The sequence below is a fragment of the Sander vitreus genome, chromosome 3 (assembly GCF_031162955.1).
Source record: "Sander vitreus isolate 19-12246 chromosome 3, sanVit1, whole genome shotgun sequence".
NCBI classification, from domain to species: domain Eukaryota; kingdom Metazoa; phylum Chordata; class Actinopteri; order Perciformes; family Percidae; genus Sander; species Sander vitreus.
Genome location: NC_135857.1, coordinates 9,556,604 through 9,672,099, shown reverse-complemented (window position 1 = coordinate 9,672,099; position 115,496 = coordinate 9,556,604). Strand labels below are relative to the sequence as shown.

General features: G+C 41.0%; 1 protein-coding gene across 2 annotated transcripts; it reads left to right on the top strand.

Moving 5' to 3' along the window:
- The first annotated feature begins 18,866 nt into the window (after positions 1 to 18,866).
- Positions 18,867 to 111,638, top strand: LOC144515244 (uncharacterized). 2 transcript variants are annotated; one of them, XM_078245913.1, is made up of 5 exons: positions 18,867 to 19,094; positions 57,477 to 57,624; positions 67,978 to 68,071; positions 76,239 to 76,340; positions 108,887 to 111,638. In XM_078245913.1, the coding sequence occupies exons 1-5, from the start codon at positions 19,088 to 19,090 to the stop codon at positions 109,124 to 109,126; spliced, it is 591 nt and encodes a 196-aa protein (XP_078102039.1). In that variant the 5' UTR covers positions 18,867 to 19,087; the 3' UTR covers positions 109,127 to 111,638. The 2 variants fall into 2 exon arrangements, with proteins under 2 accessions (XP_078102039.1, XP_078102040.1); XM_078245914.1 differs by lacking the exon at positions 108,887 to 111,638 and adding an exon at positions 87,650 to 88,482.
- The last annotated feature ends 3,858 nt before the right edge of the window (positions 111,639 to 115,496 follow it).

Below are 115,496 nucleotides of genomic sequence, written 5' to 3'. Positions count from 1 at the left end.
ACACAAAAAAGTATATAAATATATATATATATATATATATAAATACAGATTAAAAAAAAAACAACATCTCTCAGAGAACGGCCTTCTCTGTCGGCTGGAGATGTGAATGTTTTACAGCCCATGCTTGTCTGTATGTTTTTAGATGAGCATGTTAATCATGAGCCTCAATTTATATATTGTATTTTCAACACAATTTAAAATTACAAAGTGCGAAATATCATGTTCTGATTAAAAGTATGTTGATTTCCGTTTGGTTAGATTTTCGGTTGGTTTCAGTTTACTTCAGTTTTATCCTCTACGGCCTCATTTCTGTTGTTCAGTGTATCCACTTCAGTTTGACAACATACACGAGGATTTGCAACAGACAGTTTCAGAGCGGGAAACCAATAATGACAGTCACTGGGTTGTTTTAAAGTTCAAAAGCAAAAATCACAATTGAATTGCCTTTACTTTATAGTTCACCTGCAGGTGAGCTGTGCTGTGACTTCTTAATTCCACATAGTTTGCGTGTCACAGCATAAAAGAGACATGTTTTTATATTTTCTTCTTGCATTCAGTGCCTATTAAGGACAGGAGACATGAGCTAGTCTGAACAGTTGCTGCTCCATCGTTTGAGTTATTTATGCCGCAGGATAACAATTGAGTAATATTGAAGTATGGCATGGACTGCAAACCTCTTTGAATCAGACGAGTGTTGGTTCTTTACTTGCAGTGACTTGTAGTTAATACAGTAGGTATGCTATTCTACATTATCCCAGCCCCTGCTAAATACTTACAATGTGTCTGTACTTGACATTTAAATCAATTGGTCTTCGAAAAGCTGCATTCATTACCATTTTAAAGTTTAGTGCTGACACAGCACTCCCCCCCCCAGTCAGTACTGGATAGTTTAAGTCCTTAAAGAGATCACACTTTTGCAACTTGCTAGTCACACATGGCTGACTTTTCTAAGCACAACAATTGAAACGCTAATCTAGTGACAAGCGATTTCAATTTCAAAAAAATGCAACTTTGGCCCAAAGCAAAGATCAACTCTACCCCCTTTTTAAAGCACAAGTTTAAGGTTTCCATTTCAGCTTTTGGTCTGCATTCGTTGTGAAACCACTGCCACACTTGCTTCTCAGACATGTTGGAGAAAGGAAGCGAAACCTTTCGGATTGGAGTCAGCATTCTGTATACTGGTAGATGTGAACATTGTCTTCATGTTGTCGGGTGTTATGAGTTCCTATTTTTGTAATACTGACTGTAACTTCATTCCATCCTAATCTACTTTTTGTATTCAGTGTGTTTCAACATTCCACTGTAAATACTGTACATACGGTTGAGATTATAGTTGGGATTTATTTAGGGACTGCATAGGGACCCTGTTCATGTAAAATATACCTATTTTGACTGCAAACATAGAGACTCGATGATGGCTAGATGAAGTCGATGCATAGCTTATTTCCAAAGTCCCACCTAGAAATCCTCCTCCGGTACGTTTTTGATATGCCACTAGAGGCGTCGCTGTTATACAAAAGGGGTGACGCATACAGTTTGTCAAATTTAATGTTATTGAAAGAAAAAAGAGAGAAGCTGTCTGTATGCAGCCATGTGAATGTATATTTCTGAGGGTGTTACAAATATGGAAAAAAATCTCTTGTTCAATTGTGATGACCCAGTGAAGTAACTTGTATTTGTTTTACGCATTAAATGAGTTCAATAGTCAACCATGCTCTGTCCCCGTTCACTGATTGGATAGTTATCTGATGGAATGTGGTTCACGTCTGCAACACATTTTATTATATCGCTGTGTAAGATTGTATTTTTTGCTAATTGCTCTTTCCCAATAGCTTTGATCGGTAATGTATCCCTGTCGCATGCAGGTGCTTATTTGGATTTATTTTGAAGCTTCATCACTTCCTGTGAGCCTTAAGTGTAAGACATAAAAGGTTTGTATTACAAATAAACTGTCATTCCAGTTTAACACTTACAGAGCTTGTTAAGACATTCATTAAACCAAGATGTAATATAAAGATGTTGCTCTGCTCCCAGCCAGCCATTAGACAGAGCCACATGTTTAGACAGAGCCATAGTGCAGTATTCAGCTCTTTATTGCCGTTCCAGTTTTTAGATCTAAAACAAAAATTTACTGTACATTTACTGCAGTGCTAATGCAGCATAAATATCTTTTCAAATGCATCCGTGCCTCCCTCCAGTCTTCATGCCTGAGCATGAGACGAATCAGATGATAGAAATGAAGGCAATGCAGTCAGACATGGTTAGGAAATGTCCAATAATTCCCACACGGTATATCTTCCAGGTGTGGAAGGTATTTTAACACCTTTACAACATGCTGTGTTGCCATCACTGAGAAAGAAGTCTTTTAAAGAAGCTGAAAGGGTCACAGTGTAGTCTAGAGCTCAACAGTGTGGTTCCAGAAGTGAGTCCCATTAATTTTCTCCATAAGGATTTTATAATTAGTCATAATGTCTAAACCATAATGTCTAGACTGACCACAAGCTACGAGAGTGCGAAACAAAAGTTTTTGCTCCTGTAGAAGCAACTTGCCTGTATGACATCAACCTGGTTTTAAGAAAAACATGTTATATTCACAATGTCATGGAGAAGTACTACACAACCCATACTCCTAAGCGTAACAGTGACGTCTCTGATTGGTGGAACACGCTGTTACCATGGAACTGTTCACTGCACCCGTGAACGGCTAGCAAGCTGCTACCACTGAAGTCTATGATCGTTTCTATACACAGTCTTGTACCTTTAGCTTTTTGCAATTTTCTAAATGTTTTTTTTTTTGCGCCCGAATCAAATGTTTTATGGTCACTGTTCATCTCGTAGCTGCTTGGCTTGGTTCCAGGCCTAAGACCTCTTTATTTAAGCATTTTCTGAAACGTCAATGGAGATATTGAATGGGAAAAATCACTTCCGGAACCAGAGTCGTTCAAAAAGTGGCCGGTCACTGTTGAGCTCTACACTGATAATCATCATATGTGAGGATCACACAAGATATATAAGGGGAAGCATACAGTATACAAGCAGGGTTTACAATAGCTATTACTGTACATTTAAGTGTTTGTTCTCCTTAATTTGGAGAGCAAAACTGTCAGGCAGATGTTGTTTTTGAGTTCAGTGCTTAATGAAGCTCCAGTGATATGATGAGAGCGGCCCAGTGTAGAGCCAGACAGATCTGTCTCAGACTGTGGGACTCAAGTGCAGACATCTGCACTGTGCACATTAAGAACAGCCCAGAGTTTGCAGCTGTTGCCATCCATTTGCTAAAAGAGCCCTTTGTAGCCCAAGGGCCTTTGATGGCACATTGGCTTTTAACATGCATGGCCATCCGTTTTTTTCTCCTCAGAGCTGCGAGTGGAATTCTACATTTCCTCTATCAATGTACTCTTAGGATGAAATATGGCTGGATTTTTGTTTTATAATATGTTCCTCATGGGCCGTAAATTAAAAAACGAGTTTGTTAAAGTGCCCTGTATGTGATGCCACGCCATTCAACACAGCGTAAAATCAGAGAATACAAATTACATCTACGCAGTATTAAAGACCATAATTGCTGTGGAGAAAAATGATCTGACTGTGCCTGCCATGATTTTTTAAATGGCTTTTGGCTTATAATTCTCAAATGTTATAGTGTTAAGAAATTTGCATTGTATCTGAAGTTGGACAAGTCTCAAATAATCACAATGCAGCCCCATGAGTTGATGGGTTTCTTAACACTTTCTTGTGAATCACAATGCTATTCAAACAGGAGTTTGTTTTAGCAGTCAATTTGATTTTATAGACCACAATTGCTCACTTAAAACTGGATTGGTAGCTTGCGTTGAAAGAAACCTCTTTGCTTCTGTGAATTGTTAAGCTGTCGATACGCTAAGAATTGGAAAAATATATCAATCCGAAAATGGTTAATGGACATACTGTATAGCAGGGGTCGGCAACGTTTTTAATACGAAGTGCCATTTCTAAATGTTCCCGTTAATCTGTGTGCCATATCAGCATTAAGCCTGCCATCATCTACCTAGCCCGCTCAGGCAGTGTTATTTTTTTCTCCGCCGTATTATGTGAAGAAGGCAACGAGTACTAGGCAATCAAAGACAGAGTAGGGTGGTTCTTCACGCAATGCGGATGGGGAAAAAGTTGATCAAACTACCGTAAATAACAGCCAATGTTCTCCTGCCAATGGCTGTGAAAGAGGCCATTTGCATTTGGCATGCAGATTTAAACATTTCTGAAAAACTCTCTTTCACACTTAGTGCTAGTGTGCCATTGGTTGAGCTACCGCGATATAATGGTGGCACGCATGCCTGAGGTTGCTGACCCCTGCTTTATATGCATAAACAATTGATTGGGCTGGATACAGGAGGAGGGGTTTACTCAGTGATCTGTGAGGTGGCTTTTAGCTGCACTACTTCAAAACATTTGATTTCCTCAAATGACTGGTGTTCCAAATTAAGATCTATATTCAATGGACTCTCCTGTGTAAGTTTCATCATGACGTGTTTTTTCAGTAAGTATTGTTGTTGTCAAAAGACACCCAGCGACCTAACCTGTGTCACAGCCTGCAGAAATAACAAAGTGCATTTTTGTCACCATGGTAATGTATGTTTATGCAGTTCTTTCTAATATAGCCTTCTTTTTTTCCGATAAACAGATTGTTCATGGCTTCTGAAATATGTTTTTTTGCTTTTGTTTTCTGTTTTCAATGTGTACAGTTTGAGGTCACATGAGTTTGTCCATAATAAAAGATGTGTTACTGTAAATGACGCTCTTACTCTTGTGTCAAACATTCTCAAAGGGTTAATGGTAAGGATTAAGCAGCACCTTTCTACCCAACAATTCCTTGAAAACATACGACGATATAGGACTATTATTTCTACCCTCTAATCCGACACACAGGAGCGTTTTCTGTCCTCATATCTGAACCAGAGAACGTAATGGTCACGGTTTTAAACGTGTTGTTAACGTTGTGAAACAGTCACAGTTTGGTTAGGTTTAGGCACAAAAACTACTTAGTTATGTTTAGAAAAAGGATGTGGTTTGGGTTTAAATCAGACGTTACTTAACTTCCGGTTATGTACATAACACAGAAAGTTTCGTAGCTCCTTTTGTTTCGTAAGTTAATAAAAAAACTTGCTGTTGACTTTTTTTTAAGGTGGACACAAACCCCAGTATCCTGGGTGAAGGTCCTGTGTTTGTTTGACCCATCCACCAGCCCAACCGACCTTATGGGGGAATTTGGCGCTCCTATACTTCGTCGCGTTACTTCTTGCTTTGCTCCCGTCATAACTATACGGCCACTAGAGGGCGCCACCACTATAAACGTAAACATAAGTTGTAATGGCTGCTTGAACAAACAACCTATGTGGGCATTTTTGGGGGGAGGACAGTCTCCTCATACCTTAATGTCAGGTGACAGGGTGACTTTCAATGTCTCACAAAACGACATTAGCGTTCTACAGTGGCCATTTTGAAATTGTGACCGTAACACCTGAACGCGATGGCCATTTTTTTTTTATCACAAGACAGGTAACGGTTGCACTTTTAAACACGTAGTTAACACTGTGAAACGGAACTGGTTAAGTTTAGGCAATAAAAATACTTAGTTTGTAGTTTTAAGTGAGTCACATACAACTACTAAAATGAGGAGTGATATATTGTGGTGTAATGTGACGTAACGTTAAAAACTTGTTTCATTTTAAAAAGTGACAATTGGCCTTTTGGTTTCACATGGGACATGAACCCCAGATCCATCCATCACGCCGGCCCACTTTTTACGCAGAATTCGGTGCTCTTACACTTTGTCACCTCACTTCCTCATTTGCTCTCGCGATTTGGCCGCAAGTGTTCGACGCCTTACAGACAAACATAAATATGAGTTGTGTTGAGCTGCTTGCACAATGGACCTGTACGGTGGTCTTCTGGGTGAGGACGGGCTGGGATTTAAATGGTAGACTACAGTAATACAGTCATTCCCACAGCTTTCAGCCCGGCAAAGTCAGAAGGATGCATTTTATCAGCTCAGGTTAATCAACTACCCCATCAGGAAAATGGTTTCTAATTGCATTTGTTACAAGTGGTCTCAAAAGTTAATGCAGTGTAGATATGTTAAAAGATAAAATGTGTTTTTTAGGAATAATGTAAAAGATAATGTGCCCCAAAGTGTTTCGTTATATAACAAGATTAAGTAGCAGCTCTGTGAGGCTGTATGGAAGCACAACTGTATGCACAGAAACTTTTTTTTTGTGGTAGTTTTGCTGGATTGACCACACACCTATTATATACTAGCCGAGTTGTGAGACATATATTTTGTTTGTTTTTTAAAGACTAATTTTGGGGCATTTTAGGCCTTTATTCATAGGACAGCTGAAGACATGAAACGGGGAGAGAGAGAGAGAGAGAGAGGAGGAATGACATGCAGCAAAGGGCCACAGGTTGGATTCGAAGCAGCGGCTGCTGTGTCGAGGAGTAAACCTCTGTATATGGGCGCGCGCTCTACCAGGTGAGCTAGCCAGACGCCGAGCTATTACTTTTAAATATAGTTTTATTGTCAGGTTTTCAGCCACTGCTGGAACACAATTGTGTGTTTGTGGCCTACCTGTCACTAAGGTGATGACATGCCACTTCATTTCGCAGGAGAGTGCAACTGTGAGTCTGAAACATGCAGAGTTTCGCCATTTCATTGTTAATGCAAAACACATTATCACCCTTGACTTAGAAAATGTAATGTGAGCCATTCCGTACTGCTCTTTTGTCCTGTGTCTTGATGTTACTCCAAATCAAACTGCGGCTCTGTGATAATGATCAGGAAAAAGGCTGCTTACTTCAGCTGCACATATTTCCCCCCTCACTTGTGGTATTTTCATTGGTCGTCTGATCAAAGATGTCCTGAAACTCAATTTTCTGCATTTTGACAGTTTTTTATTCATGTCTTCTCAGATTTTGTCTCTCAGGCAACAATTAGCGCGACTAAAGTTGACACACGTTTCACTTGGTGCGCCATCCGAAATGCAAGGCACATCATTTGGAGGAATATTCCTGCCATGACCAAACCAGGGAAATGAACTCAGAAAGAAGGCACATTCACAACTCAGGCTGAGGTCTGTGCTTTTCACCTCCCTCGTACTGCTCTCAACAGCTGTTTTTGCTCCGAAATGCTGCAGCTGACTGAATGTTCACAATCAAACAAACACTATTGTGAATGAATAGATCACAAGTGTTGTGTGAACACTTACGCTGACACCTGGCCGAGTGTTGTTGCCAGGTTTTAGAGCTGATTAGGTATTTGTCATTAGTGCTGAACAGTTTCGAAAACAATATCTAATTGCAGTTATTTTGACTGATATTGCAATTTTCACGAAACAAACATTAAAATGAAAATGATTATGGGGTGATTTTTACGAGGACCTGTAACAAAAATCCTATTATATATTTTAATTCCTATGTCTGCAGCATGGCAATATTTACTTTCAAATTCTGTTTTGACACATATTGCGACCTACTGCAGTAGGCCATATTTTGAGTGTGCTAAAATTTCGATTGATTGTTCAGCTCTATTTACCATCAATTTAGACCTTTTTCAGTACCTTTCTGTGTGCTTTCCATACAGCTTGTGAAACAGCTGTGTACACCTGAGCCTATAGACTGCTTAGAAGATAATAAATGAAATTTTAATAAATATATATTTAGCTTTTCTAACAGACTTCTGCTTCACGTGTCCTTGCTGACCCTGTGTTGGCCTTGTGGAGGACCCAAACTAAAACGTGTCTCTAATGCTCCGTTGCTCTATAGGAAGTCTCCATAGCTGCTTACAAAGTGTTTTCAGAGGACAACATGATGCATAAGTTCAGACTGTCTAAACTGACCTAGCAGCAGGCTTGTCCTGCTCCCCCCCTCCTCCTCCGAAACTAAAGACACTTCTGCTGGGACTGGAGTGGCGTGTTTTACCTCTATGGTCTCCACTGTGATGCGCCATCCCTGGGAGCTTAAAATAACAGTGCACACAGATTTTAAAACCTCTCCAGACTTGGAATAAAAACTGGATTGAAGGCTGTTAAAAAAAGGGATCTTCAGTGTTTGGATGATAATCCAGTGGGTGTTAACCTTTACCATACATCACTGTCTCTTTCACTCTCTTTGGGTTATGCCAACACCATCATCATAATGACCAACCTGAAACAAAAGACTGATTTCAGAACAACACACTGCTCTACGTGTCAGCAAAAAACACATGTATTGTTGTATGTAAACCAAACATTATTATTTATTGAAGATAACTACAACAGTAGGCCTATGAAAATACTTCACAAATCACCTTTTAGAACATTCTAGCCAAACAGCATCCATGGCCAGTACATATTCTTTGTATTTCAAAAACTTTTTGCAATTATAGAATAAAAGCGTAGTAACATAAACATAACTCAATAAACTGCTTTTCTCTTTTGTGAATCTGTCAGAACTGAGCACATCCTCATTTCTTTGATATTTGGTCCATAATAGTGAAAACAGTCATGAGACACACATCTAAAACTCAGCAGAGTGCTCATCTACAAACTGTAAGAAGCTTGTTTATGAAAACAACCTAAAGATGATTTGTTCCCAGATAAAGCTTTTATGGTGTATGTCGACTCATCCTGACACGCTGTTATTTATACCATTCAAATTATTTCTGAGGCCTCTCTCAGCATTTAAATGTGACACAATCATGCAGTGAAGTAGTCACACGTTTTCCAATTTGTTTTCCATTGTGAGGAATATTTCCAGACATTGTTTGCTCAGTTTTTTTTTTACTTTGTTTGATAAAACATGTTTGGATCGATTGGGCATGCAGTTTACACCCAACTGATAGACAGAACAAGCCAATTCTATTTCTAGAAAAATGTGAAATTATAATGAATTGCCAATTATTTGGATTAACCCAGGATCAATCTGCTGAAATTATTATTGCCTATTATTTTGTAAATGAGACGGCTCATAAACAAACTGCTCGGATCCCATGAATAAATTTGTTGGAATCTTGAGGGCTTCCTGCAGTAGCTGCTGTAGAAGACACACACACACACACACACACACACACACACACACACACACACACACACACACACACACACACACACTCCAGTCCTGCATTCACGCCCTCCCATTTTCAGAGCCAGTCATGGCATGAGCAGCACTACTATCCAGCTGCGCATTAGCGTTCTCCAATTAAACTCAGCCATCCCAGAGCAGAACGAAAGGCCTAAACCCTCTGGTGAGAAAAGTGCTGACAACCCTCATCTACAAAGTCCTGCTGGGAATACTCTGTCCCTGTGACCATTTACCCAGCGTCAAAGAAGTTGTGTGTGTTTGTGTGTGTGTGTGTGTGTGTGTGTGTGTGTGGTTTAAGATGGGCAGTGAGGGAGTTAGTGTACAGTACATACCCTTCATTCCTTTCTTGACCGATGTTACAAGCTAAAATTAAAAAGTCTTTGAATATTAATTCCTGAAGGAGTGGGATGATAAAACAGATTGTGACTGACATTCTCCCCGAGATCCTCAATTAAACAGAAACCGGGCGTGGCTGCAGGAAGAAAAAGATAGATTTCAAGGACATGAATCAACCTTCTAAATTATGGTAATGCTATATATATATATATATTTACACACCCTGTAATAATGACACAGACGGTTCCTTTTTCTATTACCTTTTACCATTTTTTGATCATTTGTTTTACATTTACATGTATTCATTTAATTAACTTTTACTTTTACTACTGCTATAATTGGGGTAAAAATGGAGTTACATCTACTGATTACCTATTGGTTGTATTATTAGTCAAACACAGACATACAGTATGGGTTCCAGTGAGATGCAGATTGGAAAGATGATGTTGAGGAATAACATATCGACATGCTCCTCATCACCAGAACACAATTTTACAAACATCTCATTTATGTCTTCAACAGAAGGACCAATTAGGTCTGTATTGGCATGTTTCTATGAAGACAAACTGTCCCATTTCTTAGTCAGTGTCCTTGGCGATCAGCATGCATGAATCCGCTGCTCTCACTGGGAGAGAAAATGCATCACAGGGTTAGTCAAATCTCACTCAGCATCATTATGTCAAATGAAATTAAAATGTCCCTGGCCCCCAGATATTAAGCTTGCCATGAAATGAACCTTCACCTGTAAAGAATCACTGAACCCACTGACTGCAAGGAGAGCTCTCCGTCCGCATTCACAATGTGAGTTCCAGCGCCTGACAAATGGAACAAATAAAATTAAGAAACCACTGTCTCCCACCCCCACACTCTCTTCCCCCGACTATTGACTCTCACAGCTTTATCAGTGTACATTAGTGTCAGTGCCAGTCTACATTTAGACTAACAGTGCCAGAGGAGGCAGCCCATCAGCACATACAGGCCCGCCTGTCGTCATGCAGAACCAATGACCCTTTGTCATAAACGATCCTCATCAGCCGAGCCGCCAGGCCCAGGCTGTACTGGCTGTACTCGTTACAGCAGCGAGACTGTCCTTAACTCAAAACAAATAATGCTACAGGGTAGTATATAATTTAAAGGTCCCATGTCATGCTCATTTTTAGGTTCATACTTGTATTTTTGGTTTCTACTAGAACATGTTTACATGCTTTAAAACCTCTGCACTGCCACACAGTTGATTTCAGTTATTCCGGCTGATTAGACCTCTGCTCAGGTTGAAGGTGGGCCGGAGCTTAGATGGGAATTTATTGGGTCACAAATCTTTTCTACCAATAAGAATGATAAAGGTGTCATTTGTCCTGCCCTAACAGGTGCAACAGAGCTAACAGGAGACTCAGGAAGATGTCAATCACTCAGTTTATACACACCCACACAGTCCTGGGAAGAGGCCCAAACAGCCAGATTAGCTGAAAACACCCGTGTGGGTGTTAAGGGCCTTTAATGTTCGAAAGATACATTATTTTTATCATACTGTCTGCGTGAATAAACCTGGATTCACCCTCTGTCTCTTTAAGTCCCCACTCCCGTGAAAGCCCATTCTGCTCTGATTGGTTAGTGTATCCTGGTCTTATGCGTCTACGCTCTCGGAGTCTCTGCATCGTCAATGCAGCCGGTGAATGACTATACCGTCACTGTAGCGGCACTTTCTACCTACATACAGTATAGTTGTGACATCGCAACCGTACGGAAGTCCTGCCAGCTCGTTTAAAGTCACAGTTCCTGAATACAGGCTGTGTGCATTTGCCTGTGGATTGATATTAATTATTTATTTTTGATTATAACTTTATCATCAAAAAAAGACATGGAAATCTTACTTTTTACAATATGGGACCTTTAAAACTGCACTAGGCAGGATTTTCAAGTCTAAACACATCTGTGTTATCGGTCCAATTCATGTAAAAGTGTCCTGTCCCCTGAATTGAGATGCCAAAGAATTTACCTTAACGTCCAAATGAAACTGGACATTGGGGAGAAATATTATATATACATAATAACGAGAGAGCGAGATGAGTCAAAACTAAAGGGTCTAAAGTAAATGGTCGACTTTAACGGCTGAGATACAGTAAAAAGAACTGAACCTATCAGTCTAAGATGTCTTGCCTCACTTGTACTTCTGTTATTCTTTGTTATAATGGACCGCAGAATGCTGTGTGCACTTCACAAGATCTCTCACTTTTGATGTTTGCAAAATGAATGTAGTCACCTCTGGCTGTCAGTGTTTCACACTTCAGCCCCTCCTTGCACCCCCCAAAAAAGTGAACTGTGCCAATTTAAATTTAAATTTGATTAGTTTTTAAGAAAAGAGCAGCAGTTTTTAGAATAGACAGACAGAGATGTGGAGGCAGTGGAGAAAAAAACAGCAGTGGGATCTGATAAAATGCCAGGAGGGACACACAGGTAGTTGCAGCGGCCGCTGACTTAACCACTCAATTATCTCTGGGCACCAGAGGTCATCAGAGAATACTTAATTGAGTCCAAAGTTCTACATCTTACACCGCTTCAAGTCTCAGGGAATATGTAGCTGCGGACTCCTGGGCTTTGACCCCCAAACACTAGTCTTTGAAAGTCCGGCATTACTGCTAACAAAAATAAATCTCCTAATTGGATACAAATGCATATGCAGAGGCAGCCATTGATTACATTACAGTGCTGCTATCTTTAAAAAACGGATCCATGCAAAAGTGCAAATAACCAACTGATCCTCACAACACAGCCAGTCGGGACTAATTCGCCTTAAGTCTCATGGCCGGTTGCCATGACAAATCGCAACCAATTAGTTGCCTCGGGAGGATTGGTTTTCTCCAGCAGCAGGTTTTCAATACCCAAACCTGCAGGTCAGTCAGCGAGCCCACATCAGCAGAGCTGCTTTGTTCTATGAGTGTGTCAGTGGTATTTAATCCTCCATTTGAGAAAGTAGGCCTATGGACTGGATCTATTTTAGACGTCTGATCGATGCATTTCTGCATAAAACATCCAAATAATAAACCAAGTGATAAGACAACCTCATTTTATTTTAAATGATCTGGTTTGCTAAGATAAATAGGCTATATACAGTATTAAATAGAGAGAGAGAAAGTTGTTGCACAGTGCACTGACGCTCACTCTTGGTGAAACAAGTCCTCATACATAATTGACAAAAGAGCTATCTTGTCTTTATCTTCCAAAACAACCCATATGCCTTTATAGAATTAACTCATATTCATATTTTCTAATGTGCCAGCTCATGGTTAACAAGTCAAGTGAAAGTCCTGCATTGAAAATGTTACTTACGTAACAGTCTGTATCATATATAAAGTATCATCAGGAAAATGTACTTAAAGTATTAAAAATAAAAGTACTCAATGCTGAATTCTCCTCCCATTTTAGAAAGTGTAAAGGATCCAAACAGTTGTGTGTTTAATGGTCTAATCATTTCAGCTGGACTTGTAGGCCCTTATATTGTTGGCTAGTTTCATTTATAATAAAACATCAGATTTTATAAACTACATGCATTTTGTGTGCAAAATCTTAATGTGTAAAGTAACTAGTAACTAAAGCTGTCAGATGAATGTGTGGAGTAAAAAGTACAATATTTCTTTCTGAAATGTAGCGGAGTAGAAGTAGAAAGTGGCATGAAAAGAAAAGACTCAAGTAAAGTACAAGTACCTCAAATTTGTACAGTACTTGAGTAAATGTACTTAGTTATGTTCCACCACTGCAACAAAAATTACTCAGTTAATCTTAGAAAAGCATCACTGTCGTGGTAAAGATAACCAATGTTAGCATGAACTGTGTGTGTTTTGTTAAAAAGTGTCAGTTAAAAGTGAAATCCTACATTGTTATTGAACGGCTTTACCAGCTTCTGAGACGCAACTTTGTACCACCAAGCCGGACAGCTGACAGTTGTGGAATGTTGGAAGAGGTTGACATTGTTGAAAGGCCGAGACAGTTGGTACAAAACCAGAACTTGTCCAAAGGTCAATATTGTCAGTGATGGGAATATCGGCGTTATAAATAACAGCGTTACTAACGGCGTTACTTTTTTCAGTAACGAGTAATCTAATTGATTACTCTTCCCATCCTAATAACGCCGTTACCATTACTGCCAAAAAATGCGGTGCGTTACTATAATTGAAGCTGTTTTTTTCATCAGACCAACTAGATCTCTGAGCTGAGAGGAACAAAGACTTGTTTTACTGTTCTTCCTTGGTTAGTGGACAGTGGACGAGACAAGCGCAGAAATGCTGACGATTGGCTGAGGTTGAGTAAAATTAGAGGTAGTGTTAGAAAGAACGCATAGTCAGACACACAACGAACAACACAAGCGAGTCAGTCAACGAGAGACAGGTATGGCGAGCCCAAATAATCCAAAAGTAGCCTTCTCTAAATGGAAGCACGCATAGTCGAACACACAACGAACAACACAAGCGACACAGTCAACGAGAGACAAATACGGCGAGCCCAAATAATCCAAAAGTAGCCTTCTCTAAATGGAAGTATAGCCATTACTTTTCCCTCCAAAAACTTAAAGGATTGCAGATTAATCGTGAAATGCACATAATGCCCTGGGCAAAAGTGCCTATCCACGTCGGTGTCAAGTAATTCAAACTTACTCAAACTTTAAATAACTATCTGTAACATGTGTTTTCTCAAATGTGTGCAAATGTTCTCATACATTATGTCCCACTGGCTGCAGGCCCAGATGAACTACTATTTTGTAATGAGCTGGCAAAATGCCTCCAGAAAGAACCGATCCGTTTGCACTACAAAGAGTGTATACATTTGTTATTTATTTTTGGCATAGTGCTTAACAAGCATAATTTAATTGAAATTTAAATTTCATTTTGCCCAGTTGTGGCCTGTTGAGGGGCAATAAATATCAAAAGTTCCAAAACATATATTGTGTTATTTGTATCGATCCACTATATAAACATAATATCTACATACATGGCATTTGATTGGAGGCTAGTCTCACTTTGTCCCACAGCAACATTAAAATAGTTTAGATTTGTGTACATTGTTTCTGTTAATAATGTATTGTATTAAGTGTCCATTTCATTATAATTGTCACACCGGCACTGGGCTCTCCCTCAGCCACGCCCACTACACAGTCTCCTCTCAATCAGTATCATCGTTCACTATCCCCAGCCTATTAGCACTCCTCACCTGTTGCCTGTTTGAACTCATTATCTCATCTACAAGAACCCTCTCCATGGCTCAGTTGTTGTCTGGTCTCATCACTATAGGACTCCACATGTCATTTGGGTGCTCCCAGTTTGGCTGCGGTGCCAGATCTTCTTGTGTTTTTTTCCTGAGAAGTTAAGTTTATCTCCTGGCCTGTGTGCTTTTAAGTTTATTAGAACTATTTTGACTTGAAGTCTCCAGAGTTTTCTGTGTTTTTTTTTTTTTATTTAAGTTTCCGGAGTTAGAGCCTGTGTTTTTGACTAGAAGTTTCCTGAGTTTTTCTGTAATTTTGAGTTGAAGTTCCCCTGAGTTTTTTCCCTGTATTTTTGGGTGGAAGTTTCCAGAGTTTTTCTGCCATTGTTACTTTTTGTACCCTGTCCAAAACCTCCATTAAAGATATTCGGATGGTATTCGGTGTCCTGAGTCTGAGTCCGTGACAATAATATTCAGATTTATCATATTGAACATGCACATGTATTTTAAGTTCCGTTAAAGAGTGGTGGAGGTGGGGTCACATTTGAGCATTTAAAAATTTACTTGAAAGTAACCCTTCCTTTCTGAAGTAACTAGTTAATTTTATAATTTGCAACTGAGTAACTAATTTTGTTACTTTTTGGAAGAAGTAACTAATTACTTTTTATAAGTAACTTGCCCAACACTGAATATTGTATATAAAATACAAGTTAGCTTCAAGCTAACCAGCTTTTGAGCAACTGGTTTTCAGCCTGAATGCTGTTGGGTCTTTAATAGTAATGCTGTATGAAGAGGAATCCGCTGACACTGATCTCGATTATGAAAAGATTTATTACAATCAAAGATTCAACATCAATTTTACAAACTCCTGCAGGAATGCGGAGAGGCCACCAACCCAATCTTCAAATATTGTCGCTCTGCCTTTTCTTTGTGTGAACACAGTATATACTCGTGCATTGTATTAACATAAGGTGTGATATATGTAAGTATATGATTGGAGTAGGGAACTGACCAATCGATGGCTTTTATCTGGCATAACTCCAAAAAACGACTCTTCTGTTATGTTAACAGTTTCCAGATGTTTTCAATAAAAGTGGGGTAAAGTTCATGCATCTCCTTATACCAAATCTTAAATCAAAGTTTATAGAAAGTTATAGAATGTTCATATACTACAATGCAAGACAGTGGGCTCTATTTTAATGATCTAAGTGCACGGCGTGAAGCGCCTGTCGCAGGTGCGTTTAGGGCGTGTCCAAATCCACTTTTGCTAGTTTAACGGCGGAAAAAGGGTCTTGCTAAGCAGGAAGAGATTTTCAGGAGAAGAAACTGATATGCTTGTGCGTGAAGTGAAAGCGCGCAAGCAGATCATATAATACTATTTCACATTGTAATATTTTTATTTCTAATCTTTTGCATGTTTGTGTGCTGCTGCGCGTCCCTGTGTGTGTAACAAGCATAGTGTGCGCACGCTGTGCCCAAGCCTAAGGGCATTTTAGTAATGCGCTGTTAAAATAACAATGAAATGCTGCGTTATTGACTTTAAACCAGGTTTTTTTTGGTCAATGGTGCGATCACTTTCCGCTGCCTCAAGATATCAATACACCAAGAATGCACCTGAACACACCTCCCTGTAAGACCAGCACGCCTATGGGCGCACAGATGGGCGCAGGTGCTTTTGCTATTTTAAACAACGTGGGCGCTGGATGGGAAATTGACAACTGCGTCGGTCCTAAACTAGCAAAAACACTTGCGTCGGGCTTTGCACTGTTCCGGGTGCTAGATAGGGACCTGTGTCTTCTCACCTGGTATGGCGTATGGGATCTGTAATGTGTGCCAGGCTAGTTTACATCACCACTTTGATCTAGAAAGCAGGTCACAGGTGTCTTTTCCTTGACATTGGAGACTGAAGCCCTCGGTGCAAGTTGCCATCAGCAGTTCCCAACGCCATGTCTGTATCAGAACTGAAAAACCAGCAGAGTCTGTGGGAATATTGGATTTCTTTTTTTGTGTGCCCTAGGCAACATCCCTTATCATTATAAGCAGATGGTAGAATCTGTGAGATAATGGAAGCACCTTTGCAGGATACCAGGTACAAATAATAAATGAATAAATACAATTTTTTTTTTTTTTCCTGTTGTATTTGGGATTGTGACCAAATCACAGATTAGCATACGGTCCTATCACAGACCAAGCTTACTTTATGAATTTCTGCCTTTGCTTTTGAAAAAAATGTATTATTTGTTTTACCCTGCCACCAGCTTTTGCCAAACTTCATCATCTATGTTGCAGGAGTTGTGCTACTATATCAGTAACCAAACTGGGTTAAGGAGGAATGAATTTTAGGAAACATTAATCATAACCAGGCACATAGTGTACTTAAGTAAATTTATGTTTTCTGATTGATGTGGCATAAGATTTTAATATATTTTTTAGCTTTAATTTGCTAATCAAAGTTGGAAATGTATTAGCATAATGTAATGCTTGCTATGACTGATGACATGTTTATTTATGTCTGTCTCTCCCTGACAATGATGAAGGCATAAAAGCTCATAATCACTCGGGCCTGTTTTTCTAAAGAGCTTTGTCATCTTGTTCTGCTGAGATGTTGGCAGAAGCTGTGGCCTTTGGAGGCTTTTTCTGATTGCTTTTACTACTTGTTGATCTGTATTCATTATTTGGAATGCGCACATTGCGGCATTTGCTTTGCATTAGCCACCCTCTGTGTACTCAATCATCACTCTTATTGCTGTTGTACGTTTGCCATGACAACATTTTTAGACAACCAGGATGCTTAGGGTGATATAGGTTGTTTATTCCTATTTAGTCTATATACACAACCTTCCACTTCTGGGATTGCTCCGTTGCTGCCGGAAATTCCGCCAGGTGTCCCTCATTTAGGCCGGATGTCCATTACCTTGGTCTTTCTTTGGGTTGGCATTCTAAACTCCGGTGGATTTATGAAGACTATGGTTAACTGCTCCTCTAAGTTAACTCGTTTAAATCTGCGAGTAGTTTATTCAACACTTTCTGCAAGACTTCTTTTCCACCAGTTTGATTTTAACATCAGTGACATGACATAGATAATACCCAACAGCTAGTATAATTACAGTAGTACATACATACATCATAGAGCTCAACAGTGTGGTTCCGGAAGTAAAAAAAATCCTATTCATTATCTCCATTAGGATTTTGATAATTATCTATAATTTCTAAACCAGGGATCTTCGACATGGGGTCCGGGGCATTTAGGGGGTCCTCAGAGTCAATGCAGGGGGCCTTAACATGAATCCAACATATTAGCAAATATAAATCACCACTGGTGACAGACTTACTGGCCTACAGGTAAGGTAGTCACTAAGGTAGCCATCCACATAGACAGTTCATCCTAAGGATTCACTCAGCCACATGTATGTGTAACATTAAACATGATTTATAAAATCATGCCAATAATTATTGGGCTATTTTAATAGCTTAGTATTCTACACACTGAAAGGTATGTATAAAGCCTTTAGGCCGCCCCACATGTTATTGTAGGCCCAACTCAATTTTCTAAAATATGTAGTAGGGGAGTCCCTGCTCCGTCTCTCTTTCAGTTAAGGGGTCCTTGGCTTAAAAAACGTTGAAGACCCCTGTTCTAAACACTAAACTTCCTGCAGGAGCTAGAAGTCTGTGTGATATCAACCTCATTTTAAGAAAACACGTTTGATAAGTGATGTCACAAAGAAGTACTACACTACACACATTACTAAGCGTAACAGCGACATCTCTGATTGGTGGAGCTTGCTGTTAACATGGAAATGTTTACCCAGCCCGCCACTGAAGTCTATGACCTTTTCTGTACAGTCTTGTACCTTTTGCCTTTTTACATTTTCAAAATGTTTTTTTGTTGTTGCGCCGAATCAAATGTTTTATGGTCACAGTTCATCTCGTAGCAGGTTGGCTTGGTCCCAGGCTTAAAACTCTTTTTATATGCATTTTCTGAAACGTCAATGGAGATATTGAATGGGGAAAATCACTTCCGGAACCAGAGCCGTTCAAAATGTGGGCGGTCACTGTTGAGCTCTATTTCTCAGTAGAATCATTTTTGGAAATGTTTGGAAAAACATTTCATGTGTTCACTTATACATTGCGAGGAATGACTCACACATTACATGCGCAGGTATCAACAGTGGGACTTCCTGCGATGACGCATCTTGTCAAAAGGAAACTTGATACACCGGTGTTGATTTATCCCGTGTCCTTTCTTCTAATGAATAGCCTTGTGGGGTAAAAGCTTCCTGTTTGAAGAGAAAGTATTCAGCCCGGGCAAGTGGATGCCTGGCTTATCGCTTCATGAGTAACTTGGCATAATGTGGCTCTTGACAAAAAATACACAAGAACATCAAGCTCCACTTTAAACCTCAAGTTAAACAACAAAGCATAGCACACAGTCAGGGGATCCGGTTGCTTCACACCACTGCCAACTATGTCAAGTAATTTATTTGTCCTGTATTTTTTTGTTCTGGCTCTAATAATAAAGATATTCTTCAGCAGAAAGTAAATGTAGTCAGCTCATACCCTCACTGTAAATATTTGTATGTGAATTTGTGAGTATGTGCGACCTTCAGTTATTCACAAAGAGGTTTTGGTGTACACAGTGCATAGCTGTGTGTGCTGTCTCTAGCATTGCAATGGAGAAGAGTTGAAGGATGTTTTCTTGGGAGCAACCCTGGGGCTTCAAACTGCAGCACTACATGTACTCATGCCACGGGAAAAAAAATCTAAAGTACAGCCCCAAAAAAAAACATCTATCAACTGGCTGCAGTGCATTAGAAGTACTTTGAAACACTATTCACGTGGCCTCGATTTTTCTTTTTTTTGATGTCCGAATCACAGTTGACTGATGAGCAGGCCAAGCGCTCTCAGAGTGCTGTCCTCATAGGACATCTCTCTAAACACAGTGTTTTACCTGGAGGGACCGAGTAGCTGGCAGAATATTGCACAGTGTACCATCACAGGGTTTGGATAAAACATAAGCAAAGGAAATGGAAGTAAAACTACAGTTTAGTTAAAATGATTGCTCCCATCTATAAGGTTTACTGATCATTTATTAAATCTTCAAATACAAGAAGAATGATCATTTTTACAGAAAAACAAGAATTTTTACCTAAAGAAATAACAGCCCGTGCTGTGTAATATTACTTAGCCTATATCGACGATGTTCCACCTCATTTCGGCCGGATGTCCGTCTCCTTCTTCTTTCTTTGTGTTGGCGTTCTAAACTGCGGTGGATTTATGAGGACTATGGTTAACTATGGTTAGACTATCTGTCCAATCTGAGTTTTCTGTTGCACGATTAAAACAACTTTTGAACGTACACATGTTCCACCAAAACAAGTTCCTTCCCTAGGCTATTTTGCAGAGGCACCGTGGCGCCGTCCGGCGCTTAGCGCCGGCCAAGACGATTGTGATTGATTTAACCCTCGTGTGTTGTTATTTTGTTACACAGCCAATGTTCCCGGGTCTGGTGGACCCACCACATTATTAGGCTTTTAAATCAATACAGCCACAACAATTTATGTAAAAATAATAGATGTTAACTTTAGCTCAATTACCAATGATATATACATTGTTTATGGTTCATATTTGCAATTTCCCCCTCTGAGATCACATTTATGATCATATGATCATTTTAGATTTTTTGTGAGAAAATAAGGAAAAGGTAAAAAAAATAGAAACAAGATTTTTGATCATTATTGGTGCTTATTTCTTAGAACGTAATCAGAACAGGTGAAAGTGCTTGAAATGTAATAATTGTGTAACTTATTGTGGGAATAGCAGGTGCAGAAAGACAACATAGTTTCATAGCACCTACAATTAAATACACTCGGGTCCAGTAGACCTGAACACCATACAAGGGTTAAAGAAATGCCATTAAACCAGTGCATGTTTTTCTCCCATCCCACAATGCTGTGTGGACTAGCCAGATTCTCCTCCGCAGCGCTGTGGAGGAAGGTCATAGTTCAGCATTTTGGGTAAATATGCAATATGCCATTTGCTTTCTAGACGATAGTCAGATGAGAAGATTGATACCACTCTTTCGGCAAGAAGACAAATAAGTGTATTTCCCCAAAAAACTATTCCTTCAAAGCTACTTTTTATTTATTCCATCGCTGTGACTACCCATTATGTTCAAGGTATGAGATCCACTGACTAGATAGGACAAGAAAAACAGGGTGAAGTGGTCTAGATTGTAACTTCCAGTGAATAGGGTAAAAACAGTTGAGTCCAATAAACTTTATTCATCCCCACAGGCACAAAAACAACAAACATGTGCTACAGTATACAACGCTGCATCAGCTGTACACACCATGCACCACATACTGATACATAAAAACAATACCCTCCTGGGCAGCAATAAATATGGTGTTGTGGGATGTTGAGGAAAAGAGTTCAGTTACATCTATTGCTGTTAAATGATGTTTCAGCACTTGGGAGCGATGTTATATTACAATACATGAGGCAAAGTTTTTTTTTTTTGTGTTTGTTGAATTGCAAAGTCTGATTAAATGTTGCTGTGTTAAATGTTGTAGTGCAGAAAAACAGGGGTATTGGTTTTCTACCTTTATATTGAACGACACATTTTGGTTTTAGTACTGGAGTTAGTGAAAGTGTGTGTGTGTGTGTGTGTGTGTGTGTGTGTGTGTGTGTGTGTGTGTGTGTGTGCTCTGAAGAAAAGGCAAGGTCTAATAATAAGTTGTTAAATTAAAATGTTTTTAAAATAATTCTCAAAGGGATTGGTGTTGGCATCATTGAGCAGTGGTGGAAGAGGTATTCAGATCCTTTACTTAAAGGTCAAATGTGTAGGAATTTCTCCCATCTGGCATTGAGATCATATATCACAATCAACTCTCTCGCACCACACAGTTCAAAGTACGTATCACAGCTACGGTAGCCTTCACGCTTCAAAAAGCCGGTCTCTTTCTCTATTCAATATCCTTTTTCTGGGCGAAGAAGAAGGCTCCTGTTCCTGAAATTTGGATTTTGAATATGTATGGTCCTCCATGTTTCCTTCTTCAAACTTGCCGGAGCCGGGAAGCTACGATACCCATTAGCAGCATTAGCAGCACCTGTGAGTTTATCATGTGGCAGCGAAAACGCGAAAGGAGGAGCAGTATATCCTGTATGTCCCTTACCGGCTAACGTATTTTAAGATGGCGCATGAATATGGAGCGTCTACCCCAGTTCATGCAAATGCAAATGTAACATTTCAAGCCAAAAGGAATACTTGGAATTGATGGTGGAGGTAAATATTCATGAAAAAGGACAAGTTTGTGAACGGGCCACACAGATTTTGATAATGAACAACTAAAGACGTTACGCACTGGACCTTTAAGTAAAAGTACTAATACCACACTTTAAAAATACTCTGTTACAAGTGAAAGTCCTGCATTGAAAATGTTCCTTAAGTAAAAGTATGTAAGTATCATCAAGAAAATGTACTTAAAGTATTAATAGTAAAAGTACTCAAGGCAGAAAAATCCTCCCATTTTAGAAAGTGTAAAGGATCCAAACAGTTGTGTGTTTAATGGTCTAATCATTTTAGCTGGACTTGTAGGCCCTTATATTGTTGGCTAGTTTCATTTATAGTAACACATTTTATTATTACATTAAATTGCATTATTAATACATGTGTAAAGTAACTAAACCTGTCAGATGAAAATAGTGGAGTAAAAAGTACAATATTTCTCTCTGAAATGTAGCGGAGTGGAAGTAGAAAGTGGCATGAAAAGAAATGACAAAGTACAAGCACCTCAAAATTGTACTTAAGTACAGTACTTGAGTGAATGTACTTAGTTACATTCCACCACTGTTATTGAGACAGCAAATAACATGTTAAATGCTGTCCAGATGACCACAGACAGGCCTGTAACCTGCTGTTTGGACACATCATCACCATCCCTCAGCTGTCATGATTGACACAAGTCAAACCCATCCTTAGACCTGCGTACTTAGCCTTGTTTCTCCAAACACTTCACAAGCTTTTAACTAGCTCAAAGGTCAAGCAATTCAACCAAGTACCTTCACTATAGAGTGTCTTGCCCGTGAGCCAGCAGGTCAACTAACAAAAGTAAAGAGCTGCCAATATCAGCATTACCAGGGTGAGCAACATGACAGCACATATAATATTCCAGTTTTTGCCCTTATTCCGAAAAAGACGATGTTCCGACTAAGCTGTTGACATCGCTTATGAAAGTGAATATTCCACTAATATTCCCGTTTAGATGCAGCTGTGCAAAATAGGATTTTTATTAAAAAGGAGTGTGCGAACACAGCCTCCCTCTTTGATTCCACCATCTTGAAAAGGTTGCCATTGCGATGTTTGCGCATATCCAAAAACCTGTTGATACCCAAGTCTTTCATAATGTAGGTAGTGTGTTTCGCCTTCTTTTCTTTTGGCCATGCATCTCTAATACACAGCCCTGCAAACTGTTGGCTGGTTTGTGTCCAACAACCATAGCGACGCACAGAGCTGACCGTAATAACATTTTTGTACTAGGAAGCAAAGCATTCAATTAAGGCCTTAGCTTGTCTCTCCACTTTCATTAAATACATCAACAGGCAAGAGGCCTTAAAGTGCCCATATTATGAAAAAAATCACTTTTTCTGGGATTTGGGGTGTTATTTTGTGTCTCTGGTGCTTCCACACGCATACAAACTTTGAAAAAAAACATCCATGCTGTTTTGAATGAGATACAGGTTTCTGAATGTTCCTGCCTTCAGTCTCTGGGTGAGCTGGTCAAAATCTGCACGGCTTTCTACGTCACTAGCCGAGACGAGGGGCCTAGGGGGCTAACCATTAGCATGCTAGCTCGTTCTCAATGGCAAAACACTGCTACAACACACACAAATTGACCCTAATCTACAAAATAAATTGTATAGAACTACTTACATGTCCCTGTTCTGCAGGTATTCCACACAAAGTTGGAAGTGCGCCCTAGTTTAGAAGAAGTCTCCCGGCTAATCCTGCCTTGTACAGGCTGAAGTTGGAGAAACGGCTAGCTAGCTCATGTAATCCTTACCTAGCTACTATCACTAGCGCATGTGCGACTGACAACAAAGATGTTACAGAAGTTGAGAGGTCTCACTCTGTAGCTAAGTGTCAGAGACCTGACTCAGGATGAAAAGAGGAGCTGCAGCAATGTGCAGTACAACAAAAATATGGTGTTTTTTGAAGATTAAACCATGTAAACCTATTCTGATACAACCTCAAATTACAATTATGAACCTGAAAATGAGCATAATATGGCCACTTTAAACTGTCACAAACTGCGGTAAAAACCCTGATTGAGACGCATATTCCAAATGCGCTGTATACATGCCCAAAGAATGCCTCAAAAACCCAAATAATACCCAAATGTTTTATTTTCCTAAAATAAAACATCCCGCATCTAAATCGGAAAATGCTAAATTCGGAAAAAAGGACTTATTCGGAATATCCAAACAGAATATGCTTTTTACATGACCTGTATCAAATTCGAAAATATTGTCATAATTCGGAATAATAGTGGAATATTAGTGTGCAAGTAAACATACTCAATAGTGTCAAAAATAATAAAATTTGAGACAACCAGAGTTATGTATCTTTACTTATATTGTGCGTGTTGTAATATTAGGCTGATTGCCTGGCTCTTCCAAAATGTGCTTCTGGCTACCTGACCACAACTGACCGCAACTAATTTAGTCCTCAACACTTGAAACGTATACCCTAAAGCCTGGGCGACATGTTTTAATTAAACTAAAAATCATGCCGCTTTATTCAAGTTAATAAAACAATGACAAGACAGGCTACCGTGACAGCTCATGAACAGAGCTACAGGGCAGGCTGAAAATACCTACAGGGCTCACAAAGACAAGCTCCACACCAGATGAACAAAAACCAACAGAAAGACAGGAAGAAAGAAACAGTACTCACACATAGATGTCTTAGATGTATGATTTCAGAGGCATATTTCCTATTCAACCTGGGAGACAATTCTGTTTTTCCAATTTTGGAAAATGATTTTGAAATGATTTCTGGTCTTGGCGTTTTCTTAGGAAAGTGACATCAGTCTCAGAAGAGGCAAGTGGCTCTTGTGTCCGAGCTGTGATTGTGATTATTGGGAGTGAACAGATCATCAGAAATGGTGAAAAAGGGGGGATCTCAAACTGGCAGATGCATTTCACAATGAAACCCTGCAGAGTATCTTCGTATAACGAATGATATCTTACGAAAGGTTATTGGCAAATCTTTTTGCATGAGCAACATGCGCAATCAGTATTTGGTTAGGTTTAGGCAAAAAAACTACTTTGGATGAGGAAAAGATCGTGGTTTGGGTTAAACATTTGTTATGTAACTTACATTAGGGTTAGGTTTGGGTTAAAACGTGGGTCAGGGTTAGTATGTATGTTACACAACAAACGTATGTCAAAATAAGTAAATGTTGACTTTTGTTTCACACGGGACACAAACAGCAGTCTCCTGGTTGTCCTGCGTCTGTTTGACCCATCTATCTACCCACTCCGACCTCCTCCCTGTGCAGACTTTTGTCACTCAGCCAATGGGGGGGGGGTCGATGGACTTGGGGACCGGGGGGGTGTGACCGGTGTAAGTCCCACACGGACCAAAGTACGGAGTCCGGACTATTAGCTGCCCTTGAGCAAGGCACCAAACTCCCAACAGCTTGGAGCGCTGACTATGTGGCAGCCCCTACACTCTGACAACTCATACACCTCTCCATTAATGCATGCCTATTGGTCTTGTTTGTGCATGTGTGCGTATCTAGTCCCTATGTGTCTATTGGAACAACAATAGAGTGACGGAATTGAATTTCCCCCATTGAGGGATAAATAAAGTGCTTCTTTTATATCTTTCTTTATATTAAGGCTTTATACTGTAGTGCTTTACTTTGTAAAGTACGAACAGTGAATGAGAAGAGCCTGAACCCTGCCAGGGTTCCCTGCATCTAATGACAACTGACAGCAGCAGAGAGGAAAGTTTGACAGCAACAATATGATTGGTTTAGGGAGATCGTGGCAAATATCTGGTTGGATAAACTTAAAACTTACTTAAGCGAAGGTGAGATCAAGAACTGAATGCATCTGGATCAACACCTCTCACGCACCTGTCTCAACAAAATGTGTAAGCTTCATAAACTGTAGGTAATTTGTTACGGTCTCATTGTATTAGATTGTGTCATTTTGTACGTTTGCTCATGTTAACGTGTCCATCCTCTGTAATCATATGCTGTTATTTATCTGAAAGACAAAGATTTAAAGCAGAGCAGATGTGCCTATTCGAATGACGACAGCTCTCAGAATGTTTTTGAGCAACTTCATTGTAGAGCAGCTTGATATGATTTTGCGTACCTCATAATTAAGAGCCTGTTCATCCTTCATCTGATATCTTTTATGTTTGCAGGGCTGAGCTGCAGTTCGTGTTGTAGCAGTCCTTCCCTGTCATCTATTTCCAGGCCAGAATGAATCAGCTTCTCCTCTCTTTTTTGTTCATTTTGACACCCGACAAAACTCATCGCCTCTAAGGGAATTGGAGAAGAGGGTCTTGTTTTGTTCTGGCAGTTCTTTCAGGAATGGCCATCAATCAGGTGATCTATTGTGTTAGTAAGGGACCTTTCTCTATTGAATTCATCACTTGCTGCAGAAAGCAGATGCTACAAAGGTATTGAAAGTTTTCAGGGTACATTATAATCTGACGCGAGGGCCACAGTGAAAGACGAAGGGCAGTGCTTCATAATGATATCATGGCTAGTTTATATGTCAGGACGATGTGACCCCATTGGACCGCGCCTTGGCTTTGACAGAATTTGTATTCCATTGATATTCTCTCATGATTATCTTCCACAGACCATGTTCTGGTACAGTGATTCCCACAAAACCAAAGGGGCAGCTCGGATTATTTTGGCATTTTCTAGTAGTTGAAAATAAAGCCAAAATTGTGATGAAGCACCGCAATAAAAAAACAAAAAAAACTGACTTGAATTCCTTCTATAATTGGCTTTTTTTCATTGAAAACAGCACGGTAATCTTTTTGATTGCAGCTGTTTAATCAGCATGACATTGAGGTTTTTTGAATATGTTTGCTTCGGGACAGATTGTTGAAAAAATGAGCAATCTTTTTCCATGCAGCAACCGAGTGTTTTGCATGGTAGATTTAGTAGAATGTCAGCCGGCTGGAACAAAGAGAGAAAACAGAGGACAGGAGTTGGCTTGGATTTGTCCATTTCGTCTGACACTCACGGCTGATCGATGAGATGGTCCGTGGTGAGCTATCGTGAACACATTTACTTCTTGTTTAAAAGAGTGCCGAGTAACTGGGGAACGAGTACTTTGTAAGTCTTAATTTATTGGAATTGTCAGTCAATGCCTGTGTTCTTCAGGCTGGAACTGCCCAGACGGAGGATAAACAAAATGTAGGCTCTGTTTAGAGAGCCATGGATGGAGGGGAACCAGAAACAAAACAGGGATCCTGGTGAAATTCTGATTGTGTGCAGCATTTTTGTGGGTGAGGGTGAGGGAACAGTGCATGTTTGTCTTAGGTTAAGAAATAAATATGACATTATTCTAACAAGCCTCTACCATTTCTTGGAGTAGCACACTGATGCCAGAGCTTGTGCCGCAGCATTTCTCAGCATTTGCAACAGCACTCCAGGACCCAGCAGAGCTGCAGTCATGCTGCCTCTTCAGACACTCATATTGAATAGTTTATCTCTGAAACTTGCAAATGCCCACAGCAACAGAAACTACTTTTGTTATGTATTATGGATCCAATCACAGAGAATGAACTTTGTGAATTACCTTCCACTTATCTCAACAATGTACCTATTCAGTTGTCTTTGAACAGCTGTTTTTGTTGCAACTTAATGCACAATCTTATCTTGAGAGTGGCTCCGTACAAAACGTCTTCAGTTGCAAGTATGCCTTTAAAAGAGATGTTTCAGTATGATGTGGCTCTTGGGATGCCGGTGAAAAACACCCTGAGTAGCACTTTACAGAATATATTGTAAACAGCTTTTATGCTCTGTGAATGAATCACCTTTCTTACATGAAGTTATTGATTCTTCCCTCTGCATTTTCTTTAAGACGTTTTTGATCAACCACATGCTTATCTCTTTCTCAGGTCTATTTTAAAAATTTGAATTTGAGTTTTAAATTTAAGTTCTCTGTCTAATGGTTTTCACCGTAATAACCCCCGGCCCTCATAATGATGACAGCCTGTGTCTCCAGCGCCGGAGTGGTAGTTGTTACATTTGTGAAATTTAAATATGGTTCAGACTCTCAGATACTTTGGCATAACTTTCAATTGTTGCTGTGTGAAAGTTAAAAAAATAAATAAAAAAATGATGTGGTGTTCCTACCCTCTGCCAGCCCGGACCAACATGGCTCCCACACAGTGTCTGTTCTGAGCTCTGCTGTGGAACAGTTTTGTCAGCTGTGTGGTGTAGGAGTGGGTAATGACATGCCTACTACAGATGTCTCTAATGAGTCATGACAGGCAAACACTGAAACCCAGCAATGGTTATTAATGTCACTGGATAAGGCTTGATTTGAATAGTTGTACCCTGGATCACATTAAATAATAATAATAGAAGAAAATGGGCCTGGTATCTGCTGAGTGTTCAGCATAACACATGTTCAACACATAAGAACCAGACTGATCTCATGAAGTGGCGTATGTATGACATGCCAATTCGTATGCCATTACTGGCGTGTTATCTTGACGCATACTCGCTTTTTAGCGCGTTTATAACCGCCGTTTGGCCTCCATTGACTTACATTACCTTGCGATTGCGTGTGAATTGACGCTGTAGTGAGTAGTATGAAAGGGCAAAAATCCACGTAGGGAGGTTGGCTTGGATGGAGGATGGGTAAAACACAGGACTTTCACCCAGGAGAGTGGGAATCGTGTCCCGCGTGTCACTTTCGTTCGTGTGACGTTTCCTTTCCACGTTTGCTGTTTTCCAAAACCCAACCCTGTTCTTCTTTTCCTAATCCCAACCGGTTGTTCTTTTCCTAAACCCAAGCCGCGTGTCACGTTTCCTAAACCCAACCATAGCTTTCTTCTTTTCCTAAACCCAACTGGTTCTTCTTTTCCTAAACCCAACCCGTGTGTGACGTTTCCTAAACCCAACTGTAGCCTCGCGATAACATGTAGCCTCGCGATAACACATAGCCTCGCGATAACACGCCACGTGGCTTTAGAAAGTGGCGTGTATGTTTACGCTGTGACGTTGCAGACTGCCGTCCACTGTATACTGCGGAGACATACACGCGGATAGCTCAAAATGCGTACAGATAACACGCCACTTGGCTTTAGTGGCGTGAAAGTGGCGTGTATGTTTATGCAAAGTCATGGTGTCATGTTGTAAGAACAGACAACACAAACCTTCCATTTGACTTTACAATCAGACAGCATTTGACAAAATAAGCAGTTATTTGCAAATATGTGTTTGGGATTTATCTACAGCACACTGTTTTACTGTATATCCTTTTGGAAGCTGTCACAGAGCCGTAACCGTGCCAATCTGACGGCCAACTTTTTGTCTTTCAGAGGCTGTAGCAGGCTCAGATTGGAGATAGATCTACTAGATCATATAAAACTAGATCTAAGGAATCCAATGGTACCAACCATGTCATGACTAGGTTGTCAGGAAGGTGGCTAAATAATGCTCCAATGTTAGGCTAGACTTTGCTAAAGCTCATACTCTTGTGGATTAAATGAGATCAATTTTATTCCTGTGTGATGATGTAAGTGGCCATAGTAGCCTTTTAGTTTTAATGAGTGTGAACTGTATAAAAGGACATGTTGTGACCTCTAGGATAATCACAGCCTCATGAAATTTTACAACCACAAACAAGAGACATGGGGCATTCAGAGGATGTATGACTTCTGAAAATCTCCAAATGTCAAACGTTTTTTTATACCAAGTCACAGCATAGATTTTTCTATGCTGTTCCTTCGTGTTCCTTGGTATTTTGGAGGGATTTTTGACCATTTTTATTAATTTTCGAGTGGTAAAAAATGTGTGCACCAAATCTGTGTAACATATGGTTCCAACCCAAAAACTTATTAGACAAAATTTATGAGACATAGGTGAACATTGGAATTGACATCATAAACTCATATCATGTACTAAGCCTGTATACACTGTCACAATTTATTTTGATAAATTAATCAATTCTTTTATTTTTATTTCTGATCAATTACTAAATTAGCACATTACTGAGCAGCATGTCACATTAATCCTCAGGTTCCCAGCTTTAAGATGCGTTATACTTACATCTATGTGGAATCTACTGTTGACCTGATACCACCCCCTAAACATCCCCTGTCCCTCACCCCTATTCCTGCAGAAAAACGGGGCAGAAAGCTCAAACTTTGTGAAATAAAGCACATTACTGAAACATGATTTGACTTCTCTGGTTGCTCTTGAAATCTTGCACCATTTACCATAAATCTAAACAGAAAATATCATGAATGTTCTTACAATCTCGAAAATGCTGCAAAATAGTAACTTTTAGTATCAGTCAAAACAACAGAATGTCCAATGTTCAATGGTAATGTTCTGCAACATTTAAAGTAAATATGGTTATTGTCTTTCTGCCGGAGAAAATATTGTCTTTCTGCCGGAGAAAATTGACACCTCTCTCATATCAGATGATTACATATATACGGCTACATGCAGCAACTGGTTAGCTTAGCAGTCAGGTGGTAAGATAATCTGTCTACCAGCACCTCTACAGCTCACTATTTAACACATTCATATCTTGTTCATTTAATGTGTAAAAAAAAAAAGGTTTACACAATTTGTAATTTTAGAGGGAGTTATGTGACTATATCTTAGCCCTGAGCTGTTGCCAGGCAACTAACCTGGTCCCAGCCGAGAAAGAATGCTGGACTGAAACCAACTGTCAAAAGGTGAAGTGGAAGTGCCCTAGTTCACCAATACTGATTCAAATGGATGCAACTTATTTCTCTAAACTTCAAGGTGAATCAATGTTTGCCACAAGAAGTTAGGACATGATGTGTGCCTTGTGGTGAATTAAGGTGATATTAAGGCTTGAAGAGAAATATGCTTAGGGGCATGATTGACAGGTTTCTCAGCCAATCACAACCAGCTGCTTGTTTGTCTCAGCTCAATTTGTGCTTCCCTTACCATTGACTAAATTTGGATTTTTCAATGGATTCAGTGACTGCCAAGATGTCAATGAAGGGTAAAATTCAACCTTCAAATCATTTCCTCATCAATATGTGGTTGACGTCAGAGACACTACTTCCATGCTTTTCGACAGTTGGGGAGAAATACTTGATGGGCTAAAAAGACGAAGATTGGTTGCCACCATTATAATGCCCTTCTCTTTGAATCCAGAGTGAGATTAAGGGAAAGGTTCTCCTTTGAGACTTGCGAGATAAAGAGTTTGTCCCTCCCAATGGCCTCGAGAGACTCTGCAGAAATGATTAGGTTCATGTGCCACTCAATTATCTGTTCCCTTGAAGCATTCTCTTGGAGGATGCAATTATACAGGATAGATGTGAATGAGAATGTTGGACACTGTGATGTGGGGCTGGCCACTGGTGGAGCTTTAAATTTGGTTGGCTTAATAGCTCACACATGTCTTGGCAATGTTTGTATTTTCATTCACTAGACAAGAGTCATATTCTTTACAGAGAAAAAATGGGGGGACAAGGGGACAGAATGTAGAGCAAATGACGTTTTCCTTTTCCATCTGTTCAATTAATTTGCCATGAAAGTGCTCCCGATGCTTCTCTAAACTTTCCCTGTTTTTCTGCCATTTTCTTCTGATTCGATTCCACTGACCAAAAACAAGTCGGACAATGTTGTTTTTCTTCTGTTCGAACTATCATGATGGTGTTGTTATGGCCTGGCTCCTGGGTCTTCATGGAGAGGTTAAACTGTACGCTGCCTACCTCGCCGGATCAGGTTTCTACTGTTCCCCCACTGAATCTCCCTCAGGCCCAGCTGCCTGGCAAAGCATTCATGATTAAATGTGAGACACGAGCCATCCTGCCAAGAGAAAGCTGGAGGAGGGGCTGCTGGCTTAGAACGACCACAGTTTGGAATTTCTTTGCTGTTTGTCATACACACAGAGAAAAATGAAAGCAGATGTAGAAGCAGAGGGAGAGGGGAGAGGAAGGGAGAGAGGCAGTCATCAAAGACGAGAGGTCTCTCAGGCAATAGACACTGTAGGGATAAATCTAAAGCAATATTTGTTAAGCAATATATGCTTTATAAAGAACAACCAGCCAAGTGAGGGTTTAATTATATCAACATTTCTCACAAAATATCTCATTGGCTGGGCTAAACCACAGTGGGCGGAGCCAAATGACCACAGTTTTTTTCTGGCTAACATGCTAAGATACATTAAAGCTCCATTAATATTATAATTATATGGGAAGAAGAAGAACCAATCTTTTTTTATATCAGCAATGAATGACTGTGGGTAGTGAGAGAAGGATTGCTTGCATTACGATCCCACAGAGAATTTTCTCTCAATGTTGCAGCTCTATGGAACTTTTTTTACCCTCTTTTAGCTCATTGCTTTTGTCTCACCCATAGAAATAGAATGAGAGTAGAACGGACATTGAACTGTTCGCAATGGTCATTTGACCAGTTCAAGAGAAAATGGTGATTGCTGTTAGTTGTTATGGTGACAACTAGGGGCGTAGGTTTTGTTTCAACATTGGGAGGAACACATTATAACCAGGGGGGGTCTGAGGATCATCCCCCAGAATTGTTTTAACACTCAATCAAACACTTCATTTCCTGCATTCTGGTGACTTGTTATTGTTCCAAACTTCCTGCATATTCAAAACATCACGTGGTTCGGTATGTTTTTTTTTTTTTTAGGAATCATGTACATACTGTTAACCGTGTTGAAGCCATGAGCTCCAAAGTTTAAAAGTCTTTAACCCCCCAATGTTGCAAAGTAGACGTTATTTGTCACAGTTACTGATGACAAGATCGGATGTTATCGGATAGATCTGGAGGTTTCCGAGCGCACTTGAAGGCAGCATATTTTTTGAGGGGGACAAATCGACATCTTCTAAATATTAGGGGGTGTTGGGGATATATCGCCTGCATCCCCCTGAAATTTACGCCTATGGTGACAACACACGTCAGTGGTGTAAAGTGTGTCACACTCACTAGTTTGAGAACTATGTTTTGCCACCTCCACCAAGCCTGCATTTTCCTTTTGTCTGGGTCTTGTTTAAGCAATCAAATCAATCCTCAATTCTTTTCGAGCAGCAAGGCAATGGAAATTGTGCAGAAAAGACGCCTCTTCATGCTTTGTACTACTCCACTGCTCGCTTGTCACAAAACATCAGCTCAGTGACTCCGTGACGTAGCCTACCTTAAGTCGGTTTATGAGGAAGTTAGCTTGCTACAACGGTCACAGTTCAACACTACACATAAAAATGCTCTGACCATAATTCTATGTTGATTTGAATGGGAATGTCCATTCTACGCTCATTCTATTTTATGGTCACACAAACCCTGTTTCCAGCACCAGGTAGCCTACACCACCTTCCCGGGCAAAGTTAACACTGTATGCTAGCTGGTGAAGAAAGTTGAACATGGGGCACCCTGGTAGCTCACCTGGTGGGCTTGCGCCCAATGTGCAGGGGATCGGTCCTTGCCGCAGCGGCCCGTGTTCGATTCCGACCCGCGGCCCTTTGCTGCATGTCGTCCCCCATTTCTCTCCCTCCTTTTGCTGTCTACAGCTGTCCTATCAATTAAAGGCAAAAAGCCCACAATAAAAAAAAAGAATCTTGAAAATCGCAGCAAATTATTTATGCAGACGTATTCATTGATTTTGGCTGCCCGTCTAGCAGCCAAAATAAATCAATTAAGCATCATTAAACTGTACTTCAGCAGAAAACATTCCAGAGCTAAGAGAAGATACTATTATGCTCTTGCTAGTTGCTACTTACTGAAACAAAACACAGCTCAGATAAGCTAACGAAAGCTGCAGAAGCCTGGAGGGTGGAGTTGAGGGCCGTTAGGGGATATTGATCTCACCTGGTCGGACTACCCACTACACTGCAGTGTCAGTCAGCCACTCTCTGTCTGTCTACCGTGGCTTTCACTGTTTGTTTGGTGACATTTGGTTACCTTTTCTGAACTAGAAATGCAGCGAGCATATATAATTCTCTTCACACTATTTTCTTTACTTTTGAGGTAACTATCACACAAACGTACGGATGGAAAAGTTCACTCGAGCTTCTTGTGTTGGCTCATTCCAGCCCAATCTCATGGCAGTTCGTGAAATGGTTACGTTATTGAATCTATTGATTCGTGAACAGGACAATATTATGTCGTTTTTTTCGTGTGGTGATCACACATTTTAATTGAATGTATTTAAATGGGAAGCATATTTCGTGATCACAGCACGACTTCGGTAGGGAGTAGTATGAAAAGCAGAAAATCCGCGTAGGGAGCTTAGTCGGGGTGGTGGATGGGTCAAATAACACAGAACTTTCACCCCGGAGACAAGGGATCGCTTCCCGCGTGTTGCAGTTCCTTTCCGCGTTATTCTCTTCCTAACCACAACCGTCCCGTTGTTGCGGCCCGGCATGTGGCGTTTCATGTCCCCGTTGTTGCGTGCCACAGAGACTGCGGATCGTGTCCCTACGCCCAGGGATCGCATCCCGCGTGTGGTGGTCCATCCCGGCGTATGGCGTTTAATTTCCACGTTGTGGCCCTGTGTGGCGGTCAGTCCTGTTGTTGTCGCCGGTATGTGGCGTTTAATTTCCCCGTTGTGGAATTTAATTTCCCCGTTGCTGCGTCCCCCAGAGCAGCCCAGTGTCATGGCAGTTTGTGAAATGGTAACGTTCGAAAATCGTGACCTGTACACGAAATAAACGAGAAAATCGTGACGTGTACACAAATCAAAATAACGTGACCATTTCACGAACTGGCGTGAGACCGGGTTGCTCATTCACTGTATGTAAACATGCAGAGATAAAAAAACCAACAACAGTTAATTTGATAAGCTGTATGAAGTCAAATGTGAAGGCACTGCCAGGTTGGTCGCTTTGGTCCAAAATATAAATACATAAATGGGAGCACGGGAGGTGTGAATGTTAAGGTGGGAGAAGTTGTGGAGAGGCAAAACTCATCCATCTTTAATCTGCTGCTGTATGAAAGGACTATGCGAGACTCCATCATACTGTCGAGGTTTTAGAGGATTGCTTACCTTTAATGCAACGGAAGATTATATTTGGCCTCTAGAACACAAACATAAATCTCATGGCTCACAGTAAGCGCTTGGATTGGTCACACATTATTCTTTTTAACCAAGATGTATGTGCATGAACATCTGTAAAAAGGAACTGCAGACCTACTGATTGCAGTGAACTTGAGGTTTGCTGTTCGGATTTTGGAAATAAAGAGCTTACTTTTCAATTCTTTGCTGACTTTAGTGTGGAGTTTTTTTGTTGTTGTCCCTTTTAACTCTTACTGTAACTCGTGATGGTTTTGAGAACATAATTACATGTTTGTTTCCATAAATGCATGAGAACAATGAAAATCTGTTTTGGCTAAATTTGTCGTGGCATCTACAGTCTACAGTTTTTACACTGAACATTTCTGTTTGTGTGACCTGGAGTATTGGTCAGAAATGTGATGTCACTGTTGTCAAGAGTTGGTGGAGGAGAAAGACTGAGGATTGCGAGAGAGACAAAGAGAGAGGAAGAGAGAACAAGCCGTGGTGTCTGATTGAGGTGTTTGATCCAGGTCATGCTGCGGTCTAATCATTGGAGCTGTGGATAGCCACTGTCGGCGGCTTGTTTTATAAAGGAGAGATGGTTTTGCAGGCCTCCTCTCCAGGACCTAATTCAATTGAAGAATAAATGAGTTCTGTTGGTAATTTGGAGATAACCTGCGCAGTGGCCGAGCTTAGAGCAAGATAAGAAACGACACAGAAATGAAGGCAAGAAAACGAGAACATTTTTCACCCTGCCTTTGCTAAATTAAACTTTTCCCATTCCCCCCTCAAACTTTAATTAAAACACACACACTTGCATGCACATTGCGCACACGGGTTCACACAGTCGCACTCATGCGGTCGCACGTCCACCAGATAATCCAACAGGAGCAATCAAGTAGTTTGAAAAGAGATCAGTAGACAGTGAGCGCTGAGCCTAACTGGAACATACTGAAGCTTCTCTATCCGCCCCCAATGTTGTTAAGATTAATCAGCGAGGTACACTCTGAAAGTCAATGGTCCTTTGAGTCGTAAAACACAGAGGTGTAGTGGGGATTATATAAAGGGTCAGTTCACCCGAAAACACACAATAGCATCTCACTTACTCCAACTGGTATCTTTCCAAGAGGATAGTGTGGGGTATTTGTGTAGGTTTTGATGTTTTTGTGATTGCTGATGCTAACCCAATACAGTGGAAGTGAACAGACCCAATCACATTCTTATCCAATAACTTTGGGTAGAAAACAGTTAGATTTGGTTTATCAAAGACGTTAGCAAAGCAACACAGGACAGAAAATAAGCACAGCAGAGACGACAGATAGGTCAGACCTCCGTGTTTAACTATATATCTTTAAATGTTACAGTTATGGCTGACAATGACAACAGAAATAAACAAGTTTGCTGATTTCACATATCTCCAAAATCAAATCAACTGCCATTTGTCTACCCAGAAGTGATTTTTGTGTTTTTAGTGCGATGTCACAGTGATTCAGTCCAAAGAAGCTTTGAATGTTTGTAAAACAAAACGTGTAGAGTATACAGATAATTATTTAGAGAAATACCTTCTTGACTTTTTTGAAATGTAATTTTTCTTTTTTTGGGGGTGGCAGCAGAGGTTTAGTATGTGTAACTGCAGGGCTCTTTTTAGATACCTCCAGGGGTAAGTGACGGGGTGAAGTAGAAGGTGTGTTCAGGCTTTACGTTCAGCAAATTTTAGAGACAGTAGAATTGCATATAAAGCAAATGAAAAACACAAGGCCTTTCTAACATCCTTATCTTATCCTAATGTTGTTTGACTGCACCCCATTAACAAAGTGAGATAAGAGGAAATAGAGGAGAGGCTTTACGCAAATAACAATAAAAAAGAGATCAGTCTGAGCACAGTGCAAGCTAACTACAACAACCACATAGTTGGTACGTTGGCTGTTTTAGGGGAGGGTGGGGGTTACTGTAAAGGTAAAATTGGCACAAATGATGACAATTTGCAATCAGACCTCACTTTGAAAAAAATATCTTTTCTGTGCTTTGGTTGAGTTGAACCTTCAAAGAGAAGTGATTTCAGACGTCTCTAACATGGACTTGTTGAAGACGCTCTCAGATGTGGCTGTGTGGCACAACAGATCAACTATCCACAATACAGGATCATCAATCCAAACAAACTACTGCCAATACACACTCACACATAGTAGAAGTTAATGTAACAGCAGCCAGTCGGCCATGAGTAATGCCTCTTCCCAGTTTGTGTGTCCATACGTGATTTTGATTGGTTTTAAATTGTTGGTGATTAGTGCAGCAAAATCGAGAGGCATTGTTGAGTTTGAGTTCATTGAGTTCATGCTCATAATTGAATAAAAAGCCGAATTGACGTCAGGTTAGAAAAATAGAAGGTTTAGCCCTATAAAAATAGATATACATAATTACATATGTGCACCCATACATTTATACCCACACACCATCCACTTAAAGTGTTCATATTGTGACGTTATTTAATCTATTGATTCGTGTACAGCGACACGTTTATCTTGTTTTTTTTCGTGGTGGTGAGGACGAATCTGAAACTAATGTATTTCAATGGTGATAACAGCACGATTATGGTAGCGAGCAGTATGGAAAAGCCGAAAATCCGCATAATAAGGTTGGTTGGGGTGGTGGATGGGTCAAACAATGCAGGACTTGCTCCCCGGAGACCGGGGATCGCGTCCCGCGTGTGGCAGTTCCTTTCCCTGTTCTTTTTCTAACCAGAACCGTCCCGTTGTTGTCGCTGTCTCCTGTGTGTGACGGTTCCTTTCCCTTGACCACCACGAAATAAACGAGAAAATCATGTCTCTGTACACGAATCAATAGATCAAAATAACATGACCATGGATATTTTGGTCTGTTAAAGCTGGTGAAAAGGTGGTGATGGAAGCCACACTAAAATTGAGAAAAACCTCAACTTCACAAAAGCAAATATTAATCTAGACTGAATGGATCATCTGTGCATCTGGGGTCTGAAATAAGTTGCCCACCGGGGTCCTCGCTTCCAGTCAGAATTACACTGTTGCTGCTCCAGTGAAACTGAACAATGAAACATGTGGTTGTAAATGATGCTGCGAGCCTCCACATGGTAGCACTTTGTGAATGGGACCATTTAGCGACTTGTCTTCGGAGCAGTTCCCCTGATTCCCACACGGTTACTTAGTTTATCATCTACTCTCACAGTTTATAGTGTGATGGTTGGCGGCGATACTCTGATCTGCAATTAATACAAGCCATGAGACGTGTAAGAGCCCAGACTTTACAAACCAGCACACAAAACAGGGTTTTTCTCTCAGTCAGCTTTGAGTTCAGCCTTTGTCTTCAGTCTCTGAGGTGTTTCAATGCATATAATTCAATAATAGAATGTCGTTTTTTCAAATAAGACTAACCATTGTTTTCAGCCGTCTTGCACTCTGACGATGTTATGATTTGAAATGCGACATGAATTTCAAATCCAGACTCCAGCATACAGCATCATCAAATCTTGCTTATCCAAGTGGCACATTTGTCAATCTGAGCAAGCAGTAGGGATAAAATGACTCTTTTTCCTTAAAATGAAATATAAAGATGTGAGGTGACAGCTAAATCTTCATCCAGTCTTGATGGACTTAACTGTACTGGATCTCTGCTGTCAAGGTAGGGTTAAGGTTAGCTGTGTTTGCTTTGGACTCTGGGAGGAACTGTGTGTGTTTCCTGGGCTCTTGGAGAATAATAAAGTATGTTTTTACTGGGTCATATTGACATTTCTTTCTTTTCTTCTCTTTATTTTTCTTCTGCCACAACCGAGCGGTTTCCAAAAGTAACAAATTGAGCCCAAAGATGTCAAGTGTGTAAATGATTAAACCTGGTAGCTTTACAGTGTCATGTACAATGGGAGAGATTTTACCCAGCTCTGTGTGCATGTTAAGGCACATTTTTCTATTTGTGTCAAAACAAGGACAAATCCATCCTCTATAATGCACAAAAATGTATCCTCGTCTAGAAGTAACAATGCCGTTCAAAGAAAATTGCATTTTCTTGGTCTGCACTGATTTTGTTTCCAAGGACTTGCACAACTTACATTTATGTGGAGGGTCTTTTTTATCTCCTTCTTCTCCCACGTGCTCTTTCCCCACAGATTTCCCACCACAGATAATTGTCAGTGACCGCAGCAGAGTCTTGAGATTCCCCGGCAGTATTTAGCGGTAGAAGTAAGTAGCTTCAGCAGCTCTGTGAAATGCCTTTGAAACTCTGGTGTCTGTCTAAGCAGTGTGTGCTTGGAGCTGGGGTGAGGGGGTGATGGTATGCGTGCAGAATCACAATAGTCACCCCTGTTACGTAGTGTGAAGCCGTTCTGAGTTCAGGCAGCTTCTCGGAGTGAGAAGAGAGATTTTTCTCTTGTCTGTCGTAAAGAGGACATACCTCCTCTTTTTTTAACTGAAAACCCTGAGCCAGACTTCAGAGGGCAGGTCAGGTTTATATTTGCCCACCGCTGTCTGTCAGTGGAAAATATGCATAGCATACCAATGCATAAAATAAAACATATTCCAAAACATTCAAACTTGTGGACTCATCTTTCTTTTAAATACCATCTCAATTCCAAATCTGAACACACAGAGACTTGAATCCACTGGTGAGATTGCTCACACATTTCTTTGGCTGACCTTCATGGCAGAAATCTCAAATAGCTTTCCTCCTCATTGACTGTAATAGGCTTCAAATTGCGGTTTGAGGTGATGGGTCATATTTGTGTATTAATGTATTAGTGGTCCTTCTTTGCTGTGTCAGCACCATGGATGTATAATAACACCTGGATACTGCGTTTATTCCTATGAGAGTTGCTCAGTGGCACATAAAGCCAGAAAAAGTTCTAAACTTCCGCGTGTAAAATTACATATCATGTAATTCCACTCCATGTATTTGTACTGTTTGGCCGCTATGTCAAATTACAGTTACGTACGCATTACTTTAATGTATTCACGTCTAAAGACATTCATTATTTAAATATTTGCCAACTTCCAAACCAAACTTGGAGGAGTGTCAGCAGACAGGAGAATATGTTTGTTTACTGTCTCTGCTCTAAACTGATGAAGACAGACAAGATGGTTATCTCTGAGATGGCCATCTTTTGGCCATCTCAGAGATAACCATCTTGTATAACCATCTTGTACCCTAGTACCCTAACTTAGGTGTTTTTTATCTTGAAGCAGTCACGTTACATTACCTATGCATATACTGTACAGTGATGCAGATGGAGCAGCTTTAAGACGAGAAATTGAAAGTCTTATCGACAGACTAGTCTATATCCACGACGTTCAACTTCCAGGATTGCTCCGTTGCCACCGGAAATTCCGTCGGATGTCACTCTTCATTGCCGGATGTCTGTTACCTTCCTCTTTCTTTGTGTTGTAATTTTAAACTCTGGTGGATTTATGAGGACTATGGTTAACTGCTCCTCAGATCTCTGCAGGATAAATCCAGACAGCTAGCTAGACTATCTGTCCGATCTCAGTTTTCTGTTGCACGACTAAAATAACCTTTGAACATACACGTTCCACCAAAACAAGTTCCTTCCCGATGCTATTTTTCAGAGGCACTGTGGCTCCGTCTGGCGTTTAGCGCCGTCCAAGACGATTGTGATTGGTTTAAAGAAATACAGGGGTTGTGACGCACGAAAAAAATTATCCACACTGATTCATAGATGTCTTGTTCTCCATCTAAGTCTTTGGGAAAAACTCTTTTTGGGCCCCATGGCATCACTTGTAGGACATGGAAGTTGTAAGCCCACTGTTTGACCGGTAATTTAAAACTGGCACACTTCCTGGAGGCCTAGTTTTAAATGACTGTATCTGACTCTGCACGAGTATTATAACCTATTAGATACACTTGTGTTCCTTTTCTCAGATTAGACACAGATTTCTGCTTCATGTGGGGATTTGATGTTTGAGACATTAACAGATTGGCGACACTAATATATTTTCTTTGCAGTGGAGGTGGGGATTGTTGAGATCCAGAGAATCCCCTGTGTGAATTTGAAGGGTTTTTACTTCCATCTGTACAATTCAGTATGCACCCATACTGTGTTATTCTCTTTACTTTCCTCTTCTGTGGGAACAAGGGATCCAGGATGAAAGCATTTCACCCATCCATCGATTGCTCCCTCCACCATGAGTACCGCATCAAGTTATCACTGGAGTGTTTGCCTGAAATCTCAAGCACTGTGGAAACAGCCAATTGTGGAGTTCGTATAGCAACCTGGCTTTCCATAAACCACAATGAAGTGCACATTAGTGCCAGTCTGTGGAATCTGCATTCCAGTAAAGCAGTAGGGAGGCTGTCAGTGTAATGCTTCTGGCTCACTTACAGACATTAAAGTCACATGTTGATTGTTTTTCCATGTACAGATCTATATTTATATAAATAGGAGGTTTCAGCTTCTTGAAAAAAAAAATTACCAGATGAGAAGTCACCTCCCACCCCTACATTAATTTGGATCAATGCACAGTGTGTGATCATGAACACGTCTCCGCTACCGACCGTAAACTGGAAACTCCAACATGTGATGTCATCTAACAGCCTGCTGGGATTCATCCACTGTGCAAAACATATTGATTTAATTGGCGGAGAAATTATTTTTAGATAGATATTTGATATTTGTCTGTAACTCACACAGAATTGAGTTATATTTATTACTTATGATCTATATGGTGTTTCTTTTATACCTAGACCATCATCCAGAGTGTTGTTCTTGTAATCCACTTTTATTTTGGAAACACAACATTACTTAACAATCAGAGATGTAACATCATTCAACTTGTATCAGGCAAACACAGACCTAAACTCTTTTTTGCAAATCATAATGGATAATTTGAATCAAGTAGGCTATTCATTGTGAAATCCCTGGAGTTATTGCTAAAGCATAATAATTTTAAGTAGTTATCTCCCAACAAATAGAGGCTTAGATATGTAAGCTGTTGTGGTATTAGTCTTGATCTACTCAGTTTATCTATTGTGTTTCCACTAAGCAGTTTGTAGATCTGTTTCCACATTTAGACTAATATGACACAGTTACTGTTGACTCCAAAGCAGTACGACTCTGGGTCTAAGGCTAACTAACCAGCAGTAAAACCACCAATCTACATGTAATTACTAAAGCTACTACAAATGTTAACGTCTACTAGATATGCTAGCTGTGCAACTGAAACCAGTAATGGTTACTTTACATGTTAGTTAGCTTAGCTGATAAATGGATCTCTGAACATATTGTCCTGTTTCTGAGAGTGCAGTATGTCTTTTCTTCTTTAAATTGAAATAAGCTGAACAGATAATGTGAAATTATAAAAAAAAAAACTATAAATGGGGTGAAGTAAGGGTTCTTTGGGTAGCTTGAGTAGCGTTGAGTGACTTGGGGAAAACATGATTTCAGAAAACATGAAGGGTTCACAGTTACATACTCATTACTTTTATGTATTTATTTCATTATTTAAAGTTTCCACAACTTCCAAACTAAACTTGGAGGAGTGTCAGCAGACAGGTCTATGCCACGTTGGAGGATATGTTTGTTTACTGTCTCTGCTCTAAACTGATGAGGACAGACAAGATGGTTATCTCTGAGATGGCCATCTCTTGAGTCTTTTTCCAAGGAGCTTTGCCTGGTTTGTCATATTTTCCAAAAAAGTAGGAAGAGGCCATTACCTCAGGACATGTTTTGTTGACAGGTTGCAGGTTGTTAATTATGGATGTCATTTAGTGACATTTTACTTTGGAGACATTTTGAGGGTTGGATCATCTCTTCGCCAACTTAGGTAGCTTTCCGTTAAAGCAGTTACATTACATTACCTATGGCATATACTATACAGTGATGCAGATGGAATAGCACTGAAAATAGCAACATTAACAGCTTTAAGATGAGAGTTAAAGTCTTACTATTTTGAATTAAATATACTCTAATGAGAATTAATTTCACCATTGCAACCTTACCTATCTGCCCTTAGCATATGTATATCTAAAAATACTAAACACGGGAGAGATGTACTCACACTTCTCACTTCTGTTATATATGGAATATGATGGAATTTCAGCATCAGAGTTATCCATAGCAACAAGGTGGATTCATTGAGATGACTGTTTTTCTCCAACTTTCGAACATATTGTGAGATGAATTTGTTTGTGATCAACGCAACATTTCAACGCATTCTCATGAACTGGTCCATAAGAAATCGTACGAAAATGTTTGCACACCATAACGTATGATATCCTACGAAATTAGGAGGCTGGTCGTGTTACGCCGGGTGGTCAAATAAAATAAAAGTTTCCTTCATATTCTCCGATCTGTACCAATGTATCCCGGTGGTACACATGTGCGGTAGTTAGAATGCACATAATTGTTGTAAAAGTTTTCTGCTGAGAAGCCTGTTTAGCGAAGCTTCAAGATGGCTGACGCTCGTTTTGCTTCGGCAACCTTCGGGTAAAGACGACAGTCCGACCCCCTATGGGCGGGTTGAAAACATGCGAAAGTAGCTCCTACTACTGGCTGTAGTCTATTGCCTCTGGGCAAAAAAATCATCCGATGACGCAAAAATCGTCATTTTCCGTCATCTGAAGATTTTTTCCAGACCCACAATACAGAGATCTCCCCTCTCAGGGTGACATGAGGGAGGGACGCACGGTCATTCGAAAATACTACCGTGATTCTACTGATACAAAGCTTAATGCTAAATCGGTGAAGTATCCCTTTAAGTTTTCCCCGGAAAGTGAACTCCGCTCTCTGGCTTGAAACTCCTGTATGTTAACGCACACCCATCCACCCCAAACTCCTCCCTTCTCAGCCAGCTGCGTTCTTATACAGCGGCCGTCAATGTAGTGAATACGGCAAAAAAAACAAAACGTGGAATGCTTATGAATTACAGTGCTTAACTTTTCATGGCTTTTTGAATGAATGGTTAATGAGAACAGACTGAACATTTAGGTGCTTTCTAATTAAAACTTGGATGATAATTTTGAGTGATGAACTTGATGACTTTATGTGTCTGTGTAGAGGAGAATACCCGTGTTCATCTAACAGTGTTATAAAGAGTGTCAGAGGAATGTCAGCTGTATGACAAAGTATTCTTAATCACCAGATGTTGTTAGGATATAATCTCCATCAAGCGATTCAGAATCATTATTAGACATCCGGATAGAATACACTGAACACCACGCCTCATATTTGTGTAACAATCTCTTTCAGGAAATGTTTTTTAATTGTAGCTTATTTTAACAAATTTCCAGATTCTCATAATTCTTTGTGTCATCTCAGGGGGCCAACACATAGCTACAGTGACCATATGTATACAAATCATACATTTTATTCAATTCACCTTTTGCCATACCCAGCGAGATAGAGCGAGGCCTCATATGTGGAATCTCACAGAGCAAAGTTTAGACTGAACCTGGAAATGTTGTAGATGTCATTACATTATTATAGGACAGCTGATACATTCTTCATAAAGCTGTGGTTTACAGGTCATCTCAGTTATTGTTGGTGTAGGCTAAATCAACAACGTTTCATTTCCAGGATTGTTCAGGTGCCGCAGGAATGGATTTGTAATCCCCAAAATAGAGCTCTCAAAAATGATAGAAAGATACCCTGAGACAAAAACTCAGTGGAGGGGAAATCTGAATCTGAAAGTCAGACAGGAGAGAGGTGCTTTACAAATGAATATTGAATAGTGAATTCATATTATTGTGCTTAAATCCAGCGGTCTGCCAGTGTGTATAAAGGAATTAATGGTGATTTTCCAGAGAGAACATAAACAATCTATTCCAGGGATATAAATATATTGTATTTCAGATCCAATACTCAACCCAACAGAGGTTATTTAAAAAGGCTACATTTGAGTGTGTATGCTGCTTGAGATGATGACACACTTGCTTAGCAGCGGGGGCAGTAGAAGGAGCTGGCCTTTGGGATGGGATCTGCAGACTCACCAGCCCAAGTGTTGCTAAATTGAAAACCTGCTCTTGAACATATCCAGACGGACTGGGTCTGTTACTCTGTCAGCTTTTAACGGGGCAAAGGAAATTACAGCCGTGACCTGGTGGCGCCTGCCAGGGAGAGACACTGAGAAGTAATTTTGCTTACACGCAGGAGAAGGTAGTAGAGGGAGGACAAGATGGAGGCGAAGGTACAGATCTGTATAAGCCCTGCCGTTCCTCCAGTTTAGAGCAGAGAGCAGCCATTAAATTAACATTCAACACATAGAGGAGTTCAACTCTGGCATTAAAGGGCCCGAGAGCGAGACAGTGCCTGCTTAAGCAGACTGGGAGCCCTATCACCAACACTGCATGGCCAGCTCTTTTTAAGAAGCCAAAGCAGACTGTCCTTGTCGTGTAACTGTTCACATGCTGGCTCTAGTTAACGGCATAGGGTTACTCGGATAGTAATGAGGCTGCCACAAGGGGGCGTGATACACATTGCTTAAGGCAGTTGGAAAAATGTCCTAGGATGTAATGCTGTATGCTACGGCCCATACTGTTCACATGTCAGGAAACAAATAAACGAGAAGGCTCTCAAGTTGTATGAACGTGTCACGGAGCAGTCATTCCGCAAGTAGAAACTTGTACAGTCCTCACCCAGAAAATCACCAGAGGGGTCGATGATACAAGCAGCTCATTACCACCCACAATTAGGTTTCTTGTTTGGCGCCGACCACTCAAAGCTGTGGTAATTATCGCAAGAGCAAATGAGGAAGTGAGGTGACAAAGTATAAGAGCGCCAAATTCCTTGTAAAGAGGCATGTTGGGGTGGTGGGTCAGACAAACATGCACAGGACTTCAAGTCAGGAGAGTGGGGTTAATTTCCTGTGTGAAACCAGAAGGCAACTGTCATTTTGAATTTCGTTAGCACTGGAGAATAGTCTGGATACACCACCTATCTATTCTGGGATAGGGGAAGAAAATGATCTGGCTTGTTTGTGTTTCTTTAAACCAATCACAGCCATCCTGGGCGGCACTAAGCCCCGAATACAGAGATAGCGAGAGGGAGGAACATTGTGCCGGATGTCAGGCTTTATCCCAGCATTGTATATCCGTTGAGCCAGACGTTTGAACAGCAGAAGTTTGACGGTCTGTGATGCAATGACTTCTGTGACGTCACATTACGTCCTTATTTTAGTAGTTTTACAGGACTCATTTTAAGCCCAACATTGATGTTTTACTAACACTAAGTAGTTCCGTTTCACAACCGTTACTACGTGTTTAAAACTGCGGCCATTAGGGTAGATAGAAAGGCTACATGATTACGGTTACATGATTAAACCGCCACAGTGCGACAGTAAAGAGAACAGTCATATGTGTCGTTTTAGGACTCTTTGGAAATCGACCTATAATGTGGTTTGGTGTGAGGATGTGTTAGGCCAAATCTAGTTTTCAGATTAGTGTTGACGAATGGCAGAGGAAACTGCAGTAGAGTTACTGTTCACTTCAAATCTCCCCATCTTAAAACAGGAAAAAAGCAGCCCATTGGACAAGTATATGATACTATATGTACATACAGTATTTTCTAATTAAAGTGCTCCAGTGAACAGGCAAGTGGGCAGAATGGAAGGAAAGTTATGTAGCTTTTAAAGTAAGCTATTGCATCTTGACAGCAGCTACCGGCTTCCTGAAGTTAATAAATGAGTGCAATTCACTTCCTGGAGCGATGTTGCGGTTTATTCCCCCATTAGGAGGCAGTGGTCCACCCATTCCAATCATTCTTTAATTAGAACGGTTGTTATTTAGGCTGTCACAGGAGGTAATACCTCACGACAGCATCAGCATCAATTTGGCAGCCTGCAATCTCATATTGATTGACAGGGGCTTTGGTGGCGCTTGTCGTTGCTTCATCTACCCCGCCGGACGCAGGGGTGCACCAGCCACTTCTGGCTGATGTCAGCCTGCTCACATGGAGATCTCCAGCTTTCCTTGCTGACGCTGAGAGTCGTCTGTGTTAAGCGTGGAAACATGCTATGTGTTTTTTATATTATTGAAGGCTCGTGATTACATCCCCAGATTGCCTCAACGTACCATTGAGTCACAAAAAGAAGATGGAGAAGCTATGAAGTCAAACATAATGGCTCAGCAGGCATTTATTAAACCATGCAGCGACATCCATCTATTAGTCTAGATTTGATCCTAAAGTGGCTGTCTGAGAAAATAAAACATAAATGAGATATATGATAAAACAAAAGCAAAAAATACTATTATAATATGATGTTACACTCTGGCCTCAGGTGTTTCTCATGGTGGCCCAGCAGGTCCACGGCAGTTATGTTCATAATGGGCTTGGTTTCATCCTAGTAAACACATCCCATGTGGTAACAATTTGTTTTTAATGAAGTGCTGCCCTCTGTGGAGTGATTAAGAACAGCAATCACAAATCATAACAAGCCCCCTGCCCCAATCGCTTTGGGCCCCTATCTCAGTTTGGACACATGGGCTCTGAGAGGTGGTGCAGAGACAGACCATCAGTGTGAATCTAGGTGCAGGCCTCTACTGTGGAAAAGAGGATGACATCAGGAACCCCAAACTCCCAGAGGAGACAGCTCTGGAAACATTGCACTTTAACAAGATTACCAACTCGGTGAGGGGTGGGAGAAGGAGACAAAACAGCATGTGCCACTTGGTGTTGGCAGCCAGAAACACAGATTTATGAACTCCATTAAACCACATTTCTTTCTCTTTATTGGGGCCTGCAGCATTTACCCAATGTGGAAAAAGGCTAGACAAAAAAATAAATAAAAAAAATCTCCTCCAGATAAATGACTAACAGCCTGGGCATTTACTTCCACATAAGGTAGCTGTACAACTCATGAATAGAGCGATAAAAGCAACTAGACACCTTGAATGTTTCACTCGGCTAGGCGACTGGCTGCTTGTTCAAGCCCAGCTAGAAAACCAGTCACTGTGGTCTTTGGAACAGGTGGCCATCTCAGACTGGCATCGGTGGTGTGGAGCTGGCGTGGGTTAGTAGCCAGACTCTCAATCTGTCCACTTGAAAACTCCCCAGTACTGCTGGAAAATAGCATGGCCCCTGTGGAGGCGATAGCAATTACAATTTCTGATGGGAGAGAGGGAGAGCGCCAGGAGCCACATCCAGTCTTGGAATGTGATCAGACTTATGACTGGAACATTTTTACAATGCGCCCCTATACAAATGTCTTCTTAATACCATCAGTGAGATGTCTTATACTTTCAGGCTTTTCTATACCTCTGTCTACTGTCAGATTACCAGTGGCGGCGATTGTACATTGAAAGACATCATTAAGCTGGGAATTGTCTTTCCTGTGCCAGTGTCTGATGAACCACACCAGGCCTCAGCAGGTACATGGCAGCGGTCTGCTTACAAAAAAAACCTGCTTCCATTTAAATTGCCGCATTCTGTGACAGATTGGATTTGGTGGGCACAGCCCGCTCCAGCTGGAGAATGCTCACCCTTTGGCCTCTCACCTGAACTCTTCCTGTCCTGGTATGTGTGACTAACATGTTCTATGAGAGTCTGGTAACACTAGAGCCCACATGTTCTGGCTCTTGAGTACAGCTGGCGCTTGAGATTACACTGTTTTGGATGGTCCAGACGCTGAATTTCTGTGTCACTCTGCATGTAGGTCGCATTTACTCAAATAAGTGCCACAAGCAGCAGATTGAAAGTAATCAATTTTCAGGCCACGGCTTCAGCTGATCAGTTGCTTTTTGCTCCATAAAAATGTTGCCAGATCTTTCCCTAAGAAGTAACCACCCCCCTGTTGGGAGCATGCATATAAATCTGTAGGCTCTGCCTGAGGAATGAATACGTAATAATCACACGCAAAGCACTTATTCACTGTGTCCCCCGGATCCTGTGAGACCTCTGGATGACTGCACTTCTGATCTCTGAAGCAAGCAGAAGAACCTGCTGGGTAGAAGTTGCACTCAGTCAATGATGCCGTCTTGATGGATTGTCAGGGAAATGTGATTCTCCGTGGGCTACCAACTGACACAAACGTAATACCACAAAGCCTACGAAAGCTGACGGAGGACTGTGTGCAGGCCTGTGACTGTACTCTGTGTTTGGATGTACTGTGCAGCAGAGAAAAACAACAACAGCTCATACATCTGGCGCAGCTCAATGAACTCTGGGGAGTAGATGTGACAAGACTGAAGATTGCCACCACCACGGAGCGAGCTGCAGCCACAAAACGCCAAGGTCAAGTCTGTTGGCTCAAATGTGCCACAGTGGTGGACTGACAACACAGAGAGAGCTTCCGCATGGATGGCTGCACAACATTTATTGAAAATCAATAGCAATATTTCAGTGGCAGCTACGTCAATAGAGTTTGGTCAGGTTTTATGCAGGTTTTCTACTAGTGAAAAATCAGAGTGGGTCAAAGGGTTTTATACTTTACAGATATTCTGTTCTTTCTTTCTTTGATTTTGGTGACACCTTTGTAATAAGAGGTCATGTTTCACCTAAAATGTTAGACAATGCTCTTTGTGGCTTTTTACTTTTGTTTTCTTATCAGTGGTGGCAGAAGTTCTTTCTAAGGAATTTCAGGGCTGTTTGTCTTCAGGTAGTTTTTATGTTTCTGTGCCCACTAGTGGTCAAAAGCGATAAATGTAGCTTTCAGAAGCAATATCACAATGTATAAATACTCTATTACAGCTGAGGCCAGCATCTAAATGTTTACTTTTGTAAAACACACAAGTAGGCTTTTAACAGCACAATGTAGGCCTGCTAAAAATCTAAATGAAAAGTACAACTTTTTTCATTATTCTGTTTTGAAATGTAGTGTTGCAGAAGTCACAGTGATTAGCCTAGCAGTACACTGAAATACTACAGCAAAGTACAAGCACAGCTAAATTCTGCTTAAGTTCAGTACACTGCCTCTTAGATATTTACAATACAGTACAGTACATCACATATTGGAAACAAACTGCAGGATACGGTGAATAAGCTAAAGTCCCAATAAGGCGGTGTGTTTCTTTGTAAAATGACTACATACAGTATAGATCTGGTATTTTATTAAAAGTTGTGGTTTATTGTTTTTAGAGGTAACGGCAAAGCCCCACCTGCTGACAACATAAAAAAGTGTGGTTTTAGTAGTACTGAGTAAATTACAATTCTGGATTAAAGCTGCAGTAGGTAGAAAGAAAAAAAATGCCAGAATTTCAAGTAGAGTGAGACCTACTCCTGCAGCACTCCCTCTGTCTGCAAGCGCAGAACAGCCAATAGGAACGCTCTCTCTCTCTCTCTCTCTGAAGTGACCTGTGATTGGCCAAAGTCTCCCGTGACAGGCTAGATTTTCTAAAACCTGAAAACAGAGCCAAGAGGAGATTGAGAAGCTAGTTTTCTCTCAGACCACTTGAATTAGAATATTCTGAAAGGTTACTATGGAAATGATTAATATGAAATGTAATCTACAATATAATGTCAGTTGCTGATATCAGTGGCGCCGGCAGGATTCTATTTCGTAGTACGCACAAGGACTGCCCGCCCACCTGTCGGTAGGTTCCCACACGCACACGTGAATAGTCTATTACTCACCGAGCAAGCAAGAGAGTGCACTTAGAAAAGTCCTTATAAATAGAGTCTAATATATTGTGTTAATATGACTTTTCTGTAATGATTTTTCACAGGTGTTTTTCCGTATATTGTTTTTTTTGGATTAACAGAAATGTCTGTTAAAGGTGCAGAGGATATACTTTTAAGCCACTGCCAAATGAGTTGCTACAAAGCTAATTGAGACTATCAGCTCCACACAACTCTCTCTGTTTTTCTCAGTATGGCTATGTTCAGAAGATTGTGTCGTCTGATGACTTTCCCGCGCAGAAGCTCAAGTGAAGATAATGACCTCTTCTGAAGTGTTTTTTGAATCCTCCGTGTCCTCCTTGGCTACTAGCAACTGCGTGGAAGAGGGGTGGAGGACGATCACAGAAGGCTTGTATCATGGGGGTGACAGAAACTACGCACTATAGCTTTAACAGAAGTGTCTGTAAACTTAATGTAAAAGGTACTGGTAATTTTCTGCCAGGACTTTATCCGTTTTTCTACGAATGTTTGTATTACAGTGTGTTTTTTTACCGAAACAACACAACCATTAAATCTCTGCAGCTGACTGCACACATTTCAAATACCAGCCAACAGGCCGGCTTTACACAATCCTCATCGCAGCTCTCATACAGTAGCTCATATTTGCAAAAGAGTCATGCAGAAGGTCAAATAGACCGATAATAGCTTATGTGTGTGTGTATTACGTACGTTGTTATTTAGATTCACCTGTAATACAGTATTCATACATTGTTTAAATTGTATTTATTTATTTGTAGTGGGGAAGACTTCCCTTAGTGCAGGTAAATGTGTAGTGGACCTGAATGCCTTGGCCTGACTACTGGCCAACCCCCTAATCAGGGCTAGGCTACATAAGTCACTTGTGCTCCTTTGTCCTGTCTCTGCTTCCTGATCTGTCCCTGCTGTGGCTGAAGGCTAGTGTTTGTTGCCCTCAGGTATGTGAAAGACACATTTCTTGTATTTCCAAGTTAAACAGTTGGTAGTTAATCACCTTTTTGTTTAAAGCCCTACCAGGAGACTCTTGTTGTCCCTCTTGCCCTGGGAGATGATTTTGATCCCTTTAATGTCCCATCTCTGTGGTGGTGAGTAAGTCAATGGAATTTTAATATAGACATTGAACCTGGTTAATTGTATTTTCCCCTCCTTTCCAGTCTCCTCTTGCCCTTATATTACTACTGTTTTGCCATAATTGTGTATTTGTTTGGTCTAAGTTTGCCCATTTCTTAGGGGCATCCACACGGAGACGCTTTTTGATGCAAACGCACGTTTAGCATCGTTTGGGCAGATCGTCCAAACGAGTCCTGTAAACGCACTGCCTGAAAACACACTTTTTTGAAACCTGGTCCCAGGGTGAAAAAATTCAAAAACGGCTCCCTTTTGGCTTTGTTTGTACGGTAAAGCCGCATACGTGCGTATCTATGATGTCATCGCCACACCCCTCGACCTCTAACGTTATGTAGCTAACGTTAAACATCACTAAAGTAACTGGCGCTCCAGCAGGGATGTAACGTTATGGTTAGCTGTTTATAAAGTGGACGTAGACAACTTATCAACTAGCTAGCTAATGTGTCTGCTTATCAACTCCTTGAACGGATTATAGTAACTTTTAGCATGGCTTATTGTAGAAAGGCTACCGCAAGAAAAATGTGTAGATTATCAAAAAGACATTGCAGAATTACAAAATAAAAAGCAATCCAACAGCACATTATACAATGTAAACAAAGACACGTTTTCTTGCGGAGGCCTTTATAAAATGAGCAGTGGTGAAAGTTACTATAATCTATAATGTTATGATCAGGAGTGACTGAAGACTATGCTCTCCTTCTCCGTTTTTGGTGAATTTCTGTAGCAGAAACAGCACCACCTATAGGCCTGGAATATGACTTAGCGTGTTGAGTCATATACAAATGGATCCGTTTGGACACATTCTTTTTTGACACGGTTCCAGGGAAGACGGGGAAAAAAAAAGATTGTTTTGGTATGTGTGGACGTGGTCTTAGTTTCAACATTTGGTTTAGTTCTGTTTTGACTTTATCTAGTTTTGCCCATTGGTTCTTATTTTTTTTTTGTCTTTAGCTTGTGTTCATTTAGTTTAGGTTTGGCTTTCATTAATTGTACTGCCCCTTTATTGTTGGCTTTTTGTGTGTTTTCTTTATATATTTAACTAACTAGGTATATTTGTTTAATGATTTTAGTTTATTTCTCTAAGAGCAGGTTGCCATCTTGTTTGGAGGCTAGGCACCCGTGGTGAGGTTCCTTCACTGTTTTAGCATGTGAATAATTGCACAGGGATACAATATAGACTGTACAAGTTTACTGTGAGGATTGCTCAGATTTGCTGTGTTGCACTTAGGTGAGTAGCGGTGGCACACCGGCACACTCCTCAGTAGTCTGCCTCTCCAGAAGTGGCATCTGCTTGGTTTGGTTATAGGTTATTTTGGATTTAGTTTTTAAGACTTATTTTAACATTTGTGTAATAAAGAATAATTTACCTCACCAATTTAGGAACTTTGTTTATTAACCCTTTTTTTTAAGCCCCTGCCTATTTTGATTCATCTTATTAGAAATAAAAACATTTGATATACTTTGAAACGCGCCTCTGCCTCATCAGTAACGGACCTGTGTGCCTTTCTCTCCAGTTTCTTCAATTAATCAATGTTCACATAGTATTTCCTAGGGTGCAATTCCCTAGGTGGCGTTGTCTGTCCTTTCATTCAAATTCTCCCCCTTATTAGTGACGCTTGCCACATATTTATACATTTATGACATAGCATATGTCAAATTGTAATGTGTTTTCTTTTTTTTTTTGTTCTTGATTTGCTTGTGTGCAAAGTAACTGTTGCCCCACCATTTTTCCAACTAAAAATGCCACTGGAAAAGTCTCTCGTAACATTAAACTGCCCATATTATGCTCATTTTCAGGTTCATATCTTATATCAGAATAGGTCTACATGGTTTAATTTTCAAAAAACACCATATTTGTTGTACTGCACATTGCTGCAGCTCCTCTTTTCACTCTGTGTGTTGAGCTCTCTGTTTTAGCTACAGAGTGAGGCATCACACTTCTGTTCCATTTTTGTTGGGAGTCACACATGCGCAGTACCTAGGTAAGGACTACTACCCAGTCAGAAGCAGAGTATGAGGGAGTGCCACGCTAGCAGCTAGGCGAGCATTATAACGTGTTACAAAGTGTAACGTTCGTCACAGAAGTAAAGGCTGGACTACAATTGAGCTGTTTCCAAACAGCTTCTTGCTAACAGCGCAGTGTTAATTTCTTTCTTCTGTTTGACAGCGCTGGAGGTGTAGATAAAAATGGTGCTGGTGTTGGTCCTGGCACTGTTGGTGGTTGTGCAAGTAGGAAGCCGAGACATGCTGCATACAGTAACTCAGTCCCCATGCCTATTACTGTTGGCAATCGACTGTTTGTTTTACAAAGACAAAGCCTTCATGTAGTACTGCCTGTTTACAGCTTGGGGGGATTTCCAAAGCATTACTTTCACAGGACTAAGTCACGTGCATCAGGGAATACTAACACAACGGTAATTTGAGTCTCTGCTAAAGATTACAACCACAGCACAGAGGCTGAGCACAATCCAAGGTTAGGCATAAATATTTAACAGTGACTCATTTGACACATTTGAATGTCGTGCTCGCCAGATCGCTTCATTTTCTTAACTCTTGTGACATCTGGACAGCTGAACTCCAAATTCCATGCTTGTCTTCCCATTATTCATCCCATCCTTGGGTGGATTCGACAGGAACTTGGGTTCACTCCACTGCTTAAAAAAAAAAAGAATAAAAGAAATCTGTTAAACGCTGGATTTATATATGCCATCAAAAGTCCATGTGCTGTCGGTTGTCATGATGTTAAAAAACTGGAACTTTTATTTAATAGAAGTGACCTTTGTAGTCCAAGGGTTTTTGCAATTTCTCGACTCGTCCTTGAAAATACATTCCCTGCAGTAATTGAATCATCAGGCACCAGTTATCTGCTACAGATGTGCTATCTTACAAAACTCAATTTGAAGGTGTGCTGTTGGCTGCACATAGCCAGACTATAGAAGGGCTTGGCTTCTGTAGAGGATTGCTCTTCCTTTGGTGATAAAAGGATCCCAGCTCGGATCATCGTGCACAGGGTTGCAGTAATCGTGCATTTTGCTTCACCGTCTACACTCAACACATTCTCACTCCCAGTGCGTCAGAAAGCGACGCTTGGTCAGGTACCTTTGGCGTTTGTTACTGACGCAAAAAAGTCTCCTTCAGCATCTCAGTCAGACGCAGTGCGGCTTTCAACTCATTTGCGATTGGTCGGGACTCTTGGCGTCACTTTTTGGTGCTCTGGGTCCGGAGCGATTTGGCGTCATTCAAAGAAAATGTCCATTTAACGGACATGCAAGGACATGAACCACTCCTGTGTTTGGCCCATCCACCACCCCAACCTGCCTCCTTATGAAAATCTACGGTCTTTTATACTAGTACTGTTGTTGCCCTAAATACTATGTCATCTTACAGTGCTGCAGTCGAGCTACACAATGAACAGAACTTTACTCTTAATTCGTCACATGCACACAGTACAATACAGTGATCAATAGATTTAATTACTGCATATGAGCAGCCAATCTTGTGGTTGAGGGGCGACCACTCTACCTCCGAGCCACAAGCCACCCTACAGTATGCCCGGTGCGTTCCATACAGACGCTAAAGGGAGTTCTCTGCGTCACTATTTGATGCTGAGAGACACTACCATTTTGTTAAATCACTTCGCCAAAACAATGCATACGTACATGTGAAGATTGGTGATGATTAAGATTCTTTGATGCAAAACTTGCGTATTAAAAACCAAAAGCTTTCGTTTTAGACGATTCTCCAGCTACATAAAAAGCAGACAAAGCACTCCGACTGCTCGCCAGATGGCCCACCCTACCTTTATGTGTATGGAAGTGACCGTCTAAAATCCTGTGTGCAGAGTGCCTAAGGCTCCACAACAGGGAAATTGCATTCTGATCAGTCCACTCCTCTGTGTGTTAGTGTTATACAACAGACTATTGTGTCTGGCATTTGCATTAGGGCCATGAAATTCAGCCACTGGCTTTCACTATGCAGCGCAATGAGACAACAGTAGGAGTTCTAGCTTATCTGTTGCCATGCTACAGCAAGATCACATTCACGCCCGCTCTTCAAAGCTGCTGCACAGCCCTTTTTTATTGAAATGCAAAAAGAAAAGAAGTGTGGTTACAATAAAAAAACATACTTCCTTTTGGTGTGTAGATTTGACATGAGGTGACTTTTAAGTACCAGAAGACAAAAAGAAAGCAGCGGCAACAACTGCAGAGTGACATGACAACCTAATGGACACGATATCTAAACACTGACTTTGAGGCAGCAGGTGTTGGGTACAAGGTGGAGTAACGTGCCTGCTATTGTGTGTGGCTGTATGTGAAGTCCTCTGTGTATCCATCATTATGGGCAGTGAATCAAGCAAGCAGGTGGGGGCTGTTGAGAAGAGGCCCACTGGGAGCCAGGCCTTGTCGGCCAGATAATAATGCGGACATCATGAGGGCAGGAGATAGGCTTTCCCCTTTTATAAGTGGAAGATGGGGGAGAATTTGCAGTGTCCCAACACAACAGGCTCACAGCCATTGATTGGTCCCTGGCCTGTCTTAAAAAGGAAAGCTTTAATGGCTTTTGTCGAAGAAAACAGACGACAGGGCTGTTTTTTTCCCGCAGAAAAGAAGCTCCATTATGCTTCAGAAAAAAGATGACGGTCCTATTTTAGTAATACCTGACATCCGTTGGGATACAGTAGAAGAGGTTCACATGGGACCTGCAGTAATTTAGCTTTTTTTCATCTACGCGACAACGGATGAATTCCTTTTTGATGTATTCTGATCTCATACAGCATGATTCATTGTTGATATCACATATGAAAGCGTAAAATCAGCAGGCCCTTAAGCAATGATTTCAAAGCACGTCCCATTTTTTTCAATGTATCGAGCTAAAACAATTATGCACTGGCATCAAAAATGTATTTATTTTCCAATATTTCCTCTTGCTTCAGATGTTTTCTGGCACTGGATACAGTCACTTCAAAAACTGAGACACTTCCAGAGATTGTCTCTCAGACATTTGCAAAAATTAAGTTTAGCAGATCATAGCCAGAAAAATAGGTTACATCAATCTCTTGAATTTGTAGCTTTCCACTGCTATAACTGTGCCTTTTTTATAAGTTAATTGCCTTGGCTGTCTCAACAGAGTGGTGACTGGAGTGTTGAACACAGAGCAGAGAGGGTAACATCAACAATCTGAAATGTTTACTGGGTTAGATCGTCATGTCATTTGAGCTTACAGTTGTAGACTAACTTTTCCATGTTTTACTCTCAGCGGAATTAGATAAATTGTTGTACTTTGGAAACCCACCGCACACATTCCCTCTCTGCAAGGCTGGAAATATGTTTTGCATTCATTACCCCCTGCTGGCAAGGACTTTAAAATATAATAGCTTTGTCGTGCTCTTAAGAGTGCATTTGGGTTCGTTGTCAAATCCAAGCCAATTTAGGCTCCTTTTGAACAGCTAGTACACATTAGAAATGCAGCAGCAGCTGCCGGGTGACCACGACTCTGTGGTATCCACGCCGTGCCAGGCTTTGCCGGACAATGGTCTCATCCTGAAATATGTCTCTGAAAATAGTGTTTTATGACCGAAAGCCTCAAGCCTGACAAACGCTGTGTAAAATGGCTTGTAAAGATTTTTCCTTTTACAGTCGTCTAATGTTAGTTGTTTTTTTTTTCTTCTGCTTTCATTTTTGAAATATTTTGACCAATTGTTGAAGTTATGTCCAGAAATGTGATTCATTTTGAAATCCTTTTTTGCTGCCATAGACATGAAAAATGTTGTGTCGTGGAGTTGTAACATTGGTGATTCTTTGTCCTCACTGCTGTTAGATTTTCTCCAAGTTCAACCCAGCAGCATCAATGACTCAAAGGGCGCCGATCCTCACACTGTTATTTCTCCTCTTGTCTGCAGCGAAGCCGCAGCCGCAGGGTCCCCTGGGAGGCGTTATCGGGATCCTCGGAGGTGTCGTTGCCATTGGACTCATCGCCGGCGTGGCTGTTACTGTTTTCATGGTCCATCGGCGGCAGCAGAAGACCCGCACTGAGACAGATAATGACCTGTGAGTACCAAGCCTCTGCCAGAGAATATTGCAGTGGGGGTTGGACAGGTGGTAAGATTAGGTGTGCATTCTTGTCAGCCCATGGGAGAGAAACCCTTTGAAAAAGGAAAAAACACTTTTTTTGGGGGAGAGTTAGTGGTCGGAGACAGAAGAACACACTGTAAACATGTCGCTGCTTCCTTGTCATTCATTCCGATAGCTCAGAGGTGCCCAAATTCTTTCATATGAAGTGCCAAAATGTATCTGGATGGAAGGCCAGGGGCCAAAAATAAATGTTGATGTTGAAGAATAACGCAATTCTTGTAATTCTTCGTAGATACAACTTACTTATTTAATTAGCCTAGTGACGTTAACCAGCACCATGCTTTACATTGCCGTAAAACTCAGATTAGAGCTCCATAAAATGTATGAGGAGTATGTAACTATGTTCCGTAGTCATTACGGTTAGGATTTTACAGCACTTTAAAAATAAGAGGAGAATAAGCATGAGCATGTCAAATGCCATGGCAGGCCAAAACCAAAGGGAGCACGGGCCAAACTTGGACCGCGTCCCCAAATTTGGCGGCCTTGCAAATACCTGATCTCCTTTCCTATAGGTCACTTCATGAAAAATAATCTTATAGCACCGAGGCTTAAAAAAAGTTTACTATCGCTGATACAATCAATGATTATCATTGAAGCGGCACTTATTAAGTCTGCCTGATTGTAATGTGGGCTGTAGTGAACCCATTTCCCATAAATATGATTGTTTTTAATCAGGACTGATTGCAGGAGCTTGTGCTGCAGTCTCTTCTTGGGAAAGCTTCAACTCTGTTGGATTGTTACGACATCATCAGGAAGTGAAGGAGATTTTTTATTTTTTGGGAGATTTTTGAGTATGCAGCAGGCCCAGAGGTTGGGCTGTCTCGAAATGTTATTTGGAGAAAAATTGTGGAATTATGCAAATTAATTTGATTTGAAACAGCAGATCAACAATTGGATGATTGGGCTAAACCTAAAACCCAATGCAGTTCAGCATGGAAGAATGATGCAAACATGATTCTGATATTGATCTGCTTCTATCAAATCTGACGCTGAGGTGGTAGTTAAAGTCTGAACCTTGCAAAAGCAATATTTGTAGGCCATTTAAATTGAACTCAGACTGTGTTTTAGAATGAATGCGTCGTTGAATCACTTAAGCCAGTCAAAGTTAAAAAGCTAGATTTAAGGACCTTGTACCTCTGCCACTCTCTCTACTCTTGCCGCCCTTCCTCCAGCCAACCAGGTAATTATGTTCTGCCTACAAACCAGGGGCCATGGCAATTTTAAACAATTGCCAGCTGCTGCCCGTACACAGAGGGGAAAACAGAAGTTGCAGAGGATGCAGCTGAGGAAAACAAGAAGCAACAGAGCTTTGTGAATCTAAACTATCTTCACGTGTTATTCCAAAGGTGATAAAAGTCTCTGCCATCTGCTTCGGAAGAAATCTGTTTTCTACAAAGAAGGAAGCAAGCATTCAAGTTGAATATTGCTTAATGGCTTTGTTTAAAACACCTGGTTGCCAGGGTTTCCATGATGCCCTTGGCTATGCTACCTATACAAGATGCAAACACATCTCCATGGAAATGGTGCTGTTGTGTCTGCAGGGGTTGGCTATCTTCCTCCCTGGGAATATTACCAACAGATCTGAGGTTGGGGGTGTGCAGAATCTGGCTGAGGGTGCACATGAGCCTTTAATCAACTCACATGATGAGATTACATGATGATGCTTATTTTAGAGGTCCCCCCCCATTCCAGAATCTCATAATTGATTCGATATTCAAAGCAGAGATGCTAACATCAAGCAGCGGCGAGACGCTCTGCCAGGTTCCTGGCCTCGGCGACTCCTCATGCCGCTCGCAGGTGCTCAGCACTTGCAAAAAAAAAAAACTATTCCAGTGCTGGTTCCATGGTATCAGCATTTTGGATAATCGTCATGGAAACATTTATTGGCCATGTGACAAGTGCTGGAAGATTGGCAGAACAGGCAGCCAAGTGACAGTACTCTGATCCAATGTGAATCACAATTGTCAGATTGACAGCGCTCTAGCCCAATAGATTGGGAGGGGAGGCACCGGAGGGGCAATCATAATTCAGGGGGGCTGGTGGCACCCCATGCTCCCCCTTCTAGCTCTGTCTCTGCAGCAGAAGCCAGGTAGCACACTGCTTCTACCTCTCAGAAATGTTTTTCAAGACAAGTGAAGCACACCGACTCTTACCTCTCCCATTGCTTTCTGTCTCTTTCTCCCTCCCTGCTAATCTATCTTTCTTTCTCACTCTGATGTCAAAGTAACTGCTCTCTGTTTCCCACTCCCCTCCCTCAGCATTGCTGTTGCTGCTGTGGCTGATAGTTGTGTGACACAGGCTCCAGAGAAGCCAGAGTCCCCCACAAGGAAAGTAGAGGCACCTGACCCCAGTCTATCCCCCGCTGAACCCTGTCCTCCTGGATCCTCTATTCTATTACCTGCATGTAATGGTGGCTTGCAAGTCACATACTTGAGCACACCATTGTGAGCGCCGAAAGCGGAAAGCGTTCACCGACATGATTACTTACTACACATTCACACCGGACTTGACATCTGAAAATCTTGATTTTTGAGGAATTTCTGTTTTTCTTTTGATAACGCTCAACAAAGTGAGACGTTTGAAGTGAGTTTCAAACATCTCTATGTGGTGCGTGACAACAACAACAAAACACTTTCAGCTCGAACAACTAAAATGAAACTCATTGAAAACCGTGCCAAGATAAATAATGATTTAATAAACTTTATTAAAAGTCTTAAAATGAAACATCCAGCTCCATTTGGGGTTTATCTACGGAAGAGGATTAGGGCCAAATGAGAAATGTATTTGACTTCTGAGTTTAAAGTCAGAAAAAAAAATGTTTTTTTCCATAATATTGAGTTTAAAGTCAGAATTCTGAGTTTAAAGTCAGAATGAGGACTTTAAACTCATTATTCTGAGTAAACTGACATAACTCTGCGGAGAAAAAAACTAAGAATTCTGACTTTAAACTCAGAACTCAAATACATTTTCTTTTCACATGTGGCCCTAATCCTCTTCCGTATTTATCAGATCGGGGAGCTTGAACGGAAATTTTCGACGAGATTAAAAGATTGAACGTACGTCAAATTGTCAATCCGAGGGGAATCTGTAAACTTACAGAGGCTTTGTTTTACATGAGCTACAACGCACTGATAATGTCTTTGTTAACAGACAACACTGTGCAACCTCCACCCCTCTGCCTCTTGCTCTCTCTCCCATGCTTTGTGTGCATGATTGTCGTCAAATATGCATGACAAGAGTCATAGTCGTGTCAGTGCTGTTTAACTGTTGTTGTTGTTGTTGTTGTTGTTGTTGTTGTTGTTTCCTACCTGTAGCTCGGCATGTAATGCTCAACGTAGTGAGATGTGACTCATAGCCTAAACTGTCCAGATGAATATCTGTGTCCATTTTCCTGTGGCATGTCATCAAACATGTTCAGTGTCTTATGAAGAAACTGTTTACTTATTTTATTTTTTTTAAATGTCTAATCATGTGAATGATTGTGTGTGTGTGTGTGTGTGTGTGTGTGTGTGTGTGTGTGTGTGTGTGTGTGTGTGTGTGTGTGTGTGGGGAGGGGGGGGGGGTTGTTTTAATGCAGAGAACCACTGCGAGAAATTCATAGTTTTATATGACGACAGGGTTAAAAGGGGAAGCATTTTGCCAGTTTAATTCTGCATGTTGATGAGCCGTTAATCAAGCCTGGCCATTTGATAACACGGCTGACTGCACCGCCAGTCACGTCTCTTGTTTGCCCTCACCAAGCAGCACATGATGTGACTTGAAATTGGTCAATCCTAATAAATCACTGGCCCTTCAGAGGCTGCACTGGCACAACAGTCAACTGATTATCAAAATAGATGGGCATTGTCAAAAAAGCGATGTTTCTCAGAATAATGTGTTCATCGCTCTGTCTTTTGCCCCGAGCGTGATGCATGACCTCCAAAAACGGCGGAAAGCGCTGCCAATCGCGGCGCCATTCCCCGGGCAAAATAAATCCACTCGCTAGTGTTCCTGACGTGCAGCTGCTGTCGTTGACACAGTTGCAAACACTCGCCGGAATAAATCACTCTGGTGCCAACTGCCTGGTCCCTATTTACAACAATATCTGAAAAGAATCACATGCAGAACGTTAAAAAAGGATGATGGATCGTGAGCGGAATGTCATCGTCAGCAAACAACATCAACGGTGTTTTCTCAACGTAGGTACAAACCCTTTCACCGTAGCGGTTAGAAATGATTTTCCAGGACTGAAATGTAGCCCCATTGTGACTTTGGAGGACACTTGAAATTACTGATAGACTCTACAGTGAAGTTAAAGTGAAGCACAATTTGAAAGATGATTGCTAGAGATATTGTTTGTATATTGTGTGTCCCGGCCACCAGTGTGTTTTTCACCATTGCTGTGTGGAGACCTTTTTCAAATGTGATAAATGGTAACTCATTGTCGGACACCTTCTTCTAGCTTCAAGCTGTAACCAAAGTAGCATTGTCATTCTTGTCTTTCTGAGTCATTGAACATGGACTTCCTGTACTAGCTGTGAATTGGAATCATTCACTGTTGTTTTTATGAGTAAAAAATGGTGCTTGGTTTCCTCTGTACAGAATGTTATACATGCAGTGCAACTGTCTATATCAATCACCTTTTAATTTCATGTTGGTTTGTATAGCAGTGTATGTAATCTAGCATAAATGCCCGATGGTGTTGAAAAAGGTTTGGAAACTGGCCCGCGTGTGTGTATAATTGCAAAGTTAAATGTTCCAAAAAAAAGAGCAAAAACCTTCCAACAACAGAAATCACTTTTTTTTTGGATAAACTTGTCAAAGAACAAAAACAGAAGTCATTTTGTTTTATTCTTGTTTTGTTCTTTCATCTCTTGCGAAAAAAGGAGTGAAGAGAAATACAAAAAAAGCCTGAGCTCTGCGGGGTAATTGTTGTCCGCCTTTTGAAAATATCGGAGCGAGACAAAGCATGAAAGTAATTGCCTCCCAAAGATCAAATCACATTTATCCCGTCTTGCAATTAAAAGTATCATTAGCATTTAAATTGCCAAATAAGATTGTGATCAACAGAAATCAATGAGAGCACCGAGGACGGGCTCAAACACTTCACATTGTTTTCCACGAGAGGGGCGGTATGGTCATATGGCGGCTCTTTTAATCCAAGCGCTTCTGGGGATGCAACACTTCACTTTCTCCCACATGCAACGGACAGCAAGAGTGTTTTCTAACTGTCGTACTGAGGGTCATCTTAACTCTGCCTCGTCGTTGCCAGCATTCCTAATAGAAAGCTCACTTTTCTTTCGTGAGTGCATTGTCATTTTCTTTTGCTGTAAGTCTTCCCTCGCAGATTACTCTTCTCAGTTTAAGGATTAGTTATGTTTTCTCCTCGCTATCCCCTTTAAATCTCCCCTTAAGCTGCCCTGAGCCTTTTGTAGCCAACAGAGCGAGGCGGAGCGAGGTCTTCAAGGTGGATGTCTGAGTGGCAAACACTGCAAACTTGAATGTAGCTTATGGTTCCCTGCCCGGTGCTTTCTGCTCCCCACAGGCCTGTGGCGCTTGTCAGCTTTCATTAGTGTCTGTGTCTCACAGAGCCAACACCCACATGCTGCCTGCATCCCATTCAGCTCTGAGGAAGTTGGTGTGTAAGCACACAGCTGAGATATAGATGCACACAGGGGGGGGGGTCAAGTTGAGTTGCATCTGACTAATGACGGCTCGAGCAAGCATTAAGCGCAAACCGCAGAATGAGTTTGATTGTAATGCAACACAGGGGGAAAAGAAAGCATATTGCACACACATTTCAAGTGGTGAATATCTTACCTCACCTATGGCATATCATAATAGAAACCACCTTAATCAATATTTAATGTTGCACAGTTTATCAACCCTTATTTTAACTGTTACTTACTCTTTATTTGGGTTGACAGTCTCTTGTACTTTACATCTTTTTATTCCCAATGGCAATTTTGGCTAGTCAAAAGGTTCCATCTCCACAGTTGTACGCTCAAATGCTAAGACAAGAGGCTGCATTATTTATATTTAACATTCACAAGAAGCAAGAAGAAATGGAAATAATGACATATATGCTTACAATCAAAGGCTAATCTTATTTAGCTTGAAAGCAAGTAAGCAAGTTATTTAATCTGGAGTTCGCCATTGTATTAGTTGTATTATTGTGAAGAATAAGCACTGCTGCATTTCAATTTCAATTGACTTTCAATTAGTTTGTCACATGCATTTGAGGTTATTCTATACAACTAGATTCCTGTTTTTCACTTGTAGCTTATTCTGTGTGCAAGATCCAAGATTCAAGATTCAAAATCCTTTATTATTCCCACAACAGGGACATTCACACTGCTGCAGCAGCAAGGGATAGGGGAACAAGTACAATACACTCTAAAGATAAACAAACAATAAATAGATGTAAGTAGAGAGAATAAATAGTAAAAATGTATTTCCAAATGCTGCATGCTAATTATAGGCTAGGTTTGAGCATGTTTGTGCTCATGCTGGAGAATTAGCAAAACACTATGACACTATAGTCAGATGTCCACATGCATTACTAACCTTGCACCATTTTTGAGTGCTCTGTCAATGGATATTTTCCCCCAAATTGCCCTGCACAAGAAATGGAGAAGCTGCTCTCAGCTGGAAAACAATTAAAACACGTTGAGGAAAATGTTCAGTTTCAGGAACATCTTAACAAACACAAAATGTAGTATAGTATGTATATGTAGGATATTTGAGGAAAATGCTTTGCTTTCTCTTGGGTCTGTTTGTTATGACTTTATCCATCCTTATCAGTAGTAATCATCACCTAGTTTTCTGCTGAGATCTGACAATATGGTGACATCATTAAAAAAATATCAGATGGGCCAAGCAACACAAACAGACAAACAATCACACAGGTTTTAGAAAAAAATCAGCATCATAACTGATAGAAATGATGGCCGGAAATAAGAAAATCATAACCAGGTTAGAATAAACCGGAGTTATCCTTTAGATACAGTCAAAGACGTCAGCATGAACACTCCCAGCAAAGAAAGGAGCTTCACACAGCTGGAGAAATGAAAACGAATTGCAGATTGAGATGAGACGGCTTCAGGAGCATCTCGGAAAACAAAACATCAAATAGCAAGTCTTTGGAAAAAACATTTAGCTCCCCCCTTTTTTTTTTTAAATGTTCAGTTAGCAATAGTGTTTCTTCATGTATTACTTCCAGTAAAAGACGGGGCATTATTGTCCTGCACACTAACAGACACAGAGTATTTTAAAGATGAGTGCTTTACAGTGTTAGTCTGTCGTATGGAATTGGGACACTATCTACTGCCACTTCATTAAACACTGACGGTACTTTTGACTCTGTTTTCCTGCTACTGTGTCAAGCCGTAGTGACAGCGTACACACTGACGGTCTCCTGAGGCTGCTGTTTGTGCGTAACGTGATTACAGACGTAGCTGAATTCAATCAAGAAAAGGGAGCTATGACAGGGAGGAAGTGGTGGTTGCTGGGTCGTAGTCATGAGACGAGGGAGTTTCTTCATGTCGGATCAGATTTGATAAACCCACTCTGCATATGGGTGCCCCCCAACACACAACCTATTTGAACAGGCTCCTTCACAGAATGTGCAACGAAATGCAATCATCGAAGGTCTTATGAAGATGTGGCAGGCTCTGAATGCAAATGCTGTATCATATATAAACATGGTATGATTTCATCCTGCTTGAATGATTCCAACGTGAAGATGTGCGACTGATTTGCCTCAAAACTAGGGCTGTCAGTTGATTCAAATATTTAATGGCGATTAATCGCATGGTAGTCCATAGTTAGCTTGATTAATCGCAAATTAATCGCACATTTTTTATCTGCTCAAAATGAACGTTAAAAAGGGATATTTTTCAGGTTTGTAATGCTCTTATCAACAATCAATGCTCTATCAATGAGAGCAGATACAAATAACTAAAAATGCTTGCTTCATGCAAATGTTTATTACTGTTGCAACCCTCCAAAACAATGACAAATACTGTCAGTGGTGGCTCTCGAAGGCAACTCATATGCGCAAATTATTTCAAGCAGACCCTCGTCCTCTACAATTTTATCGGCCTGCAAGCTGTAGCTACCTATTTAGCTATCGCTGTTAAAAGTGTGTTGCTTGTAGAGTTGTCCAGGCGTCTCCGTTGTAAACTATCCAGCGTGGTGTGCCTTTGGCCAGGGGGAGGGGGGGGTTCTCTCCATCCGCCGTATGGTATCCAACGGTAGCGAGTATTATGAAAGACCGAAATGCCGCGCAAAGATGTTGGTTAGGGTGGTGGATGGGTCAAACAGCACAGGACTTTCACCCAGGAGACCGGGGTTTGTGTCCCGTTCTTGTCCCGCGTGTCACAGAAACGTACATTTTATAACCCCGCCCACCATCTTTCAGTCAGTACGTCCCAACACACGCTAACAGGAGACTGTTAGCGTGATTAACAAATGCCAAAGGACGCCAAGAGTCCCGACACTTTTAGCGTGAATAACAAACGCCAAAGGACGCCAAGATTCACAACGCTAAAGGAGACTTTTAGCGTGAATAACAAACGCCAAAGGTACATGACCAAGCGCCAAATCACAGATTGTGTGGGTGTTAATCGCGCGTCAACACAAATTAGTGGCGTTATTATCTAATAACTCATCATCATTGCGTTCATTTTGACAGCCCTGCTTAAAACGCAATAAATATTGTGTTGAATGTTGGATGATGCTGCATTTTCTTTTAATGAAATGACAGGTCTGAGCATGACGTTTCCATCAGCTATTCGTTTCAGCTAATTAAAGAAATGTAATTTGGTGTCTCAGTGTATGCACAGGGATAGCAGAGGCTGACACTCACACTTTGTCTCATGCATTTCTTGAAAGTAAATGATCTTGTTGGCTGTCACAGCTTTTCTCTCTCTCACCTCTATCAGAATCCAGTCAATCATCGGCAACGCATTACAATACTTTTTTAATGAGGGCGCTGCTGCTGTAGCTGCGGAAACCACGTTTCCACAAGACTCATAATTATCCGTCTCGGAGAAAATGGATGCTCTCTCATCTGAAGGCTCTGCGACAGCAGAGGTTACTGTGTGGTGTCTTTCTGTGTGTTTGCTGTGCCTCTGTGCTGCAGGCAGGCTGAAGAGGGTGCCACATGGCACGGCAGCCCTGTCTGGAGACAAGGTGATACGGACTGGAAATAATGAGCGTGAAAGAAAGAGTTAAGAGGTGCACTCATGCACACATTTTCTGCACATTAAAATGCCGGCTTGGCCTTGCGGAAAGGTCATGTTATTCAATAAGGATGTGAACCAGTGCGAATGGGAGGCAGGAGGAGCCGGAGATAATGCATGTAGGTACACAGCTCAGTGTCTGTGCTCCACTTCATTATCTTTGATCACTCCTGATATCATGTCAGAATGCAGCAGATGACATCTGACTGCCAGCGTGTTGCAGGGAAGGGGTTTTCTTTGTAACGATTTGGTAGCAACAACCCCTCTGCTTCCTTGTCTGAAATAATTATCCAGATGCACTTCAAACAATTCCAACATCAAGCTTTCAATTACTGCTGTCTTTTCTCCGCTCTCAATTTAATTTCCCCTTTTTATTATCATAGCCAAGACTGTGTGCCGGGTTGGCCTTTTTATCTCCAGTGAAAACTTCATTCTCTGTGTGAAGGAAATAGCTGTTTGCTGTTCCTGTTAATGGCAGCATGTAAATGAGTACAGGTGTTCAGCTGTCGAGGCTTTGTTCTTCCCCAGGTGTGTCCACAGAGGGGTGGGGCGGGTGCCTTGGGATTAGGGGGTGTTATTGCCAGGGATCCAGGGAAAGGTGGAGAGCAGAAGCCGCCTGCTGAGCTCTCTGAGCCACAGCTCAGGATGACACGTCAATCAAACAGTGGCTGCACAGTGGGCGGGCTGTGTGTCCGCGTGGTACTCTGAAAGAGGCTCAATCCACCCTGAGGACTTGACTCACACATGCCCTTCTCCCTGCTCCCCTATACTCCCCCCATCCCTATCTCCTCACCTCAGTGTCCAATTACAGCCCACTCTCATTAGCACAGTGTCTCTCCAACGAGAGCCTTTGAAAGGGCAGGGAGAAGGGCTGCCGCCGCAACAAAGCCACCAACACCAGATCTATCAAAATCCGAGGAAAGAGTGAAAAAGGCAAGTGCAGGCAGGACTTCTCATTATAGAGTGCTGTAGTAGGTGAGGGACGTGAAGAGTGGCGATCCCTTACTGTGCTGAGTGTCATGTTATCTTCTCGCTCTCTTAACAGGACCGACCTCCCACCCGCCCACAAGCCAGCCCCTCCCCCGCCTAAAAAGAAGAACAGTGACATGAAGGGACACCTGACATCCGATGACATCCAGGTAAGAGCTTCCTGCATCGCCTCCTCTTTTCTTAATCTTGTCCACTCTGGCTGTTCTGACACAAAGTCGGAGAACTTTCCAGATTTCTGTCTCACGTTCTTGCACACTTTTGAGTGAAATGTTGCCAATTTAAGCATTTTAAAAAAATTTATGAAAACCAAGTCAGAACCATAGACTGTATATAAAGATGGACGACGCGTCTCCACTGCCTCCCATTGTACAAAAGTGAAGCCCAGAAGTATCCCAGATACAGGCGCTGCCATTTTGTATAATTGTGGAGCCAGAGACTGCGCAGTAGTAGTCTATATCCACAACCTTTCACTTCCGGGATTGCTCTGTTGCCGCCGAAAATGTCACCGTATGTCATTCATTTCGGCCGGATGTCCGTTACCTTTCTCTTTCTTTCTATTCTAATTTTAAACTCCGGTGGGCTTATGAGGACTACGGTTAACTGCCCCTCAGATCTCGGCAGGGTAAATCCAGACAGCTAGCTAGACTCTCTGTCCAATCTGAGTTTTCTGTTGCACAACCAAAACTACTTTTGAACGTACACGTTCCACCAAAACAAGTTCCTTCCCGAGGCTATTTTGCAGAGGCCCCGTGGGTCCGTCCAGCGCTTAGCGCCGCCCAAGACGATTGTGATTGGTTTAAAGAAATGCCAATAAACCAGAACAGTTTTTCTCCCATTCAGGAATGCTGTGTGGACTAGCCAGACCTTCCCCTGCAGCGCTTTGGAGGAAGGTCTGGAAATGCGAGACTAGTGCAGTAGTGATTGAGCGGTATCGAAGTCCCGCCCATACGCCCGCCCGACCAATCACAAGTCAATCATGAGGTTTCTAATAACTAATCAAAACCAAACTTATCAGAAGATGAACACTTTAGCAAACATTGGCATGATCAGAACTACCTAAAATGAAAGAAAGCATCTTTGAGAAAAATGTATTTGACGTGTGCTTTGATTCTTCAGTTTAGCTCGTGTCCCATCCGCTAACAAGGAGGGGGCGGGGTTAATGACCTATACTGCAGCCAGCCACCAGGGGACGATCCAGATGTTTTGGCTTCACTTTTGGGGAGCTGTCAAGCCGTCCATCATTATACTCAGTTTATGCTCAGAACATGCACAATTATGTTCATAAGACAGCTATCATAATATATGTATCATAGCTTTATCTTTTCTTCTTCTTGAAAATGGATTTTATTCTATATCACTTTATGGTCCAAAGGTATTTGTGGGAATCCAGTGAAATGTTTTATTAAGAAAGGGCTATTCTTTCTCATTCTTTCCCATCCCATAAAGCTGCCCAAGTGTTTCTCGTCCTCTCATCGCAGACTTCCTTTAACAACCATGTTACAGCTTCAATATCTAAGTATAGAAATGTCTCAATCTCCGAGTGAAGCCAGTAACATGTACTGTAATTACCAATCTGAAGCTAATTAATTTCTCTCTTAATAAGTAAAGTAATGGTAAGTGGGTCATCTTTGACATATAAATACTGACCTCACACTGCAGCATTAATATTAATAAGTACCTTGTTGTTTGTGCTGGGAAGCAGTTTTTATTTCTGGATTGAACACTGTGTGCGTTATAATCAGCCCGATTCCTATTGGGTCAAGAGATATAGCAGTATTCTCAGATCACTGATCTGGTGCGAAAAGGAAAAACACTCACACTTTCGCAAAGACCTGTGTTAAGTCCTGGGCAGTGGGACAGTTTTGTTGGACAGACATGCAGAGTTTGGAGCAGTTGCATGAACAACACGCTTTTGAACGTACACATGTTCCATCCAAATAAGTTCCTTCCCGAGGCTATTTTGCAGAGGCAGCGTTGCTCCATGCTGTGTGGACTAGCCAGACCTTCTTCCAGCGCGCTTTATAGGAAGGTCTGGTTTTCCCTACCTTTATAATACTTAGGCGCTGCACCCAAGCCATTTCTGGCACCGAATCAGTACTGCATAAAGCAATTCCTAGAAGTTCTTGGTTTTGCGTCAACCTTCCCAGTGCGGCTGCTAGAGTTTAGCACAAACAAGTGCAATAGTAGTGTATTTAATAGTACTGTATGTACACATCATAGGTTGGGTACAGTGTGCATGAGTCAGCAGAGGCTGCAGAGAGTTTTCTCAGACCTTTATTGTTGTCAAGGACTGTAGTATTAAGTAAATTGGCTGTTCCAAATTGGGGAGATAAAGTGGGGAACAAAACAAGTATTAGAATCCGAATAATTGAAGATTCACCTAAGCGCCGAGTTGACCACCACATATCAGCACCGCTGAGATTTGAAATCCAATTTTTTGAGACTCTTTATTGCTCCAGGGTCAAACTCTGGGCAGAGAAGGTGATGGAGAGAAGGGGAAGTAATGTGCTCTCCTCCCTACACAACTACTGCAGAGGAGTACACGAGCAAGGCACCTAATGCCACGCTCACTGGTGATTAGTGGACAGATGAGGCTGTAATAGACACTTTACAGGATTTAATGTCTTCCATTTTATGGATGTAGTTGCTTTAGAAGAAGCTGCACGTTCAGCAAGCTTGCATCTGAAAAAAAAAAAAGTAAGCAAAAGAAAGAAATATCACAGCAGGTTCATGACATGATGGGTAAAGCATGCATGAATAAATAATACTCACTGATGCATACACCATAAGCATTACTGTTATACAAGTAGACGTGCAGAACAAAATATCCTCTATGTGACCAAAAATAATTTTTAAAGGTTCAAGCGTTCAGCTTTTGTAGTATCTGTGGCTGTAATTCATTCAGCAGGTCATGACACAACAATGGCTGCACATTCAACATTCATTCATCACCCGGAACAGTGGAACAGTTTCCAAGTGACCCATACACTCAATGTAAAAAGAAGTTGTTATCTTGATCCCTATTCTCACGGGATTAGTATCATCTGGGGACCTTGTGTGATTTAGAAATCCCTCCCCCCCACATGTGATTTTCCTGTGGCGCATTCACACTGGATAAGCGAAGCCTGCTTTTACTTGAATTTGAACCGAGAGTTGCCTACCCAGAGGAGCGCAGAGAACAGCCCGGTAGAGGTTACCAGAGGCTTAAAAGACAAAGCCGGTTGGCCATGAAAGGTGGCGTCTGCAGCCCCCCACCATCCCAAATCCGTCTTCACGAGATGGATAAAAAGGCGCACAGGAAATAAAAACCATGAAAAAAATTATATACGACCCTGCCAAATCACAGACATGTTGATTCGCACGGGACTAATATTATCACAGGACCTCGGTCCTATGGTAGGTCATTCGCGGGATTAAGATCACAGACAACCTATGTAATTATTACAAATGACTAGAGGTCACCAGGTAATACTAATCCCATGCGAATAGGGCTTTAGTTATGATAATCTGATCTACAGTGGGGCAAAAAAGTATTTAGTCAGCCACCAATTGTGCAAGTTCTTCAGGATTTTTAATGAATTTATTTGCAAATTATGGTGGAAAATAAGTATTTGGTCAATAACAAAAGTTCATCTCAATACTTTGTCATATACCCTTTGTTGGCAATGACAGAGGTCAAACGTTTTCTGTAAGTCTTCACAAGGTTTTCATACACTGTTGCTGGTATTTTGGCCCATTCCTCCATGCAGATCTACTCTAGAGCAGTGATGTTTTGGGGCTGTTGCTGGGCAACACGGACTTTCAACTCTCTCCAAAGATTTTCGATGGGGTTGAGATCTGGAGACTGGCTAGGCCACTCCAGGACCCTGAAATGCTTCTTACGAAGCCACTCCTTCGTTGCAGGTCATTTACTAGGTCCCCCCATGTGGTTCTGGGATTTTTGCTCACCGTTCTTGTGATCATTTTTACCCCACAGGGTGAGATCTTGCATGGAGCCCCAGATCGTGGGAGATTATTAGTGGTCTTGTATGTCTTCCATTTTCTTATAATTGCTCCCACAGTTGATTTATTCACACCAAGCTGCTTACCTATTGCAGATGCAGTCTTCCCAACCTGGTGCAGGTCTACAATTTTGTTTTTGGTGTCCTTTGACAGCTCTTTGGTCTTGGCCATAGTGGAGTTTGGAGTGTGACTGTTTGAGGTTGTGGACAGGTGTCTTTTATACTGATAACAAGTTCAAACAGGTGCCATTAATACAGGTAACGAGTGGAGGACAGAGGAGCCTCTTAAAGAAGAAGTTACAAGTCTGTGAGAGCCAGAAATATTGCTTGTTTGTAGGTGACCAAATACTTATTTTCCAGAGGAATTTGCAAATAAATTCATTAAAAATCCTACAATGTGATTTTCTGGATTTTCTTTTCTCATTTTGTCCCTCATAGTTGAAGTGTACCTATGATGAAAATTACAGGCCTCTCTCATCTTTTTAAGTGGGAGAACTTGCACAATTGGTGGCTGACTAAATACTTTTTTGCCCCACTGTACAAGGTTAAATGATGAACCAGAAAAGTGTCTTTAGTCTGGCCTTCCTCCCTTCAGCTGACAAGGTCCTTTCCCAAAAATCTGCCAATCCAACACAATGAGCTGTTTCTCTAAAAGACACTGAGATCATCAGCCTAAGTACAGCTGCCAGGCAATTTGTAATCAAATCACAGTTCTATTTATTGTTCACAATGGTCCGATTTGTGGAAGACACAAGGTTACCATACCTTTGCTCAATCACTGAAGAGAGTGAACTATAGTCTTTCATGACAAATCATAACAGTGACGGTTATGAGAGCCATAGACCATTTCAAATGGAGCGGCCAGGTTTGGGCCACATCCAATTTTAGGGGTACCAAATATATTAAGCACAAGTGTTACATTCCACCAACCCTCCATAGGTTTGGTTCTACAAAAGACTAACAATAAACGCAAGAATACTCATTTAGTGTTAACCCACATTTTATTTATCGCTGCACATATTATCACCTATTTGGGGATATAGATGGTGTTAAAAATGTATGAAAATATTTGCCACATTTAGGGGAGTGCTGCAGGGGGGATCGAGGCTACGCTTGCCTATCTATTAAAGGGCCACAGGGAGAAGTAACAGGTAATGCAGTATACCCTATTACTGAAATTGGAAGTTTAAAAAAGTTGGATATTACAGCTTCATTTCAGAATAGGATGCTAGGTGACTTGGCTGGCCTGGAGAAATTGGCAGCAATGATTTTATCATTGCCCAGTGCACAGAGCAAAACCGTCAGCCAAAGCATCAACATCTGCGCTTGCTGCCTCACAACACTTGGGGTATGCCGCTTTGAGATGGACCCAAACCGAGCCAAACACATGCCGAGCATCCAGGAGGCTGATGTCTTTATGCTCCGAACAAACCTTTCCGCCAGCTAATTGCATACAAAGTCTGGTGCTCAGCTCACCGTTCTATGACTCAGCTATTACATTTTTCACATTTTGTAATGTAATATGAAATGAAAAGCTCACCCCAACCTAACCATATGGACAGCTATTTCTGAGTGTGAGAAAAAAAGTGGGGACAGCATTTGGCAGCCTTTTGATCCCTCAAATTACACAGCACAGAGGCGCAGACAGAAAATGCACTGTTCAACATCTATTATATGAATCTCACCTTTATTGTGTTCATAACGTCGTTTGTTCTGGGCGATGTTGATTTCTTTCACTCACTTTTATTTCTTTTCATTGTGCAAGGCACAGGTCTGACAAATGTTCAATGAAGGCATTCATTTGCCATTACAACAAAATGAAGTAATTCCTTCATGTAGTGAAAGGTGTACAGAGCCTGTTATGAACATCCACCTTAAAAGCCCTGGAAAGGTACTCTGCTGTCAGCGTCGTCAAACTTTAGCATGGTTGAGTTTGACAGATCAATTAGGGGCACGCTGCGCGGAAAGTTTAAAACCAGTGGCAACCTGTTGGAAGGAAAACTCCCCCCCTACACACACACACACACACACACACACACAGTCTTGTGATACACTGCTTCCGTTATGCTGCAGAAAACTGAATACTGCAGCTGTACTCTGAATTTCAGAGTGAGGACCCTAGATATATGGCTTAGCTTAGGCCCTGACTATTCTGCTGAACGGAAAAATAGAAATCTGTCATGAATGTTGTCATCCCTTTTTTTCAACTCCTCTTTCAAAAAAAAATCCTTGGGTTGCAAAACTTGTTTTAAGTGTAGTTTCATGGTGTGAGACCTCCTGTTTGTTGTTATGTTCAACACTTTGAAAATGTTTTGACTGAAATAGCAGCCTCCAGTATGTATCTTTCTGAGCATATCGCTTAGTGCACATAACACACATTTGACACATTAAAGACTCTTCCATCGCTCTCTTTAAATGTAAAAGTTCTATCTGCAGTCCAGCTTTAAGTCCTCAAACACTGAGCAGCAGATATTCCTCTGGAATATGACAAAGCCAAGTCACAGTTGTAGAAAAGCTCCATTTAAAGGCGTATTTGCTGGTGGATGAATCCAAATTTATATATTTTGCAGGTTTCTTTTAATGGTTTCATGCCTCTGAACTGAAGTTAACTGATAGTTTACCCCGAGACAGGATGTCTAGTTTGTGATACTGTTGAACATTCTTCATATGTTCATGTTTTGGATTTTCCAGTAAAAAGAAAGCAAGATAATATTGCACAAATAACATAAAGGTGGTTTCAAGGAGCCACGTCCATATATTGACAAGCTGTGTTTGCCCAGCTGTAATTAATCTGCAGCGTATCTGTTTTTGTAATCACATGTCACCTTCATGTAGGAATTCAATTCCCTGCAGTTCTTTCCTTCAGTGGTTTGTGTAGCACAGCTAGCCCTCGCAGCTTTACATTTCTGCTCCACTATTTCAGAAGTTTGCATCATGTCTTTGCGTGACATGGAAGCGATTAATTTGACAAAACAACTTTGACGCACATGTTCAGCCGAACGACTAGAGTTCAAACTGTTGTCAAGATGCATTCCTTGTCAGATTTCAGATCCTGTTTCATCTTATTAGCACTGAAAAACAAGTGTCAGCTAATGAAGTCAAAAAACAACTTTTCCACATTAAGTTCTGCTGCTGGAACTAATGTACATGCAACAGTTTACAGCGATGCGCTAAAAAGATAATCTGGGTGAGGATTGCAAAACGATACCATATACTTTATTGTCCCTTTTGGACTCGCACAGAAATAATTTTTATTTTACCTTTATTTAACCAGGAAAAGACTCATTAAGATTAAAAATCTCTTTTTTAAGAGTGTCCTGGCCAAGACAGGCAGCAGTACAACCACATACAGTATACACACAAACACAAAATACACAAAAACATTAAAAACATTAAACAACTGAAGCATTTTATATTATATGAATATAAAATAAATAAATAAATAATAAATAATGCCTTGAGAGTTATAAACAAAACAATACAGCACCAATTGTAGCAGTCATAGCTAGGGCTGGGCAATATATCAATATTATATCAATATCGTTATCAATATATGAGACTAGATACCGTCTTAAACTAAGATATCGTAATATCTGAATAGGACTCAAGTGTTGTCTTTTCCTGGTTTTAAAGGCTGCATTACAGTAAAGTGATCTCAATATCTGAACTCACCAGACTGTTCTAGCTGTTCTATTATTTGCCTTTAACTACTTAGTCATTGTATCCACATTACTGATGATTATTAATCTAAATTCTCATCGTGTTAATATTTTGTGATAGCACCAATTGTCGACCATACAATATTGCTGCAACATATGGACATCGATGTATTTGGTCAAAAATATTGTGATATTTGATTTTCTCCATATCGCCCAGCTCTAGTCACAACAGCTCAAAGTACGGCATGTGCAATGATAGCTGAAGAGATGCCAGTTCACCTCCTGGGCACTGCGAAGGTGCTCTTAAGCAAGGCATCGAACCCCAACCTGCTCGGGGCGCTTGTCCAGCAGTCGCAGCCCCCTCACTCTGACATCTCTCCATTAGTGCATGTATAGGACCTGAGTATGTCTGTGTATTTCAAGCCTGTGTGTAGTGTGTTCCAACAACAGAGTGAAAACACTGTAATTTCCCCCCTGGGGATTAATACATTATTATTATTATTATTATTATTATTATGAAACTGTTGCCCAATCTCTACAGCCTCAAACAGCATTGTTGCAAAGTTGCACAGAGGTATTGCTGAGCAGCTCCAATAGAAACCATCCGACCTGCGTGGTTTGTAGACTTTTTGCTGAGCTCTCGGTGTGTCCTGCAGGTGGTCCATCTGGACAAGGAGGAGGAAATGCAGAAGCTTCCCCTCCAGCCTCCCTACTACGACATGGCGCCCTCTGAGTCGACCCCCTTCACTGATAAACCGGTGAGTGAGCTTCTGTATGAAAGGGCCATCGACAGCCTCTGCCGCCACCAGCTACCAGTAATTGCTGGTGAAAGGGCCAACTTTCTGTGCCATTATGCTTAGAGGTATTTGTGAATTGATTTACAAGTGAAATGCAGTGCTGCGATGCTTCCTGAATGCCACCGAGGATCTGTGCTTCCGTCTGGAGTTGCTGACCAGTAAATCCACTGACTAAACTCCTTATGTCATCATTTCTATCCACGCTCTGGCTCCATATGCATATCTCGGTTTATTCTGACCACGTTTTGGCCCTTCTTCAAATCAACAATATGAAATGTTTTTTTGTAATGCACCTTTATTTATTGGATTGTTTATTGGATGTCTAGACAAAGTTGTTAATGATGTTCATCCAGAACTGACGTTGTAACCTCTGCTATATGTCAGTATATGTTAGAATCTTTCTGTATTTTCAAACATTCTAATATGAAATTGACATCTCTCTACATAGTGTTAAACATTGTTGTTGTAGTAATAATAGTTATGGTTTTTTACCCCAGTGATGCTACATGATTATCTAATCGACATCAGATGTGTAACAAGGGTGTGGCCTATATAGTATCTGTGAATGTGTCTGTCTTTTTTGTTGATTTGAAGGTCTGAGGGCCGAAATGTGGTCAGAATAAACACAGATATGCATATAAAGCCAGATTGTGCGACACTTTTTTTTGTTGAAAAGTCTACCTCCATTGATCAGCACCTCACTACAACCCTTGGTGTGCGTTACTTTTCTATATTACACCATTTCTATCCATACCACTCACCTTCTACATAAATGTAACCCAGCTGACATCCTTTCTTTCTCTGTGTGTGTGTGTGTGTGTGTGTGTGTGTGTGTGTGTGTGTGTGTGTGTGTGTGTGTGTGTGTGTGTGTGTGTGAGTGTGTCTCTGTGTGTGTGTGTGTGTGTGTGTGTGTGTGTGTGTGTGTGTGTGTGTGTGTGTGTGTGTGTGTGTGTGTGTGTGTGTGTGTGTTCTTGTTTAACTAGAATTTGTGGGGTCCAAAAACTGGGAGTTCAGTATACTTGTGGGGTCCGGACAGCTTTGTGGGGCCAAAATGCTGGACCCCACAACTTTTTGAGGGTTAAGACTTGGTTGTAGGATTAGGGATAGAATTAGATTATGGTTTGGGTGAGGATAACGGTTAAGGTTAGGCATTTAGTTGTGATGGTTAAGGTCAGGGTAAGGGGCTAGGGAATGCATTATGTCAATGACTGGTCCCCACAAAGATAGTGAGACGCTCTATGTGTGTGTGTGTGTGTGTGTGTGTGTGTGTGTGTGTGTGTGTGTGTGTGTGTGTGTGTGTGTGTGTGTGTGTGTGTGTGCGTGCGTGCATGTGGACTATTTTACATTCTGGCCCCAGCGCTCATCACCCACTCTGCCCTCTGCCTCTCCTTCCCTCCACTTCCTCTAATCCCTTGTAATTACGTGTGTGTTTGCATGGCAACCGTGTGCAGATAAATTGCAGCGTGATGCTCTACAGTATATCATTGCCCCGGAGTGTTAGCTGTTGACTATGAAGTGTTTGCCTTGTTATATCAGATGCCTCTGCTGAACGTGCAGAGCCTCCCTCAGGGCCACAGATGCTTGAGTGTTTAGGGGGGCTTTATTTGCTTTGGCTGGGGTCTCAGCTTTGAGTTAAAGAAAATAAAACTCTTTTGGACTTTTAGACAATGTGTTGGCATGTGTAAGCCTGTATGTGTTGTGTATGTGTGTGTGTGTGTGTGTGTGTGTGTGTGTGTGTGTGTGTGCAGACGAAGAAAAAAAAAATCCTTCCAACTGTGAACGCATGCTATAACACAGTATCAAACAGGAAGAATCTGCTTGAAATTAGTATGAGCAGTGCTACCTGCATGGTGAAGGGAAGACGTGTCATGTTGGCTGGAACAGACAAACACCTGCTGTTGGTGGAGATAGGAAAGTGCAACTTCCAGAACGCTGATGTGCAGAAACTAAGGACAATAACATGTGGAAGTTAATTTGGATTACAGAGTTTGCTTTGAACACCTTGTGCCTCCAAACACCGTAAAATCTCATAATCAGTTCAGTGAAATCAGCATATTGTTATTAATGAGTTGAGTCAGTGTAATTAGACACATTTTAGTCAAACTAACTTAAAATTTTCTAAATAACACATTTTAAAACAAATTCACAAGTTACTTTCATCAAGAGTGTCTATGTTTTTCTTACTACTAACAAGTTCAGTATATTCTGTGTATCCAATACCTGAGATATCTCATTCCTCTGAGTCATTGTTGTCTAAAAAAACACATTATTAACTATTAAAACACATCAGTGAGCCACACTGTTGCACTGGCTGATGAGTCCCTTTATTACTAGGGCTGCCCCCAGTTGATTAGTCGCCTAATTGGTCATTTTGGTCTCAGTCCACTACGATTACAAATTTTTCTAGTTTTTTTTTTATGTATTCATGCTAACACTTATGAGCACTTCTCTGGCAAACACAAGATTTAAAGTGGTGGTTTTGTTGAGTTTTACAGATCTGTTGATTAAATCAACGAATCAATTAGTCAAATGAGTGTTAGTCGACTAAGAATATCAGCCTATTTATTGCCGTGAAGTTGATTGAGTCAGTCCCAGAAACACTGTCCTGCTGCCATGGATACTCACTAGAGAACCAAATGTGTATTCATCCGCTGCTGAAAATAGTCCCCGACAAATTTATTTCCTCTATTTACTCCTCTTTCAGTGACATTAGCTATAAACTACAGAATCCTTAAAGGGGCTGTACTCGAAATACTGGAAGAAAAAAAAAAACAGCGGACTAGGATTGCCTCAACACAGCTCTCACAGATCGTACATGGAATAAGCTACGCTTTTTCATGCATGCACGGCTGGACAGGCAATCGAAACCAAGAACAGAGAAGCTAAGATTACAACACACACAGAGGGAGCGTTACTTCATTCTGTGCTCAGGACGCCATCACTCCACTATATCTGTATAGCAGATATTTGTTTCCTGCTATACTCATGTACCGTTGTCAAAGATTGATGTCGTCAGTAGGAACCAATGAGCTTGAGGATGAGAGCCACACACTCTAAGTCAGAAAGCATCGAGAGATGGACTGACACACGTTTGACTCTGGTCTTTTCATGGGATTCATTGACAACAAGAAAATAAAAGACTGTCACCAGCCTTGTCCAAACTTATTTTCATAATGGCTGACTGTAAATGTTACATTAGAACAAGCAATCAGAGGATGGAACCAATTATTTAGTTTAACTTACTTATTAACAAGTCAGGTTGAGTTGAATGAAATGGCTTTTGTTACAGTGTATGATGGACACTACAGTGAATAGTGTAATTGCTGTCTGCTGTGTTTACTTAAAGTTACTTTTCTTTCATATGAAACTGAAGGACAACTCTGGCTAAACTTCCTCTTCACCAACACCCAAATGATCCGTAACTGTTGTGCTTTCATTGATGCTCTTTATAACCAACTTTCTTTGGATTTTCATGTATTAGCCTGCCAGCCAAGCTTTTTAAAAAGACTACTTTGCATTTATGGTGTGTTTTTAAATGACTCCTCCTTGACTCAAAGCCGGGATAACTCAATTACTGTCACTCTTTACCCCCCCCCCCCCGGATGAATTGATTTAGATTTTCTGTGTAGTCATTCAAGGATATCAAACTATCATCTTCAATTCTATTCTCAAAGGAAGTGGATGTTTAATTCTGATAATCCTTGGACACAGAGGGTAGATTTCTCTTAGATTTATTTCTTATCTCTGATAACATTCCACTTAAAGTGAAGTTTAGGGCTGCTCTTAAGAGGTTTTCAAAACACTATTTGCGAGAGACATGCATTGACTGCTGAGCGCCGAGTGTTACTAATGATGATTCTCTCGGGGCAAAACACTATCTGCCAATTTTGAATGCGATGTGGCTGTAATTTTCCCCCTGATTGCACTCTGGTCATGACAAATATTCCAGATATTTAAATATCCAGTGTGAGTGCAGGGCGTGAGTGGTGTGAGGAAATATCCAATCGGTTGAGAGATTGCACAGTAGATTTATTATTAATTATTAACGTAAGATTCTGTAAAAGCGTCAACCATTTCTATTCCAATTCTTTCTCAGATTGATATAAGGTACACTGATGCATTTCCTCCCTTATACCCCCCTCACCATCCAATCCGTTCTCACCCGTTCTCACTCCCAACTCGTCAAATACTGACGCTTGGTCAGTGGCTCTCACATGTATTTTTTGTTGTTCTTCTTTTGTGTGTTGTGCTCTCGGGTAGGATGGCCTGCTCTGGGGACCCGTAGGCTCTGTCACTGGTATAACTTTATTTATAAGGCGATGCTTGGTGTGCTACCTCCCTATATTTGTTCACTTACCACGCGGAGAAGTGCTGGTCGGCACTTCTTACGTTCTCAGGACATCATTTTGCTTTCTGTCCCTAATGCGCGCACAGAACAGGGAACAAAAGGCTTTTGTGTACTTTGCTCCCCTCTGCATAGAATACGCTGCAGAATGACTTGAGACTAAATTAATTAGTCTCGGTGAATGCTTTTAAATCCAAAATGAAAGAAATGGAGGCAGACTCTTTAAGATGTGTTGTCACTCATCATGTAAAAAGTTAATGTGAATTGCTTTGCTTTATTTTAGTTATGTTAGCATTGTCCTCTTGTGTCTCTTGTCTGTAACTATGTGTTGTTTAAATGCTGATGCCTGTCTTGGCCAGGTCACCCTTAAAAAATGAGTTTCAAGCTCTTCAGGCTCTTCAGTCAAATATTGAAACCTTTATTAATTGAAAGTCCCTGCGTTTGAATAAGTCTGCATTCACAAAGCCTGCGTCGGCCGTCAGATTGTGCGGCAAAAACGCAGGTCATTTGAATGGTGGTAGTGCGTTTGGCCTGCGGCAGGGTTTGCCACAGGGGGGAGCCGTAATAAACTGCAGCGGGCCTGATTAGACTTATCAGCTTGTTTTGAGCAAGAGGGTAAGCTTCGCTTCAGAATTCGAACCTCCTATGGCGCCATTTTGATGCTACCAAACGATCACCCGTTAGCATTCCATTGACTGCCATTCATTTTGACGTCACTTTACATCTGAAGCGTTTAAAGACTTTTTTTGTCCATTGTTTATTTCTAAAGAAACACGACAATGTATAAAAGGCTCTATTACCTTGTACCTCACGTTATGGCTCAGTAGCAGACGTTTTTATAAAAATAGTCTAACGATTGTGTCATAACCACGCGACTTACTGTTGCATAGTAGAGGAATTACCGTATAGTACAGGAGAAGTTCGCAGGCAGTTTCAACTTACATTAGCTGTTTAAGTTGAATTACTAATGTTAACTAGCATTTTAGTTAGCAATAATTAGCCTGTGTCCATGTTATCTCCTTACATATATCTACGCTCTCCGTCTCTGCAAGGTTGGAAATGATTGAGATTTCTCTTGGCACAGCTACCAGAAGACTTCCAACTTTCAGACAGGTTGCTCACGTCACATTTACGTCATCTCTCTCAGTTGGAGGCTGCACAGTAACGCTCAGCGCTCACCGGAAAAGTGCTTCTGATATCCTTCACTGGTCTCCGTCCAGAGCAACGGGATCTGTTAGTCCATTATATACTGTCTATGGTTTTGAGGCGGTGTCAGAGTCCAGTACAGGAAACAGGAAACATCACTGCCTCTATCGCTGCCACAAGGAAGTTTTGAAACACCTAACACAAGCACTGGACTGCCCAGGAGTTTGTGGAACAGCTGAATGCTTGCCAAACAACAAAGCATCTGTCTCTTTTCTTTCTCTCTTTCTCCGTGAAATGAAGCTGCCTTCGAGTACAGTTGGAAACATCGAGATCTTTAAACGATCTGACGTAAAACAGTAACTGTGAAATGTAAAGTATACTTGTGCTACATTGGGGGGTTTAAAAAACACTAAACACAACAGGATGTCAGACAAATAGGCCGTTTCAGTGACACTGAACTATGATGTCTATTATGTTGTTCCACCTCTAAGATGAATCTCTCGTCGTCCGTGGTGTTGTAGAGGAGACATATTGGGGGGTGTCTTTTAGTAAACTGACTGGATACTCTCGCTGTCTCACTTCCTGCCCTGCTGTCTGAACGCCCCGCAGCTCGTGTGAAAATAGACCTGGCGCGTATCTTTAGCGGAGCGGAGAGAGCTGCTGCACGCACGCGTCTGGTGGAATATCAAGCATCGACTTGAATGACAGCGATTGCTCGCGGGGGCCAGCACCCTGTGGAAAATAAGGGTTAGATGTTACAGGAGACTTTTTGTGTCAGTGACTAATGCCAAAGGCACCTGACCGAGTGTCGGTTTTTGAGGCACTGGGAATGAGACTGTGTTGCACCATCCTGAGCTGCTGTTTAGGTAGATACAGGACAGCTGCCATCTCTGCTTTGCATTTACCTAGTTACATAACTCCCTGTGTTTTGCTCCGTTGAGTTCATTAACAAGAACAAGCAGACTGACTAAAAGGAGAGACACTACCATTTGATCCAATCGCTGACTTTCTCAGACGTTTTTGCTCTCACAATAGAAAAATACAGCAAAGTAGATTGTGGAGCTTTTTAACGTGTTTCTGGTTGGACTGGAAGATTTGTCTGTTATCTTTTGATTCCTGTCATCTCTAGTTCCAGTTCCGTGGTGATACTACCATCAGTGCAGTTGGACTCGTCCTCTGTGTTGAAAGAACCACTCTGTTTTGCTTTTCATAAAATGACCATCACACGTTAACATCCATCTTCAGTCAGTTCAATCAAGATAAACAGACATAGAATACGATTTTCACTGCTGTTTCTAAATCAAAAGTCATCACCTTTCAGGAGCAAAGGAAATCCAAACTGTGTTTTGCTTTAATGTCCTGTTATGTATGGTATGCCATTTATTTCAATATTAAATAAATAAATGAATACACAGATATGCCTATAAAATACAGTACATACTGAAATGTAAAAAAATAGATACAATACATATATACATATATAAATAAATGTAAATATAAATATATAAATGAGACAATAAAAGTCCCCTGAAAGAAATACAAGTACAAACCTTTTCATTTATTTGTTTATTGAACTATATTTACTCCTTCATATATTTATATTTACATTTATTTTTTTATTTATTTTTATTAATTATTTTTTGGGGCATTTTAGGCCTTCATTTTCACAGGACAGATGAAGACATGAAAGGGGAGCGAGAGGGGGAATGACATGCAGCAAAGGGCCGCAGGTCGGAGCCGAACCCGCTGCCGCTGCGTCGAGGAGTAAACCTCCACATATGTATGGCGTTATATATGTGTCACATTCCTGAGCGAGTAATTGTATGTTTTGAGCACAGAGAACTATATTTTGCAAGCACATTACATTGCATTTTGAACAGAAATTAACGCTCGCAAAACATTATTTAGTTTGAGTAAACAAAAACCTGTTTCGTGCACAGTAAATGTATTTGCATGTCTCCCTCGCTCTCAAACTCTTCTCTCTGCGCGCTCAACTCTAGACACGCTCGCTCAGATTTTCACAGCGTTACAAGTGTGCCACAAAACCAACCAATCGGAGAACTAAAGGTCAATTTTGATTGGCTGTTCGTCTCCAATTAGATTGCAATTAGCTTTAGATTAGATTCCAAGTAGCAGGAAACAAAAATGTAGCTAGGAAGAACAGTCTTTTTCAGTCAACAGCTGTTGGTACAGTAAATACTGACTACAGTGGAGCTGTTCGACTAATGTTACTGGATTAAAACACATTTCGGTCAGTATTTTGTATTATTGACTTATATCACAGAAATGTCTTAATATTTGTGTGTACGATAATGCTGTTATTTTGTTTGACTCATATCTCCTTGTGTGTCTAACGTTAGTTTGACTCATCCTTCACAAGCAATCTAGCTCACATTCTGCAGCCGACATGTCTGAACACACATCTGAACAGGCCTCGCAGCACTGTAACTAGCTAGCTAGCTAGCTAGTTGGGTCTTGCAATGCAAGACTGAACAGCAGTAGGCCTGTCACAGTATAGACACATGAAAGTAGTTTTTAATACTTTGGTTACATTACCGTATTTTATTAACCTGAATTCTGTTGCTATACTAGCTTGCGAAGGAGCTATCCGTTGCTAACGCTAATTTATCTCAAAAAGCAGAAACGTTAGCTAACTACTGCCAAGATATGATTTCACTAGAGACCAGAGAGGTGTTGTAAGACTCGTCAAGTGTTGTCATGTGTTTACACTGTCTTACAATGAAACCATATATTGGCAGTAACGTTAGTTAGCTACTGCTTTTTGACATAAATTAGCTAGCTAACGTTAGCGTTAGCAACGGATAGCTACTTTGCAAGCCAATAAAATATAGCCTTGGCAAACAAAATTAAGTTTACTAAAACACGATATCTAGCTATGTAGCCAGTATTACAAACTTCTTACAAGTGGCTGTATTGTGACATTTTAGTTGTGTTCGGATGAATATGTTGGATGCATAGACTTTATCCATGATGGGCTAATGTTAGATTGCTTGGGGAAAATGACGTTAGTCACACACGGAGATATGTAATTCAAACGACGGTATTGTGATTAACACAACTATTAAGGCATGTCTGTAATATACCGGTCGGTCAATAATATAAAATACTGTAGATCAGTGCTTTCCAACCTTTCTGTCATATAAACTCACATACCCCGCCCTATCAATTCCCAATGTGTTCACACTATCATATTAAAGTGAATATTATTACATTTTCATGCAATTGAACTGTAAACATTTAGGTTGGTTTGGTCAGAAATTCTACTAACTAGACCTTTTACTTGAAGTGTGGTTAATGTTTCAAAAGTCATCCATTACTTTTAGCTAATCATTTCAACTGTTAGCTAAGTCAGTAGGCCACTTTTAGCTGTTTATTTCTACCATTGATTACTTCGCTATATGTTTAAACATATGTGTTGAGCTGTTCAATTATTTTGATTATTATTTTGATTAGTTAAGCTGCTCCACATCTTTCCCTGTAAATGTGTTTCCTGCTACTTGCGATCTAATTGGAGATGAACAGCCCATCAAAATTGACCTTTAATTCTCCGATTGGTTGGTTTTGTGGCACACTTGTAACACTGTGAAAATCTGAGCGAGCGTGTCTAGAGTTGAGCGCGCAGAGAGAAGAGTTTGAGAGCGAGGGAGACATGACCGGAGCGCAGCAGCGTCTACCTGCGAGCAGAGAAAGACATGCAAATACATTTACATTTACCGAGTGTTAATTTCTGTTCAAAATGCAATGTAATGTGCTTGCAAAATATAGTTCTCTGTGCTGAAAACATACAATTACTCGCTCAGGAATGTGACACATATATAACGCCATACATATGTGCGCCTGCTCTACCAACTGAGCTAACCCGGCCACAATATATTTACATTTATTTATATATTATTAGGATGCATTTCATGTTTATTTATTATTTATTTTTTCATGTATTTAATTTAGAATAAAATGGCATTCCATAGTTACCTTTCTATTTCATGTTGTCTTCCAAGCCCATGTCAACATTTCCTGTTTATTTACTACATTAAATACATTACAATGTATTTTATATGCATATAATGTCTTGTCAGTGTGTTTAAATTCTTTTAAATTTTAAATCTTTCAGATCAGTACTGACCCAGTGCCTTTGAGTCTTTCTAGCGCAGAAGACAACAATCTGAGAAGTATTTTTGTAATTAGATAAACAGCTCTGAACTCTGTCATTGTTATTTATTGATTACCACATTAAGGTCATTTACCCATCATTCACTTGGACAATTGCTCCCCGGTCAATCATTGGTGTTTGTGCACAGTGGTCAGATGCTGGTTGAATGAAGGTATTTGTCTGCGTTTACATGCACGCTAATGTTCCAGTTTTAAAGCGAGCGTTCCGGCATCTCCAAGAATGTGCTCACGGGTTGTGTAAATACCTTCGTATGCAGTCCAGTAACCACGGATACAGCCAGAATTAGTCCATTCATGCAGTGATCAGGACACATACATTACAGTCTAAATAATTTTAGTTTTTTTCCCAAAGGATTGTCTGGACATGCGCTGACCATTACTCCAAGCATTAGAGTTGCAACACTTGCCCAATGTCTGTTTAGTTGCAGCGATTGTTTTTGTTTAAGCCATCAACTTGGAGCAATGCATCATTCCTAAGTAATGCACACATGAGCAACAGCATCATAAAGAACAAATCTGAAATAAGCCCATTCTAACACATACTAAATCTCAATAGTAGAACAATGTCATGATGTGCATGTAAACAAAGTCAGAGTCCTTCCTCATCTCTAACCTTTTATTTATCGTCATATATTAATTTCTGTCTGACTGTTATGGTTTTCAGTGTGACCTTGCCATCTTTTTGTCCGCTTGTCACATTCAGTTTAATCTGACATTTTATTTATTTGTTCCATGCTTTCCCATTGGCCTTCTACTTTAACACCGCTGCTCAAAAACTCAAAATGTCACCATGACCATCAGGTCTTCATTCTCTCTCTCTCTCTCTCTCGCTCTCTCTCTCGCTCTCCCTATCTCTTTCTCTCTCTCAGGGCATTTTCACACCTATAGTTTGTTCGCTCTGGTCTGAATCAATTGATTCGATTTCCCCTTTGGTTCGGTTTCGTTTCACACACAGAAAACTCCGTCAATACAAACCATGCAAGAACGTTCACTCCTCTTATTGGTCGGATGTGTCTGGGAAAGTAAATACAGGAAGAACGTCCTGTGTTCTGGACTAGTGCATATTTCTTGCATCTCCACGGTCAAACCAGCTCATTTCATTTAAATAACCAGACATTGTCACCGAGACTTCTCTCTGATCTGCCGGCACTGTCTCCAACTTTAGCAGCGGCTGGTTGGACCACGGCGATGTGAGTGACAGACGGCGAGCTTGACCGCAGTCTATTTCTGTGAGAGAAACACTGCAGGCTGCTACAGTTTGCTGCTCTGCTGTATCACAGATTGCTAAGCACACCTGACTACAGGAGACATTAGCACAACCGAGCCGCTCCAGAGTTTGATTGAAAACGTACCGAGACAACCTCATCAAGCAGGTCTTGGTACGCTTGTTTGGTTCGCTTTTGGTGCGCACCCGAGTGCGATTGCCTCATTCACACCTGCCCAAACGACACAGGTGTGAAAGCGCCCTTAGTCCGTCTGTCAATCTCTCTCTCTCTCTCTCTCTCTCTCTCTCTCTCTCGCTCGCTCTCTCTCTCTCTATTTTTGGCTGCCTCACTCATCATACACCTTTCACCTCTCTTGTCTCCAGAACTCTGGCCACAATGACTGTGATGTCCAGTATGCGGAGCTGGATACTGCAGCCTTGGCCTCTTCTCCCAGCCCACGAAGCTCTGCTCACATTGACCCTGGGGATCTTGTCGAGTATGCAACCATCCAGCCTAGCTCACACTAGCGCATGCCATTATAGGCCTTTCCCCTCAGACTTTGGCCTCAAGGTACACAGACTGATGCACTCCTTCCCTTTCGTTCATCCCCCTCTCACATGCACTGACCCCCTTTATCTGCCCAACATGGTTCCCCTGTCTACCTTCCCCTTGAGTCTTGGCCGTCTTTTGATTTCCCCCTCGCAGCTCTGCAGAGAGTTTGATCGAAGCAGAGCTATTTTCAGGCTATTATTTCTATGAAATATAGCACTCGTGGCAGAGGCATGCAGTTCCTTGGCGTGACAGAGACACTATAAACCCTAAATCTAGCCTACTGCGAGCGATCATAAGATCAGCCATATACAGTAAGTCCTTTATTATTGTCACAAAATGTCATGTACAATATGACTCACTGGCAAACAAAAAAACTATTTAAAACAATGTTTTTGGAACACTTCATCCTCTTCTTGTCTTTTAGTCTTCTTATGCATGGATCCTGAATGTAGAGAAATCTGCAGAGATAGTTTCTGCCATGCAAACATTTAAAATCCCTACTAATGTCAATAATATTGGCAATGTAGCCACATGAGACTTATGCATGAACTGAGATGAATGTGCTTTCCATTCAATTGCATTTACAATAAGGATGTTTTTTTTGTTTTGTTTTTTAAAGTTATGCTGATTCTCAACAACAATGACAACATCAATATTGTAAAATATTGACGGTATCTCATGTAAAATGTGTTTGTCGCAAACAAAATGTGTTTCTCAAGTGATTACGCCACACTTGAAAACCCTGATTGGTAGTGGGGCGAAGCACGCTCTCATGTACAAGCTGCTGCTCCCATTTCATGTGGAGATAAATCCTTCCATCACACACCGACCCATACCCCTGCACCACTGGAAATCGTCATTACAGACATAGAGCAAAATGGGATAAAATACGGCACAAATCGCCATGTTGCTAGACTGCTTGGATTGGTTTCCATGGCATTTCCTAAGGCAGGTAATAAGTATAAACATATACAAGGCTTTTTGGAAGCAATTTCTGAGACGTGCTGAGACGCACCGCAAAGTGCGTGTTATTGAAATAACGTTGCAGCAATTCTCTTCTCATTTAGAAACAATTTCCTTCCAGGGAGTAAATGTAGATGTTAAATGCATTATAACACATAAAAAGCCTTAAAAAATCAAATTCATAACTGGAATGAGTGTTTTGTATGTTTGTGAATCTGCGAGTGTGGTCACCAATGTAGACAGAACAGACAGAAGAACACATTATTGTTATTTGTCATCTTGAACTGCACGTTTGGAATCATTATTGAGGCGATTCAACATCACCAGGCAGCAAGAATTTAAAGATGTATTCACTCGTCGGTATAGCCTGGCTCCGCCCTCCTACTTACTTCCGCTCAATTTTCATTTCCCTTCAGTACTCCGTCTGGGTTTGCGGTATATTCTTGGGTTTTCTCCGGTCAAATATTTGTAGGTCCAATCAGTGAACAGAGGGAGTGGCTGAGAACGATGACGTTGAGGACGTGTACTAGAAAGATGCGAGCGAAGCCATTCGGTCCATTGTGGCAGCAATGCTGCCGAATATCCAGAAGTTAAAGTCCGAGCAAGAACAATCTTTGCTGAGTTGTGTTGGTGGCCATGATGTTGTGGCCCTCGCTCCGTTAGTGGTGAAGGAGTTGGCTAAGGCTAGCGCTAGCGATGCTAATGCTAAATATAAGCCGATAGTTGTTGTCGGTCTCCCCTCTTGTTGCACATGTGCATGACATACGTCACGACCAATCGTTAGCGATTGGTTATGGCAGATCCAGAGTGGCTCTGGGCAAATCCAATAGTTTTAAACTTCAACAGAGTCCCCGCCTTCAAGGAAGTTAACACTTGTCAATGGAGAGAGGCCAGACTCTCTGTACAAATACAATGTACGAGAGTCTGGTAGGACCAGGCTATTTACACTAACAGAAACCAAAGAGACAATGAACCAGAGTCCAGCTTTCTCTGGACAAAGAGCCTGGTTGCCAGGAGACTGTTTGTGTCCTACTTAGTTTTAATTATTTGCTTTGTGGTGATTGGTTTACCCAATGGGACCACAATGATAAATAATTCCTCAATGTACCCTTATAGACTTATACATAAGTCAGTTCAATTAGACATTCTTTGACATGCACGATTAATAATTACATCTGTTGTTGCCAGGCGGCTTCTCTGTCACTCATTCTGCTCGTAAACACGACAATACGACAGAAGAGCAGCACAGAAAATGTGTTTCAGTCAGCCAACTCACATGAAACAGATTTTATTTTTAGTATGTACAGTTTTACTTCCCCACTCCATGCGAGCACACGCCAGGCTCGGCACAGAAGGGATAACAATACTCTTTCCCCACAACCGTGTCTGCTAAAATATTACGTCTATGTATAAAGTACTAATTACTTTTCACATGTAGGCAACAAAGTCTTGCGTGTGGGTAAGTGTTAATAAAGAAAAACACGTCAAGTGTCACGCTTCACAGCTGAATTTTCCAATATTTAACCAAGATCATGATCTTTCCCTAACGTTACACAGTGCTAAAAGTGCATAAATGTAACCATTTAAAGAAATGATCATCCTTGGTTGCTGTGAATGAAATACGTAGTCAGTGATCATTTTGGAGATATGTTCAGTATCAACATTTTGCAACAAGTCAAAGACATTAATTACCAACATATCCTCACTATGTTAATAGAAAACATAATAATCTTCTAATAATAGTCATATTTATATCAACAATTACAGAGAAGCAGTCAAAATCTTAGTTCTCAGGTTCGTGAAAAAGTGCAGACTCTATAATATAGGGATAAAATATAACTTATGTAAGATATAAAATAATACATATTTGTGGTGGACAGCGGCACAGTAATTGCAAAATGAATAACCTGTGATGTTAACGGAATGTGGAATGTGAATAAACAGCAGAGATTGGGGAGGGACATTAAAGTCACATTGCTTATTTTCAACAATGATTTCATCAAAATAATAAATCCATTAGGGCATCGACATGGAACAGACATCACATGTGAGTTCAGTGTGAGAGCCTGCACTCATTATGCAGCCTTCCATAGGAGTTAGTTAATCTATTCAGTATTCTGACTAATGAATAGTCTATTCATTAGTCAGAATAGTCAGAATAGAGCAATGGTCTAACCTGCCCTGCTCCTGATAGAAGCTAAACTCCGCCATGCAAATTAGCAGATTAAAATATTCTCACATAAGTAGTTATATGGCAAAACCATGTGCATACCGTCCTATTAACATCCCAGACTTATCTTTGATATTATGTCTTTAGGAGCTGCATGTGGGAGGACGCCCCTCACAGTCTTCCAAAAATATCCATAGTTAAACATAATCTATTCTGGCTTTGGGGTTTAAAAAAAATTCATTACAATATTTTCAGTTTTCCTGAAACAAGGGTAAAGATATTATCTCTAGTGGAGCGAAGAAGAGCCTCGTTTCAAATTAGCGTTATGATTTCAGGCCATCATTAAAACAGGTAGAAGTGAATTAGGACAAGAGATATTATCTACGTTTATTGGCAGTTTTTACACCGTTTTAAGGATATTAAACATTTCTACTGATAAAATAGTAATATTGATGTATTCAACAAGAACCCAAGGCATTAACTTATCTAATACAGTGGATGTGTCAATCTACATAAAAGAAATAAAAAACGTGTCTTCAACGTGTGTATACTGTAAATACAGGTTTTATCCCAGGACAGGTCACAAAGGAATGTTTGAAATGTGATATCTGATCTGAAAACACGTTCAACCAACAGATTGGACAGTTCTGAGACAAATAGATTTAAAGGAAAACTCCGGGCAATTTTTACGTCAATCTTGATCGCTATAAGTATGTGAGTACTGTCGATAGCAAAAAAAAAACGAGCCGAATCGGTGCTAGCAAAATGGAGCTGCTGCAGCTAATGCCGAGAGCTCCCACTTAGCTAAAACAGCAGTTTTGGAGGCATATCATAAAGAGTGCCTTTGTGCCTCTTTAACAGACACAAAATGCAATTAAAATGTCGGTGCAACATGAACAGGGCCCTTACATGACAACAAGAAGCGTTTTCAACTCAGACATTGTTTAAATTCACTTACCCTGTTAGCTGCTAGCTGCCGTCTGGGATGAGTGAGTGTGTTCAGCCAGGCTTCGGTAATAACAAAGCCTGTCTACGGAAAGCCGTTCCACTCCCTATTCAGCCCCATTGTACCTACTTTGGTTGGGGTTCCACCAGAGTTCCACTGGGGGTGATCACGGTCCAGTGCAAAATGAATGGGACCCTATTTGTCTCTTTCGCCTGATTGTCGTTGAGAAATCTCAGATTTGATTGTAGTTTTTGCAAGTTCAACATGGATTATTATTGTTTACGATCGGAGATCCCGCTTGACGGCATCCGAAGCAGAGCCAGAATGTCAGAGTGAATATTTCGGCGTGGTCTTTAAAACATTAGCAAACCTCTTTCTAGCACGTGTATTGACAGGGAGAGCCTAACCTGTCAGCTGTGTAGTCGATGCCTCGAGAGAAAAAAGAGCTTTCCGTAAAGCAGTATCTCTGGCTGTAAATGTGTATGACGTCATTGACATTTTAAAAGGCTTTTTAGAACAAAAAAGCGACTTTAAAAAAAATCTAACACCCAGCAGTGTGTATTTTCTTAGCCTCCCCTTTCGAATGCAACATTCAAATTACTAGACAAAAAATTATATCCTGAGAAAAGTGGATTTTGAGGGGTATAGCTCCATAGAGTCCCATTCATTCTGCACTGGCCTGTGAGTTCCCCCCTATATGGAACTCTGGTGGAACTGCAACCAGTTCAGAAGCCGGAAGTAACGAGGGAGTGGAACTTCTTCCCTTATTAGAAATTCTTTGGTAATAATCATCAAGCAGCAGTTCTGTGTGTATTTGTAGCATATATATCCATTTTGTGTGCGATCCATCTGGCGTTGGTGAATAGTAGTCTCTGCAGTGGCGAACTGTGTGTTAGTTGCCTTAGCCAGGCTAGCAGGCCAGACCGGCATCCTTCTACTTCCTCCCCGCCTTCCCCACCTGCCGTGGCCGACAACAATCCACGGGCGCCCGCTGGTCTGGTGGATGTCCTCCAGAGGACAGTTCATGCTTTCGCAGCGAAATTTTTGCGGCGAAAAAAGTTTATTTCCTCCTCAAAAATAGGTAATTGAGCACTGTAGTGGTTATGATCATATCAGTGACTACGTAACTACATGGAAACAGGCCAAATGATGCCTGTTTCTTGTAAAGTAACAGCGTTACAGGAGGCTGGCTGTAGTCTTGCGCTGAAGTCCCATGGGAATTCAGTTGTAGCAGGAAAAGGTAAACCGCAGTGTGCAGATTGGAGCATAGTGTGTGAAGAGTGAAGAGAGGAGGTGTTCACAAGGGAAGAAGCTTGGAGTAACGTAACTATGGAGCTAGAGCTAGCTTCAGTAACGCTTTTACTGTACAAGAAACAGGCATCATTTGGCCCGTTTCCATGTAGTTACATAGTCACTGATATGATCATAACCACTACAGTGCTCAATTACCTATTTTTGAGGGGGGAAATAAACTTTTTTTCGCCGCAAAAAATTTCGCTGCGAAAGCATGAACTGTCCTCTGGAGGACATCCACCAGACCAGCAGGGCGCCCGTGGATTGTTGTCGGCCACGGCAGGCAGGGAAGGCGGGGAGGAAGTAGAAGGATGCCGGTCGGGCCTGCTAGCCTGGCTAAGGCAACTAACACACAGTTCACCACTGCAGAGACTACTATTCACCAACGCCAGATGGATCGCACACAAAATGAATATATATGCTACAAATACACACAGAACTGCTGCTTGATGATTATTACTGAAGCCTGGCTGAACACACTCACTCATCCCAGACGGCAGCTAGCAGCTAACAGGGTAAGTGAATTTAAACAATGTCTGAGTTGAAAACGCATCTTAGATAGATAGATAGATAGATAGATAGATAGATAGATAGATAGATAGATAGATTTTTATTGATCCCAAAAAAATGGGAAATAACGGTGTTGCAGCAGCAAAATATCAGACACACAGCACACATACAGAGTATACATTAAATGATAGGAAACAATATACATGAAATAATAATAGAATACTACACGAGTAATATTTAAAATATATACAATTTGGAAATAACATGTTCAACTGTTTCAATAGATATAGATGAACTTAATGTGCAAGTTGGGTAGTAAAAATGTACAACTGTTTCACTAGTAATGATAGGATGTAGATAAACCTATTGTGCAAGGTTGTGCAAGGTGCATTCAGTGCAGTTGTGTATGAGTCTTATCTCACACTCAGTGATGAAGTGTTAAAAAGTTTAATTGCCTGTGGTAGGAATGATTTCCTGTAGCGGTCCGTGCGACATCGAAGATGTCGGAGCCTCTTAGAGAAGGTGCTCCTCTGTTGGACCAGTGTGGGGTGAAGAGGGTGGTCGGGGTTATCCATGATAGATAACAGTTTGTTCAGTGACCTCCTCTCCACCACAGCTTCAAATGTCTCCTGTTTGCAGCCAATAATGTAGCTTCCTGATCAGTTTGTTCAGTCTGTTTGTGTCGCTGGCTCCGATGCTGCTGCCCCAGCAGATGGTGGAGGAGATCAGAGCGCTGGCCACAACAGACTCGTAGAACATCTCCAACATTCTGCTGCACACGTTGAAGGATATCAGCTTCCTCAGGAAATAGAGTCTGCTCATCCCCTTCTTGTAAACAGCAGTGCTGTTGATTTTCCAGTTCAGCCTGTTGTCGATGTTGACACCCAGGTATCTGTACTCCTCAACCATGTCCACATCTCCACCCAGAATGCAAAGGGACTGCGGAGCCGTTCCCTTCCTCCTGAAGTCAATCACCATCTCTCTGGTCTTATCCACATTCAGCAGCAGGTGATTCTTACCAGCCCACTCCACAAAGTTGTCCACCAGCGCTCTGTACTCTCCCTCCTGTCCATCCCTTATACACCCAACAACTGCAGAGTCATCAGAGAACTTCTGTAGGTGACATGACTCTGAGTTGTACTGGAAGTCTGTGGTGTATAAGGTGAACAGAAAAGGAGACAGCACAGTCCCTTGTGGAGCCACCGTACCACTCACCACCGCATCAGACAGACGGACAGACGGACAAACTGTGGTCTGTCTGTCAGGTAGTCAGTGATCCACTAGACTGTGGACGAACCGACACCCATCATCTGCAGCTTCTCACCTAGTAGCAGTGGCTGGATGGTGTTGAATGCCCTGGAGAAATCGAAAAATGTGATTCTCACAGTGCTGCCACCGCCATCCAGGTGCAAATGAGCTCGCTGCAGAAGATAGATGACAGCATCGTCCACTCCCAGACGAGGCTGGTAGGCAAACTGTAGAGGGTCCAGAGAAGATCTCACCTGCGGCCTCAGGTAGGCCAAGACCAGCCTCTCCAGCACCTTCATCACATGGAATGTTAGAGCCACTGGGCGATATTCTTTGAGGCCAGATGGAGTCGACTTCTTGGGGACCGGGACAAGGCAGGACGTCTTCCACAGCAGCGGCACCCTCTGCAGGCTCAGGCTCAGGTTGAAGACATACTGGAGAACACCAGACAGTTGACTGGCGCAGGTCTTCAGGACCCTGGGGCTGATGCCATCCGGGCCGGCAGCCTTGCGCTGGTGAAGCCTCTCCTGCTGTCTCCTCACCTGGCCAGGTGTGAATGAAAAGCGGGGGGGGGGTGCTTGAAGTGTCTGTGGGGGGAGATGAGATGTGCTGTAGTTGTGGGGGGAGTGGACAGACCACATGTGGGTGAGGGGGGAGGTGTGGGAGCATGGCTGTGAGCTAAACCTGTTAAAGTAACAGTTTAGCTCGTTTGCTCTCTCATGGCTGCCTGGTGTTGGTCTTCTTCTACTCCCACACCCGGTGATCTCTTTCATCCCTGTCCACACCTCCCTCATATTGTTCTCCTGTAGACTGGCCTCCATCTTCCTCCTGTAGGAGTTTTTACATTCCCTCAGTTTATCCCGTAGTTTGTGCTGTACTCCCCTCAGCTCCTGTCTGTCCCATGACCTGAAAGCTGAACTTGAGTGGGTAAGCAGCGTAATGTCCGGGAGGGCATGTTGACGTTCTCACAGAATTTGATGTATTCTGTGATGCAGTCTGTCATATTATTGATGTCCTCCCCATGTGGTTCACAGAGCACGTCCCAGTGTGTAGACTCAAAACAGTCCTGCAGAGCCTCCTCAGCCTCCTGAGTCCACCTCCTCACAGTCCTTGTTTGGACAGGCTGCCTCTGTACAAGAGGAACATACTCAGGAGACAGCAAGACAAGGTTGTGATCTGATTTGCCAAGGGGGGGAAGGGCAGTAGCACTGTACGCATCCTTGGCATTAGCATACAGGAGGTCCAGAGTTTTATTGTCTCTTGTGGGGCAGTTAACATATTGTTGAAAGTCCGGGAGGGATTTATCCAGTGAAACATGATTAAAATCCCCAGTGATAACCATGAAGGCATTGGGCTGCTGCGTCTGAAGTTGTGAGACAGTGGTGTGGATGACGTCAGCAGCTGCCTCCGCATCAGCAGATGGTGGAATGTAAACAGCGATCACTATGGCGGACGTAAAGTCCCTCGGGAGATAATACGGGCGAAACCCCACAGCCAGCAGTTCAATGTCCGGGCTACAGAAACGTTCCTTCACATTCACGTGTACGGGATTGCACCACTTTTCAGTCACATATAGTGCAACCCCCCCTCCTTTCTTCTTACCGCTTTCTGTAACGTCCCTGTCCACCCAAACTGTCAGAAAGCTGGGTACCGCCACGCCATGGTCTGGGATGTGCGAATGCAGCCATGTCTCGGTAAAACACAGTATGCTGCACTCGCGTAACTCCCTCTGGGTCTTGATGAGCGCCGCCAGTTCGTCCATCTTATTTCCCAGAGACCGTACATTCCCCATAATGATCGCTGGGACGGCAGGCTTATGTTTCCTTTTTTTTGCTTTGCGGCTTAGCTAGCAGCTAACAGGGTAAGTGAATTTAAACAATGTCTGAGTTGAAAACGCTTCTTATTGTCATGTAAGGGCCCTGTTCATGTTGCACAGACATTTTAATTGCATTTTGTGTCTGTTAAAGAGGCACAAAGGCAGTCTTTATGATATGCCCCCAAAACTGCCGTTTTAGCTAAGTGGGAGCTCTCGGCATTAGCTGCAGCAGCTCCATTTTGCTAGCACTGATTCGGCTCGTTTTCTTTTGCTATCGACAGTACTCACATACTTATAGCGATCAAGATTGACGTAAAAATTGCCCGGAGTTCTCCTTTAAGGTGTCCAGTCAGCAGCTCCGTAGTCTATATCCACAATGTTCCACTTCCGGGATTGTTCAGGTGGCGCTGGAAATTCCACCAGATGTCCCTCATTTCGGCCGTATTTCCCACACAATTCCTCTTTCTTTGTGTTGTCATTTTAAAATCTGGTGGATTTATGAGGACTAGGGTTAACTGCTCCTCAGATCTCTGCAGGGTAAATCCAGACTGCTAGCTAACCTATCTCACTCTGAGTTTTCTGTTGCATGACTAAAACAACTTTTGAACGTACACGTTCCACCGAAACAAGTTCTTTCTCAAGGCTATTTTGCAGCGGCACCGGGGCTCTGTCCGGGGCTTAGCACCGCCCAAGACGATTGAATTGGTTTAAAGAAATGCCAATAAACCAGAGCACGTTTTTCCTCCATCCTGGAATGCTCTGTGGACTAGCCAGACCCTCCTCCGCAACGCTATTGAGGAATGTATGTCAATGCAAGACTAGCAGCTCTGTGATGGATAAAATAGGACTGTAGCAGCACAGACAGAAGTGCCTGGTGAATTTCCCTGTTTGTTATAAGGTATTAACCTCGCCTTCACTGGCTCCACTCCTGAGGTCACACCATTCAATGAAATCTGTGTTTGCTGAGCCAAAGACTGAACTACTAGTTCACATCCAGGGTGACAAAAAAACATTATTTTATTCTTTAAGAATAATAAAAGTTCACTTTTGGTCAGTGGGTTGAAGGTAATCAGTGAAATATATCAGCCAGCTGTTAATCACAGCCTGATTGTATTTTTCTAACATTCATTTGGTTTGGCAGAGTTATCACATCATTAGATATGAAAACTTATTTAGGCCAGATAGCATAACTTCTCCAAAGTTATGCTATCTACTCTAAAAAAAAAAATGATTTCAAGGTGAGCCAGATTTCATTTAGATGAACACTCAATCTTAAATGTATGCATTTTAAAAATGTCCTTCTTCTTGTCCTCTTTCACTTTGCATTTGTACGAAGCTGGAAATAAATCCCAAAGCTTTTATTTCAGTAAAGAAGAAGAAGTCGGACCTGACAGAAAGAGAAACAGTGGCAAGACTGACCTAGAATCAACTCTGTAATGGGTTGCTGAACTCCAATGTTGGATCTAACATCTTGACCTGATTACTTTTTGGCCACTTACAATCTAGCAACATAGTAGAAAAGCCACAGGTGCTGTTGCGTTAACAATAAAACAACTTCTCCAGATCACACGAGCAAAGCAGCTGCAGCCTCCTGTTGCATTTTGCTGTTTGAATAATTGTTGAATCTTCATAGAAGAGTTCTGAAGCAGCTGTGGAAGCTGAATGGGCACATTGAAGTATGTTTTGTCTCACGTTTGATTCTTGATGTTTGTCAGAATAAACACTATGAATGCAGAAAGCAATAAGGTAAATAAATGGTATCAAAGTGAAGTCATCCATCTATTTTAGGTAGACCTTTCTCTTTTCACCTTTTTTCATTTCCGTTTTTGTTTATTAGGTGGATCCAGACTTGGACAGAACACAAGATGCTGTCTTATTTGATTGTTTTAAAGTGCTCATATTATGCTAATTTTCAGGTTCATAATTGTATTTAGAGGTTGTACCAGAATAGGTTTATGTGGTTTAATTTTCAGAAAACAGCAGTGATTTGTTGTACTGCAGCTCCTCGCACATGCACAGTAAGTTCTGCTAGCTAGTCAGTTGCAGAGCATGCTAGCAGCAAGGCGAGCATTATAACGTGTGTTTCAAAGTGACGCACGTTCGTCCCTGAAGTAAAGGCTGGACTACAACAGAGCTGTTTGGAGCAGTTTGTGAACAGTGTTTTCTGTTGGAGATGGTAAATCCCTTTGGGGTGGACTTTGGGCTTTTTCACTTGGTAAACCTATAACGTGCACATAAAAGATATATAACACAATAAAGGAAAGGGGAAAAGCCAAAAAGCATAATATGAACACTTTAAAGACATTGTGTTGATTTTCAGCAGACAGAGACGTGAACATGTGAGGATAAAGCGACAACATTTTTCTTCATTCTTTGTATTCTGATATTGACTTTCAGATACCACAAAACCATACATTATTCAAAACAGAAATCTCCTGTCAGCTAAAAGCATTTCAATCAGGAGAGACTTTGTTGCAGATATGCAATGATTTATTGAACATATGCGTGATTTGAAATGTACAGTCTTTGGAGATTAGACTCCATCGTTATATAAAAAATATAATAATTATTTAAAGGGGTAGAAAGCCGAAAGATAATCCCCCCGATGGAGTCTAGACACTGATGGTGGCGTGAGGAGCCTGGAACCCAAACCAAAACGCCGTCGGTAGTAGCCTGCCGGATGAGGACCCAGGAGCCGTATTTGATGAAGCCCGGAGGAGCAAGGGGAGGAGGAGGGTTGTGCTCTTATCCTGAAATGACAACTGAGCAGCAGAGAGAGACAGGTTTAAAACAGCAATGTCGTGCAGTGATTGGCTCGTGATTTTCATGGCCGCTTCTGATTGGTTAAGACAAAAGTGAACACCTCTACAGCTGATCCATTCAGGGGAGTGAAAAGTGATTATGTTTAAGAAGTCTTCCTGAAAGAATTTGCGCTGAGCTCCATATAGTATGACCAAATGTAGATTTGAGAGAGGACGCATGCACTGTGGGGTTCTTCTATGATATACCAAGGGAAAATTTTAACATCATAACTGAGTAGATCTATCATCTGTCAACAATACATTTTGCTCTATTGAAATACATTTGTTTTATTACAGAATGGTGATGTAATGGAATAAGGAATGTTAGCTGATGCAGTGCAAGGTCCATCTAAAGAAGTACAAGATGGGCAAAAGTAGTGAGCTTAAAATGACTTATGATAATCATTTGGAAAGAAGAGGTGGCATCAAACATGGGCATCAGGAGGACACAATCCCAGTTCATCCTGTAACTGCCTGTAAAGGGAAAGCAACATTCATGCTCCAGATGTTACTGAACATCTCTGTGTCAGCAGATGTGGCATATGTTTCTGTCTAGTGTTAAACATCAGGAATAAATTAGAGTGAGAGCAGTAGCGTTAAAAGTTGATGTTTTCAATTAACTTCTGTTGTCAGTGTTGTTTCAGTTTAATGTTATTTAACCAACAAGTCCTACAAACCATACGGCGATATACAGTAGGTTGTTTATTCCTCCCCTGTAATACAAGCCACAGGAGCGTTTCATAAATTAGCGCCCCTAGCGGCGGCAGGAAACATGACCTCATATCTAAACCACAGAGCGTAATGGGCACGGTTTTAAACACGTCGTTAATGTCAAACTTGTAATTTTGGTTAGGTTTAGGCACAAAAACGATTTCAATAAGTTTAGAAAAGTATCTTGTTACTTCACTTCCGGTTACGCATGTGACGCGGAACGTAGTGTTGCTCCTGTTTGTTCCGTAAAGTAAAAAAAACCTCCCTGTTTACGTGTAGTTTTTAAACTGGACACGAACCCTGGGGTGAATGTCCTGTTAGTTTCCCTACTTACACAGAAATTTGGCGCTCTTAAACTTTGTCACATTACTTCCTGCTTTACTCCTTGAACAAATGACCTATGTGGGCGTTTTTCGGGGGAGGACAGTCCCGTTTGAACCAGGCAGTGGCCACAAGTCAGTGTGTATAAGAGCTTTTGGAAAGACACTGGTTAAAGTTTCTCTGAACAGAGGGCTTAGTCAGTCAAGGATGGGAAGCTTCTATCTTCGTTTCCGTAATTTTGTGACTTAGGCTGATACGATGTGTATACTTTTACATGACACACCTGCCTGGTGCTGCTTTCATTCCTAAAGTCTAAGGGCTCTTCCACACTGCCTGCGTGGCGTGAGCGGGTCAGCTGCGTGGCGTGTCAGTTTTTATTTCGGCTCCCATGTTAGCAGGTTAGAGCTTGCACACTGCCTGCATGACACGCACGTCTCAGGCGCGGTTTGAGCCGTGCCAAAAACATGTGCATGCTAGAAATAGGGCCGACGCCTATTTTTCACACGACACGCAAGCGTGTTGGAAGCGTTTCCAGGCAAAATAGAATTCGAAAAGATGTTAATATGTCATTTTGACACGAATACATTTAATAAATGACATTTTTATGTTTGAAAGTCTCTAGGTTTTGACATAAATGCAGATATAAACGTAATTTAAAAAGATAATAATAATTATCGATTTTCAAATATAGCACCTGTCAATACAGAACGAAATATTCTGTAGCCTATTTTGCCATCAATACTGCCGACGTTGTCTTTGCTGTAATCAAATCAGTATATATTTATGATTAACATGAAGTATCCTACTGCTTGAGTGCAGTACATTTCCACAACCCATATTTCGAACAAGGGTGATCCAAATCAAGTGACTTTGTTGAAGAACATGCTATTATTTCATTTTATACATGTGTACAGACAAGGCTAGCAGCAGCAGCTCTGCGTCACACACGTTTCTGGTGTGCAAAGACATAGAAAACGCCATGCAGCCGCCACGCAACAGAAACGCCACGCTCACACCACGCTCACGCCATGCAGGCAGTGTGCAGGAGCCTTAAGGGAGCTTTCACACCTACCTTGTTTGGCCTTCAGACTTTTCAATTTGATCCGAACCAAAATTACAGGTGTGAAACCTCCCCCGGACCACAGTCCGAAACGGCCGAAATTTGGTCCGACCAAAAGAGGAAGTCTCGGTCCGGATCAAACTGAACCATGGTCTGGTTCATTTATAGTGTGAACGCATTTTTGGATGGTTCAGACTTTCAGACCAAATACAGGAAGCTCTGGCAGGCTATCGTTGTGTGATAAGACCGGGAAAGCTCCTTTAAGGAACAGCTCAGTGCTTAGTGTGTACGTGAGAGAGTGTGTGACAGTGAATGCACTCAGAGCAGACAGCTGTTGGCTATCAGAGCAAAGAATAAATCAGCTTTTTACTTCTTAAGTGGTAGTAAATGTACAGTGTAGGTTTCCGTTTGTCTCTGAATAAATGATGCAGAAAGAAAGTTCCTGTGTCTTGCTTCTCAACATCACAACAAAACAAAAAGATACTTGAGAGGATGGGGGAAGCTCGTCTACAAACCAATCAGTTATAAGTATCAGGAGACACAGCTCACATATGTGATGACGGCCAGACCTAGTTGTGTCACGTATAGATCTTGAGTGCGCTTGCATAACTGCACTGTGAAACCAAAACTTACCGGATCAAATGCAAAAAACATGAACCTTGGTTCTGGCCTTGGTTCGGACTTTTAGGTGTGAAAGCCCTCTAAAGGATTTTTTGTCTTTCTTCCCATAATGACCTTTTAAAGTAAGTATATGTCTTCAGGCCATTATTCTCAATCATCCAAATCCTTGGCCCACTGCCCAGAGTTTGATGTTGAAGCTGTGGAAATGCTTAGAAACAGAAAAAAACATATTCAGCTTGACCTCTGCTGTAGATCACCCTAAAGTGAAATAGTCTGCAGTCATAAAAAGAGGTATTAACAAATATTATAGATCAAACTTCAGCAGTTGCCAATTGGCACACAGGCATACGGAGACATCCCATTTAAATGAAATACATGAATAAAATCAGTTTCAATAAAACATGTGTAAGAAGCCAAAACCAAAAAGGCAAATCTAAAAGTTACAGACTGTAATTTGGGGCCATTTAAGGACATGGTTGGAGAAATGTAAAGGCTCAACGTGTGGGATTTGAAAAGGTCTAGCTCTGATGCCCTCAGTTGTAGAATAAACAGATGGTTAAAAGTGATGCAGAAATGTTTTTGAATCTGACAGCAGTTGTTTGTTAGTTTTGTTTATCGTGGAAACTACTTGGGTTCTGCATGCTCTCACATAAATGTAAAGCTGAGTGTAGGAGTGCTGTCAGTGTAGCAGATCTGTTGCTTGCAGCAGTTATAGAAATGTGTAATTGTGGGCAGCTCAGACTGCACTGTGGTGCCTCTTGGAATGTATTTGACCTTTTCTACTGTACTTCTCTGATGCAAAGGAACCCACCTGATAATCCATTGCAGTGCCCTGCATTGTATATCCACTTAAGTTTGATACATACATAGCAGGTGCTCGTCCTTATTTAATAATAAAAGAGGCACTCACAATTTTAATATTTTAATATTTGGTGTAATGTAACAAATTAATTATCATAAAGTGAACAGATAACAAAACAAACTTTCTGTGGAAAGTCAGTTTGTATGTATGATCTATCCGTCTATTGTAGATATTGGTTGCTAACGACAATATTCATTTCTGTGCAGTAAACATTTTTTTTTAAATGTCTACCACTCTGGAATAAAGACAAAAAAAGCTTTGTGTAAGCTTGATGCACGATACATTTTTTAAAAATAGTTTGACATTTTGGGAAATATTATATAATACATGATATATTTGGCACATATGCCTGTAAACCCACATAATGTCATTTTCTAACTTTGTTTTGTGTACTAAAAAAGGACATATGTGTTAAAGGAGAACTCTGGCCGTTGTTTACCTGAATCTTGATCGCTAGATTTTTCCGAGTACTATCGATAGGAAAAAAAATGACCAAAATCGGTGCTAGCAAACTGGAGTTGCTGCAGCTATGGACAGAGCTCCCAGTTAGCTAAAATGCCAGTTGTGGGGGCATATTTTAAATAGTGCCTTTGTGCCTCTTAACAGACACAAAATGCAATTAAAATGCATGTGCTTCAAGTTGGCCTTATTAAAGTCTCCTGCGATTATATGAACACCGTTGGGGTAGGCCCGCTGCTGTTCGTTTTTGGTGTTCAGCAGGAGAGAGAGCGCCGTGTTTACATTGGCGTCGGGTGGAATATACACAGCCGTGATGATCACTACTGTTAGCTCTCTCGGTAGAAAAAAAGGCCGGCATCTTACAGACATGTACTCGAGGTCAGGGGAACAGTGTTTATCTTTAATTGTCCCGTTATTACACCAGTTTTCATGCACGTACATACAGAGCCCCCCTCCCCTGCTCTTACCGGAGTCCTCAGTCCTGAGAAGAGTGCAACCTGCTAGCTGCATGCTAGCATCGGCGGGCATACTTATACTCACACATACTTGGGAAATTCAATCATGAGACTGTAAATGTAAGGGGCACAGTTTGAAACACGTACTGTAGTAAATGTTGTGAAACGGAACTTGTTAATTTTAGGCAACACGAATTAGTTACTAAAACATCAGGGATTGGTTTAAAGTCACATAAAACTACTAAAATAAGGGTGTAAGGTGATGGCATGGACTAAGGTCCGTAAAACTGTTAGTTTAAAAATGTGACAGTTGGCTTTTGGTTTCACATGGGACACGAACCCCGGTCTCCTGGGTGAGAGTCCTGTGCTTGTTTGACCCATCCACCCCCCCAACCTGCTCATGCAGATTAGGCGTTTTTATACTCTGTCACCTCGTTTGCTCTCGCGATAATTACTACAGCCACTAGAGGTCACCGCCTAACAAGAGCCATAATTATGGGATGTAATGAGCTGCTTGCAGTCGACCTATATGGTCGTTTTCTGGGTGAGGACTTTCTGATCCCAACATGGAGTCAGGCTTTTATCTGAAGCAGTTTGCTTAAGTTTCAGGTCTGAATTCCAAATGTCCTGAGGCCAACCTATAAGTTGGAAAGGAAAAAAAAAACTGTGCCTCAGACTGTTGGTTTTAATTTTGCTTGAATTCGCCAAGGTCTTCTCAGCAAGCAAAGAAATTAATAACCTGACAAAGTAGAAAGTTCTCTTCAGCTGCTTGAGTGGTCCTTGATACTGACCTGAAGCAAATAAGCTTTCCAGACGCTTGTGTCTGCAGCATGTGTGTCAGGAGAGGTTTACTTGCATGTCTGCTGCTGTGAAAACACCAATTTACCTTCACACACCATCACCACTCACCCTTTGTCTTCCTGAGAGCCACTGTGCTTATCTAACCATTCATCCCTCACGATGTCATTTTAAATTAGAGCCTTTTCTTTGGGTAATTGTTTTATTCTTTGCATCTCTCAAAGTACATGTTGTTTAATATCCCTGTTACAACACACACAAACAATTAAGAGCACATCGTTTGAAAGAAGATACAATTTTAGTTGAGACAAAATAGTTACAACACACAAGTTGGGCTTTTATAAGATGAACTTTGGTGTGTTTATGGCCTGCTTAATAAAATTCCTTGTTTTCGTCTGCATGTTTTACCCAATAAGTATATATTTGTGCTATGGCAGCTTTATTGTGTAAAGTAAATGTTCACGTTTTTATATTTTGTTTAACACACGCAAGAAAATGTAGACAGATTTAAGTCTGTTTGTGGTTTTGTTGCCCAGCCGAAACCCTTGCAGAGTTGGGATCATCGTTTTCGTAGATGTAGAGATGCTTGAGGAGTTTTCGTAAGTTCCATTTTCACTGTCATCCATGTTTTCTTTTTGCATGTCTGCTGTTATTTCATAATCATGTTTGAATCATAATGCTTTTCCTTTGAAAACACTAAACATATTCAATGAATTCCTTCAAAAGTAATGCTGAGTTTAGAGCTGCTTAGGGCCCTTGGGCCACTAGGAGACACAAGAACAATGGAAAATTCAACTAATTTCAATTTTATATATATCTCAGGACACTTTACAGATAGAGTAGGTCTAGACCACACTCTATAATTTACAGAGAGCCAACAATTAAAATAATATTTATCATTATTATTATCATTTCTCATCTTGCCCTTTATCACTAATGTGCATAAAATGTCCAAAAGAAGGAAACTGCTAAAAAACATATTGAATGCAGCAGGTTCATTTATCTTGCAGTGATTTTTAATTTAGGGGAGATGGGAGATTTAATTCTGATCAGGTTTGGCCCTAAACATTCTTTGGGAGACCCTGCAAATATCTTGAAATAACCCGAATGCCCTAATGTTGTTCAAAAGCCAGATTCTTCATGTTTTCAACCAGCCAAGCACTGAAATCAACACATAAAACAGTTTAGGGCACTATATTTCTTTTCATGTTTGTGCAGATCAAGATCAGTGACCTTTAACTGCCACAAATGCCCTTTTGTTTCTGCCCTGCATTTTGTTTGGGTTGTGCTACAGGATAATATCCTTTCTGTTGGAATGAGCAGGGAGCATTCTGGATAACAGTGTCAATACACATTGAATAGCAAAATACAACTAACTTGACTCTTCACCCACCCAAGGCACATATTGGTGCATACTTTTTAATTCAGTAAAGGGATTCTCAGTAATTATTCATTCATTAAGCCAAATTTAACCAGTACATGTCACCCGCAAGTGGGTTGCACGATTGCCTTTTCTTTCAGTGGATTCAAATAATGTAGCAATTTGAGTGTGATGTGCACTTACAAAGCACAACACAGTTTTAGCATTCCTCATCCAGTGCCAGTACCTTGATTAAAAATTTGCTCTGCTAGCACTGAATGATGCAAAACAAATACAACCTTGGTACTTTTCTACAGACTTGTTGACTCTAACACAGAACTCCAAGTCACAGCTGGGTGACAAGAGTTCAAGTTTATACAAGGCCATCAGCATGCTGCCTGACACTGACACAGTGTACACAGCTCCATGAACGATCTTACAGCCATTATAAACCTTCACGAAGCAATAGAAGCATTGCTTTTGAATTCTGAAAGATAAACAGTCAGATAATAGGGCTCAACAGTGTGGATCTGGAAGTAAACATCCCATAGATTTTCTCCATAAGGATTTTGATTATTAGCCATAACGTCTAAACCATCCAAGGTAACGGAAGTTTCTGCTTCTGTAATAGCTATAAGTCCGGATGAAATCAACCTTGTTTTAAGAAAAACATGTTTTATCCACTCTAGAAACAATCCAAACAGTTGTGTGTTTGATGGTCTAATAATTTCAGCTGGACTTGTAGGCTGTTATATTGATGGCTAGTTTAATTTATAATAAAACATCATAATGTATTAAATACATGGGTGCACTGAGCTACACATATATACAAAATACATGGTTGGATAATAACCATGATGTTTAACGTTTAATCTTTGCACTCTTAGTGTCTGATATAAAGCAGTTACAGCACAGCGCCATCTCATGTCAGGTCTGTTCACTATCTGTGCTTTAACGTCACAAGAGTTGACAGAAATTCATGCTGCCTTCTTTTTTCAGTAGAGATATATTATAGCTAAAAAACTAAAACTGAAATGATTCATTTTTTATTTTACTAGCTTTTTGACCCAGATGACATCATCAGAGTCATTTTGGATTGGGCTTGAGTTTTACAATTATAAGAAAGCATATGTTACAAACTTGGGGTTTGATAGATGTGGGCATTTGCCAATCAGAGAGTGTCAAATAAAAAGATGTCATTGAGTTGCATTATGGGAATTGTAGGAGCCGGTGCTTTTGGAGCTTGATCCATATTAAGGCCCTGACACACAAACCCGACTGCAGACTTTGTCTGCAGTGTATAGTAGGGTCCCCCCCGCTGATGCAAGACAGAGCCATCTGCCCTTAATCAATGCGATGGAGCGCTGCACCGTGGCCCGTGCGCGTACGTGCGCGTACGTGTGCACTGTTGTACCGGCGCATAGAGGTCCTCTAAAAGATCCAGATCTGCCAATGCTGATAAGTGATCAACTGATGACTTATCCTTCTCCTGTTAAACTGATTATATGCTGCCCAGTCCACACTGACTCGAAAACTTGCGTACACGAGTTCAGACCACACGTGAGATTTTATCGCAGCCTACGCTCACATTCAAATTGATAACTGCCTTGCTTTGCATAGGAATTGGCGTATGCCCGTCCTACGCCTGTTTTAGGTCGTACGCACATTTCATAAATGAGGGCCAATGCCTCTGCTGCATCGATTTTGATCATTCCTTTTTAAATCTGTCTTCTGTGAGGCCAATAAATGCTAAATTGCTGGAGTGCCTTTTTAAAAAAGACACTGTTTTACTCCAAGTATTAACATTGGCATCATTTGAGACATGAAAGCTTAACCAAACTGAATGCAATCATTTACATTTGTTCAGTTAAACAAATACAGGCAACTGATAAATGTTTTGTATGTTCATTATTTGACGTTAGTTGTAACATCCAGATTCAAATCCAGATGATTTAATGCTTTATAACTGACACAAGCATTGAACCAAACACCTCCACTGTTTTCTGTATGCAACCCCTCTCCCCACTGCAGAGCCACATTACTAAAACTCCAGCTGGCCTAAACCAGTCTACACCATCTGTATCTGCACCTTTCTGATTCATGGAAATGGGGCCCTCAGTGAGCAAGAGTTAGTGGCCAGTAATGCACATCAGACATATTTAATACCACATCTGGTCCTGTAATGAATGGACTGCTCCCACAATTTTCCTTTACTATAAACATAAAAGTAGAAATGTGTGACTATAAATCCCAATTTTCTTTTTACAATTTGACAAGTTAATACAGATGTTTGCACATGAACAATATTATTTTAAGAACTCAAAGCACTATAAAAACAAACATGAATACAGATATTAGATATTAGTCAATCCAACCCTTTTTGCGGCGCAGAAACATGCGCATAAATATGTATTATAATGATGGTTTGTATACTGTTAATCAGTAGGAAAATACTACTGAAATGTGACATTGCCAAATAGTGTTTTGAATATCTGTTAATTAAACTGCTTAGTGAACCTGTGTGTATAAAATACTCACTGCTCTGCTGTGCACTGTAAAGTACTGATGTGATGACGCTCCATTTCGGCTTCAGCCAACCTTCCTCTGACTGAGAAAACCCTGTGACCCTGCAGTATTGTCTTCTTTTTCTCCTTCTTCTGTCTTCTCCTCGCAGGACTCTGGGAGGCTTCCAGAAGAGCTGTTGAACCCAGCCGAATACATGAGCTACCAGCGCGTCTGCAACATGGAACACTTCCCCGAGTCTCAGCCCGCTCCAGCCTACCCTCCCGTTACTTTCCTGCCCCAGCACGCCTACACGCAGCAACCGCCCAACGAGCCCACATACTCCAACACCAGCTTCCCGGCCCCTGACCCTCGAGCCCCGTTCACATTCCCCAAGGAGCAATCCGTGTGACATGCCGCATTACTCTCAGCTCTGCAAGAGGCAACATGATAGTGCGGCAAACGCTTCACGGAAAACAAAGCTCTGCTGAACGGATGTGCATCCATTCCCACTCTGCTTCTGTTTGCTCTAAAAGCTTAAACCACATGTGGGCTTTCCCCTTGCCATTATGAAAATAATATGTGGCCCTCAATCCCCTGTGTATTGTGCACTGCTTGCTCCACTGAGGCTGTATGTGGGACCCTTGCTCACCTTTTGATGTTAGCGTAGCCAACACCACCCTCCCCCAGCACCCTTCACCCCCTCACCAGTGCCCACCCATCCTGTTTGTTTTTGATTGATTTTTTTTGCCAGTCGTCTAAACCGTGTACCGAGTATGTCATTGAAGAAGATGTTATTTTGTTCTTCTTCGTTTATTTGTATCATTTTTTTTTTAACATTTCCCACAGTGGTAGTGACCTTTTATAGCGACGTGCTTCTTTTGTTTGTTTTCTGTTCGTCTGTCAATCAAATGCTTGCTTCTTTGAAAGTCATATACTGTTCTGTGCGTGTGATTGGCTGTGTTCTGTTGGGAAAAAAAAAAGAAAAAAAATGTTTTTGCCATTTGGTTTGTAAAGCTAATTATCAATCTATAATGACATGGACTACCCCTTTAATTACCGTTAGTGACAGGGTTGTTATGTGAAGATGTGAATTGGCAGTCTCTCAACTGAATCCTTCATTACTTTCCATAATAGCTTTGCTGTTATGGAGTTTGACTGGATATTTCGGACTATTAGAGGCAAATGTTATCCTCGTTAGCTACCAAGAAATACAAAGGGCTTGAGTTCCAACAGTATCTGATATTCCTCCATGTACAATTATCCATCCATCCAGATTATTATTATTATTATTGTTATTATTATTATTATTATTATTATTATTATTATTATTATTATTATTATTATCTTATTAACAGTAGTTGCCAAAGACATATAGTTTCATTCCGTTTGTGTCCATTTGCTACTACCTTGTTTAATGGGAAGTAAACATAGTTGATTGGCAATATGCTACACTTTCCCAGTTTACATCATGGCTTGCCATATGGGTATTTTCCATAACTGTATGTGAAAACTTAAGTTCCTCATGGAGGTTGGTTTGAGATCCATTGCATTGTGGGTCCTGTGTGTTTTTGCGGAGTTCTAAAACCAACAGGAGTCGTTCTTTATGCAGGTGCACTAGGTGAAGACAATCACATATACTTGGGTTGTCCTGGAGGGGAAAAAACAGTTCAAATAGTTCTACTCATACCTAAAAGGGACATATTTTTCATAGGACAGCCCACACGTTTAACATATTTAAATATCTATTATTTTTTTTATATGATTTGTACTAATATAGCCTAAATAGTTTCAAATCAGTAAGAAACACTGAAGAGAAAAAAGCTTGCTACTGTATTTTTTTATAGAATGCTTAGTTATATATGTGATAGCACTCCGCTTATTTCCAGAATCCATTTTACACTGTGACTGTTCATTTCAAACCATACATAAGCTAATGTGCTTGACGAGCCAATTTTCAGGATACTGCCTCCTACACACAAGTCCTCTAGACACAGCAAATGTGCGTCAATTGAAAGTACACATTTTTTGACATGTCAGATTAATGTATGTTTGGAGAAAATAAATAAAGATAAGAAAATACTTGTGTTAGTGCTCAATGTGAAAATACAAATCCTCGAGGCGTGGAAGGTAATTTAGTGTTTACTCTTAATGGTGGTTAATACGATAGAGTAAAACGTGTGAGACTTTTGTCCCGTGCTCACCTTGTTGTCTTGCAATGGCTCGATACGTGTGCTAGCGTTTAGTTTAAGCAGTGGTCTGTGGTTCAAACCGCTGACAGAGTTTGATATTGCTGTAATTGCTGTGTGAAAAAACACTGAGACACTACTTTGTCTTTTTGTGACACATTTACTATTCATGAGATCCTTCCTTTTTCATTATTATTATTATTATTATTATTAATAATAATAATAATAATATTATCATCATTATTATAATTATTATTATTATTATTGTTGTTATCATTCTTATTATGTGTAAGTGCTGCTACTTGCTGCAAAGCATGCTGAAAATGGCATTTACATGTATTCATGTTTCACTGTCAAATACTTATGTTTTCAGACACATTTCATTATTATTTTGAATGTCCTAAAGATGTTTGTTTTCACCCTTGTTGTTTTGTGTTTTGTAAGACTGTCACGTTTATTTTTTTTTTTTATTTTTTTTTAAACATATACATATATATAGACCTACAGCACATTTCTTTTGACATTTATTGTATATTTGTTAAAGGATAATGCCTGAATAATTATGAGCTCTTTTTGTTGCTGAAATAATGAAAAGACGTGAAACAATGTAACCTGTTTGTTTTTTATTATTATTATTTTGAGTTCTGTTGGATGTAAATATTAACAATGTATCTGATGTGTGAGAAAAAAAGAACAAAAAGTCATGCAGTTTAACATTAAACTTCACAAACTACCCATGGTATAGTGCTTGTAATTCTATTGTCAACACATGTATGCATGTCTCATACTTTGTTTAAAGCTGCATTAAAGCTGCGGGACGTAGAATTTGAAGTAGAGTGAGACCTCTTCCTCTCCCCTCTCTGTCCAGCGCCTCTCATCAGCAGTAGTGGAGGAAGTATTCTGATCCTTTACTTACTGTAAGTAAAAGTAGTAATACCACACTGTAAAAATGCTCTTTTACAAGTAAAAAGTCCTGCATTGAAAATGTTACTTAAGTAAAAGTATGTAAGTATCAGTCTTGTATAAAGTACTTGAAAGCAATACCAGAAAATGACTTTGGTAGAAATTAAAGTCTCCCTTTAGAATATTAAGTATCTGATATTTACTGTACTAAGTTTAAGTACCAAAAGTCATTTTCTGATATCATATTTACTTAAGTATTAGAAGTAAAAATAAATGTAAAAAAAAACTTTACTTTAACTTTATGGCCAACGGTGTCGTCGGGGTTGTTCATCGTCTGTTACCATGGCAGCAGAGCCTGCACCAGGTGCTTCCATGACACTATCAGTCATTATGCTTCCTCCTCTTCTTCTTTAGTTTTGGCCTTTTTTTTTTTTTTTTTTGCCGCTTGGCAACAAACAGTCATTAAGTCACCAACTGGAATGGAATGGAGCGTGCCTCTCCGCTTTTGCACCAAATGCATGCTTTTGGGTCTCTGTAAATTATAGAGTGTGGTCTAGACCTGCTCTATCTGAAAAGTGTCCTGAGATAACTTCTGTTGTGATATGACACTATAAATAAAATTGAATTGAATTGTTGCTAGGTATGCCTTTGCTAAAGCAGTGGTTACATCTCACCATTCTCCTTCTAGCACTTGATTGGACAGCTTGTGAGGTTTTTCACTTCTGAGTGAGAGACCAGCGTTGGTTGTTACACTTTTTTACTCTTGTGTGAATTGCTCAACATAAAAACATCTTTCAATAGTCATAATATTCCTACATTAAATGAAAGCTTAAGGTCTTGCCTTGAAATTGGTATCCCTTTTATTTTAACAACTTATTGTAACAAGAAGTAATTAACCATCAAAGACACTCTGACACTTTGTGACAACCAACACCCATCACAGGGTAATACAACTTACAAAATATCTCCTCACCTTAATGCTTTTTGTGTGTTCCACAAAATGATCAGTGCCAAATGAGCCGGATGACAGGACAACTGTTTAATATCAGCAACAAAAAAATTGTTACAGTGCCTTTCAGTGTAGCTGTAATAATATTCTGTATATAATATACTCATGTGATTGATCATTGCAGCTGCCCATGCAGGTTCAGTGAAAGTCCCTTCTAGGAGATCTTCTAATGCAGCTTCTGTGTCTATGTGTGCCTGATGAGCAGATGTGTGAGCAGTGTGTGTGTGTGTGTGTGTGTGTGTGTGTGTGTGTGTGTGTGTGTGTGTGTATATGCTACTCCCTCATCTGTTTCATCCACAGGGAAGTTGGTCTGTACACAGCATGGAAAGAAATGACTAAATAAATCAGTATAACATGAGGCAGAGAGGTCTCATCTTATCACATTTTTGTGCAACACTTGCACAAAAATAAAGCATGCATGTGTTTTCAGGGAGAGTGCTTCAGATTGAGATAACTTCTCTAGTCCCCAAGGGGCAATTCAGTTTTACAACCAACCCATCCATTAAGAGTTAAAGTTAGAAAGTGCATTAGTATACAATGTATATAATGTTAAAAAAAATAAAAATAAAACAAACAATACATAAGTGCTGCAGCAGTTATACATCACCCTGTATACAACACCTCTTTATATAATAATTGTGTTGTTATCATCATTGGAAAGAGAGAGAAATAGTAAAATAAGTAGCTGGTTGTTGAGCTGCACAGCTTTCTCCTTCAGCTTGTGGAACACATCCTGGCACTGTCTCCCTCTAGATTAGGTAAAGTGCTGAATCTAGGGTCTTCTGCAGTGCATTCTGGCAGGTGGTTGTATTCCCCAGCGTATCTGTCTGACAGGTTGCTGAAGATAGCATTCTCCATGACACTCACCATGGGGGAGTCTTCTTTATCGGGTGCCATGCTCTGCTCGATCAGCTCGATGGTGTTTTTTGCCTCCAACAGCGCCTTCAAGGCAGCTAACCCTAACCTTAACCCTTAACATAACCATTGCCACGCTGCCTGGGAGGAGACGTTGGGGGCAAAAAACACCAAAGACCGCTCGATCATGTGCTTTAGGAGCACAATGAGAGACACAGTTGGGCTTTTTTCATCACCCAGCCCGGTTGTGGCTGTCTTCAGAGGTTTAAGAAGTTTGACAATGTCCTCAGCATCTCGGATCTCTGAGTTATCCACTGTGTCGATTTCACAGGCATTTTGTACGGCTAGTTGCTGTTCCAGCGTGATGCGACGTCCATGATTAGCGTGTGCTTGTTTATGCCTAGTTGAGTAGTGCTTCCTGTTTGGATGTGAACACAGAGGTGGCTGTGGAGCTTTGGTAGAGGAAGGTTACAACCGGCCTAATCTATATCCTTGACTTTCCACTTCCGGGATTGCTCCATTGCCAATGGAAATTCCACCGGAAATAGCCGTTGCCTTGGGCTTCCTTTGTGTTGCCAATTTAAACTGCGGTGGATTTATGAGGACTATGGTTAACTGCTCCTCAGATCTCTGCAGGGTGAATCCAGAAAGCTAGCTAGACTATCTGTCCAATCTGAGTTTTCTGTTGCACGACTAGAACAACTTTTGAACGTACACATGTTCCACAAGATTAACGTGTGGCAAAACCCTTGATATGGGGTGCCAGTCTGGCCTCCCTCACTGCATCGTCCATGTTCCTCGCATTGTATATGACGACAGCATTTCCATGTTTAGCTTTCCAGCTGCCATGCCATCACCACCTCTTTCAATACTTGCTCTTACTTACTCAAGCAATGCTGGCCCCACTGTGTGTAAAATAGAGCGAGTTTGAAGAACAACACTGACCATTTCTTACTCGGCGGCGATCACATGAGCTGTCATTGGAATATAACTTTGCGTGGCCCTGGAGGTCCAGCTGTCTGAGTCGAGAGATATGCTATCTGTCTCTCTAAGATCCTGAACCACCTCTGCTTTGATTTCCCTGTAAAGCTCTGGCATCATTGTTGGCTGTAGTGCGGGCATGATGGGATGCAGTATTTTGGCTCCAGTGTGTTGACCAACAGCCGAAAGCCTTTTTTCAACAACAGAAAATGGCCTCATATCCTTTGCCATAAAAACACCAATGCACCTCGTAATCTCCTTGGCCCCTGCACCGGTTGGGGCGAGTGGAGTTGCAAATGTCCTTGTCAGCGTGGTTTGTCCTCTTGGCAATTTTGGCTCAGGCAGTGGCGAATTGTGCTCACTATGGTGCCGGTTGACCTGCTGTAACATGTTGGCTGTGCAATTTGTGTAGGTTATTAGCCTCTTACTTAATATTTGCACGCTGTCTTTGTCTTGTCTGTGATTTGAGCCAAAATGCTGCCACACTGCTGACTTAAAGCTGGTCGGTGCATCCTCTATTACAAAACGACCTGCGATGTCTCTCGTTCCGTCTCAACAACCACCCAACAGCTAAATGTGATGTCTGACATTGAACAAATAAATTAATAAGTAGATTACGCCCTATGCAGTTTAGAAACTGCATTGTGGTTTCACTTTTTCACACTATCGATTTTTATCTGATTCATGATGCATTGTTACATCCCTAATGAATACCCTAGCTGTTTTGAGTAATTTCATGAATTAAGTGTATTGGTTGCATTATCATATACTTATTATAATTATTAAATAACTATAATGCTGTGCTGTTTAGCGCTGAGCAGTTAGTGCATAACAAAATGTATTAA

What these genes read in the sequence shown, in the direction of transcription:
- LOC144515244 (XM_078245913.1), top strand. An exon ending in ACTGAGACAGATAATGACCT is followed by an intron (nt 57,625 to 67,977) that starts GTGAGTACCAAG and finishes CTCTCTTAACAG; the next exon opens with GACCGACCTCCCACCCGCCC. An exon ending in CCCCCTTCACTGATAAACCG is followed by an intron (nt 76,341 to 108,886) that starts GTGAGTGAGCTT and finishes TTCTCCTCGCAG; the next exon opens with GACTCTGGGAGGCTTCCAGA.